Here is a 138921-nt window from a genome sequence, read left to right as displayed (position 1 = left end):
CCGGTGCTGCTCTTTTTGCTTTTCACCGGTGCTATCTTGCTTCCACAGAGGCCAAGTAGAAACGACGTTCTGGAGCTGGCTTCCAAGCCCCGCGCCATGCGAAGCGGCCAACGCGTTCATCGCCGTGCAGCCGGAACGTAAAGTATACCGAGGACCGCCTGTTTGACTTGTTGTGTATTCACTGCCTGCCAGCTATGACTTACTGACAAAAGACTGCTAAAACGCAAGATGCAGCTTAAGAGGGCAACAGTATCCCCACGTCAAACCTTAAGTCGTCAAACAGAGCAGACACATGCGAAAGGCACCTTCCTCCTGCACCCTCCTACTTGTTCATTTCACAGACGGTTAATCGTTACCAAGATTATTTAATTAAATAACCGCCTTTGAGGCCTAACGGCGGAGGTCGACCGAGAGCGGAGCCGCAGAAGGACTCGCGCCACAGAGATCCCATGTGTCTCTTGAGTACGATCTGTTCCATGTAGTCCTGGCCAAGCACCCTCAATAAGGCTTTCTTGTCCCCCTGGCCACTATCCTGCCATTTTCCGGCTGGAACACGCGAGTCCATTGTCGGGGAGTGTCACGACGCCACGTACTTGTAAAGTGACAAATCCCCGTAGGCTGTCAATATGGTCCCGTTGTGCAGCATTTGTCTCTGTGGCGTTAATGCTGACAAACACTACAGAGTGAACATCATTTAACTTCACAGCCATTCAAGCCCGCACCAATAATCGGCGGCGGCATCGCTCACTGACAGGGTCGCTCGGCATCGGCGGTAATCAGATCAAGTTAAAAGGTTTGGCCTGTGCATACTAAATAGTTCCCCCCCTGTTTCTGGGGGTCAAAACTCGAACCAAACCAACAGAAAAGATTTCATTTCAGTACAATATTGCAAAGCTAATTATGCCTTGTTGCTGTTGCTGGAGGGCATTTGGCTGTTTAATTTCCAATTTACAAATTAAAATGATTTGACGCCCCTTTGGAAGTCAGGTATGAAGATGCTGATTTCCTTGTCACAGCGAAGAAGTAGATTGACATTAAATTAGAAGAATTCTGATGGACGGGTGAGATACTTGAATTCCAACATGAAATATGAATCCCTGGAAATTGACACACTCGCTGACCTGTTCCCATGTGCCGAGTTTAAAAGTTCGCTTTGAAAAGACAGCTCCGGTCTCATAAATATGTCATTGGAGCAACCTATGACCGATTCCGAGAGTGACGGGGGTGGCGGCGATGAAACTAACACAGCTAATCTGCACATTTTCATGCATCATTAAAACATCAGTCCAGAGGTGCGAGGAGAAGGTCGTTTCAAAGTAGCCTGACGTCAGTGTCCGGCTCGACTCGACGCTAACTCAAGAGTTCCAGCGAGCTTGTTTGTCTCGCTGCTATGACTCACTCAGGATGACGAGAATATTTTTCGGATCCGGACGACATTTGGCTGAAATTCACTGGAATCGCGGTAACGTGGTCAGACCGAAGTGCTGGAACAGAAGCCAAGTACATCAAGTGGATAAACAAAGTATTCAATTTCAAATGGCAGCGACTACGAGTGAGCACATGCGGTCGTGAAAAGGAAATGAAGCAAATGTGGAAACATTTGCATTTGTTGGTATGTGTGACAATTTAAAGAGTTCTTTTTGGCAAAAGTTTTGACGATGCCGACAATTGATGACACATCTAAATAAGCCAATCAGGATTCAGGGTTTGGGGTAGGCGCTAAACTTTTCCGTCGACCAAAATATTCGCGATGACTCTCTTCCTCCAACTTTGTGGAATAAGGTCAGGGACGTTCCAGTGACTACGCCCCAATACAAAAAAAACATGGAGAAGCTAAAAGAAGGAAAACTCAAACATTCTAACTTTCAATATATCAAATGCACACATTTTTCAAAAACAGATAATAATTTGAAATAGACATTTTCCCCAAGTGGGCGAGCAACACCGGGGCGAGCTTTCGTAAAGCTAACAATTAAAACTAGCGAAAAGAATTAGCACGGCGTAAGCATGTCATTAACTGGCAGGGACACGGAAACAATGTAGGCCTCCAAGGTGGCATCCAAAGATAGGCCTCACCCCGCCCCCCCCTCCCTTCCACATTTCCGTAGGTGGCTGCCCTTCACCAGAGCTTCTCGGGGATAATAATCCACAAAGGATTTGGCACGTTCTTCATACGGCTGAGACACTTCCACAATTGAAAGCTTTTTGCGCATAAATTTGGAATGACAAAGTTTGTGCATTGCGCACTTAATTATTTGTACGTAATTTAATTTACAGTGCTCAGTCAGACAAGCATAAATGCATAGTCAGGATTTCGGAAGTACACTAAACAGCACAGATAGTGTCGCAATCCATAACACACAATGATCCATTTTTTTAGATACACAAATGGTCTTATTTTGTTGTACTGCATACAAAGCATGCGGTAGCTAGCTAATAACGCTTTGGAATTATGTCCTAAGTGTTTGTTGGAGAGCCAGAGGAGGACAATAATCATTCCTCTGCTTGCTCACTCCAGCAGACCTTTCAGGTCTTTGTGGTCCAGTTTTGTTAGCTGCCATGGTCTCTATGACTCTTAAGTAAAGTCACAAACACATCTTCGCGCTACACCTCCCACTTTGTTATTTGCATACAGGACAATCCAGATACCAGATCAAGGACTTATAGACTTTCTCCTGAGATGTGATTAGAGGTATTTGCTCCATAATTAAGCTAACTCTATTCTATCCATAGCATTAGCCAAAGTAGATCTGAAGCTAGCGTTCATTCAGAGTGAATCAGAATCAAACATACGCACGCTTACTTGAGCACTTTCCAGTTCTTGTTTTAGGAAATGAGGAAAATGATCTCAATTTCGTGCCTGACTCTCTATTTCACCCAACTTGAACTGTGTGGGAAGACAATCGGGTGAGTCATACACGGTAGCTTGGGTTGGCACTATCAAGCAAATAGTTTTGCCGTTTTTTTTCTATGACGGCATTCATAAAATGTGCATCTGGAAGTATGAGAAGTAGAAAACCACTTTGATTACGCTTATACAAACTGATATAGTCACATAACAGCGCAGGGTAGGAAAATATTGTGATTTGCTAACAATCATGCTGTCAGAAAGTACTTACATTTTCCCCTGTGGCTTTCTGCAAACAGGAAATTAGTCAACTGACTTCACCACAATTTATCATCTGGTACTGCAGTTACATGCCTTTAATCATGACTTCAAGTCAGAATTCATTTGTGTCCCTCGAGAAATAACCGTAACCGCAGGTTGTGTTGCGGCGAGATTTTCAAGACTGCACTAAGCGTGTGGGGAAACAATTCTTGAAAGCAAAGACACACAAAGTCTTTTCTGATTTACAAGGAAAGCTGCTGTGATGCATACCGAACGTGAGCCACTGCTGTCATGGTACCAAAACAACTCCGGGCAGACAGCCACATGCTGCTTCACCACGATGAAAGACCAAAACAACAGAACAAGAAGCAGACTGGTTTGGTTGAGTTCTTTGACCATTTTAAGAAAGTCAAAATGTCGCCCGAGAGGTAGCGTAAGCAACATCAACAAATTTCTTCCAGATTTTGAAACATGCAGCGAAGGACAGCTACTGAATCCAAATGGCAAAGTCACAGGTGATATTTGATTAGGAGAGACATGGCTGTTTGACAAAGATAAATTCAGTTTTACCCGAGTAACCGGAGGCTATAAAGCAAAATAATAATAATAACAATAATTAGGCCTTTTGTGGGAAGGATGCCAGATCTGGTTGTAAACAGATGCAAATAAATAAAAAAATGACTAAATAAATAAATAAATACGACAGCGCGGTGCCTTGTGTCATTGACAAATCGCAGCTTATTTTTCTGTGAGCCGCAAAGAGCTGTGCTGTTGCAAAGCGATCGATAAATCTATCGCCTCCACTCTGTTCGGCCACCGTTAATGATTGATTTCCCCGGTGGACTTATTGATTCACAAACACCTCCGTAGCCATAATTTTTTTTCCTAATTGCGTGAAGTAGAGGAAAAAAAGCATTTTGATCGCTCTCAAGTCGGCATGGATCTTGTCGAATCTCCGCAAAAGTACCTCGGAGAAGCCTGAGGCGTCGTCGCCGAGGGCGACTCGAATGCATCATTCCGAGTGTCGCTCGGCCTCTCGAAGCGGCTCACATAGTGTCGAGAGCTACTAAGGGTGGCCGCATCTTGTGAAATTCTCTTCACAAAACAAACGACTGTATTTTGTCTTGGTCTTGCCATAGTTGGAGTCATACTATGCTACGTTTAAATATGACCATAAAACCGGCACACTATTAACAGGGAAATTTACCTGGCAGCTAATGAATAGCCATTTAACAGCCGTCATCAGACTTTCTGCATACACTCATTCTGGTTAAGCCTACAAGAAAGAGCCTGATGGAAATTTAGACTGACAGTAAGGACTGAGCAGGCGAGGAAAATCAGGAGACAAAAGGGATGAAGTACCCCAGATAAAATGAGGCAAGGGTGGTGGGTGGGTTGGGGGGGCTGGATAGAGGAGATCTCTAAGGCTCATTACTTCCCTCCTGGCATGCCAAGTGCTGACCCAGCAGCATTGCGGCCCTCCATCCTTCCCCGTGCCCTTCAACCTTGTCCCCTGGCAGGTGATGGAGCCGCGTGCTTTCAGGCGAACCCGCAGCCCACCCATTTGCGCCCATAAAGCGACGCTGGACGGTAGTTATCCAAGAGCTTTTAAAAAAAAAAAAAAATGCGGCCAATGGCGACATTAACAGAAGACTATTTAGCTGAATTCAAACGTCGTTCATGCTTTTACTTGGAGGGTTTGACCCCTCTTTGGTTAAAAGATGGCCCCGGCCGGTGCCGACGGGTTGGTCAGGGAAAATTCACAGTGGCATCCGCCGACGTGTGAATTGAGATCACTCGGCGCCGCTTAACACTGATTAAACCGAGCAGCAATGACTAGAGGCTGAGCGCGAATTTGACGACCAGGCGTGAAAGCAAAAGAGATAAGTGACGGAATTAACGCAGTCAAAACACAAAGAGCAGAGAGGCTCCAATTGGCTAAGTGTGCCAGACTTTTTCTTTTTTATATAATTCAAAGTCAACATTAGCTCTTAGTTCAACCTGGAGGATTTTACAAAATTAATCCGACGCCATGCAACATGTTTCTGTTGCTATTGAAAACAATTGCGTTGCTATGCTAACGCATAGCGGTGTTCCGCCAAAATGGCCGACCCATGCGAAACGAGGAGGAGGAGCCTATTTCGCAATCACGACAGCCATCAAAAACAACCTGATCATCAAAATCTCTAAACAATTCAATGAGTTTTAATGAACAAAGGCTAACACAAACACGAGCGATGCCGAGTAGGAAGGAATTTCAGATAATCGCTACATACCGTACTTGAATTTTTTTCTGCAAGGAAAGAGTGGAAGAAACTGTAGCAGCATGAATATTTTATGAGATTAAGCTATTTAAAGTTCATTCTAGAGGGCAGGTGAGATACAAAGGATTCTCCGTGTCGCAAAGGGCAGAACAGCTCAAAGGCAGGAGAAAGATTTTGCAATTAGCTTTACGGAGAAGACACACCAATTCTTTTGAATGGAAAAACCCAAAAGTGATTTGAGTGCGACTATTAAATCTGAGGGCTAATATCTGTAAAAACCATAAATGAGAAGTGATCACAGCTGATTAGGCGGTAATCATTAGCCCTGACATTCTACCTCAGCATGGACGCACTCACCTCGAGGGGATCAAGGCGACCTCGTCCCTCGCAAGCAGGATTGACGTTGGCGATGAGCGTCGTGGTCAAATCTCCCAGCGACGTCCACCCTCCATCTGCATATTCCCAGAGTGACACAACTAGTTAGCTGGGTAATAAATCAAAGCCCGGCTGCCCAATTTGGCCGCCTAATGTAATTAATAAGTGCTAAAAGTGTTTAAGTGGCCGTGATTTTCAGATGCCACTTTGAGGTGAACTTTTCTTGCCTGTGGAAGACAAACATGCTGGCCCGTTACAGGAAGAGAATGACAAAAGACACATTCAAGTCCGTGTACATAAATCACTTAAAAATACTAAAGTGAATGTTGACGATAGAAACAGCGAGAAAATAGTTTTAAAATCAATTACGCCATCGATTAATTGGCTTTTGAAAAAATGCATTAAAATTCATTGCAAAATATTCTTTACATATTGATATATTATTATTATTATTTATATCTATATATTTTATGTATATATTACATATTTTTTTCCAATTTCTATTTAATAACTGACTGTTCTTTGGTATCTATATTTTTAATAATTGAATAAAACTAAATAAACAACTTAGCAAGGAGGACCTTAACCTTGTTAAAGAAGAGCTAATTCTTGCGTGCTAATTAATATCAAAGTTCACTAGTTTACTTATATCTTATTGATTCCTTGGCTGAAAAAAAAAAATTTTTCTTAACATTAAACTGACTCCTTTTTTTATTTCTCATACATTTATATTATGATTCAGTGACTAGTTCGGTTTGCAACATGTCAGTCATGAGTTTTTTGGGACAGTTTTTCAAAGTAAATTAATTTCCAAAATATCCCATTGTGATTGAACTCAAGGTTCACGAAGGGTCACAGAAATCTGAGAATATTTACTGTTGGGGGTTAAAATTGAAGATTTGGAAAATGTTGCTTTCAACAATGTCTTATTAAAATAGCTGACCATGAATTTGCTAATCGATTAGCAATCGATTAATCCATTACTTTTCACACCCCTCGTTACAGACGAGGGAATTTTCTAAATTTCATCCAGTCAACTGCATTCCCCAATTTTTCAAATCTCTCCAGGACAAACTCGCAAGTGAGCAGGTGTGAGGTGGAACAGAGAAAGTAAAGCCGGGAATAAAGCAGCTCTCGTCAACGAGTGGATTTATGGGCGAATTGACAGGTGAAGCATAATCAGCTTCCCGGATCACATCCAGAAGCTTGTGATCCCGTCTGGATTTGGCTAATGTCTCCCCGACTGGCCAGCCAGCTCTTCTTGCTTAGTGGGTTCAGATTCCACGACTGTTGACAGCTGCTGGAATTGAGATTGTCGTCCATCCAGACCATCATCAGGTGTGGCTGCGAGACGGAAGAGCGTGCAAGTGAATCTGAAGGGGCGGCTCTCAATTTACCAGCGGATTCCCTCGGCTACGATAACGAGCTTCGGATAGCGACGGGAAAAAGATGGCAAAGGCAGATATGGATGCGGTTGAAATGACTTTGCGAGCTTAGCTTTTTAGAGATACTGGACCGAGTGGAGGAGTCTGCCGAGGTGATGATGCTGCCACCCAAGACATCTTCAGTTGGTGGACAGCACTCAGACCCAAAACCAAAAAAAACACAATAATTCTCCAACCAAAAGTGGAACTTGCCGCTTGTAGGCTTCGGACGGGGAATTTTCGACCGATTCCGGCTTCTCTCTTAGCTTTGGGGCAAAGACAGAAGGAAAAGTGCGGCAAGTTGGCAGACAGACACGGTAATGAGCTTAATTGTGTTGCGCCGATGGAACGACGCCCGGCAGGCAAGTGGATTAAAAACATTTTCGGTGCCACTCGAGCGAACCTCCACCTCATTAATGACAATTAACCGAGAGCGAGTTGGTTAGCGCATCATTTTCAAACACCAGCAAATAAGTCGTGAAGCGACGTTAAAGTGAATTTGTGAACAAGGAAGTTCAAGTTTTAACGCTCGGTCTTCATTATCACATTTAATTGAGACATATACAGAATAAACGGAACATAGTCAAGCAATTGGTTGACTACAGGTAGAATAAGATTCAAATTAAATGTATTAAATGTTCCTGGACCACCATCGTTTGAACCGACAAACTTTTGAAAATACGTGCGGTGACACGAACGCGTCAAACCTCCACCGAGAGGCCATTTGCAAGGTCGCTATGTGTTTTTATACGACTCATCCTCTTCCCGATAGGCCGCAATTTTCCGGAGACAACCGTGGCGGAATGACAAATGGCTGCTTAGAAAAAAAAAGATTACTGTCAAACGCTTGTTCCTGTGCTAAAGGAAAGCTAAAAATCACAGCATCAGCTAGCTATTACCGTTTTATCGTTTCAAGAACCTCATGGGATACATATTTTTGGGGTGATTTGGCACGAAGAACTATTCCAGTATTCTTTGAGCAGAATAACAGGGCCTATTTTCACTGCTCTGTTTTTGTATCTGTTAGCATTTTCTTTTCATAACACAACAGACGCTGACTTCCGTTAATGAGCCTCGTTCTCCTTTTGTTTGCTCAAATTCCGCCATCTTCAACGATTCGACGACGGAAGGTAATTTGCTAACTTGAATTGGCATGTAGCGTTTTATTTTCAATCGAAGAGCAATTTAATTCATCAAAACATATTGATTAGAACGTTTGCTGCTAGAAAATGAAGCTATTTGGGTGTCTGGTTTGACTTAAGAATAACAAACACTAACAACTTTTTCCACTTTCTCTAGCAATGCATTCTTCCTCCTATTGACATGGCTAAAAAAAAAATAATAATAATAAAAGTGGGCTGTGGTAATCCTGCGACGTCTACACAAACATTAACATTTTCATTCTCCTCTCATCGCTAATAGCCCCAGGGAAAGCCAACCATGCGTATTCTATTAACAAAACGGCACGCCCAGTGCTCCCAACGTCTCGCTCTCGATTCATACACATCCGCAAATCCCTTGGCGAAAGCTGTTTGTGTTCACCGGAGCCTGCGAAAGGGCGGGAGGTTGCGGTGCAGTCAGACAACTTCGGAACACACACCGCAATTTAGACTTTGGAGACTGACAACTTGTGCATGTTAATATTTCATTGCAAAGATACTTTTTATGTACGTTTATATATGTGCGTTTATTGCTGTGGTTTTAGTTTTCCGTAATTAGCCACATGACGAGTGCAGCAAGTAAATATATATATTTTTCCCCGTATCATTTCCCAAGATTTTTCTCAGGAAAAGCACAATTTGAAAAATATCGGTAGAGCAGTGGTGTCAAACTCATTTTTGTCGCGGGCCGCATTGTACTCAGTTTCCGTCGGATGGCCATTATGACTGTCAACGCATATATTACGTATATACAGTATGGGCTACACAACAAACTGATGAATAATGAGCTTTGAAATCAGACACTAGTAAAAAAAAAAAATCTAATATTTTAAAAAGATGCATGGTAATAAAAATTGCTAGCAATATCTGTAGTTTTTAAAAGTGAAGACAATTTGCAATTTTAGTATTGACACGAAGTCAATACACATTTTGTCTTCGCGGGTCACATAAAATGATGTGGCCGGCCGTTTCTGGCCCCCGGGCCTTGGGTTTGACACCTATGCTGTAGAGAGATCACATCATGGATAAGAATAGAGCCAGGATTTTTGAAAAACTGGGTACTGGTTAGAGAAGATGTCGTCAGAGGTGTTTGCATACCCCAATTTTCCGATCCAATAAATCACCAATATGATGAGCATTGACGTGAACTCATTTGACCCCACCATTATCTGCGCTGTATTCATTAGACTAAAAAAAGTGCTGCCGTGTCAAAGGAGCTTAAATGTTTGCTTCTTTGCAAACCTTTGCAAGATCCTCGCAATCAAAACACTATACAACTGCGGGGAGCACTTTTCCAGCATGATGGAAATTGGATGCATAGTTAATTTCACAGTGGGTACATGTTGAGAGGCGCAGGCATCGCTGTCGCCGGGGGCTGTTTGCCCAGCAGGTAAGAAAAAACATGGTTGACATTTTGCCCGCGCTGAGGCCCGAGCCTGCTGTGAGCGGCACCGGGCAGAAGGAAAAGAAGTCGAAAGTTGAATAGCCATCATTAAAGAGATGGGCTTCTCTGGGGGGAGTTTACATATTTGGAAATTGCCAGTGAGCCTGCCTTGCTAGCTTCCAACTTCAGCTTTAACAAAGTGCAAAGTCTATATTGGACTGACAACACAAACACTGAAAATATGAAATGGGGCAAATACTACATTTTTTTTTCATCCCCAGACACCGCCTGGAAAAAAAAAAAAAGTTCCCAGCACAGAACACTCGCAAAAAGTAGAATTCAGCTATTCTTCAAAGTAAGAGTGATGCTAATGCATAGAAAGACAACACTGCCCCCTATGTGTGAAGAATATGATTACATGCAGAGGCAGTGGGGTGAAGTGAGGGGCATGATGTCATTCATGAGTGTTAAAAAGACGACCATTTGATTTACAAAGGCAATTCTGTCAGTGGAGCAAAAAAGGCCAAAATGGCATGGCACCAGATTGTTACAAGGCTCCCAGTGACGGAAAACAGATGATGAGACGACATCTAACAATTTGATTCACGGTGAAAAGCGAAACCTAGAAGCCAACGCAGAAGAATATTCAGAAAGGTGTCACGGGCTCTTTAACATGCCCTGGGTCGTAATGACCCGTCTTGCTTTGCATTCTTGCAGAGTGTGGCGAGAGATTCTCAATCAAAGCAAAATTCTATTCCGGAAAATACATAGAAAAGGCGATAATGGGCCGGATTGACAAGACTTGAAAGAGGCCCATCTTTTGATCACATAAATGGAGGTTGTGAACGGCAGCTCGGCGCATTTATCCAATAACATGTCACTGTTGTCGGCGCGGTCATCAGAGCAGAGCAGAAGGAGTGCGACGCACTTACCAAATGGTGCAGATAAATTAGAGTTTCATCAAGCTGACGGACCCCTCGCTGGCTTTTCTGAAAGGTGTCATCTGCTATAATTTGATTGTTTTGAGGTGACCAATAATATGGCTTTTATTCAGACCACCTGCAGATCCTACCTTGCCTGCTCCTCCGGGTAATGGGTACCTGAATGCAAATCATATTACCATTCCGAGTGATCCTCAATGCTCCGCCGACGCGCTTCACAACAAAAACTTTGCTTTTACTGCTGCTTCACTTCACCGGTGTGGGTGTGAGAATCTTCCGGTGCCAGTCGAGGAGGTAGGAGGCATGTCACGAAGCACCTGCGAAGACAAAAGACACCTTCATCAACGCTATGCAGCGACGCTAATGTGGTTTGAAGAGCGTTCGTCAATCTATTCATAAAACACAAACTCGAAATTGTTCAAAATGGGTTCGCTGAACGGACTCATTAAAATTCAGAAAGGATTATTAATTCCGCCCAATCCAATTAATTTGGTCGTGTTCAAGTATTTTTTTTTTTCCATATTGTCATTAAAGTGCTTTCAAAAAATGTCCATTGCTCTGACCTCTGCCCACAAAATAAAGGGTACATATTATGCAGCTTTACGGCCACTGTTTACCAGCCGCTTTAACGTAGCGCACACTTAATTGCATTCATTATCTAAAGCTCCAGGTCTTGGCCAAGGTTATGAGGGAGGGGGGAAAAAAAAAAGAAAAAAAAGAAGAAGATTGGGGATTTCAGTTATCTCTTGTTTACTGCAAAAAAATAATAATATACTTTTATCTAAGAGTCACTGCCAGTAGTGCTTATGATAAGTAATGAGCACATATTGTCAAAAAATAATGGGAAAAAGTCAGGGAAGGGATTTCTTCAGCACAGCCATTTTCCACACAGAAGCGAAATAATATTTAGAATGGTCGCGTTAAAAGCGGGGAAGCAAATTGAAGTTTCTTTGTGTGCTGGTGACGCATAATGGAGTTTGCCCGAGGGAGGGGGCGAGTTGTGTGATTGAAAAACAGCGCAAATTCTTATTTACCTTCACAACCACATTTTGCACTTGACCTTTTATTTTTATTTTTTAAACTGATCAATGTGAACACGCACACGCTCCAATCAGCATTGTGGCTTTGGTCCCAGCTTGCATAAGAAGACATATGCAGGAGCCAGATGGGGAGCCTCGTACAGCTTTATTCGTTAGGGATGTCGGCGGCACGCTGCATCAATTGACCCAACCCGGTGCCAAAAAACATAAGCGGCTGATTGATGAAAGCTGTCGCAGCAGAGCCTCACCTGACTATGAAAACGGCGACAATATGTCCGCTTGACCCTCGACGTATTTATTTATTTACGACGGGATAAAACTCCACTCACGAGGCAGTTTTCTTTTTGCCGCTATGTTCATTTAAGCTGCATTTTCACAAATCATACACCGTTGCATGAATTCCTAGTCTAGTGAAGTCATAAGAAACACAAAATGGCATTGAAGTTATCGACTTGCCACCTCGTTGAATTTATAAGCCCTTTGATATGACAGCAAGGACAGCGGATGGGGGAGCGAGCGGTTTTTTATCGGTGGCCAAGAGTGACATTTCCATTAGCTGACAATCCAGAACACCTCACGGAATCCGCGACTTGGGGAGCCCACCCTCACAAGCGCCTATCGATACCGATGTCACTTGGTTTGGGCCCATCGAGGCAACGAGAGGTCCGACTTGATCACAACCAAAGTCAACATAAAATTAACTAAGCACTGTAGTCTTTTTATACTGTGCACCTGTTTGTATTATAATTTAGTATCCATACTGTGTATCTGTTATTCACTCTGACCACTATAAAATTCATTTTCACACTTAAACTAATATCCATGAAGGGGCAACAACCTTTATTTGAAAGACTGCACACCTTAGAAGAGCCAGTACGGTTAAACTTTAATGTCTATGAATAATTAAAGTTCTTGCGGGGGTGAAGGGGAAGCCCGTTTAAGTCGTAAAGATAAAAAAGGGAGATGCTGTGTTACGTAGTGAGATTTGGAGTGGGCCTTAAACGGTCGCACGTTTGGTGGGTTTAAATTACAATGATGTGGCTTTGGCCATTGACGTGAACAGTATACAGTTGGTGGAGTCAAACAATTCATTAAATATCTAGCTTGCCTAATTAGTCTGTTAATTGCTCTTAATTTCAAAGGCACACAAGCGGAGTCATATGGGGCTCCGTCCTTCTGACAAAGAGGGCAAAATGGTGGAACTCGAGCCGTCGGCTAAGTAGTGATAGACTGCTTCAGGGCACGTCTGGGTTGGACCTCTGAGACGCTCTTCGCCAGGGGATAATCGCGTGCGCTCCAGATTTTAAAGCACTCCCATCGCCTAATAAAGATGTCTATCATCATGGGCAAACAAGTAACCTTGTCGGGGCTCCAAGTCTGCACCGGCACGGACGGCGGCAAGGCATGATCGTCAGCTGCACAAATCAATCATGCATAAACAATGCGACAAGATGAACTCGCCTACAATAACAATTCCAGGGGAATATTGCGGCATAAAAATTGGATAATGAAAGTCGAGAAGCCGTGCCAGTAATAGCATCAAGCTAATAAAAGAGATAAGCAATCAAATGGGGAGCCAAAGTGCAGTAAAAGGAACAATATCGGTTTTCATTCTTTAAGATGGCACAAGGTTTGGGCGGGTGGGTGCTTCTACAGATTAAACAACATTCATCTCAAAGGTCTCTAAACGCCAAAGTGGAAATTAATTAAAATCACAAATGTGCTCAAGGACAAACCATGGAAGGCAACAATACTTATTGTGTTCAGTCATTTCAATATTGTGAACCAATGTGTCTTTTCCTTCCGTTTAAGTTTTAGGAAAGCAAAACGGATACGGTTTAGAGGAGAACAAGCAAAGGAGAGGCCTAAAATGAATCACAAAATAAACAAAGGCAAGGCATAACTGAGACAGATATTAGTTTTACAAGTAGAATTGCTAACTGTCCCTTGAAAAACTGATCCCGTATTGTAAACTTTGTGCGTGAAAGTCAAAAATAGTCTGTAGAAATGCCCTTAAAGGGTACCTTTGGTCAACCTGTATAACGCAGGCACTGATTAAGTATAAAATAAATGTACAAGAGATATATAGCCTGAAACATTGCCATTTGACCGGCACTTTTGCTGCTGGGGAAGAAATATGGCGCCCCGGATATGACGTCACAAAGTTGATTCCGTTTTGGGGCGCCCCAATCAGGCCTATATTCTACCTTTATAAGAAATCGATTATGTTCAAATTTAAGGGTAATGTGAGTAATGATGTAGGAATACAACGATTAGATGTTCTGTAGAAAAGGTATGACGATGCAGAATCCGCCCATCTGATTGGTCAAAGTACGTTCGCTTGCCCACGTAAATGCGGAAGAAAACAAAGCAGCATGGATAAGCAGCAATGCCACAGGCAGCAGCAGTACTCCTCCGGAATTTTTCTTTTTTTTTTTTTAAAGCTTGCAAGAATACCGATAAGACTGGGGAGCAGAAAACACATGGGGTGAAAAAGTGCGAGAAAATGTCCATCAAGCGCAGGGCCAGGTGTGGGACATTTAATTGCACGCCCGCGGCTGTTGTGTGCGCCTCACAGCAGGAAATGGACAATCGCACAAATGGCTGTCGAAGTTTGGGACAAGATGTTGACACATTCTCAGTACAACAACCTCTAATCATCACAATTCCTACATTTGACAGCTTTCTGTCCGAGTTTCTACAAACACACTGCATTGCTATTCGTTGGACTACCGAATTAGCGACTAACAAATGGATTAATGTAAGAAAGTGTTTGTTTTGTAAAGCCAAGCGGGGCGCGCAATTTGTCCGTGTCAAAAAGACCATTTATCCGGCAGAAAAAGATGGCAGAAGCCGAGGCGGGATTAAAAGACTGGCTGCCGTGGTAGGCTCTCACCTTCAGCACTCTGTCTCTCGTCGGAATGAGAGCGCTCCATCATGCGACGCCCTGGCTGACACCGGCCGGAGCAACGGGGTGGAAAGAGCAATGGGGTGTCGCCATCTTTGCGAGCCTCGCTCCCTCACGGCATCACCACTGCCTTTTTTTCGGACTGCACCTCACGCGTGCAACGGCGTAAAGACTCACCTTGCTGGCCAAAAACAACACAGTGGGACAAGTTAAGTAATAGGTGGGGCAACACGACAGAAATGACTCCACAACAGTGAAAGATCGAACACAGGAGCGATTTTTTTTCCCCACCCTCGGGAAATCATGTAAAGTGAATTCATTTCTAATTGAAACCTTTAGTAACTATGTTTAAAGTCAGGGTAACATTAGACTCAATCACAAATTGCTTTTACAAGAGCCATAAACGACATTGCGGAACTGTTTTAGGGATTATTAAAAGCATGATTTTAAATAAAGTAGGGGAGCCATCTGACAATGCATGCGAGGCAAACAATCGGGCACTCTAAAGATATAGAGAAATATGTACGGGGAGAGTTTTTTTGCACTTGCCCCCAAACAGTCATGTTGAAAATCTACGCCAAATTTTCATTTTACGGCCCGTCAGCTCCGTGATACAGAGCAAATGAATGTGGCGGCAAACAAATCTATCAAATCCTACATCAAATAACCGCACGGTGCTTCTTGCCGTGATTTAAGGACACACCCGGGGGTGGGGAAGGTGAAAGAGGGTAGTTGGTAAAAAGAAAAAGGAATGCAGTGTGGCCATGGTGCAAGACTGCGGACGAAAATGCCGATTTAAGTAAGCGCAAACACGGACCGCTTGCATTTCGTCTGTTTCATGCAACACGTCTAGATCGGGAGGAGAAAAAAAAAGCATTTTTGAGAGCGTTCGGTCATCATGAGCACTGAAATTTTTGACTTTGGAGAAATGAATGTGCTGCCAGGTTACTTTCAAAAGGCTCTACGAGGGCGGGGGGTTCAATCAGTCATCAATGGCGATAAATTTCCCAGTGAAAAGACGAACAGCACATTTGAGCTGATGCAGCCAAATAGTTTGACGGAGAGCGCCCAACTTTTACTATCCCCCCCCCAACCTTCTCCCACTCACAATGAGTTTTCCGATAGATTGCTTGTGTGAATGTAGTTGAAGTTTATAGCTGTGTATAATATGCATACTATACATCATTGCCACATTGGCAGGAAGTGGATGGCTGAGGTCATTCCCTGCCTTTTGGAGAAGTGCTTCGGCGCCGTTTCATTTGATTAGCCGTAACTCATTACACTCTTTGCACTTTAAAAAAAAAAAAAAATCAAGTGTCAGGAGTCCTTGTTTTTAACGAGCTCGTGTCCTAAATCACAAAGGTCGCTCGCCACCTTGTGGACGTTGATGGATGCAGAAAGCCAATCAAGGCTTTGAGCGGTTTGGAAGAGAAATAATGCAAAGAATATTCCGTATTATTCTCAACAATAGCTAACTGGAATTTGATGAAACTGAAGAAAAACCATCCGAGATTCAAGCATTTGGAGCCAAATTAATGTAATTATTTCCCCAGCAAAACTTTGCTCCACCCCCACACAAACACACACTTTAATCATTTAGATTTCCATTATCGCCGCTTCCTCGTCTCATTACTCAACCTTGTTCCCTTGACTGCAGAGCCGCGAGCCCCATTTTAACCCTGTGCCTGCCGATCAACGACACGGAGCTCCATTTGAGTGTCTTTTTATCGTTATTATTTATTTTTTTTAAATACATTTTCACCAAACGATATGTGAGAGGATATGGAAATTGGAAGCAGTGAGATGCAATTCAATCTGGCAAAAGAAGAGCATTCCTATAAAGTGTCGCCTTGTGACTAAAGCAATTACACTGAAGCGAGAATGTGCAAACCGGATCTTCAACCGGGCTGTCAATCACAAATACCTATGCACACGAGCAACCGCGTGTCGGCCTTCCCCTGCTTCAGCAACTTTCATATCTGAGGGGGGAAACAACACAACAGCGTCTCTGAACTGCTCACTTGAAAGGAAGCCATGTTGACATTTGCATGATGAGGAAAAAAAAACGAAGCCATCTTTTATCAATGCTTTTTGATTCTATTATGCACTTTCAGATACAGTGAGAGTGCAGATGACCTCAGATATCCTCGACAACAATTAAAAGTGTTCTGATGTAGGAAATCAGGAAAAGCTTGGCTGAGAATTACGAGCAGTGAATAAGTGACCGAGCGAGCATGTTTGCCCCTCTTTGTCGAAACATTGACAAGCTATGATAGTGAAATAGGATTATCTTCACGCACACCCTCCCCTTGGGTAGAAAACACGTCCGCTTTAGCATATAAATGTAAAAACGGACTCAAGAGGGGTCAATACTGGGGGGATAATTGGGAAAACTCTAGGCAACATTGTGTGATTGTGACTTTCATCAATGGCTGAGGAAACTCATTACCGACGTGGGCCGGCGCGGGAGGCGGACCCTAATTGCGTGCCAGTTTGTAATTGGGCACGGTAATTGACAGCTGGATGAAGCAGGTGCACCGGGAGATGCGGCGGCAATGTATGGTCAGCGAGGGAGAATGGTGGGATGGAGAAAAGGGGGGGGGGGGGGGAATCAGCTCTTTATACGTAAAACAAACATTAGATACGACTGTAAATTGTATTCATTTCTTCACAGTGCTGATGTCATCACCTGGTGGTTTGCTCCAATTTGCTGTGATTGTACCAGCACAAGGGGTCCGATGACCATGAGACTTTCCATCATGCATGTTTTCTTTTTCATCTCCAAACATACTGAACTCAATCAGGCAGGCCCTAATTCCTCACAGCGTACTTGCGGCGCCATCGCCGGCTTCTAATGGCCGCTCGTAATCAAGCACTGTGATTACGCACTCGGGGGGGGGAGCGGGCGCGTGGCGAGCGTCCCTTTTTTGGCGATGTCCTTTGCCTCGGAGCCAAGTGCACTCACGACCGAGAGGACGCGGGTGCTTCATTAGCTTTTATGCACGCCGCCTCTTCTTTGCTCTAAGACTTGCTGATTTCCACAGAGTGAAAATGGGCCCTGAAGAGCCCTTGATAGCTAGCATTAGCGTGCTGGTGCGCCGCCTGAAAGGATCGCTCATTTTGTGTTCTCACTAAAACCACAAAAGGGTAGAACATGAATCCATAAAAAAGTTTAAACATACACATTTATCCCTACAAAGGCGCGATTGAGGATTCATTCTAACAATTCAGAGAGGCCAGACGGTACGTGGCGTCCTCCGCACGACGAGTGACATTCCATGAGCAAGACAGATGCTCGGCCGCGGCGACTCATTAGCGAAGGCCGCCGAGGTTGCGACCGGCAATGACGACTGTGACTATGCTGCCATCTGCCAGCTAAAAAAGTATCATACATGCTCCGTAGGGGATGGCGAGGTCCAAATTGAAACCACCTGCACTTATGAAATACAGCAGGCGTGGTTATCATAAATGGATTGGCGAAAAGTCTGAAGGGCAGGTCTGCTATTTTGCTTCCGCGTGATCATTTTAGAGACATTTCCTTCAACGATTAAGTTGTCGTCGAGATTTTGTCCAATTGCTTCCTGTAAGCTTGACGGACAATATCAAAAAGAAATTTCAAGTGTGGCGGTTGACGACTCCTAGAAAATAAAAGCACAGGTCCACGCAAGGTCAGATCTTGAGGAACAAAAAGTATCTTGTTTGATTGGGCCGCCTTAAGAGCGGTGTCTTAAAACTCATCTAAAAACAAATTTTTATTCTTTGGTTTTTGACTCAGCTTGAGACTTGGCCTTGTTTTGGAGTTTTCTTGTATTTACTGTTTTCAAGTTATTAACTGCCTTGGATTTGGTATGTCTGATTTTTACGGACATCAATTTTGGATGTAGTTTTTGAGTGGAGGGCTTTAATTTGGGTTTTAATCAAACAATGCAACTTTACCATGATATTATTTAAACAGGAGAGAAACATCTAAAAATGCGCGATGCTCATCAATAACAAAGTTTGCTTTTCATTTTTCGTGACTACGGATGAACAAGCATGTATGTGTACACACACACACACGCACACACACACGACACTGCCCGGGAGGCACGAGGCAAGATGAATTGCCACTAAGTGCTCGGCGAATCACATTACAGTCCATAGATTACAAGTGTTTGAGGTAAACCCCGCTGGCAACAAAATGAGTCTGATGAGTTGGCTCTTCGGCTGCGCTCATCTTTGCTTGGACACGTCGCTGATGCATTGCCTCTTTAAGAAAGAACGGGGGCGAAGCGAGCGACGCGTCGCCTTAATAGACTACGCTGCATCTTTGAATCTGTTTACCCTCGTCATCGTAATGAGACTGGAAATCGGAGCTCGGAAGAATTCGCAGAGGATGATTGGCTTCGGATCAGTTTGTGTGTTTTTTTTTTTCCTTGGTTTCTTTTAAAAGGAAGAACAAGCGGGTGCCTGTGACTGTTGCGTGTTCAGGTCTCAAAATGTGAACTCTCATGGCAAGTAAGCAGAGGTAAATGCCTGAAGAAAATAAATCAACAGCACGTCAGCAACGCATCACCACCTCTGCTGACTGATACTTAAATGCCCTTTGGGCCCCAAGCAAAAAACACCACCATCGACTGTATATATATATATATTTTTTTGTATGCACACACCATCCGCGTGTGTGTATAAAGCACAAGTCCTCCGCGGCGAGGGATTAATCCAATCCATTATCTGGCAAGGCTCAGGGCAGCCCAATCGATGGCGCTTCTCAGTGGCTGCTGATGAACTTCCCTATGTGACAAGGTGTATCACTCAATGCTGTCACAGGGCAGCACCGAAAAGAAAAAAGAAAAATAACAGCCAAGGCCCAAACGCTGATAAAAGTGGCCAGCCCTGCAGCGGATCCAAACGAGCCCGACGGCGCTTATAGTGACCTGTTGCGGTAACTAGTTATCGCATCCACACACAATAAATACAAACAGGATTGAAGCAAAGGGGAAAAAAATCCCATTGCGTTTGCTGTGTATTGTCCCGTGTCATTTTTAAGCCACCGCTTTCAAAGCAAAATGTGCTAAGAAGCGCATTTGAAGAGAAATGTAACAACCGCCATTCAAATGGGCGATCTTGTGTTGCCATGGCAACAACAGAGCTGCTCTTTGCCTCATTACAACCCATCTGGCTATTATTTTGAAGGAAAATCGCTTTTCATACTGTTATTTATTATTATATTTATTAGTATAACAGTGGCACACTCCAAAAATCAGGTACCACTGTATTAAACTGAACAGCAACAAAAATGTATAATAGCCCATCCAAGATGGCTTCTAGCGACGCCATACGAAAAGAAAAAAAAGTTGAATAGTCTAAAAAGTGTGTCACGCAGCACACTCAATTAAACAACTTAATTGTTTGACATCATCCTGATAGCTTCATGCGAAATCACAAACGCTGCGTCAATTCGAGCGTGAAGCGTCATTACGCGCAATGAGGACAACGCCGAGGGTGGCGTCGAAACCCTTTGAGCTGAAGAAGTGAGAGGGATGATGGCGGCGGAGGGGATCAAAATGGCAGGACGGTTATGAGATGCCTTTTCAAGACGTCGCTGTTTTGCCCGCCCCGCCAGTCAATCACGATTACAATGGCGGGGGAGAGACAGGAGCGGCGGCGCAGAAAGAGCACAAGTGATAATTACAATGCGAGGGACAAGATAATGGGAAGGCGCCGCGCTGGTCCAATTGCTTAGCGTTTGGCGCCCCCCCCGCAACGCCGCCACCACCGCCGCCATCTCTGACAACCGGCAATCACAGCCCATATCAGCGGGATCCAAAATGAATTAATGTGACAAACGCACTCGCTAGGTTGCTCCATCGCTCTGAGAGGGTCAAAGAAGATTCACTTTTACTTTGTCGCCAGCAATATAAACACACCAGACGTGAACAAGGAGACAAATATCTCATTTGACAACAAACTGTAGTAACATTTCTATGCCTGCGGTTATTCTACAGGTTAATAAATGAAGCCACTTTGAATTTAATTGACATATGGAACAAAAGTGCATTTATTTACATAGTTGAGTTCTAAAACTAAAAGTCAGAGTCAATAAACTTGTTAAAACACAAATCTTGACTCATTTCTATTTCTCATTTAAAATGTTTTTTTTTTCTTTGACATCTAAGATGTGGAATTTGCGTTCTTGCGTTATAATCTAAATCATTTGGGGGGGGTCATTAAATAATATATCATAACAATAATATGTTATTCTCACCAGTTTTCTGAAGCTGAGCCGTGATTGGTTGTGGCCTGTGACCGGCTACTGTGACGTCATTTTCAGTCGACAGCAAGTGGTAAAATGGCCGCCCCCTGAGATGGATAAAAACAGGCAGATTTTATCTGTTTAATTCATATTCCACAAACAATACATTAATCACAATACTGTGTTTTGACTAGTTGGGCTGCACCAAATATATGAGTGCAAAGAAAATGTTCGGGTGGTTATCAAATTTTCTGATATTATCGTCCCCCCCAAAATTGCTTTCTTTACAATTAATTGTCTCTATATTGATCCATGAACATTTGTGTTGCAGCAAAGAAACTAGCATCACTTAAAATTGAAGTACACAGTAAATACAGCACTCATGCAAGTGCAAATTATTTCAAGTCAATAACATGTTTTCACATGATTGAGTACTTGTGCACACTTTGCTTGAACGGTTGGCGGCGATCCCGAAGGCTCCCATCGCTCATCTTCAGCAAGGAAAGCCACCTTGGTAATCAAGCGCATCATAAATAATTTCATTTTTATTAAGCCTCCTTTTTTATGCTTTATTTCACCGAGAGGCAAGTGATTAATGATCAAACAAAAGAGACCAGATGCACACCGTGTGAAAATACACTTAAATGCTTGTCATACCGAGTTCAAATAAAATATGTCTGTTACTTTACTGATAGTTAATAGATTTACTCAGCCCCAACAAAATTCAGCATGAGGTTTCTCTACCTCCTGTTGTGAAATAAAGCTTGTAAACCTGTTGTGTGATGGTTCAACTGGAGCCTTTTGTTTTTAATTCTAATTTACACTGACCTGGCAAAGAGACGAACTATTAAAATAAACCGTTGATTAAAACTAGGTAGCAATTTCTTTTTAAATGGGCAACATAATCAAGGGATGTCACAAATGTACAAAATGGAGTGGAATTACACTTGGTGATAAAACAGTTAGAAAAAAGAAATGACCCAAATAGGAGGCAGTTTTAAGATTTTACACTCACCTCGTCCGATGCAAAATGGCGGCCTACTGCCGCCATGTTCCACTTAAAAGCACTCCTCCAGCGTGGCTTATTTTTATCTTTCGGTCCTAAGAGATTTGTGCGTGTGACTTTGGGAAACCCTTCATAAATACTGTAAAAGAATCAATTCAACATACCAAATGTAAACGTCTAATGCGTGTAAGGAACACCAGACTTACAAACGTTTGGGTGTAATTGGGTGCACCTAACAGCAGATGGCAGCATAACATTGTGAATATTTTTTCAATGCTTTTTAAGCCAACAAACAAAACATCTGTATCCAAGTTTAATTAAAACGGTTTATTTTACTCAACAAGTGGTGATCAATACAAATAAAATAAAATCTCTGGAATCCAAAAGTAAAATTACAAATTACAGTTGATTCAAACCTTGCTTTGGCACTAAAAAAATACAAAAAGGCACTGTGTCACTTATTAAACAGTGAACCATGACCAAATAGTACATATATTTAGAACATTTTATTATGACTACAATTACCCGGAACAAAATGCTTGTATTTTCCTACAAAAAAAAAAAATTGTACAGTTAGGAGTGTCATCCAGTGCTAAAACTCTGTTTGTGCCACATACTTGCTGCAAAAAAGCATTAATTATTTGTCACCTTAGGAGGGTCAATCTGCCCGGCCTTTATTATTAACACAAAAGAGACAGGAGGAAGACATTGGCACCGGATTTCACCTTGGCCTATTTTGGCTCCTGCCCCTAAATTAGGGAAAGCCTGCTCTGGAGTGCTCCAGTACGCACATCCCTTTGTGGGTGTACCCATTTATACGAATCCCTAGGATCCATTAATGTACCAAAGTTGCTCAGGAGTTGGTACACTTTTGACCTGAAAGCAGGACAGTTCCTCTTTTCTGTACCTTTCTGGTTGTGCAAATTCAGTTTTCATTCAATCTTGTTCAGAGGAGCAATCTGTTTGACTGCCACACCACATTCTCGTTCAAGACATTCAGTACAACAGTCAGTCGTAATGCATAGTGATTTTTTCGGGGAGGGAGGCAGTAGGTGTGGTCATCATGTGAGAGGCTCATTTAGCGCCCCCTACAGGAAACCATGCTCATCGAGTCCTTTCGGGGTCACCGGGTTCCACTTTGCAACGGGCTTGTTGGAAGTGGAATAGCCTGCAAAAGCAGAAATAGTAAGACGTATACGCTAACGTTCAGGCGAACCCACTAGAATTTTTGAGGTACCTGGTTGTGGTCGGTCTGCAGGGAGTTGTGATGACTCAGCATTTGACACAGGAAGTCCTCTGGCGTCCACATCGCTCTCCCCTGAAGACGTGTGCTCCTCTGCTCTCATGTATAAGGCGGGCCTTTTATGGTATTTGGCCCGGTAAGTGTCCGTCATGCAGTTATCCACCGAGAAGTAAGTTGTGGGCAGAACCACATCGGGGGAGTCGGCGCCTTCTCGGCCCGGGAGCCGCTCTTCGCTCTCCGACAAGTCGTTGCGGTCCTGGTCCGAAGACCTGCTGGAGCTGGCGTCGGACGAGAGCCTGCGCTCGGCGGGCATCTCGATCCAGCGGATGAGGGTGTTGTTTGAGAGTGCAGGGGTGGTGCTTTTGGGCCGGCGGGCCGGTAGTTCTGGCGGTTCTGACGGGCTCGTGCGATCTCCGCCAAAGTGTTTAGGGGGTAGCGGAGGGGGGGAGTTGCGTGCAAAGTCATCATTGCGGAGCTCCTCGTGTTCAGAGAAGCGTCCGAGGTCGTCTGAACTGATCCAATCAGAACTGATAGTCCTTGGCAAGTAAGGCGGAACCGGGCTCACTGGACTATCAATGTTTTCTTCTTTCTCGCTGTCCAGGCCGTTTTCCAAGACTCCAGGAGTGTATCGGAAGGCTCTTTTTCTATTTCAAATAAATAAATAAATAAACAAATGAATATTCGTTAAATAATAAATTGAAGAAAAAAAACATTGGTTAAATAAATAAATAAAAATTAATACATAAATCAATTAAAGATAATAAATAAAATTATTGAATAAATATAATGAATAAACAAACAAAAAATGAATGAATACATAAGCATTCGATTGACTGAAGATTAACATGAACGCATTGAAAGCAATTTACCTCTGTAAAGGATTGTTTGAGTCATGCAGGTTCAGAGACTTTTTCCCTTGTTCACCTGGAAAAGAAAAACAAATTTTATTTCCAGCACCAAATGGTCCGAAATAAACCTAGCCGACATCTGTCGCAGCTTTGACTTTACAAAGGGAACGATGTGATGATGTTTTAGGCGTGTTATCTAACAGGGGTCACAACGAGGCTCTGCGTCGGGAACGGAAGTATCAGAGCAGCTTGTGTCGCCTGGGGGGGCGAAGAGGGCACTTAGTACATCCGGTCTAGCCAACGAGCACAGACCCTCCAAGAGGATCTGGCGCCTACTAACATGGAGCTAATAAAGAACTCCAGCAGCTTTACAAGAGCAAATAATGAAATGAGATTTGGGAGGCTCAGACTTGTACCTTGTAAAGCCCCTTTGAGTGTTGGCAGCGAATGTATGCACATCAGAGTTCGTCAGGGTTCGTTCAAGGAAACAAATATTCGCAAGTTGTTGGAATTCTGCAGTTTAATCTGAACCGGACATTTTGGGGTCCAATTTTGTCTCATCATTCTTTCAGAATAAACACTTTTGTGACATTTGTGGAATGTAAAACACAGTAAGTGCCTTGATAAAAAAAAAAAAAACGCTGGGGAACACTGTACTATATGCACAGCTAATGTTTTTTTTTTTTTTTTTTTTAGTTTGGAAGAACAAGTCTGACCGCCAAAGAGTCCTGACCTTATAGTTTTTGTCTAGTCATCAGATCACCAAGCTAAGTTGGAAAAAGGTGATCCACGCAAACGGACGACGCGAAGGGAGTGAGCGGCCATCTGCCATGCGTCAGCACTCTCGCTCTCTCAAAGCATTAGAGGCTAAATCCTTTGTGCTGGCATGCAATTACGGCGGGGTCAGAACATGCCCCGCCCACTCCATCCACGGCGCTATTGCGTTTTTAAGCCGCTAAATCCACGAGGCAATTCACAATTTGAGAATGTTGATCTGTGATCTTTCTTCAAAATAAAGAGACGTCATTAAATGGCAATATAAAAAAAGGGGGCGGGGCTCAATCCTACATCTACCGTTGTAATGCTAAAATGTCCGCCTGCTTGAGCGACACCCATAACTCAAGCTTGGCCTCGGCAACTCAAGGACAGACAATTTACGCAAACAGCGATGCGATGGAATCCATTAGATCAGCCCGTGGGTTCAAACTCATTCCGGCAATATTTGTGCCAGGCACGAGGGGGGCTGGCGGGGTCCCAAGGGTCAAGTGCAAGCGGGAACGCTAATAGCCTCTCCTGTGCGGTTCTACAATGAGCAACCGTGGACGATTTAGCGGCGGCATCAAGTAGTCCACACGAGACCCCTCCGTGGTCCTTTTAAACGGGATCTCCGTCCCGCCACGTCTGAATGCCGGCCAGACTGACTCCAGACAGATAAAATGCTAGCATACAACATAAACACCCCACACCTGAAATGTTCTACAAACGGAAAGCGGATGTTTGTTTACACGAGTGTAAAAGGGGACGACGAGGCCACCAAATGGAAAAATCCATAAATCTATTTTCTATACCACTTATCTTCCATAAGGTCACAAGTGAACTCCAGCCTAACCCGGATTGCTCGGTAATTAAACTTTCCCCTCATGGGAAAAGGGAGCAGTCGACTTGAATATTTCGTTCTGGCACAGGTGGCCATGTTGAGGCGATGGACACGCACATGGAGTACTTTGCCAAACAAGTTGAGCAAGTTTCAAGACGGTAGTTTCAAGCTGCTCGACGTACTACTTGTACTCACTCCGCCCTGAATTCAAAACAAAACCACAACGCCTACATCCGCTAGAAGAAAGAAAGAAAAAGAAACAAAACAACTTGGGGGGGGAGCAGGAATGACTTTTAACCCTAGTCTGATGAAAACATTCTTGGCAGAGGTAAGGCTGTTGTTTTTGTGTTTCATTCTGAAACGCAACATGACCTGGCAATAAACACGCCTGCGATTTGGGTTCCCGTCTGAATACACCTTCTGACAGACATTTTCGGCCCGGCTGAGCACAGCTGGGTGGCCCTTACAAGCTCGCTCGCTCACCAACATCATCATCAAGATTAACTCTGAGTTCCTGTTGAGGGAATTTCTGTTTTTAACATCGGTGAGCTTTAAAATCATATTACTTCCTGAATTATTTTTTCTTTTTTTTCAAATTATGTTGACAACTTATTCCTCCTTCAATCACTAAGTTATGACAATAATCCAATCAACTGCTCTCATTATAGCACAAAACTAGAAGGGCAAAAAATGATTTTGAATCTTCGGATACATTGGAAATAGTGACTTACCAGGAGGAGAGGAAGTTTCCGATTTGTCATCATCACTTCCCCTCGGAGGGAATATATCCCTAAAAAAATAAATACAATTATTTGTTCTTACATGAAAGACGTCATACAATTTTCCATAACAATTTCCAGGTGAGTGTGATGTTACGATTAGGGATGTTCGATACCGTTTTTTTCCAAACCGATACCGGTATGAGGACTCGATCTTGAGTAGTCACCGATACCAAGCACCGATACCACCATGCTACTTTTGATACACAATATTTACCCAAACAACAATGAGAGATCATTTTAAAAAAAATATCTTTATACGCCAATCAATATCAATTGCCCTTAAAATCGCACGATACTGGTATCGGACAATGTGGCGAGTACCGATACCGTGAAGTAAGCCCGGTATGGTCACCAATACCTGAGATGTGTACTCCCTACTTTGGATGGCTTTGCTTTTTGATATAAAAGTGGAATGAATGTATTTAATTACCGTGACAGATGCAGCTCGGGTATGGGCCGTAATTCTTTAGGGGGAAAGTTCTCCACAACGGGCGAGTCCAGATTGGCCGAGCTATTGCTAATTCTGTCGCTGCTCTCGTAGCCGGATTCCGTTCGCTGGATTTTCCAGTTGTCGTAGACTTTAAGAGTCGCCGTGCCCTTCGTCCTGTCCTTGTCACCGTAGCCGCCCCGGCCGAGCGAATCCAGCGAGCTGCGACTGCTGCCGTTTTCGTGCCTCTGGTCGTCCTCGTAGATGGTCATAAGGTTATTGGGCTTGCGCTCCTCCCGGCCTCCCGACATCACCTCCCACTCTCGTGTAGGCGACTTGCTGCGAGGCCATCTCCGCTCTGGACCGGCCACCTCGCCGTCGTCGCCTCTTAAGATACTGTCCACATTGAGCGCCTCCCTCATAGGCTTCCAGGGACGATTGGATCTGCTGCGACCGTTCCCCGCACTCCCGGGACGCCCGCGGGAGTCCTGGCTGCTATCTGTGTCGTAACCGTTGGTGTCCGCTCTCCTGCTGTACTGAGCGCTTCTAACGCCCGCCAAACTGGGTAACACTTGAACCCTCGAGCTGGAGTGAAAGGACTCGTGAGAAGGCCTGCTGCTAAGTTGGGGTGGGCGCTCACTCCGCGTGGGACCTTTCCCCTGACTGCTGTACAGACGAGGCTCTACGTGTTGCCTGAACTTAATTTCCGGGGGGGAGATAGAGCGAGAGTTGGCCCGGTCTTGACCCGGCTCTGTGTGGGAGTAAAACGCATATTGTCAGATTCAAAGCGGCACACTTTGAAGCAGGTGATACAGAGGCGATAGGATATCGAGTTATGAGGGTGTCCATAATATAAAAAATAAATAATAAGAAGAATTAAAAAAAGTCGGGCACACTACCCAAGACACAAATATCACCGGAGTCACTTTTCAAGCAATATGATGTTTGATGATAACCAGAACACTAAAATATAAGAAAATCTAAATATAACAAATACAATATAATAAATAACAAATAAAATCTAAATATATTAATAAAATATTGGTAAAAAAAATGCATGTGTTGTGCATTTTGTTTTTTTCGACTGAAGAGGGAAATCAGAGAATTCCAACTGAGCGAGAGCAGGATGAAAGAGAGCTCAGACGGACGTCAGCAGTTAATCCCCGTTCTGACACGTCGCTCCTGAACCCGCGCTTACATAAGGTCCGCTGAATCCCGAGACGTGGGCCGTTCTCGTGTGTGTCATAAAAGCTTGGGAATTCTCCCCGTGCGTGTTTCATGCGCGGCGTCACATGTACAGGGTGGACATGAGGATGTTTGACCAACCTCTGGAGCGTGATTCCGGCCGGCGATGACCGCTTCGATCAGAGTCTCTTCCGACTGGATGCGCCTCTCTGCTGGCTAGCTGCGTAACTTCTCTTACGATCTCTCGGAATTGACGCTTAGGCTCGTCGGCGCCGATTTTCACTATCAAACAAAATGTATACAATAGCAAGTCATGAGGGTACAGAAAGGTGGTTTAAACTTTTTTTTTTAATTTAATTTAGTTTAGAAAATTTTTACTTTTTTTTTTTTTTGCCAATTTATTTATTTATTTATTAATATTTATTTTGCTATTTATTTTTATTTAACTTTTCTTCTTTTATGTATCTGTAGGTTCCAACTATGGGTGATCATTGCCACTTTTTTTTTTCCTGACAGATACCAGTACTCAAATCTTGAGTAGTCACCGATACCAAGTGCCGATACCACTAGTAATTAAAGCAATGACAGATTATCTCAAAAATAGACCTATGTATTCAATATACCATTTTTCCTTCAAATTGCATGAAATTAATTTTCTACTTCCTGATTGTAAAATGGCCTCAAAAGTACCGCCACCTCAAAATAAGGCTGGTATCTGTACCGATACCGACACTTGGTATCTGTACTCGTCCGTCTCTAGTTCCAACTGTGGAAATCTAATTCAAATATCTCAAAGTCTACCTTGCCCACGTCCTCCGCTAGTATGCGCACCGCTGCGGCTAAAGGTGTTTGACGTTTTCTGATGTAACGAGCGTGGAAAACTCAGCAGCGCGTTCAGATTCTCCTTGGTCAGTTCCAGCTTCTTCGGAGACGCAAGTGGAGAGGTCACACCTAAACCGGGAAGATGAAAACACATTGTTGCACACGTGAGCCCACCACGCCATGGTTTCAGGCGGGCCGCCACCCGACTTGGACCTGGTCTACGGCCAGCATGGAAGGTTTTGAGGAGGATCTTTAAACGGGGATAAAACCTCCCCGAGCTCACAAATCCTGGGGTGTATAATCCAAGAGCGAGATGTTGCTCTCTCTCTCGCTCTCTGCCTGCACGAGATTGACTTCAACACATCCACCATTCCATTTGCATGACTTGCCTTCTTTATTTTCAAGTTTCTTGTACTGGGTTTGCCTCAGGTTCTGTTGTGACGCATCCTCTGGCGTTATAGCGCTGCCATTCGGGTTGGCGTAAAACAGCAGGAGAGGCTGGAAGTGACCTTTAATACATTTGCTGACCACATCTTTCCACCTGGACCCGACCTAAAGTGAGAACATCAGGAGAAAGGACAGCATGTGAGAAAAAAAAAAAAATCACAACCACTCCCACATTCAAATAAAAGCCGTGAGCAGCGGCAGATGTCGGAACGGAAGCCAAAGCATGACTGCAAAGAAAACGAGGATAAAACGCATCCTCGCAGTCCAATTGGCGAGCGCGTGGAACAATCACATTAGCGGGGCTTCGTCAGGTGCCGGCGCGGAGACGCCGCCAAGGCGAGCTGTGGGCTAGCAGATGCCCCGTGTGCTTCTTAATTAAGCAAATGAAGATTACAGCGGCGAGATGAGGGCGAGCAGGAACAACGGAAAGTGTGATAGCTATTGAAAATGCAAGCATGGGAAAGTGGAGTACAATAAGCAAACTATTAAGTCAATAAATAATGTATTTTACAAAGTAGACTAAAACATTTTTTAAAAATTATGTTGGCTCACAATTCATAGAAAAAAAAAAAAAGTCAGGCAGCTTCAAACGTCGAACTGCATTTAGTTTCATTTGGGAAATTTTTCCAAAGTGCTTCTTTACATAATTAATTACATAGTTAATTAATTACCTTTGCACATTATAAAATGACGAGTTTGTGCTTGAAGTCATGCAGCCACACAGAATGCGTTCATCGATGGAGGTTCTGCTGTATCTATGGACAATTTGGCGCTGATCCAAATTAGGATTGCGCAGACTTGGCAGCTAGCTTGCCTGAGCTCTGCGCAATGCGACTTGAGTTGGGCATAAAATGGTGAGCAACCATTTGTAATATTCGACTTTGTTTTGGAACGCAAAATAATGGTTAGTGTACGATTGAGGCACCTCTTTGACGGTGGCGTCATCGAAGAAGACCCACTTGGAGGTCTTGGTGTGGTAAGCGAAGGCACAGTAGTGGCGGCTGGAGTAGCAGATCATCCCCACCAGCTGCAGCTCACCCTTTTTGGCGTGCTCGTCGGTCACTCTGTAGAAAAGCTGCGCACACAAAAACAGCGGCTTTAAATCACAACTGGATAAAAGATCCAAAAGTAAACCGGTGAAGTCTAAAGGTTATTTAGCATAAAGCTGCATTGAAGAATTTGTTGTTGTCATAAAAGGTCTCATCTCGGTCACGTAATACAGTAGCAAAATCTAAAAAAAAAGTCAAAAACTTTTGGGGGACAAATAATTATCCCAAGATTTTTGATTATATATTTTATTTTATTATTTTATTTTATATACTGGTCCATCAAAATATCATTTTGCATGAAACCAGTTTGTGGACCAAAAAATGTTGGGTGACCCCTTGCCCAAAACACACACAAAATATAAATTCCAGAGGGAAACGGCACTCGAATGTCAAAAAATAGGTTCGGTTTCATCCTCGCGCGTTTCCTGCTCAGCCGGTTCTCACCCTCGCAAACAATAGCTCGCAAACAATCGGGGCGGTGGTGGTGGGTCTGCATTTAACACCCAATAATGTCACATTAAACACTCCCGAATGAATCGGGGCTTTTTGCGGCGAGCGCTCGAGAAACATGCGGGAGAGAGGGCTGTCAAATAAACAAACTCAACACTTGAGTGCGGAAGTTATGTAACGTGTGAGGAGCCCACCCCCATTTGATTTCCAGCAGCGCTGTACAACTCGCCAACGGCGCTCAACCTCCTCTGGTAGGGAGGGGATTTGAACCGGTTGACACGAACTAAAAGTAGGGGGGGGGGGGCTTTTTGACCAGCGGGGCAGGGAGACCCCGGCGGGGCACCGACTGATTACGCAACGGTCGCAGCTGACGACGGTGTGAGCGGTGTGTACGGCGCTCACCGCTGACAAGCTGAGGTGAGGCCCCAGCGAGCGTATCACGTCCTCGGTGAGGTCCGACTGGTCCGAATCCCACACGAAGCCGATGGTGACGATCTCTGGGGAGTTCATGAGGACACGTCGGATCCGAATCCTCTGGCCACATTTGCTCTACAGTGGGAAAAGAGTGAAAATAAAAACCCTGAACTCATTCACCACCAGCCCAATTAAAATGGACGTCTATAACCGTCATTGGCAATGAATGAGTTTATTTTGAAACCGTTTCCAAGACACTTACGGGACAGTTACGGAGGTCTCCGACTGTACACGCCGCTTGTAACAGTTCTCCAAAAGTTTCGTCCTTGCGCTGTAACATCTGTTGGCTGAGGAAGAGGAGAGCCAAACGGACAAGTGAGGCGGACGAGGACGGTAATGAGCATGTTTTTGTTGCTTTACCAGAGCGCGGTGGTGGAGACGTAATGAACCAGCTCTATAAACGGCAGCGGGTCAGATGAGGCCCCGCAGCTACGGCACACAGACTGCAGACGGGGAGACAAAGTGAGCAAAAATGTCTATCATTGTTGCCTGGCCAATTACATTCACTGCTGTAGCAACAAAAAAAAAGATCCAAGGTTGTAGTGTGCATGCCGGGCCAGCAGTTGCAAACATGCTCATTCAGCAAGCACCGTTTTTTTTTTTTTAAATAATCCTAAAAAATTGTTAGTTGTTTTTTTTTTTTTGCTTTAATAAGATCATTAAAGAAAAGTGTTAAAAAATGCAAATTTTAATTTAGACAGTGGTCTGCAGAATAGGGTATATTAATTATAAAACTGCAGATTTTTTTTTTTAAATGAAATGGCAAAAGGGGAAATTGGAAAATGAAATGTTTTTCTGTAGAAAGGGGCAGGACATTTTCCCTGTGCTCCTTTTCATTACAATCTTGTGTTTTCATATAAACATAATAAAAATGCAATGTATATCATTTTTGAATGCAAATTTTTTCATGTATTTTAGAGTGAGGTCAAACTGGTTTGTTAAAGCGAGTCAGCATCACGCAAAACCCAGTGGTGTTTGCGTGTCTGTGTGTGTCTCACACACACTCCCTCTCTCTCACACACACACACACACACACACACACACACACACGCACACACACACCATCTGTGATTTAGTGGCTTCTGCTGATGCTGCATTGAAGAACCTGAGTCCAATCAAATCGGCCTTACTCCACTGAGGCCGCCCGCTATCAGAACGTGACGGATTGGACTCGCACAGTCTCAGACGTTGATTCATGCGCGCGCCTTGCGAGTTGGGGTTTCCGGCATTGGCGCAAGCGAATTGCGAGCGAAATGACGTCCTACTGACCTGCTCGTAAAGCGACATGGCAAACTTCTGATGGGTGATGCAAGACTTTGAGGTGCACGCGTCCGTCTCCTCGGGCACGATGTGCAAGTGGATTCTCTCCAGTATATTTTCCTGTCACACAATATTACATCAATCAACAACAACCCCAAAAAACAGCCTGGCTAAGAGCGCCCAGTCAGCTTTGGGATGGGACAGAGCGAGGTGAAATTTAGGCATAAGGTTTCAAAGGCAAGCGCCCGGTGACTCAGGTGTTGTCAGGTCTCCACGTGATAAAATATTCAAGACTGCACGGTTGCAGCTTCACAGCCAGTTCATCTTACAACGGATGCTCAATTCTCCAGTGGCGTGCCAAGAGTTCAAGCGTAAAGATCTGTGAGCAATTAACGTTGTTGCAAAAACAACTTTGCCGCAGAGCCATTGTAAATAAAGCTAGATTTATTTATTTCCTTATTTCCTCAATTAGTACTCATCAAGATGTTTTAGGATGGTTATTATCATTATTATTATTATTATTAATATTTATATTCATTTTAAATAATAATAATAATAATAATTGTTATTATTTGTATCATTTATATTAATTTTAAATAATACTTATATTATTATTATTAATATTACTAATATTCATATTAATTTTAAATTATTATTAATAATAACAATATTACTATTATTATCCTTGACTAATGAATTCTTCATTCATTATTATTTTAATATTCATATTAATTTTAAATTGTTATTATTATTATCCTTGACTAATGAATTCTTCATTAGTGGTATCGATACTCCCCCATATCCCAAAAAATAAATGTCAAACTCAGAGACACGAGATGAGGTGAAAAATGTAAAAAATAAATCAATAGAAAAATAAAAAATAAAAACCCGCAGTTCCCGCGATTCTCACAGGTGCCATTTGGCTCATGAGTTAAGCCCCTCGAACCAAAGTGGCAGCACCTAGCAAAGATTCGGCCTATTTGCTTCGGTTGTCCATACTACCCCTTTCTATTTAGTTATTTTTTTTATTTGCTTTAAAATCAACACATTCGGCGTAACGCAGAAGTGATGCAATCCTCAGCACTTATATAATCTGTCATCTCGATATTTAGCGGCAACCTGCTAGGGGGCTCGATGGGAGAGGAAAGGAGAGACAGAAGCTCTTTTCTGTGACCTCGCCACTGTTTGTTGCGGTACACACGGGTACACACACTCTCCCGGTTACGCTCGTTTCCCTCCCGAGGGGTTTCCAGAGGAACTTACAAAGCACTCTGCGGCATCGTCCATGAAGCCCAGCTGGAAGCGCTGCTCGTCCTTAAAGGTCTCGGCCAAGGCGTGACGCAGGTTGTCTGAAGGCAGCGCTCGCTCCCGACTGTGCTGGAACTGGGAGAAAATGCCCTGAGGAGAGAAGGGGGGGGGGGGGGGTGTTGGTGCAAAAAAAACAACAACAGAAAATTGCTCTTCCCCGAAACACTCTTTACCTTTAATGCGCAAAAAATGCACGACTCGCCTAAACAGAAGTGGCCTGGTAGCTGCCTCAAGCTTCGTCTGAAGATGTCAAGCTGCCAAAGAACCTACACAATTGGACACAAAACAAACATTGTTTTGCATTTCCAAGGTCTTCCGGAAGAGAAACCACGCCAGCGGGGGGGAGACTGCTCATCCCCAACCAGCTCATCTGCCGCCTCACCCCGTGAGTCACGCAGGGCTGGAGGGTGACCTCACTCCAGGCGGCTGACTGGAAAACCATGAGGCAACCCAGCAGCCAACACCCCACCAGTCACACAACACAACCGTCAAGTGTATTGTTTCGTCGTACAACACTGGGGGGGGGTGGGGGGGTGACTAAAACGACTTGACGTTCAGCTTTGGCAAAGACAAAAATAAATGTAGAGACTGGATTGTGAATAACAAAAAAATAATAATAATTGAGAGAAATGTCATTTTAAGCATTTCCAGGGTAGAGGCAGTGTTATTATATTTTAAGGGGATGACGCAATTCTGGAACAGGTGTGTGAGCTTTAACGCTCGAGTATCACGTCACTGACATCACCTAATTCCGAGTTTCCCAACTGTTTCTGTCACAAAGCGCATATTTTAGAATGAGTCAAACGTGATGACACACTACCCAACAAAATGTCACAAAACGTATGTCATCCATTGTTTATCCACTGCAGCTCATTTTGATTTTTTTCAAGTAGTGTAAACAGTACAATTGCATTTTTTTTTTCCAAATCCAATAATACTGATTTTACATTTTTAATGTCACTTAAAATTTGTTGTGATAGTCGTGACTCAGCAACTCTACAGTACCAAACATTTCAAATTTGCTGATTTTACTTTTTTCTTTTTGTGAACAGAGCCTGAGTGTTAAATTTTCTAATTTACCTCAGATATTTAATTTATTGATCTCTCATCGCACTCTAATAAACCGTCACACAGCATTTGGGACTCAATCTAATGAACCAGCACGCCGGCTAGATGTTAGCGGAACAAGCCAAGTCGTACCTGCACGGCGCTGTTGAGAAAGCAGCTGTTCTGGCCCGGTTCGTTCAGAAGTCCTTTGGTGGGGGCCAGAGACATCATGCTCCCCGGCTGGTAGCCCTTCCCCAGATTGCTTCCGGGCTTCCTGAACAACCTGAGTAATGCCATCGGGTTTACTTGAAGGAGTAAAGTGACCCCTGAAAAGGTCTGGGGCTATGTAATCCCACGAGCTGTAGATGTCCTGCTACACATGGGCCACTAGTCCATGTCTTGCGTGCATGAGGAAGGTCTAAAAATCAAAAGGTGGGTCCGAGGATGGGGGGCGTGGTTTTATAATCCAAGAAACACGTCTGTGAGGTTTACTGGTCCACAGGTGCGATGTCCTCTAACCACTGAGGACTCTTCTTGCCACATATTTGTGATGCTTCTTCTCAGGACATTCAGCGGTCTGAAGATCCACGTTCAGCTTCTGTCCAAAACAACCACAATGAGATCATTTGGATTTCACAACCTGGCCAGGAATCTTGTATATCATTAACATTCATACATTTTCGATGGTGGCCTTTGGAAATAAAATGTTCCCCACCCTTGGCCCAACTGAAGCTTTTAAGGAATGTCAACAAAGCTTGCACATTAACTTTTACAAACAGCTCTTAAAAAAGATGACAAGGTCGAGTTGGAGCGCGTACCCGGCAACGGCGGCGCTTTCACGTCCGCTTGCTTTCACTGAGCGTTGACAAACAAAACGTTTGTCAAGCCAAAACAAAACAAACTGACTCGCGGTAGCCGGGACATGTCACCAATTGAATCTCATTATTGTCATTCATTAATCTTCTGGTCTATGCGACACATTAACCAAGATGGCCGAACATGTTTATGTACAAAGACCAAAAGAAAACCCGAACCTTACCGCGAGGCTTTTAGCCAAAACCGGTCCGACAACATTTACCATTGTGGTATTTCAAGAATCACGGACAGATGACAACACGGCAAGCATGGAAGAAGCCATTCGAGTTTCAACGCTGCTTTGACAGTCATCATCCTCGTGCGATTCAATTAAAGAGTAGCGGGGGAGTGGGCACGTACTTTGCAGCCCGGCCTCCATGGCAACGGGATTCCGAAGCAATCACTTAAGCTCGGAGTTGCTTAAGAGTTTTGCAGATTAGTTTCAGGTCTGGCGGGAAGAGTGGAACGCGGCGCCGTCCTGCCACTGCTGTACGCCGAGCGCCGCACTCGAAAGCGGCAGCTATTATCAGGTGTGACGAGGTCAAAGGGGCTGTAAAAAAACACCTGCCAATCATTTTGACGCCCTAAATACAAAGAGTCAATCCATGTATAACACTTGTATGAAAATAATTTTGAAATACGTGTTAGCTAAGATGCTAGCTAGTAGCAATGAAGATATTTCACAGAGATCATTTAAATTTCACAGCTAGCTAGCCATGACATATTTTTTGTCCGACAAAGCATTTCGAAATTGACCCCCCGACACATTTTTAGACTGAGCCGGACCAGGTTACAAGCCACAGAGGTTAAAGAGGCGCATGGCGAAAGAGTGACGAGCCAGCATCGGCATTCTTACAGCCTGCCGTCATCTGCCATTTTACGATTGTCTAATAAAAACCCAATCTCCATGAGAAAATCGGATCCCCTTGAAATCAATTTCAGCGGCTCGGTCGCCGCCTTGCGTTTATCCATTGGGCAACGACCGACAGCTCAACAGACAGAAATGATCGTTTTTCCCTCCATCGAAATCACATTTTCCCCCAGCATTGACTCATGGAATGCCGACGGATGGAGAGCAGTCTACTTAATACGCGATAAAAAGGAAACCATTGATCCCAGTATGGAAATTGGGTCACTGCGTCAGCTGGATCAGAACACAAAAAAAAAAAATAACATGAATAGCAGAGAACAGAACAATCAGGCAAACACGACCAATCCAAAATGGGTTTAAACTTTTTAAGGGACATTTTGTGACGACTAACGGAAGAGATTCATGCAGGCTTGAAATGAAAACGGAATAAATACTCTGAGCTGCCCAGTTTTATAAGCAAATATGATTTGTTCTGTTTCTTTTAAGGGGAAGTCCGGAAGCCCGCCAATAAAAAGGTTCGCCCAGGAAGTGTCAAGCGAAAAAATGTCCAGAGCTTCTTTCTCTCCGGTCATTAAGAAAATGTACAAGCTAGCGCCTCGGAGCAATCGCGCGAAGAGGCGCATCAGCAAGTCTGGACTGGGGGACCGAGGGAGTTGAAGCTTTGGCGCCAAGTCATCGGCATTTGATCGACTGATGGACGAGCTCGTTAGGAAAGGCCCGCTTTTGCGCGCGAGGCAGGAATTCCCGATGACTCCATACAAAATCTGATCCATTTTTTTCCCCGTGGGAATTTCCTGAACTCCTGTTCAGATGGCGGAATGTGCTTTCAAAAAAAAAATACAGTTTATTTCCCGACAGACAGAAGGTGGCTGTGGAGCCTTTCGGACAACAATGCCACGTTCGGGCCTGCGGAACAGATCGGATCACCCACAGGGCGCTGACTCACTCGCTATTCCTCCTCGCTGTTGTCCAGCAGAGGAAAGGCTACAACAACACAGAAGCACATGTTCCGGGATCCAAGACTTCCCACTCGTGTGAACAAGAGCAAACTCTTGCTTTCCTTTTCACTTAAAAACAATTAGTCAAAAATTGAAATCAAACAGTAACCAAAGTCAAGACTTTGTTAATCAATCCCCCTGAAAAAAATAATAGAGTATGCATTTCTTCTAGGGCTCATCGAAATTCAATTACAATTATTGCATGATTACAAAATTGGCATAATCGTAAGAAAAACGATTAATAGACACAAATTTTTGTTTATACAAGGACGCTATACTTGAATTTATGCAGTACATTTATTTGCATTGTTCTAAAAAAAAGTTACATGTTCGGTCCATTAAAGGAACTTTCATAATTATTGTGTTTCAAAGAAATGTTATAACAAAAATAAACGATTGTTTACATAATCATGATTTCAATTATTTCCGAAATAATCGAGATTCAGTAACCTAAGTATTCATAAACAAAGGCCTTGAAGCGGCAGTGAATTTATATAGCAACATTTGAGCAATTGGAGTGGAAGATATTATTTATTTGGGGGGGGGCGGGGCAATGCCAGGGAATGATTCGCATACTACCACTACTTTTCATGTCAAGAATTCCAACATGTCAGTTTCCTTTTAGTCCTAAAGTGTGTCACTTCAGCAGCTACCATCTTGACCCCCAGTAACCTAATTTTTGTCCTTCCAGAATCATGCCAGCAGACTTTTCCCGCAGAGCTCAATTCAAACAGAAAAGACAAAAACAGGTTTGTCGACATGCTTCCAACTCCCTTTTGAAGGACAGAAATCGACCATAATGGTGTCATTCAGGATGAGCCGTACAGCTCAGATAACGGCATTGGATCACGACACTTTTGGTTTTTCACCAGAGAAAGCAAACATTGCATCGTGCAGGTTGTTGCAGGTGGTCGTCCATCTATTTTATGTACCAGGGTACAACCTGGATCACGTCACAAATTATTAACTCCACACAAGAAGGCCAGAGCTGGGATTCGAACTCAGAACCTCGAGTGTTTCTTTAAAACTGCCAATATGAGAACATTTTGACCACTTTTAGCATTCGTTCTTTCATTTAATACTTCAAAGTCGACATTCCATTTTGTCTGCTACTCATACTGTTAGTGTGGGATATTGTTTAATAATTATTCAAGTTTATCGTTTAATTGGTTGTCTATCCTTTTGTCCACATCGTAAATAAAGCCGCAGTGAAAGTGTATATCTGGTGTTTTGTTGGAACTGCGCTTTATTCATACTTAATTCTTTAAAAACGCGAATTGTCAAGTAGGTTTTTGACGATTCTTTTTTGTAACTTTGCCCTCCGACTTGTTGTTTTACTACCACACGAGTGAACACTTGACTTGGCTGGCAGTCAACATACGACAGAGGTGTGTAAACAACAAACTTTTTTTCCCGCACGACATGAACCTTGACGTCGCTTTATATTTGGCTTAATTCGTTAGTTATGCTTATAATGCTTAACTTTGTTTCATATACTGGTCGACCTGACTTCCTGATTCTTGCGCTTACCTGCGTTCAGGTACGTTTCCAACACGCAGTACTCCAATATAAACAATAATAATAATCAAAATAAATGTAAAAAATGAATTTACCTTGGCGATAGTCCGAAATAGATGTGCTTGCAATATCTTCAAAAGCAAGAGTTGCGAAATTGAAAAGTGGGAGGAGACGTAGGGAAAAACCGCAAACTTCCGTCCTTGTTTTCAACTCCAAATGTCGCCTTTCTTGTGACAAATAATTCCTTTTACGGTTTGAAGCGGATTTGCTTTGAAGGCTGCGATGAGGAAGAGGAAGGGAGGCTGGTTCAGCGGCGGTAGTCCCGGACGAGGCACCATAAACGGACCGGTCCACTTTGTTGCTTTCGGCACCTGAACTGGATTCGAGATGTTTTTCGAGGAGAGATGGACGAGATGTCCAAGTCAAGTCACGCCCCTTCCTCCTCGACTCTCCTTCCTGCGGCGTGCTACGCACTCACGCGTGTACATACACACTTGCACAAGTTGCACATTGCATGCACATTTGCTATTTCTGCACTACTGTGTGTCAGCGAATGATTAAACGGGACGGGGGGGGCTGGCTGTTAAATATTGACTGGCCATGGCGCAGTTGTACGGATTGCATATTTGTTGTATTATTATTTTTTTCCAACGGAGCACAGCGGAGGCAAAAGTGACATCTGCAGGCTCTCGTTAGCCAGACGCCATCTGCGTTATGAACTCGTGTTATATAAAAGCGACGTACAGTTAAAGCCCAACACACTTTAAAAAAAATTTTTAAAAAATCTTTGTTGTCCACTGTATGTGTTAAATACTTCCTTGTTTTGGTATACAGTAATCCCTCGTTTATCGCGGATAATTGGTTCCAAAAACCACCCGCGATAAGTGAAATCCGCGAAGTACGGTCACCAACAAGAAGTACTGGGCAGGCTAACGAGTTAGCGGAAAGATGCTAATTCGCCGTCGTGCTAACACGCGAAAACGGACTTCTAAAGAAATGTAAACGAATATTTGGAGCAATACTACATTGTCCCAAAGGTTAGACACATGTTTCCTCAATTTAGAAGTTTTATTTTGACTTTTAAATGTTTTTTTAATTTGGAAAAAAAATCCGCGATGTAGTGAAGCCGCGATAAACGAAACGCGAAGTAGCGAGGGATCACTGTACTTTAATGACTAACTTTTCCACCCCCGAACGTTCCTCCACTGCACTCATGCTTTGACCTGCAATCCTTGTTTGAAATATGCTACATAAAGTTTATTATTATTATTATTATTATGTGCAGTTTTCATGTTGTGTTTGAGATAAATAAAAATAAATCAATATTCCACAATTTTAAAAACACCATTCAGCTTTCTGACATAGTGTCCATCAAAAGTGAGCGTTTCAATAAAAGAATGTACTGCTCGCCACTTGTATTGGATCCCGTTGCATTTGCAAGTCATGTAAATCCACTTTCAAGTAAATCAAGGCAAAAAGGAAAAGCGCTTGTGTTGATGTAGTGTTTGTGTGAAGAGGGGTCACAATGTATCAGGAGAGTCCAGGCTTTCCCCAGGAAGTACTTGAAAGGAGTCCATTGAAAGACCGAGCTATTTCCTTCCATGCATTTCCCCGGGGGACATATAACACTTCCTTTTGAAATAATTTAAAAGTTTCGGAGCGTGGCGATAACGCTTTAAATGACTGTAGCCCTCTTGTGACATGGGATTTTTTTTTTCTAATAAATATTGCCTCCCTTTTAATGTAGATAATTTATTTTCTAACAAGCCCACGTAGTGTTCGTTTGTTATTCTCCCTCACGATCGACATTCATTAATTTTGTAACAGATTTTATTACAATAGACTCACGTTGGTTAATAGTTGTTATATTTCCTCCTCACCACTAGGGGGCACGTCAGAGCGCAAGAATGTTCATATAACAGACAAAGTGTAAATGCATTTAACTGACAAGAACTGTTCTGCTACGTTTGTAAACATTTTAAATTATTAAATTAAGTCTTCAGATGTTTTTCAACAACATTTTCCCTGCTTCCATCTGTGGGAAAGAAAGCTTTCATGTGTCTGCTGCCATGATGACTTTGTGGCTCATTATTTCCTGACTCACTAAGAGCATGCTGATGATGTGATGATGTGCTTTTTCTTTCTTTGAGGTCACCCACTGCAGAAAAGTGGATGATATAAGCATCACTCCCTTGTTGGCACTTGACCGTCTGGTACTGGCATGCAGCCATGTCTGCAAAATTTGCATCAATGCATATAAACCTATTCCAACGGGCCAGCACGTTTATAAACTCATGTAACACTTCAAAAAAATATTTACTTTCACATTTTAAGAAGCACCAGTCCAGAACGACCAACAAAACGCCATAGCAGAATGTGGTGTTCAAAAACGAGTCTGAAGTTAGCAAGGTGAAGTAAAAAACCTAATAAATGTATAAAAACAAACAATTGTAAAGGTTAAATAATAATATATCATACTTGAAAGTGAAATACAACTGAACTGTACTGAGAAAATGCGCTGTACCGGAATAAAAAAAAAAAAAAGCTTAACATACAATTTGGATAATTAATTCAGTGATACTTTCACGTACCACTAGAGGGAGCTCATGTACCACTGTTAGTACCACACTGGGAAAATCTTTGACAGAGGAAAACACAATTGGTTCTAATGGGAGATGAATTGTGTCAAGGACTCCCTCGACGACAGCTTGTGTTTGTACCGCGATTCTAATTGGTCCCCTGGGGGTCCAAACAAACATTTCCACGACAATAATTCATGGGCAACACGCTGCGGCCAGTTCACCTCATCTCAGGAGCTCACAAAGTTACCAAACACCACCCCGGCTGACCCGCAGTTTTGTATTTTTAGATATCCCAAAAGGCTTTGCACTTTCCCAGGAGAACGGACACCTGCTGCGAGCGTCCATCAGTTGTTCGAGGGCTGTGTGCCCTCGCGTCTTTTCCTCCGCTTGACCCGCGTACGCTAAGGATGGCGTCATTTAGCCGCCGTCAGCACGCTCGCTTGACATTGAGCTCCTGACTGTAACCCGAGGGAGCGAAGACAACAACAGGGAAACTGCTGATGGCGCTCCAGGGAAGGGCGGGCGGGCGGCCACCTGATGGAACCTGATGCGAAACAACACTTTCCAGCAAATGACTACGATTAAAATGAAACTTTGAAAATTTGACGCATCAACTTTTCATATTTTGACTTGTATACAAGTTAATAAATAAATCCGCCTTCCTTTTTCTGGCTTAAAACCAAAATCAACTCAGTACATAGTTGATAATCCAGCGTCCGATTGTGACTGCGCTGCCTCATGCCAAGAGAAACACGCCTGAGGGGAAAGCAGTCAGACACTAATAATCGAATTGTCTGGCTTCCCTCCACCCTCCTTGACCGGTGGAACTACGCCGCCCGTGCCAATATAATTTCCTGTTTGGGCCTTCTGATAAACGCTCAAATCGCAGTTCACGTGGAGTTGACGCATCTGTTTGAATGCAGAGGGGCACTAAATATATTTCCAAGGCTCGACTTCCTGAAAGAGAGCAGTGAGTCAGATTGGAGAGTGAGGGGTGGGTGGGTGGTAAAGGGAGTGGCAGCATTCCAAGCTGTCTCTGAATGACGTTTGGAATGTGAGATGCCCGATTCTGGCACAATAAAGTACATTTAAATCAAGAGAGGTAATATATCGTTTTTATTTACAGTCGTCCCTCGCCCTATCGTGGCTCACTTGTTGCGGTTTCAGTGGATCGTAGATTTTTCAATCGATGAGTGAAACGATTCCCTGATGCGAGGCTGCGCAGTTGCATGTCCGGCACGGCAAAGCCTCGTGGGAGTTGGGGCTAATTTTAGGCGCGCTAGCAAGAAATGGTTCGCACTTGGCAGACTAAGGCCAAAAGAACCTCATTTTGGAAAAACAGTTTTGGCCTTAAGACTGTTGTTTCTGGGCCAAAAGAAGACCCTGCTAGGTGAGGGTACTGTCAACAGGTACAGGAATTACAAGAAAGTACCGTGATCTTTTTGTGCTTAACTCATTCCCTCCCATGGACGGCTATAGACGTCAAAGATCCATTTTAACTGGGCCGGTAGTCAATGAGTTAATTACAGGTGTTATTTACTGTGACATATTTGTTGCGTAATTCTTCGCCCAAACAAGCAACAACGGAGAAGATGAATGTGAATTTGTGAATTGGACACGATTTTATTGAGCAAAAATATCTCAGCACTTTATCATACATTTGACATCCATGCTGAAGGAAAGATGACCGCACTGGATCTGACTGGTGACCAAAGTCAGTTGCTAAATATTTCTTGTAATGTGTCATTCTGTAATCAAAACGGGCGCTAGCTCATTTCCCGTTAGAATAGCACTTTAAGTCCAAAACATCGTATTGAATTAATTACAATCCAAAACTGGCATTGAAAAAAAAAAAGCGCCATCAATATTTTTGTCAGGCAAAACTATTCAAAGAGGGGATTTTTGCAAAGTGGATTCATATGATGAGAGAGTTAGAAGTGTTCTGAACAGGTTCAAATGTCATCTGACTCGGGCGCGGGGTGGAGGGCAAGCGAAGGGCCTGTGGATCCCCACCCCTGAGCAGCCCTGTTGAAGGAAGGGCGACTTCTGAGCTCGGGGAAGTCGGGCAAGACGGTTTCCGCCATCGTGTTCTGGACGCCGGCGTGCCCGTGCGCCTCGGCAAAGCCGCCAAACGGGATGGCGCATCTGGAGGTGACAGTAAGTCAGCAAAAGGGGACGCTTGGCCGAGCTTTTGCTATTCTCACCTGTTGAAGCTTTTGTAGCCCGGCAAGTTCGCTGGTGGTTCAGGTAAAGGGACGAGAGTATCGATAGGTGCCGATTTCATGACAAGAGCTCGATCCCACGGCGAGTGGTAAGACTTGGGGATGGCTGTGCTGTTGAATTTTTCCGGAGGGACATCTTTCAAAGGACCACCATAGCCTGGGGGTTTACAAAGCACAGAGTAGATGCTGGTTGAGCTACCAAGTCTTTTTTTTCCTGTGATATTTTTATTTTTTTTTATTTTAAAGGGAACGTGAAGTCCAAAAAAAACCTATCCAAAATGTTGTATCCACCCGCCCATAGTCTTAACATGGCATTCTGGATAATATTGCATTTGTGGTTTATGAATTAAGCAGAAAAATTCAACTGTTTTGAGCCATCTCAAAGGGCGGCCATTTTGCCTCACAGAGCAAATATATGATTTCCATTTTAAAAATGAATAATGAATTCAAAACAAATTGTGTATATGTCATTTTTAAAAATGACTACACATATATTGAATCTTCACAATTACAAATTCATTCAATGACTTCTGAGGTCTGCATTTGTGGGACCCGTCGTTCAAAGCAAACATGGTGATGCAGCATTTTGCTGTTATGCTGCGAGCAAATAAAAGAAACTTTCAATTGAAGCGAAGTCAGCCCCAAACAAAGCTGCCTTGCCATGTGTACAAGAGAGACAGAGGCAGGCCTATCCCGAGCACTATCCTTCAAAGCCAGTGCCTCGTGGGGGGGGGGGGGGTTGGGGAAGAGGTTACATAACCAGGGGAGACTTCATGTCACATCCGAAGCGCTCACAATGAACAATCCTCTTTCCTGAGTTGATGTTTTGCCCCCAGGGCGGAAGCAGCACAGACCAAACAGACCTGTGGGAAGTCTACAGCAGATGATCGGAGCACATGGAATACGCTTCATGGGGCGGTGGAAAGGGGTGGGGGAGCGTTATCAAACAGGAAATGCTCAGCACGGGCAAAACGCGTACTCGGAAGACAGTCCGCTGATTGCGGCGGAAAAGAGACGATACCCTAAATGGGAGCGGATTTGGGGGCAAAATAATTTAAATGATAATTTGGTGAGTCAAGTCCATCACAGAACTCACGGATTCTTATTTTTTTTAAGTTTCCCCTCTTGGTAAACTATATATTATTTGTTTGCGTTTCTCCTGAAAAAATGTCATAGTGAAAAATCTTTTGGGTATGACTTCTTGAGATTTGTCTAAAAATGTAACATTCTAAAAATGGCTCTCAATTCTCCTACGTCTGCGTCACCTACCAGGGGCAATGCTGTGCGGATCTGGCACTGTTGCAGTTTCTGAAGAAACCTTCTGTGGGCAGGCCCGGTCCACGCCCGAGTTCTTCTCAGCAGAATTATGCTCTTCTGTGGAATTCACGTTATCAGCTCGCGCCTCCGTCGTGTTCTAGAAGAACATCAAAAACAAATTGTTTTCCTCACGTGCTGCGGCCCAGTCATTGCCGTCAAGGATGTTTATGATGATTCACTCCAGAACATTCTGAGGAAATGTTGACAACTTGAAACTAAATCCCGCAATTCACCCTCGAGCAATTAACAAAACAAAAATATGCGAGTCCATCTGACTTCAAAGATAAGAGTGAGTGCAGTGAAGGGGAGGTGGGGGGGGCGGACTTCCTACCATTAAAATCCAAGCCAAAATTAACACACACACACGCACACACACAATTAGACAAATTTGTAAAGCAGATGCTACTTGTTAGCCTGTTTTGTTAGCATTAAGCTGGCAAGCCCATACGGAAGACAAAGTATTTAAAAGATTGTGTTGTATATTTAGTTTTTGAGTAAACTTCAAATGGGAGTGGTATTCAGCTTCCTTCCACTAAAATCAAGCCAAAATTAACAAGCACACACAAAATATCTCTTTGCTTAAAGCATAAGTGTCAAACTCAAGGCCCGGGGGCCAGATACGACCCGGCACATCATTTGATGTGGCCCGCGAAGACAAATTGTGCATCAAATTCGTGTCATTACTAGAATTGCAAATTGTCTTCACTTTCAATAATATTTTTTTTTTTAATATTTGACCAGTTTTTACTCGTCTGATTTGAAAACGAGTTATTTTTCAGCTTGTTTTGTAGCTTTTACTGTATATGATATGAGGTGCTCATACATTTATTTAGGTTGACAGTCATAATGCCCCTCCGAAAGAAGCTATGACTACAATGCCGCCCGCGAAAAAAAGGAGTTTGACACCCCTGGCTTAAAGGGTTACAAATTACAATGCTGTAAAACAGATGCTATTTGTTAGCCTGTCTATTGCGAGTGCATTTGTAATTAAAGCAAAATTGTGCATTTAAAAGTTTGTTTTAGGTTTAGTTTTTGGGTATACTTCAACTGGGAGTGATATTAAAAAGCTTTTTGGAGGGGGGGAAGGTTAGGGATAGAGTTAATGATGGCTCATATCACAAAAAAAGTCAGGGTGGTATTGAAAGGTTAAATAGGTACAGAGCAAAATGCAATCCATGCCTACGTTGCGCTGCGAGTTGACGTCATTGCGGGCGTTTTCAAAGGTGTACTTGTCCGCGCGTTGTTGGCGCATCTTGAAGAGCCGCGAGCCCCGATTGGACTCCAGGGACAGCTCCTCCAGCATGATGTCCTGAGGCACGCTCACCTTCTTGCCGAGGTCCACCTCCATGTCTGCGCACAAAAAACGAGAGCGCTTTGAAAGGCCGCGAGCATGTCTCTCAGCTGTCGGTATCATCGGGAGCCTCCTCCTGCCAGACGACAGTTGTCCTCGCCTCAAATAACATGTCCGAGACCACCACGACAAAGGGATTGGTTACTCCGGGGCAGTAAAAGTCTTCATTTGTTTATTTATAGACAGCCTCGGGTTGGTCAACTAAGTTGCGTGCGAATGAGTGAATATAGAAACGACTCACTTCTGAGAAATATAACTGATAAGTCATCGTTTATCATTCCATCCATTGTCATGGTTTCATGAAATCAAATACACAACACATTCGTAATACAAGCTGGAGCGACTTCCGAGTGAAAAGCGGCATTTAGAATTGTGAGCTAAGAGATTTTTGTGGTATTGTGCTTTTTACATATGATTTGAATAACTGGGTCAGCAATCACGGTATGCAAAACGTGACTGGCTGTTAGCTAGCAAATGCAAATTAGCGCCTGAGATAGACTAAATGAGCTCAGCAAATTGTCGGTTTTTACTGAATAAAAAATGGATACTACAAGGTTCTGGAGAAAGCCCAATTGTAGATTGAGGGGGTTAAAAATCTTGGGCCAGTGAGATGCTGCGACACTGCTAAAAAGTTTCTTTACCTTCCAAAGCTTGAATCTCCCTGCATATCGCCGCGGCCTGAGCTTTCCTCTCTGCGGTCGTCATGGTAGAGAAACGCGACATGGCTGCCCCTGGGAATTAGGGAAGACACATTAGGATGACCTCGACATCAAGCTGACTTACCAGGGCAAAGAAAAGGGCAAAGTTAGCACATCTCTTTAAATAACCTCAGGCCGTTAAACTGCAAACACATGCTCGTCGGACAGTGCGAAACGGCCGCGTCAGGTCCCGCCAATCGATGCGTGTCGAGAATGGCCAAACGAGAACAATTGGTTCATTTCACAAAGGACGGCAGGTGTCCTCATACTTAAGTCCATTCCCATTTTTGGAAGGCAAGCGGTGTGAATGGCAGGATGAAAAATGCACAATAAAAGTATCACTTGAGCAGGTGGGTCGCTTACCTGCACTGAAGGAGCCTGCTGGTTCTCTAGAAGTGCAGGAAAAGGGTGGACGGTGTGAGCCGAGTGGGCAATTCCACGGGGATCAGGGGAAGGGTCGGAGGTCTACCCCTCGACCTCACAAAGCGACTGAATGAGTGGGCGGGTGGGTCGCTGGGTGTCAGTTGGGTGTCATTGCTACAAGTGAAGGAGGCCTAACTAAATTTAGAGCAGTACAGTGTCTTGGTCAGCAGGGCGGGCTACACACTGCTCTTTCAGAATCAGTCGGATTCTTTAGGCAACTGCAGAAATGCATTTTGGGGTCCTTTAAAGCAGAGGTTCTCAACCATCACCTTTCGACAAATAAATAAAGGAACGTGACTTTTTCGTTGAACACAGTGATGGCTGCAAAGCAATTTGAAAAATTCATTTTCATCAAAGAGTTTTTGAGGTACGAGTGTTTTGTTTTTTAATGTTTAATCCATTTAATTTAACATGGTACTCATTGCCTAGTGAAACAAATATTCAATGTTTTTTTGAAAATAAAGCCCAATGTTTTGAATTAAAAAAAAAAATATATATATATATATATATATATATATATATATATATTAAATCAAATTCAATATATATCTATATATCTATATATATATCTATATATATATAAATATATATATATATTATATAATTTGAATTTTATAAAGTTTTTCTATTTAAATTTTAAACCGTTTAATTTGATTTAATTGATTTAATGAAGGAAAATTTGATAATTTTTTGTAGCAGGGCATAGTGGTTGGAAAACTCTGCTTTAAAGAGCAAGTAAACAAAAACGCATGGGTGCTCTGGTTTTGGAACTATGGAAGGAGAGGCTGGTAAAAAGCATGCTATATAAAAAAAAAACTACCACTGCAAAATTGAACGCCAAAGTGACAAAAAGGGGCACGCACACAAATAGAAAACAGAAACTAACGCTTGCCACAGTCACAAAAGTTTTGAATACAATTACGGCATGCAAAGTTTCCAAGTCTTTGCGTCTTACTGCTGCCAATTGCAGTTGGTGCTGTGTGAAGACTTAGGCAGTCCCACTGGGGGCCATCTCCCCTGAGGCCCCGAGTGGCTCACAAACCTATGAGGCTGCCACTTTCTTGGCAGGGACCCGTAACCAACACGCTCACCAGTGCTGGAGACACCCCCCCGACCAGGAGGACCCCAGCCCCATTGGCCGCCAGCCTTCTGCGGCGACGCCCTGGCCGTCCACTGGGCAGGTGGCTGCGGAACGAGCTTCCTCTGGGCCGCCAGACAAACACTGGAGGCCAGGTTCTGCTGGAGGTTCTGGAAGGCAAAAGCTTCATCCACCAGCCCCAGGGGATGGCGGGATGCCGCCTCCCAGGGTGTGAGCGCTTTGGGGGTCTTCTCCAGCCAGGAAGACTGCCTGGACACCCGAGCGGAGGAAGAGGGTGACCGATGGCCAGTAGAGGGCGCTCTACCTGGAGGGGACAGAGAGTAGCTCCTGCCAGTTACCTGGGGAGGGGGGGAAAATCCAAACAGGTTTATTGCACTTTGAATGTAGATTGTGCAATGCTGCCCTCATGTGGTAAAAGATGGAGGTGCAAGGGATACGCAGGAAGAAACAGAAAAAAAGGAAATCCCAGTGTGCCCAGTGAATGAGGTAGAAAGACAAATGCCACATCATGACCTCGGAAATCTGCTCGAGAAGCTAATTTATTTGGTTCCACCTCAGATTCAATAGTCGATGTGGTGAATTTGTGTTTTATTTGATCAAAAGATAGAAGAAACCCAAAAGGCATGCAGAACAGAAAAAAAGAAAAAGTCAAAGGAGGGTAACGAGTTTGTTTTAATGGCACTGCAGTGAATCGTACAGAAAGTGCACAGTGTCAAGAAAGAAACACACAAAAGGGAGAAAAAAAGGGAAGGGGGGAACAAAACAAGAAAAACATAGCCGCTGAGGAGCAAACAGAAAATAAAATGAATGTAAGAACATCATTTTTTTGTATGTTGTACATTACACTGGGTGACAGTGGCTCAAGTTGAAATTCAAGCCGCCTATCCACGCACATCGGTTTAAATATAACAGCCAGCATGATGCAACAGCTGACCCCAAAAAAGCTTAAAATAAATTGACATGAGCCAAGTGCTGCAGGGCGAATCGACTCAAACGATTAATTTTTTTTTTACCTTTGAGCTTTGACGGTGACCTACTGATTTGCAACCTGAGATTTATATTTATTTAATATACGCCCCAGTCCATTTTTCTTCCCTCGATTGTTATCTGTTCAACTCACCTGCTTACTTTGGAGTTTTAACTTCTCAAATATGAATTCTTCCAATAAACATAAAAATGACACGCAAACTAAAAGGGGGCAAGAATCACTCTTTTTCAGCGACCGTGGGTTTCCAGACCTGAGCGCTGCTTTTTTTAGCCGTAAACTTTGGTTTCGGCGCCGCGCCAGTGTTACCGCTGGCTGTGGAGCCAGGCGGTGACGCTACAGGGAAACTTGGCGCTACGTTAGCAGGTGGCGGCTGCGCGAAGGCTATTGTTGCCGAGGAAAGGTAAGGCGGACTACCTGCTGATTGGTAGGCCGCCTGTGGGGGCGGGTACTGGGGGCTGGCCAATTGAGGGCTTTGTTGGTTATCTGCTTGCCAATATGGACCAGCAGAAGATTGCTGGTGAGGATCAGTGTTAGCGGTTGGCTGATATTGGCCATTGTAGGCCTGCTGGGGGTACGACGCGCTAAATGTTCCAGCTGACTGAACTGGGGCCGGTTGCTGGTTTTGGGGTGTCGAGGCAGGAGCAGGCTCCTTGGCAGCTTCTGCTGCGGGCCCGTACGTAAAGAGCGAGGCACTAAGTTGGTAGGGTTGATGCTTCATAACGTCGACTACATCGAGCGGTTTCGGGGGAGGACCCTGTTTGCCTTTTTTCTTGGCTTTGGATGCAGGGCCGCTAGAAGGTGGTTGCTTTGACGCGGCCGGCGGATAAGAGGGGGATTGGATGGGATTGAAACCCCGTGAGGGCGGAGCACGTACGTTGGGGGTGTACTTCCACTCGTTTGGTAAGGAGGCGGTTGGCGATGTGCATCGACTGGCTATGTTGGCCTGCACGGTCTCCGAGTCCACCACGTACTTCTCCATGCGAGACTGCCTCTTGGCGAACATGTCGGCTCCTTTGCCTCGGACGGCCGGCATCTCGTAAGCGGAACCGGCTGGTGATGGGTTCAAGACGGTGGCCAAGGGGTTGATGACGGGGGGTGTAACTTTCTGGCCAGGGGTGTAGGCGTTGATTCGCTGCGGGCCCCGGTTTTGTTGAGTACTCCAAGGCTTGGGCAAAGGCGGAGTGTTGGCCGCATGTGCTTGCTGGGACTGCGATCCCCAGGCCGGGGTTTGAGGTTGGGCCGCTGGCCACGCATTTATCGGCGGCTGCGGCGTTGTTTTCAAAGGCGCTTGTTGCCAGGTTGGCTGTGGCTGCGGGCGGACGGACTGGTCCCAGGATTGCTGCCGTTGCTCGGGGCTCCAGAAATTAGCAGGACGCTGGACCTGTTCTGGAGGTTGCTGGGCCCAAGATGGCTGAGGCTGGGCGGGAACCGCCGCCCATTGATTCAAACTAGCTGGAGGCTGCGTCTGTGGTTGTGCTTGGGCCGTTTGGGTCCAAGAGGGTTCTGATGCAGGCCAGGTACTAACTTGTGCTTGAGCCTGAACTGGAGCCCAATGTTGATCTGGTGCTTGGGTCTCTGGCCAGGCTTGTTGCTGTGCTGGTTGACCCCACGCTGGTTGTGGCTGGGATTCTGGCTGAACCCAAGGACCTTCTGATTGGGATTTGGCCAGTGTCCAGGTCGGTTGAGGCTCTGCTTGTGTAGGCTGGGCCCAGGAAGCCTGTGGCTGCTGCTGCTGCCCCCAGGTCGGCTGCATTTGCGGCTTCGGACTGTGAGTCCAGTTTGGCTGTGTTTGAGACTGCGTTGGTTCTTGGGATTGACACCAGACCGGTTGAGCGTCGTCTGGCTGTGCTTGATCTGCTTGGTTCCAGGAGGCTTGAATTTGAGGCGACCAGGTACTGGCAGGGGGCTGAGACTGCGCTTGACTGTGAGTGGGTTGAGGCGTCGACCACTGTGGCTGTAGAGAGGACTGACTCGGGGGCGGCTCCTGGGGCTGCACCTGTGCTTGCGCAGGATCCCAAATCCTTCCAACGCTGGTCTCGGGCTGTGGAGAAGAGCGGACATAACTGTTTCCCTCTTGTGCGACGACTTGTTGGATTTCTGCCACTGAAGGAGGCCAAGTTTGTTGTTGCTCTGCGGAGGCCGGCGCTTCCAGTTGGGCTCTTGGGGGCGATGACCCGGCGGGCATCACAGTAGAGGTTGGCTCTTGGTCACTTGAAGGGGTGGTCTCTGCAGTGGGGGCTATAGCAGGTGTGGAGAAACAATTTTCAGCATGCTGAGGCATTTCCTGGTTGGTGACTTCCATCTGCGGAGACCAGGGGGCAGAGCTGTGATCAATCAGCGGCTTTGGTGCCACCGGCGGAGGAGTCTTATGTTTCGACAGCGAAGACTGGAGGAAATTACAAGCCTCGGCACCGAGGCTAAGGTAGTCTTCCTCTGGATCGAAACCCATCTTCTTCTTACTCATGTTGAGGAGGTTCAGCAGCTCGGGATTAGGTGACATCTTGGGCGTCTCTTTAAATGTGAACATGGGCTTGGCAAGGTTTTTTCTTTTGTTATCCAGAAGGCCCGACCTGATTGCGGGTGTGGAAATGCGCTCATCTCGGGAGGCGATCTCCTCTCCTTGGAGTGTCGGATATTGATTAGTCCCGCTCATTGCAGGAGAGTAAGGTGTCGCTGCCATGTTCTGGGCCAGAAAGGGTTTTGCGGTGCGATTGCCAGAAGAACTTTGCTGTTGCAGCGGGCCGTGCTGACCTTGGGGATACGTTTGGTGCTGCTCGTACTGCTGTTGCTGATACTGTTGGTACTGCTGCTGCTGTTGTTGGTACTGCTGCTGCTGGTATTGCTGGTACTGCTGCTGCTGGTGCAGGTTCACGTCCATGTACGCGTGGTCCTCCCCGGCGGACCGCACGTAAGCCGTTTCCACTTTCTGCGCCACTTCCACGGGCACCGCTTGGCGCCGGTCTTCTTGCTCGGCGGCAATTTCGTCCATTCGCTGGCGCCTTTGGGCGAACATGAGGGCGCCTTTGCCCTTGGTTTCGGGCAAACACTCCATCTGAGTTCGCTTCTGCTCAATGTCAAGGAGGCTTTTATCCAAGCGGATCGTCAGGACGCCTTTGCCACTGCGGGCATTCGTGAGGAAACGAGTCTCTAAATCCGACCGGTCTCGATCAGTGAGAGTGAACTCAACAACATGGACTCCCCCTTGAGCGTCCTCTTCGTCCTCTTCGGTACTGTCGTCTCGCTGGTTGTCCTCGCCGGTGCCGTAGCTCACCAAGGTGTACTTCTTTGCTCTCTGGCGATGTTTCTTGAACATCAACAAGCCCTTGTTGTTGGGATTGGGCTGCGCGGCGCTAAGCAAAAGGGCGATCCGCTTACATTTGGATTTGGCCTCCTTCACCTGCTTCTCGGACAGACTCTCGCTGCGCCTGAGCCCTGCGGGGAGACGCTTTGATTGACAGCTTTTCTGGTCAAGGAAAGTCAACAAGAAATAACTACAAGATCAAGCCATCGTATGCTAGATTGTGTTACACAACGAGACTACAACATACAGTCGCACAAACAAATACCGATCAATTATTTAACTCATTGTCTCGCCCTCATTTGTAAGTCATAAAGCCGCAAAGCAATTAGAAATTTTTGACCCGTGTCTAAGCCGCGGACAACGCGCTGCATTAAATCAGCATTCCCATAAAGTGGTCGCAAATTCACTTCACAAGTCTGCAAATGATCGATTGAGCACCGACTTTGATATTTAAATTGTTTAAGAATCAAGAGGACAATCGCTTGTTTGAATTTCCGACAAGACTAACCTGAAGGTGGCGAGGACAGCCGGAGTGAGCGTCCGACTCACTTTTTTAGCTCAGTTAAAGCACCCTGTCGGAGCGGAGGATCAGGTAACAGTTTCGGGGCGCACATGTTGGTGTCTGTCAAAGGCCCACGCTTCGGTAACGTGTTGCGGGTGTATTTATGGCTTCCGCGACAGCTCCAGAAAAAGCACGCCTAGGTCACTATCATGGGGTCTTTTCAAGTCTATTATTTCTGATTAGAAGACTAAAATTTGGACAAATTTGGACATTCATTCAAAAGGGCGGGTGCTATTTGCCAGCTGAAGTGGACGACATGCAATTTTTGGAAACACAGGTTGGGCATCATGCTTTGGAATGCACATGTTGACAAATCGGCTTTAATACACACACATACATGCACGTACACACATCTTCCAAGAATCAACACATTCCAATATGTACTCACTGGAGTGTCTCGCTCGGTGCTTGTTGGGTTTCTCCTGATCGGAATCGGAATCCTGCTCCTCGGTGGGCGTTCCCTCATCTGAGGGGATCTGGAAAGCGACGCTAAAAGAGCCGGGAAGCTCACAGGGCCCTCCTCCCGCGCCTCGGGATCCGGCGCTCAGTCCGGGGCCTCCCACCCCATGGCTCGGGATGCCCCTCCCCGGTGATGCTGATGCTGCCGGCTCCTTGCCTCGCACCACACCGTGCTGGCTGAGCGGCTTTCGGACGGGGGACGGAGGGGCCTCCCATGTGGCGCCGCCGGTGCAACGCTCCCCCTCGACACCGTGTGCGCTTCCCAAAGAGGTACGGCTCATGTTGTCCGAGGTCTGCAAGGAAAGGGACAGCGAGGACGTATCACCAGGATCCCCGTGCGGCTCTCCATCAGAAATCTCGTCCTGGGATTCGGATATGTAGAGCTCCCTCAGCTTTAAAGGTTCCTTCTCGTCTCTCGATCTGGAGGAGATGAGATGCCGCTATTAAATGGAGCTGAACAAATTTTATTGCCTACATCCATTTTCAATAGCACTTGTTCTCATTAGGGTTGCAAGGAAGCTGGTCATTGCATCTAACCAAACCTTCACACTCACATGGACAATTTAGATCTTCCGTGAACCTAACTTGGATCATATATGCAAAAAATACAATGTCAAAATATTTCAAAAAGGTTCAACGGAAGAATCTGCCATTTAGCTGCATAGGTGAGAATTATTGTAATTTATGTATCTGTCTATGCCAGGGATGTATATAACAGACAGAACAATTCAATGCTTGTCCACTAGAGGGCAGAATCTGTTAAACGGTTGCCATGGCGCTTAACAAAAACAGCGTTGTGTTCAACTAAACAGGCCCACATTTTGCTCTGTTGAAGTACACTTGCGGGTAAATAGAAACAAGATCATGATTATTTGTATCATAGTTCGTAATAAAAAGCAAAAGTTAAAATCAAACAAAGCAAACAACCGATGGGGTTTACTTATTAAAAGAAATCTTACAAATTAAAAAGAAAATCCCATTTTATTAGCAGCTAATTATGCTTTAATTTGATATTGTATTCCTCATACATTACTTTTTTTTTTATATATATAAGGGCAGGTTTAATAAGATAGCACAAACTATGAAAATATCCCCCTTACCTCTTGATGAGCAGCCGCAAACAGCCTTCCGACGCGTTGACTAGGGCGCGGGCCTGCCAGAGCGTCACGCCGGCACACGGCTCTCCGTTCAGGGACACAATCTCGTCACCTTCCCGTACGCCAGCCCGGGAAGCACGGCCGCCTTCCTCCACCTGTAAACAAAAATCAAGTCACATAACTCACAACCTGATACCAACATCTAACAGCTTCTTTTCCTACTTTCTCGGAAAGGAAAGTTTGTTCGGCAATTAAAAAAAAAAAGTCTCTGTGATGCAAAGGGCAGTTATCGCAGTGAACAATAATATCCACTTTCTATTCTGGCTGCTGGTAACTAATAATTTACAACAATTTCAGAGTGATACATACAATAAAATAATATGCATACATCTGTTGTGTGTTTTGAATTTATTTTTCGTTTATTTTTCTAAATTTCCCTCTGTGCACTTCAGGTGCTGAGCTGTACTTGCAGTATCAACATATTTCCGCTAGATGGCGGCATTTTAACACAGTGACATAAAGAGGCGTTCAACAGGTCAAATAAATCCAATACGGTTTAGTACAGTACTGTAATCAACTGTTCAGTCTGCTGCATCAACCATAACAGATCCTACGAGGGAAACTCGTAAAATGACACAACCCTACCTTGTTTGCAAGAAATTTGATTTTATGGGTAACTTTATAGAGCTGATAAAATCCCCTGTGTGTATCCAGGCCCTACAAGGCATCCTGTGTGTCTTCCATTGAGACTTACCTCCAAAAAAGGAGGGGAAACATTTATTTTACCCCTCTCTCCAAACAGTAGAGTCCAAAGTATACCCAGAAATCCACTTTCAATTACTTTCTAGCTCCCGGCAGTTCCTGGCCATAGCAGCTTTAAACGATTAAACTTTTGTGTTGCGGTAAAATGTTTTCCTGCACAGGATTGGTGTTCAAAGCTCAGGCCCGTCAGTCTGCCTACAAAAAACTTGCTAGCGGTCATAAATGCCCTTTTGATGATTGCCCTGGTGCTTCATAAGGTTTCCATGGTTCACTATTAGACAATAGTCATCTCATTTGTGTGATAAACAACATTGGGCCGGCTCATTTCCCATTTACGTCGGCGGTTTTAAAACTCTGTCTCTGTTGCTTTAAAACTACAGTGACCTCATCAATTTTGTACACAGGTCAGAAGAGGAGAAAACACAAGTTCCCTTATATGGACAGAACATTTCACAGTAGATCCATCAAGCTCCTAAGCCGAAATGCCAAGTGCGTGTGTGTTTTTGTGTTCGTATGTTATGTGTTGTAAGTTCACAATTTGAGTTGAGAGTGTTACAAAGGAGGTAATAGTCAGGAATGTAGAGTGGATGTTGATGAGAAACGTGTGTTGTTGACTTTTTCGCCCCCATGTTTCAATACAATTGCACGCCATTGTTTATGCACGAAGTACAAGTTCAAACTTAACGATGCACACTTGTATGTCACTTTTTTTTTTTTTACACAGACATCCCTGCATAACCGGCATACCTTTCACCTTGGAGCTGACCGCTGAAGTCTTTGGGAGTGACAACAGATCATAACACACGCTCCTGTCCTCGGTCTTGACCATATAAGGGGGTGCTGAGGAATCTCATGCACCCAAAACTTGGCCCAAAAAGCCACCCTCCTGCAAAATTGCATTCCACTTTGCAAACTATGAAGAAGTTCTCCAAATGTTTGTAAAAAGAAGCCTTACCTGTGAAACCAGTATCGCCGTGTCAGTGCCCACCAGGACCTCTTCCAGGGTGAACCCCCAGGGCTCACCACCTTGCAAAGTCACGCAGATGTAATCACCAGTTCTCATGCTGTATGCGCATACAGCTCCTCATCCGCACCACTGCAGAGCAGATCACAGAACAATTGGGCAGGGAAGCAGGATTTTTAGAACAACACCCCCACTAGACCCACTCCCTCCATCCTCTCTTCTGCATCATCTGAGCCGAGTCCGGCCCGCTTCGTGACGTCATATGTTAGAGGGATTGAAGACACTTCTGTTAATGGTACACACATACATTCATAAATTTGAGTATACGTATAGATGTACACAATATATATATATATATATTATATATACATACGTTTATATATGTAAATAAATATATATATATGTATATAAAAACACACACAGCTGTGCATAGTATGTGAGAATGCAAAATAAAAAATAAAAAATTAAAACTAAAGAATAAATATTTTTTAAAACTAAATATCCTAAAGAGAAACATAAAATAAAAGAATGTATAAAAGATAGCTTTTACTCTATGTTTTATTTGTGCATGTTATCATGTTTACGGTGTTGACGTCACGTGAATAGGATCTCTGAACATCTGCGCAAGCGCACTCGTTGCCATCGCCACAGTCAAGTTAGCAAACAACCACCAAGGAACGCTTCCACGTGTCCCTCACAATAAGGCAGTTTAAATCACTTTTGCCAATAAAATTATATAAAGACACGTGAAATCACATCACATGCTGCTGGATATGAATTTTCAATTTAGTCCCCGAATATATATTGTATTATTTTGCTACTGTCTGGTCAACGTCAACCTTAGATCTTATTTTGAAACCGGAAGCAGATATTTCTATTCCCCCTCCCACGACTCGTCTTCCCTGACGTCACATGGACCGCCCGGCGCTTTTGGAGTTTGACGTGGCACTCAGCATTCCGCAAAGCAAGCAGACGAGGCCAGCAGAAGCCCATCATACAGGTAAATAAAAACAACGCAACCTTTAACAAGCATAGCCACCGCTTACGCCAGACATCGCACGAGCGAGGGAGCGAGTTTATTCGTGTCACGATTGTTTGTTTTATAATAGCAAACTTTACGCTCAAATGGGCGCAAACCAGCTAGCGAGATGCGCTCTACGAAACGAAACAAAACAATAATGTCATTGAAATGGAATAAATACATCTGTAAATGTCAATAGACTAGAAAGCGTATTTCGCCTTATTTGTGCGGGTCAGGAATAATTCAGAACGATCCAAAGAGTGTTTGACGTGGCAAGTGTCAGTGTGGAAATGAGCAGAAAACGCGTTACAAATATTGAACTGATGTTCCTTTTATGCGACTGTCATGCATTTTACTTTCGGTTTTGGGGTCAACAGGGGGTTGTCAATCAACACGTGCATAATGCACTATATTAGGCACACTAATATAGGCTGCGATCCACTGTCAATTTTGGCAAATGTTCATTACAAGGACAAGCAGTGCGACGCTTATCTCATGGCCCATTTATAGTTTTTTGTCGAAATTTGCATTTCATCCATCCATAAAAGAGCAAATTGGGGTTAAATAGGATACAGGCAAGGAGTTAAGACCAATCAATCAACAAGAACAAGCAAAGAATTGTAGAATGAACCTGAAGCACAAATAAGGACAAACAAAAAGATGTACAAAGCTAAAAAATCGATATAAACTACTTCAATTGAAATATTTTTGTTACTATCATATTACAGTACTATTCCTACTCTTGGCACTGTTCCTCTTGTGGGCCCCTAGTGGTTGCACGGTGCTCAGTCGACTTCTGCCTTGAGCAGAGTTTATAAAAACATGAATTATGCACCAATGTGCTTCTTGCGACTGTGCATTTCTACAACGCGGGCGTGTTTCAATTCTTTCGCTCCTCTCATAGATAACAAAAGATAATTTGTGCCGATACGCCCGACGAGAAATATCAAAGGTCCATGTTGCACATGGACGCACGTGTTAACAAGCAGATGATGTTATTTATAAAAATGGATGTGAACTCATTCAATATGGACTTTAACCTTTTAACTACCTGCTCTGTAATTAGTGGAGCACATAAAGTAAGCTAACAATCAGGTTGAGGCATCATAGTTGCCATCTCAACTACTAAACTTCATTTGTATTTTGCAGTTAATGAAAATTAAAATCATTTTGTTTTCTAATTGTGCTTTTGCGTCCTTGCAGACTGTAAGAGGCCAATTGTTGGCATGAAAAGAGGGTCCAAATGAGTGAGCACGGTTACGTTGCTGCAACCTCGTACTCCCAGGCCCAGCCGGGCTTGGGAGGCTACCAAGGGGGATTCGGGGCCGCTCCTGCGCAACCCCACTACGGACACTACGGAGGAGCGCCGCAGGCATTCACGGCGCCTCCTACAGGTGAGCGAACCTCAGCAGATTGAGGCGTGTATGGCAAAAATTAATCCAGAAATACTACCTATTGACTTCCTGTATGTGCGTAGCTGTGCAGAAATTGCCGACGTCCTCTGGTCCAGGTCAACCTCCACCTCCCGGGCCTGGTCATTACAATCCAAACAGCCAACAGAATGGAGCTCATATGCAAAGGTCTGCATGTTTCCCTGTAAAGAAATTGTAAATTGACTTCCTTCACATTTGAGTCAAGCATTTTCTCATGGTATTTTGTTATGAAGGTACCCCCCTGCCACTTATGGGCAACCACCACAGCCGTCATACAACAGCATGGCCTCTCCAGCCCCGCCTCCACCCATGCAGCTCACTAACCAGATGAGCGGCATGAATTTGGGCAACTACGGTAAGCGATCCTCAAAATGTCATTGGTCGGACTCGGAGGTGAATCCAGGACGCTGCTTTGTTCCCGCAGGGCCCGTTCAGAACCCCCCCTCCGCGACGAGCCCCATGGCCCAGCAGCCTTTCCGGGGACCTCCTCCTCCAACCGCGGCGCAGCCCCCCATGCCGCCCCAGATGGCTCCACCGGCAAGCATGTCCATGGGTCAACCCTACCCTGGCGCGCCTCCTCCTACAGCTCCCGGAGGCTTCCATCAGCCTGGACTGGCCGGCCCACCAGGACCGGCCGGTCCACCTGGATACCCACAACAAGGAGGTACATGAATGGGGTGACCATTTCCATTTGGGGAGAAAATAAATATGTGCCATTTTGCCACTTACCATTGGCTGAAAATGACATCGCAGTGTCTAAGGGCTCAGATAACAACCATCATGGCTTTCCTGTTTTCTAGTGATGTGAAAATGAAGCTTCAAATTTGCTTCATGAACCAGTTGTTGTATTTTTTGGACTTCTCAAGATGGCACTGTTGGTTTAAATAAAGGAATTTAAGAAAGTCAGTATATTTTTAGATCAATGTTGAACATAGTGCTTTTAGAGGAGCGAAAAAATACAACTGGTTCATGAAGCAAATTTGAAGCTTCATTTGTTTTCTGGGTTTGATCATGTGACGGTCACAAGCTGAATCCTAAAACATTATATATAGTATGGAGAATTTAGGTGTAAGATGTCCCGATTTGTGAACAGGTCCGTTTATGGGAGGCCACATGGCAGGACCTCAGCCAGGGGGCTTCCCTGGAGGACTGGGCCCACAACCCGGTCCTCCCCAGAAGAAACTGGATCTGGACTCAATTCCCAGCACAGTGAGCGGCCCCTTCTTGTATCGCTTGCGGCACGGTCGTGGTGTGAGTCAATCGATTGATTCCTGGTTTGATTTCAGACCCAAGTGATCGAGGACGACCAAGCCAGACACGGAGGACAAGTCTTCAGCACCAACATCCGAGGACAAGTCCCACCTCTGGTCACTACCAACTTCACCGTGCAAGACCAAGGTTTTTAACACACACCCCGCCACCCTTTGGAAGAAACGTTATCCTTCTCTCACCTTCACTCTGGATTTGATCCACTTTAGGTCACGCCAGTCCCAGGTTCATCCGCTGCACCACCTACTCCTTCCCGCGTACCGCCGAGCTGGCCAAACAGTGTCAGGTGCCCCTGGCGTGTGTCGTCAAACCTTTTGCTCGAGTGCCTAAGAATGAGGTAGGTTTCACATGCAAACATGTGACATTTAAAACCAGAGTCACATCTCTTACTGTGATTACTTGTAAAGTACAGATGATTATTTGTGGTTCGCCATTAACAAAATGACCTTTTTGTAGTTTCTGATCTTGTCCCTTTTCAAATGTCATAAGCGGTAGTATAGTTTAGTGTCAAGATTGTATGCTTTATCTTGGCTGGGGGAGGAGATTAGTTTGCCAGATAGGAGCCAAGTAGTTTAAGAAGAGTTTTTGCCACCCCAGCATGTAAATGCAATCTGCTTGTGCATTTGATTTAAAAACGGGATCTTCTGTAAACAAGCTGAAGGGCGTTTGATATGTTTGCGAACTGTTTTAGGATCACAGTAATGTATTTACATTTTTAAACAGTTAATATGAGCAATTATAAAAACAAATTTGGGGCACGTAAATTACACTGATAAACAAATTTGGACTTTTGTTAAAATCTGGGATGAAAGTAAACCTTTCTAGATTTTTTGGGGTCAATTACAAATCTGCCCTTGCTTTTAGATGTAGCACATCAAGTTTTTAAAATAATGATAATATATAAAGAAATATATAATATATAACAATATATATATAATATATAATATATAAAAATGTTGTTTAATATATTTAATAATATTTTGAATGCATGGTGAAATTCGTATTTCGTAAGCTTTTTCCAGTCAAATTGAAATATATAAAACCACAAACATCTAAAAGCCATCTCGGATTAAAATGTGCTGTTTGACCAGCGTCGTTATTCGCGACAGGGCTTCGTATCTACTTGGCCAATTATAAAATGACTACCAGTACATCTTGTTTTGAATCATTTGGATCAAACTATTCTGAAGTAAGACCACACTCGAGCTGGCCTCCATTTTAGGCAATGTTAGTGGAAGCGAGGAGGCTGACATGCAAATGTGTCACCGTCTTTTTTGGCCAGGCGCCGTTGTATCTGGTGAATCACGGCGAAAATGGCCCCATCCGCTGCAATCGGTGCAAGGCCTACATGTGCCCCTACATGCAGTTCCTCGACGGCGGCCGCCGCTACCAGTGTGCTTTCTGCAGCTGCGTCAACGAAGGTGCCACACTAAAAAAAAAAAAAAAAAAAAAAAGCCAAATAAACGCTAGCTGATATTTGGCTACATTCCAAGAAAATTATGTGCCTCTCTCCAGTGCCCGTCTTCTACTTCCAACATCTGGATCACATGGGCCGGCGGGTGGACTTCTACGAGCGAGCCGAGCTGTCGCTGGGATCCTACGAGATGGTGGCCACGCTGGACTACTGCAAGGTATCGCAAGCGTGCAGGACGATGAGGAGCCGAGCGGTCGCGTACTCACGTCCCGGGTCTTCCGTAGAACAACAAGCCGCCCAAGCCACCTGCCTACATCTTCATGATCGACGTGTCCTACAACAACATCAAGAGCGGACTGGTCAGGCTCATATGCGACGAGCTCAAGACGCTACTTGACAAGCTGCCCAGGTAAAAAACAAGACACCACACAGAAATGTATTTTTTCTATGTACGTAGATACTACTCACTTGATCCACTAGGGAGGAGGGCGCCGAGAGCTCGGCCATCAAAGTGGGCTTTGTCACCTACAACAAGACGCTCCACTTCTACAACGTCAAGAGCTCCCTGTCGCAGCCGCAGATGATGGTGGTGTCCGACATGGCCGAGATGTACGTGCCGCTTCCCGATGGCTTCTTGGTCGACTTCCAGGAATCCAGGGCGCTGGTCTGCAAGTAAGGAAGACCCTGTCTTGTAAAACTCATAAAAAGCAAAACTTTGGTATGAACTTGCTTTGTGGCCCTTGCAGCCTCCTGAGCCAGATCCCTGAAATGTTTACCGAGACCAACGAGAGCGAAACGGTTTTTGCTCCTGTCATCCAAGCTGGTGTGGAGGCCTTCAAGGTCAGTGTGGAAGGGTTGGAAATTCCCGTAGCAGCTGTGGTCCATCTTTCTGAAGCTGGTGGGGGTGTTCGGTCTTTTCTCCTCCAGGAAGCGGACTGCAGCGGCAAGCTCTTCATCTTCCACTCGTCCATGCCCACCGCCGAGGCTCCCGGCAAGCTGAAGAACCGGGACGACAAAAAGCTGGTGAACACGGACAAAGAGAAAACGCTGTTCCAGCCGCTCAAGGCCACGTACGAGGATCTGTCCAAGGACTGCGTGGCTCAGGGATGCTGCGTGGATCTCTTCCTCTTCCCAAACCAGTTCATAGACGTGGCCACCATGGCGGACGTCCCGTCGCACACGGGCGGCTCCGTCTTCAAGTACAACAACTTCCAGGTGAGGCTCCGACTTGTTTTCCAAGACACCGGTCTGCCACTCGGTTACTTTTCTAATAAGCCGTCTTCGCAGATGGACACGGACGGCGAGCACTTCTTGCAGGACCTGAGGAAGGAAGTGCAGAAGAGCATCGGATTTGACGGCATCATGCGTGTTCGTACCAGTACAGGTGAGATATATGAAGATATCTTACACAGCAGTGCTGTTTCTCTTTTTTAAACAATGTTTCTTCAGGTTTCAGAGCCACCGACTTCTTCGGCGCCATCCACATGAACAACACCACTGACGTGGAGATGGCAGCGGTGGACTGCGACAAGGCAGTGACGGTGGAGTTCAAGCATGACGATGCGCTCAGCGAGGAGACGGGCGCTTTCATCCAGGTGCCTCCACCGTTTCCGCGCGGTCCGCCGCTTTTAGATGACACATAACAAACCAAAGGGGTCTTTGCAGTGCGCCTTGTTGTACACCACGGTTGGAGGTCAGCGGCGTCTGCGCATCCTCAACCTCGGTCTCAACTGCAGCTCGCATTTGTCCGAGCTTTACAAGAGCTGCGAGACCGACACGCTCGTTAACTTCTTTGCCAAATCCGGTGAGTTGGACGGCTTGCGTAACGCCAGCTTCGCCGTTTGAGCAAATATGTCACATCCTGCAATGTTCTAGCCTACCGCGCCATCCTCAACCAGCCCCTGAAGAACGTGAGGGACATTCTGGTCAACCAGACGGCCCACATGCTGGCCTGCTACAGGAAGAACTGCGCCAGTGCCTCGGTCGCCAGCCAGGTGAGCTTCCGGACGCTTTACGTCATCACTTCGAAATTGATGTGGCCTTCATTTGTAAGACAACCCATTGTAGTAGTAGTAGAATGACTAGCAGTGCGGACCACCTGCAAGACAAAAGAAAAATATTTGACAAATCCCAGAAATTCTCAAAAAAATGCTGATAAATATTCACTCCATGTTCCATACAGGGGATGGGTGGAAATGTAGAAAATAATTCTCAGAAAAATCTGAACATACACAATTAATTGTCCTGCCCCTTGGGGGTCCAGTGCCCCTGCGACCCCCCCTCTAGCTCCGCCAGTGGTCTCTTGATAATATCCTGTAAAGGCTCACTGGGTCCATGACATAGTTTCATTAGCATTTTCTAGAACGCAGCATTAATAGCGCCGATGAAGCAATGTAAGACGATCACGTGACATGTGCGTCCTTCTTTATGCTTAGCTGATTCTGCCGGACGCCATGAAGGTGTTCCCGGTCTACATGAACAGCCTGATGAAAACGCCCCCCCTGACGGGCAGCACGGAGCTGTCCACGGACGAGCGCGCCCATCAGCGCCTCGCCCTCATGGCCATGGCGGTGGAGGACAGCCAGCTGCTGCTCTACCCCCGCCTCACCCCGCTGGTACCAATTTTATTTTTCCGGCAACGAGCCCAATCAAGTCCAAAATAATGACAAATGGAGTTTTTCTTGCCGTCTAGCACAACATGGATGTCAGTAGCGAGGTCCCGCCCGCCCCGACCCGCTGCTCCGAAGAGCGGCTGACGGATGACGGCGTGTTCCTGCTGGAGAACGGTCACGTCTTATTTCTGTGGCTGGGCCAGGCCAGCCCCCCAGATGTGATCCAGGGTCTCTTCAACGTGCCTTCGCTCGCCCACTTGCAGGCCCACGTGGTTCGTTCAATGTTCTTCTCAGGAGCACCAAGCATGTTCATGGGTCAATGTGACCTGTTTCATCAGCAAAATTTATCTTTAAAAGGCAAAAGGGACAAAACATCTGGATCATAAATTCAATTTTAATTGGGTCGATTCAAAATATACACTCACCATTTTTTTTCCCGTCCTTTTTCTTCTCAGTGTGCGTTGCCAGAATTGGATAACCCGCTGTCCAAGAAGGTCCGAGCCATCGTTAATGACCTTCTGGAAAAGAGGCCCAGATCCATGAAGGTAGGAGACTCACGTGAAACTACTCGCATTTATTTGCAAAACGCTCTAAATAATTGTTTGTTTATTCCATCCCAGCTTCAGATTGTAAGGCAGAAGGACAGGCCTGAAATGATGTTCCGCCAATTCCTGGTGGAGGACAAAGGCCTGCACGGGGGTACCTCCTACATGGACTTCCTTTGCCACGTTCACCGCGAAATCAGACAACTGCTAACCTAAAAAAAACAAATCTCCTCACCAGAAACTCAAATGGACATTTTACATTTTGGGACCAAACACGGAAAGCGGAGAATGTGACCTTTGACCCTGCAAGTGCCAAAGTTGCCTTCCACCTCATCGTCCCCTCCCCCACATTCCTGCTAGACAAACGCAACACCATCCTGCCAAATTTCACATGAAACATTCGTGTTATTTTACTTACCTGAAGCCAATTTCCGTTACCTTTATGTCAATGATGCTGAGACAAGAAACAGCAAACTATTTTTTTTGGTTTTTAAAGGGATGTTTTGAGAATACCTTTTTATTTCATTGTCTGTAAAATTGTCCACGTCAACATTCCTAATTCAATATTGTCCTTTGTGCTGCCTTCAATTGTCTTTTTTTTTGTGCAAGATAAATGCAACTTTGACCATCAGCTTTTTAGTTAAAATTTGACAGCCTATTTGGTTTGTATTAAAACATATTCTCAGGTCATTGGAGTGTTTGTTTTGAAAAATATAAAACATTAATACAAAGTATGGATTAAAAAAGACATACTTGAGAACGCGCTTCAGTGTCTTCACATTGATGCCGCTAGGGGGCAGCAGAGCACAAAAAACATTACGAACTTGCCGAATTCTCGCCCGTCAGTATTTTGTGTATGAAGGCAAATTGAAGAAGTAGAGGTTCATCAGTTTATTTTCACCTTGTGGTATATTTACACAAATGTAGAAATGCATCATGATAACTTTTGAAGTGTCATGTCAGGATTTCCTTACCTAACTAACAAAATAAATACAACCACGCCTTTGTCAAAGATAAACTGTACAACATTGAGTCATTTTAAGGAAGTCAAATGAAACAAACATACATCGCTTTTAAAACTACAATTCACATTTGTCTCTTAAAACCGCACTGTACAATGAGCGTAATGTGAATAAAAAAAAACGCTAGAAAATGAAAACAAAGAGGTCCACTTGGAGTGTTATTGCCGTCTAATGTTCTGTACATAGATTTAATATAAACTATTGGTGTGCTATGTGGACTAATCCATTCAGTCCAATCCTGGTCTTCTTCCATCAATCTTTATCTTTGCTGTATACATATATTGGTGATTCTCAAAAGTGGCACACGAATGCATTTGTCAAGTACAGTTCAGTTGTACTAACTTTTAAATATATTTTAATCAAAACAATCATCATTTCCTCCATAAATTTAAGTTACTGTATGTGAATGTCGGTTATGATGTTGGTACTTTGAGAGCCAAGTAGTTTTTGAAGTGCTACTTGGTGTAAAAAGTTTAAAAGGGAAATCAACCCCCAAATTTTCTTTTGAGTCTGTTTTGTGCATTCCAACTAATTGAAACGGTGTTCTGATTAAATTTTTGTTTGTGGAATATGAATGAAACAGCCAAAACTCACCTGTGTTTAGCCATCTCAAGGGTCGGCCATTTTGCCATTTGTTATTGACTGAAAATGACATCACAGTTTCCAGGTCACAACCAATCACAACTCACCAGTTTTCTGAATCTGAGTCGTGATTGGTTGTGACCTGAAAAGGCAACGTTGATGTCATTTGACAGCAAACGGCAAAATGGCCGCCCTCCAAGATGGATAGAAGTCATATTCCTCAGAGTTTAGACAAGTGGCGGCACATAGAACATATTATTATACAGACATTTTTGGGGTAGACTTCCCCTTTAAGAACCACTGCTATACAGAGTTAAAAACAATACACCGGTCATAAAGAAGACTGGAAATATAACGACAGGAACATAAAGGTCACAGTGATATCACCTGGCGGGAAAAGAATGGATAAACGATAAAAGTCAACTTTTCCAGAATGTTCCAAGCCAGGAACAACACGTGATGGGTGGAGGTCTGCATTTTCCACGCACACATGCACGCACACACACGCACACACATGCACACGCACAAACACTCCCTCGAGACGTCGAGTTAAAGGACGTTTTCAAAGAGGTGCATGGAGCGCATGATGTTTTCGTCCTGGTGACAAAAAAAAAAAAAAAACACGGTTAGGCAAGGCGAGCGTGCCAAAATGACGTGACGTCACAACGGCCGCCGCCACCGCTTACATTTTGGCAGCAGTCGATGAACTCGTCGATGGTCACCACGCCGTCTTTGTTCTTATCCATTTTCTGTTAGGGGAGGGGCAACATTACTTCATCGTTACTGTGGCTCCACATTCCCAAAATAAAACATTTTCCCCTCACGTAATTAAACAGATTCACAAGACCAACAGTCCGCTCCAAATGTATTGGGACACTCAAACCAATTAGTCAGTCCAGCCTTGATTTCATGCTATTTAAATAGCGACGTACTCAGGACAGAGGCCATTTTTTGTTTGAAAGCAACCAATTCCCAAGACTCCTTCATACCTTTCCAGGAAACAATCTACAACTTGCCTGAAAGAACACATCTACATGCTGGCGTGGCGTCTCCTCTTTGAGCACGGGGTACGTGCATTTGCCCATCATGTCGTAGATGGCCTTCATGATGTCGAGCATCTCCTGCGGGACAATACCGTCAACCCAGAAAATTTGACATTTTATTTGTAGGAGGTCCACTGAGCTGTACCTCTTTGGTGATGTAACCATCTTTGTTGATGTCATAGAGGTTGAAAGCCCAATTGAGTTTCTCTTGAATGGTGCCCCGCAATAAAATGGAAAGACCCATGACAAAATCTTCAAAGCTCACCGAGCCGTTGTGATCCGTGTCAAAGGCGTTGAACAGGAAGTGAGCGTACATCGACGCATCTGCAGGAGACGGAAAAAAAAAAGGAAGAATCAGCAGCAGCCCGTGTCCGACTTGTCTTTTCTTGCTCGAAAGGGGATTTGGATGAACAAAACGAGTGAGCACAAACCTCCTTGAGGGAAGAACTGGGCGTAAATGTCTTTGAACGTTTCCTCGTTGACGACGCCGCTTGGACATTCCTGCGAGAGACCACCACATTTTTTTTTTTTTCCTCAATGAGCGAGGGGACAGCATATATGCCGAATCTGACTCTGATTATCAGAGCCATCCAAGTAAAAAAGCAAAACAAATACTTCTTTGATTTAGATATAACAAATCGCTCATCCGTGAACATCGAAAACACGACGCAAAGCCCAGCCAGGCGTGAAATCCTTCCCGAGGTCATCATTTGTGACTTTTCACGTCAAGACCTTAGGGAGTTTTATTCAGAGCCTGCTTGACCACCAGAGCGTGCGCTCCGGACAAATAGCCTCATTCGGCTGCCACTTGAGTTGGAGGCGCTTTATTTGTCTTCGCCCACAGCTCAGTTTCTCCTCTTATGTTCGGTCGCCGGAAAGTTAAGCTTGCTGAGCATCACTCACATTCTTAAAGCCGCGGTAGAGGATCTGCAGTTCCTTGCGGGAGAAGCGCGTCTGCGCTTCCAGCTGTCCGAGACCTTCGGGGCGGTGACGCACGGTCGACAGTTCCAGCTCGTCTTCGATGCTGTCTGGGGGAGGAAAATGAAGGTCGTACATCAAATTTGGAAGGCTACAGTCCTGAGCTAACATTCACTTCTGTAGTTGCAATGTTTGCCAGCAGAGTCATCTGCTCCAATAAATAAAGCTCCGCCCACTAAATGGATGCCTTTTTCTTTCCCGTCAGCAAACCGGTGGAGATGCGATTTACCTTCACTGCTAACAACACAACACTCTTTCAAGCTATTTGACCAGTTTTCTCAAGAGCGCCCCCTTTGGTCACATGTGAGGTCACGAGGTGAACATCTTGTATGTTGCGTTAATCGTCTTTGACAAGAAGAGCCCGAGAAGTGCCACTTGCTTTGTTCGGCGCCCGACGACGACTTGGCGGCGGCCCACGGGAGCAACCTCATGAGGCGAGCCCTGACCCCGCCCTCGCGGACAAGCGACGGGTAACCTGGAGAGCACAAGTACATGGGGAGGGAGTGCGGTTACCGCGGCAACCGAGACATTGGGAGGGAGATGGGGGGTGGGCTGGATTTCTTCAGGGCAACAACATGAAGGAAGGCCGGTGATTGCAAGCGTCATGGTGGTGGAAAACGACACCTGTAAACAAGTTGAGGGGTGCCATGAGCGTGACATCACCACTCGGCATGACTTATTTAAAAGTCTGCCACTGGGTCAGCAGAACTCGAGACTGCTGACCTCCTCTTGTGCGGAGGAGAGACAGATATCTCATTAAGCCGCACTCCGATGGACGACTTTCTTCCTGTCGGCGTGGCGACACCATCTTCACTTATAAGAGGGTGTGCACACTTATGCAACCTCATTATTTTAATTGTTTATTCAAAAAGGTGGTGTGAAAAAAATGTAAATGGTAGGGAAAAAGTTTGAAATGAGTTTTCTTGGCCTCATTTAATGTCAAAGAAACCTGCCGTTTAAACAGGGGTGTGTACACTTTTTATATCCACTGTACTTAACTGTGTAAGGTATAGGAAGCTTGTATAATCTGGCCAATAAAAATGTGGTCGTTGCAAGTACATCTAGAAACGGCCAGATAAAATGGCCTCATAAAAAGGACAAAAACACCAATCCGGTTGTAAAAAAACACTTCCCAATCAATTTTTATTGTTATTCCTTGGACAGACTGACAACAGCGAGCATCTAAAAAGTGCACTGCCAAACGCATTTACCCCAACTTGGCGACGCTCGCTAATGGGGGAGGGCGGAAAAAGTCGTCATTTGTACTGTGGAGCATCGTTGCCGGGTGCAGATGGCAACCATTACGGCGCCTGACGCATTTCTCAGCGATGAGGGAGACATTTTGTTGATGTCTTTAAGCCACTTTGATTCATCGACGTTACCTGGCTGACACCACGCTCGCAATTACCATCTTGCGAAGCTTCGCTGGCTTTGATAACGTGCAGTTGTGAATTTAGGAAGCTTGATTTTAATTCACACCACGGGTAGCCAGACGTTTTGGCGAGAAGCTCAAGGACAAAGAGCTGGCCCGGAAGACGAATTATTTGCGGGTGCCAGACAAATACAACAATGTCGTTTCACTGCTCAAGGCTTCACGCGCTCACACCCGAGTCCAAATAGCCTACGGAGTTGCGCGACTTCAGTAGCAGCACCGCATTGACTGTCATGGACGTTTAAATTCGTCTACCGGAATCCAAACGTTGACTGCCGTCGCGAGTGCGTTTTGCAATTTAGGTCAGTGAACATTTGATGATTAACAGATTACAAAGTAATATTCTACAAAATGTGTTTACATTATTTTTAAAATCTGGTCTGGAATGTACACGTTCACTGTTTGAACCACAAAAACTATGAGCACTAAACCCAAAATATCACAAATTTGATATTTTCATTTTAGAGTGTTTGAATGAGCACAAAAAGAGTGAATAGGCCAGTTTAGCTAATAACAGAGTTTTTCTCGGTTTATTTTTTTTAATTTTTTTCATTCCTGTATGTATAGTGTCTTTGGGTGACCTTTTTTATTATTATTATTATTATTAATAATAATTATTATTATTAATATAATTAATTCGGTAACATTTACGGGTCAAAATACAATTCAAACTGCCTACTCAATTATTAATAATAATAATAATAATAATAATGCGAGGGACTGTTGTACTTTTTCGATTTTTCCTGTGAGCTTTGCAATGGATTCTGGTGTTGTTGACCTGAAGAATCAAGTACGCAGCTTTAGTGGACTTCTACAGATGCATACACACAAAAATGGTGGGTCGAACAGTAAGTTGAGCTACATGCAATGATGCAACATTCAGAACGTTCAGAGAGGGCTTCACATTAAAAATAAAGGGTGGAAATAGTCATCAAATGGCCATCCCTGCTGCACTTTTGCCTTCTTTTCCCTCCAAAGAAACCTCGTGGTTGTACATATTGTCATCGCCATTTTCCCCTCACCGCCCCGCAGCCACACAGAAAGGGATTATTAAGATTGAACGCCGCGCCAAGGCTTATAAGCGCGAGACAAAAAGCTCAGCAAAATGGAATTACCATAGGACACAGCACGGCCAATTTTGCACACAACAGCGCGATGTTTTCTGTTGCACCTGCTTTGTCAATTACTAAACAAGTGAATAAGGGGGAAGCTGAAAAGAATCAAACGGCAGGCCACCGACAGCCTGCAGGTTTGTCATTTATCTGAAAGTAAAGATCAAACCTCGCTGACCCTAAACTAACAAGCTCCCTGAACCTGAAAAGGAGCTGCTGATTTATATTTAATGAGTCTGCTTGACCTAGAAATGCATACGATGACCAGCACGGAGCGTTTGGAACTTTAGTGGTCACTACCGAAACATGAGTACAAGTGACATCCGTAAATCTGATATCGAGTCGGACTCTGAAAATGCAAGAATTTAAATGAATAAAGATTAATCAAAATAGATGAATCTATTTAGTTCACAAAGGTAGATGATAGAGTTAAATGTGGACACACACACTTATTAATTATAATTTGGAAGAAAGTCATGATTCCAGTGATAACAGACTTTGGAATAAGTTGAAAGAATGAGATAAAAAATTCCACACCCCTTAAATCACTGTTAAAGTGCACCAAGCAAATCCAACAACAAAGCGTCAGCACCTGAAAGCAATCCGACACCCGATTGTATCTCGATGGCAGCCGCGCGGCGCTCCTAATATAGGAGCACATTTATCAGCCAGCTCATCTCCATGGAAGGAGCGCATCTATCAACACCAGCCGCCGCCGGCCGTCAACAGGTGTACAATGAGAAACGTTGCTGAAATGTCATTGTCGGAAAAGGACTGATGTTACTCGACTGTTCTACGGCAGAACCAAATTATGCCACAACGGGTAGTAGACATGTCAATGACGGGTAATTGACTATGCTATGATGTCTTCGAGATATTTGAATGACAGGGTACTAGACTCTTCTAAAACATGGTACACTTACCCTGATGGGAAAATGAAGCTTCAAATTTGCTTCACGAACCAGTTGTTGTATTTATTGACTACTCTAGATGGCGCTGTAGCCCAAAATTGAAACAGTGTCCTCTAGAGCAGGGGTGTCAAACTCATTTTTTTTCACGGGGAGGGCCATTATGAGTCAACCCAAATAAATGTATGAGCACCTCATATTATATACATTAAAAGCTACAAAACAAACCGACAAATAAGTGGTTTTCAAATCAGACGGAAAAAAAAGATATTAAAAGTGAAGACAATTTGCAATTCTAGTGATGACATGAATTTGATGCACAATTTGTCTTCACGGGCCACATAAAATGATGTGGTGGGCCGTATCTGGCCCCCGGGCCTTGAATTTGACACCTGTGCTCTCGAGGAATGGAAAAAAAACAACTGGTTCATGATTCAACTTTGAAGCTTCATTTTTCCATGACTACAGTCGTAAGAGGTGTGAATCAGTTCTTTGGCAGGTACTACATAATACAACAAGATATTATAAAGTTCCACGACAGACAGGAAGAGGTAGTGTATCTATCAAATGTGAATAATGTAGGAGTGCTGCTGCAGAATAAGGAGGACACACGCTGATTAGCATCCACACAAGCTCAGTCAATAAAGCAAAAGAGATCCAAACAAAGTCCCCGCCGTGTAATGAAAAAGGGCCCCCACTACCAGCATCAGCCCTCATCCAATCAGATAACCCACACAGCGGATTCCAGAGGTGGATGCACAAACAAGCCCCAACGCGGGAGCGAGTCGGCATGAGCCATATGTCATTGTCGTTATTTAATAAAAAGTGCCTGCGACGTTTTACGACTGACGGGAAAATGCACGCAGCGTTTCGGAAAGACGTGAGCCAGGCGGTTAATACTGTATATGGCTTCACGTAGACAGACCTGCCACCTTGACAGATTGACGACATAGCAGGGCCCAACGAACGCTTCATTAGAAAGACGACTGTATTGTTTGTTGCTTACATGTACTGTTTTACTTTCTCGCTAATTTTAGTTCAAATTTGTCTGAACGATATTTTTATTTCATTGATTAATTTCATTTTCTCAAATATTAGTACAATAACTTAAAAAATGATAACAATCAGAGTGATAAAAACTCATTAACATTCAAAATCCATCATCTCCAAGATTATGAACAGGCCAACATGCAGCGCTTCCATTGTTAGACCCGTGAGAAATGCCAATTTTTAAATTAAAAATATATAAAAAAATGTAAAAGAAAAAATAATTTTTAATTTAACAAATACACCAAACTTACATATTGAGATTTTATTGCCCAACAGTTAAAATGGCTCTCCGTATTTTTAAATTAAAAATATATTCAAACATTTAAAAGAAAAAATATTTTTTAATTTAATTTAACAAATACACCAAACTTCAATATTGAGATTTTATTCCCCAACAGCAAAAATGGCTCCCCGCATAAACCAGGTGTCCCAATACTTTTGACTACACCGCGTTAGCTAGAGCAGTGCCAATCATGCCCTATCTGTCTTCTTTTGTTCCACATCAGCGGCCCGATCGTCTCCATCGCAATCTATTAGCGGTGATGTTTTCATCCAAAGTGATTGGCTCTTACTTTGGATCCGCCGCAGACTTCACTTGAGTGTAAACACCCCCAAGGGACACCGGCAAAAGGCCACGTCAATCACTTCCTCAATGCTAAAAAGGGGTTGAGGAAAAAAAACCAAAAGGCTAATTGCGCCACACGCTTGTAGTCCTTTTGAATTGATTTCTAGACCAGATACAGCATTGTTTAAAAAAATAAATAAAAAAGCATACCCAAAAAAAATGCAATTAAGCGAAGCAACCAAAATGATGGATTGAGCTAAAGTGGCTGAGTCAGCGCAATGCGAAGCACTTTTGCACTCCATACAAAAAAACAACAAGCATGGGAAATTTTGCTTACGGTGGGTTGATAAACATTGGCCTCCAGATGGAGTTTGCTCAGGTGGCATTTTTGTTTTTTGGGGGGGAGGGGGGGAGAGATGTCCACATGGACGCATGTTCAACCAAGTGTGCAATCTCTTGGAGCTACGACTTGACATTTCCCAAATTCACCCAAGAAGAATAAAAAAAATAAAAAAAAAACTTCCGCATTATTTGTATATGGCGGTTTTGAAATTAGTAGTTTAAACGAAGAAATAAATTAATAAATAAGTCATTGATAGGTATGAAAAACAAAGCGATAAAGTTGCAGCCACAAACTCAATATTTAATCCTTAAACTTGAAAACGACTTTCCTCCGAGGTCATTTTAGAGCCAAAATAACTATTTGTCTACCATTATTGACCATCTCGCCAGTTTCATAATTGCAAAATGATTTTTTTCCCCACGTGTCCCGAACTTCCCGCTCAGTGACTGACAAGCTCATCAGATGCTTGATTTTACCGCAGCGATTATCCCTCCAGACACCCAAGCGTATCGTGTTGATAACCACACGTGGATGTCGTCTGGCCTCATCGATTTCCATTCGGGGAAGCAAAAACTTGAACTCAATCTACGCCAAGCACGTCGCATCCCCAATTAGAAGGAAGCAAACACATACGTGTGTGAATGGCCACGCTAATTGGAAGTCTAACTGAAGTGTCATCAGAGCAGGTTGATTTAATGAGACCGACGCGGTCGGTCGGGATTAAAGCGAGTTTTTATCGCTGCCTCGCTAATTAGACGGCTTTTCCTTGAGATGCATATGAGACGCCGTTCGAGACTCCTCAACACATTTGAATCGTTTTCCTTTACAGTGTGTCCCAAATAAATAAGTAAATAAATATGAAACAAGGTTTTTGTTTAAGGTTGCAAAGGTGACCTTTCTTAGAACAAGTGGAAGCTTGAAAATTTCTCAAAGGCAATTTGCAAGACAGTAGGCGGAGTTAAATCAATGAAGATCTTCCCAGTGACCTCACGGCAGTGGATTTTATTTTAATGAGGTCTCAAAGACAAAAATTTACACCACAAAAACAGTCGAAAAGTGACTGATTTGAATGAAGAACTTTGAAGACCATGTCTCACTTTTTAAAATGATCCGCAGTGGATAGATAATGACAAGAGTCAAATCCAAACTAAAGTAAACAAAAACATGAAATCAAAACATGAACACAAATGACGACTACAAGACAAGAGAGGACTAGCCAGGAAATAAACTGTCAAATGTTCTTGACGACAGTTTATTTCAAACAGCATAAAAGAGTTCTATGCGACAAACTAGTCGTTTTTCCCCCGATGAATCTTAAACAGCTCTTTAAAACAAAAACCGCACTTTTTCCTTTTCTTTTGTTGTCGAACGTTATTAGCCATGATTGGAAAAAGGCTAATTCGACTGTATCTTGTATGCAAATAAATAAATAAAGACGTCATTCAAAATAAAAGTGTGAGGATATTGATTTGGGACCACCCTGTCTGACACTTCTTACCCTCGGAGAAGTTGATGATCCCCAAGATGTGCAGCAGCTTGATGGAAGCAAACACCAGCACCACGATGCCCACCGTCTGCAGCCCCTCCGTCTCCCAGATGGCGCTCAGCACCGGGCCGCCCTCGGACCACTCGTCGCCCCCTTGCCCCGAGCCGAAGCCGGAGCCGCCCCCCTCCTCGCCTTCCAAGCTACCGGGGCTGGCACCCGGTCCCGCGCTCCAGTTCCCCCGTGCCCACTCCAGAGCTAAGCCGGGCCGGGCGCACAAGCCAGGCGCCCCTCGGCACCCGTTTCCCGCCTGCCCGCTCCCTAAATCCAGGTCGAGACCTCGAGTCCGTCAGGTCACCAAAGCGATCGCATGGCCCCGGTGGGGACGTGAACTCGATCTAGACGACGATGACGGGAAAGCGGTGGGAGCAAACTCCGCTCTTGCACTTGAGAAGCGCTGAGCGAGGGGAGGAGGGGGAGGGAGGAGGAGGACGGGGCGTGTGAAGAAGGGAGGGAGGGGTCACCCCGACACAACACGATCCACCTCTTTTGTGGGACCTTCTCACTACATGTTCGCTCTGTCCAACTGCATGTTAACATGCTGGGGGGGTCAGCAGCAAAAAAAAAAAAAAAAAAAAGCATACCGCCCTCTACTGGCCTTTTCTAAAACTAGCAACTATTCTTTTGTTTACAGAGTCAGGAAAGATTTATACTGATCGTAGTTGTTGGTAAAAAAAAAAATCTCTACATAAAAGTTCTCAGTCCAGAAATTGTTGTGACGGCAAAAAGACAACATGCTAAGTTCCGACAGCCATGCTGAATGAGCGCCACTCATCAGCATCCCTCGTCCACGATTCATCTGGGGATTTTCATTAATTGCTTTAAGTGAACCATGAACGGTTTATCTCGCTCGCTCATCAATCAAAGCCGCTTGGCATGTCATTTACGAAGGGAGACACAATTAGGGGACACAATTAGGGACACCTGCGGCAACAGAAAGTGAAAGCAAGCCGCCATCTTTGGTGGCGAGGTGGAAAGGCGACGGCGTGGCGGTAAAAGGAGGAAACTGGGACGATCAAACACGGGTATACAAAATATTTCATTTGGTGGCTAACTGTTCTTTTTTGCTGTTATTGGAAAGAAAAAAAATGCCATGGCATAGAAAAATCCTGATGAATAAATAAAATTATTAAAAAATATATTTTTTCCCCAGTTAAGTTGGCTCCACCCTCAAACATTTTACTGACACATGCTCAACAGCGCCACCTATCCTTTAATTAATATGGACAAAGAGGGAGTGACAGGGTTACAAAAGACGAGCGGGCCCACGTGCAGAAGCCGATAACATTGAAGACATTTGATTTACGCCGCGCCGTTTGTTAGCTTGCCGGCGACCGGTCCGACAGATTGGTGAAAAGGTCAATGGCCGGCGAGGGACAGGAAACGTCGGCTGGGACGGCGGGGAGACATAAAAAGGCAGCCGCGACCCAGAAGGGTCGGAGCCGCTGTCCGATGCCGCCGGCCGGCAAGTGAAATACAATCGGCAGAGCTAATCGGCACCATCGGGAAAAATCAATACATCTCTTCTCAAAATTACAAATGGAAAGGGAAAATGATGTTCCTCAGTGTGTCCAGACAATTTGACGGATTTGCCGTATTTATTAACAAGTGTACACCGAAACTAACTTTCTCTGCTTTTTCCCGCTCGTCTTACCGGCGTATCTGACGTCCAACAAGCCAAACTGTTCCAGAACTTTGACGACGAGGACCACTACGACCAACATCTACAGACCCTCCGAGTTCATGTCGACGGGCCATCAAAAACGCCACTCGACGGACTCGCCTGTGCGGCGCTCTTTGGCCGGGAGGAACATGTGGACGACAACAAGGAGGAGGAGGGGGAGAAAGAATGTGATTGGCCACTCTTGTTTGCTCACTGTTTTATTTACTAAGCATTTAAATGTAGATAATAGAATTTTAAAACGAGTATTGTAGTTAAATATTTTAGAAATAAGAGGATATAAAAGAAAATATTTTTAGAGGAAAACAGAGCCTTGTTTTGGGAATAATAGTAATTATTTCGACTTGTGAGCAAATTTTTTTTTTAGAAGCGGAATGTTATGGTGGAAAGTAAATTGGCAACTAACATTTGAAAAAAAGATATTTTGAGTTTTCACAGTCGATGTTTACATCCCAACTCAAAATGAAACCGAGTGAACAAAACTTTGTTTTTACCAAACTAAAATAATTAGCGCCTTACTGCTAACTGAATGCTAACACAACATGGGAAACGCCACAGACTGACGAACCAAACTAACGTCAATATTGCAATAATTATAATCAGATAAACAAGATCCATTTGAACACAAATGGTAGCAACACATGCAGGCAGCATACAACAATACACACAGGCATATATTCTTTATCCTCTACACAAAGTCACAAATATTTCTACAGATTCGTCATTACCAACGATAGGACACAATTTAAAAAAAGTGAATATCTCCAACCTACTTACTTTATAAAGTACAATATGACCCTTTATTTGCCCTGATGCCTCCATTAAGACCGAAAAGAGGCAAAGGAGTACGACAAGTGAAACATGATGCGTTCTCATCAATTCAGGTGTTTGCAAGGGCGCAATCAAGGCCTGGCAAATAATCAGCACAGTGTGTCGTATCAATCAGTGTGATTGGTGGTGAAGCTAATTAGTCGTGCGTGCGTGTGTGTGCGTGCATGTTGACACCTGCATAGCACAAAAACTCCAACATGGACACAATGCCATTCGATACATTGCAACACTACAATCGAATAAGATTCAGCTAAGTAGCAAATGGTCTCATAATCCATTCACACATTGCTAGTTTTTAATTAATGGTCACCATTATTTTAAACATAGCATACCTTTGGAAAAAAACAAAACAATTTGCCTACTTTTCGTTTAAAGTTAGACCTAGAAAGGCTTGCATAATACAGATTTTAATTATATATTATTTTTGTTTCTATTTTATTTGATATTTATGCGTTGATTTCATTTTTTGTTTTAAAGTTTGACCTAGAAAGGCTTGACAATACAGATTTTTATTTTATTTATATATTATTTTTATTTTATTCATATATTTTGTTTTTATTTTTATTTTATCTTGAAAGATTTACTTGCATCTTTGATTTAAAAAAAGGCACAAATTATTATAGTGCAATCTTGTAAGTCATGCCAGTTAATCACATAATTAGAACAATGAAAATGCAAGCAGTGAGGTGCTGTATTATGTGACGTTGCTTCCCCCAAGTGGACAACAAGAGGAAGTGCAAACCACAGCTGGAAAAAAAACTGCTGACAAATTAAAAAACACTGTAAAAGGACATTTTAACCATGTCCGTTTCTCAAGATCAGCAATAACGCTCCAGGGATTGTTTAATTACCCCACAAAGAATATCATTAACTTCCCCACTAAGCATTTTAATCAATATTTTGCACATTGCTTTCCTGATCCAATTTTGTTTCCTTCAAATTTTGAAATGGGTCAAGTTGAAGTGTTGCGTAACAGGGGTGCTAACTAGCAAGCATCTCCTTTCCAAACATCAGCACGTGCTGTGAGACAAATAGTGAGTATGGCCGCCAAAGTTCCCCGCTGCTCAGGTTTCTTGTTAGCCCGGGCTCCTAATAGCCAACAGCACAGACCGACATTGACCATCTGGGAACTGTTGCAGCCCACGTCATCAATCGGGCCTGGTCAGGAAGTGGCGGGCCGGCCGGCCGGCGGGCTGTCATTGTAACATCCCATCTGGTACCGCTGAACAAGAAGCCCGCGTGTCACAAACATGGCCAGTTGGAATATCAAGGCCTACCAGCTTTGGTTGTGGTGGAGAATGCGAACCGCTCGACAAAGATGCAGCACAAAAAAGCATGTGAGGTTGTCATGGGACTATGGATATGAAAAAATAATCTAAAAAATGGACAGAAACAAGATAGAGGGGGGCGGGGTGGTACTCGCCCCTCCCTGAAATATACTCAGTAATACAGTAATTGACTCTTGGGTATTTTCCGATTTTTCAAGGATTGTTCCCAACATTTCCACCCTTCCCTCATAAAGTACACATAATGAATCTTCATCAGCATTTTTTGTAGAATATTTGGGGTTTGTAAAAAAATGTTTTGCAGACCCCGTGACCTTAACCTCCCCAGCCCCCCCACGGAAAAAAATCCTATCTCCGCTGGTGCTCGACCCACAACAATGCACTCGGATGAGGAGGATGAAAACAATAGTTCCTCCACATGCCTTTCAGCGAGTGGTCTCTTGTCGCTAACAACTCATTTGACCAGTTGGTAGCCTGAGTAAGCAGCTTCCTCCCACACGGCAAAAAACACAAACATTCAGATCCCGACCACGCACACGCTGCGCGAGCACCTGAGGGGGCTTGGTGGACTCGTGGGACGCTGCGGGCGCCTCTTGTCATGCAAACGCCGGAGATAAATGGCAGGCTGCAGAGTGGCTTGTTAAGTGCCTCTCGCCATTATTTGCTGAATGTAGCGGGGGAAAGCAAAGCATTTTTGTTCGGAAAGACACAAAAGGCTCGACGCCATCGCTAATTTGGAGCCCGTCATCGGTTAGCAAACGATAATAGATTCGATCAAGACCCGATCCAATTAATCATCTTAATTCAGTGTACAGCGGAAGCGGGCTATTTGTTGAGAATTGGGACAAGCCCCACCCACAAATAGCAAAATTTAGCGTGTAATTAATTGAAAGAATGAAAACCTCAACAAACTACAAAAAAAAAAAGTCAAAGGATTTTTGAAATTAGCATCAGAAACACAGTTAGGGACAGGTAAAGCCATCTCTGAACTCTGTTGACCTGCGTCACCTTCACACCCGGGTCAATATGACCCGGGGCATTTTTCCTTTTCCATAAATCCCAATTATTCTATTATTTTTGGTCATGACTAACCTTTTGACTCACAATTATTTCAAAGTTTGTGCTTCAAGAAACTTGTTTCCAAAGTTTCATACCCCTAAAACAAAGTCAACTAAGCCCACAACCCAAGAAGAAGCTTCCACAGATAACATGAACCATCCCGACCGTATAGAACACTCGTCTTGCCGTAACTGTATATAGGTTAGCCTCCCATGTGACTCTATCTAAGATATGCTTACAGTGCACATGCAGCAAAACCAGGCTGCTGCGCCTTGCATGCTCACCGCGGGCCCCTTAAAAAAAAAACAAAAAAAAAAACGACTTTCATTAATATCACTGTGCTTCCCTTCTCCCGAGCCAATTAAACCAACTGGATGGCTTGCAAATAGTGTCAGTACACTGGAGGCAAAGCAAATAATATTTCCACTTTTTACACCCGCCCTCTACAAAAAAAGAAATGACGACTTCCAAGCAATTTCATGATCTGCTGGTCTGGCAAGAAAACGGCTCGCCGAAGGAAACGGAAGAACTTTCCGCACGCTCGCGTCTAAATTTGCATGGAGCAACAGCTGAGATTTGTTGCATTGCTGGTGGAAGGTTAACACCAGCTTGAAATCATCAAGCTGGCTGAGCGCTTTTCCCTGACGGTCGTATACGGGCTTGGCATCTGGAGGATTGTTGGTACACGATCCCAATTACACACAAAAGAGGGGAGGAAAAAAATTCTTTCTGGCTTCCTACCTGTGGGCTTGCGTCTTTGTTTGGGCTGAAGAGAGAAGATGACCATTAAAGCTCCCATGATACCTTTGCTTGGCTCGCTCGTCGCGAGTGATCTGAAAGTCCTGCTTGAATTCCACACACACACACACACGCTCACACTTTTGCCTCCCACACTTGGTAATGAAGTCTCACATTGGAGTGAGTGAGCGAAAGAGAGAGACAGGCAGGGGGGGGGAATCCTTTCCAGCCACTCTGGCTTGCGTCGGCTGCACGACAAGCACTCGGAGTTTGGAGTTTTGACGTAAACCACGGTTAAAAACCCTCCCCACTTTCTTCCTCCAAGATCGGGAGCAGCTCCGGAGAAAGTCACCAAGATGAATTGCCGCGCTCAAGAGGAGCGGAGACCAAAGTGTGGGCTCGGCTTCAGTGGGACAGGTGTAAAGGATGTTTTGTTGTATTTTTTTTTTTTTTTGTGGTGTCATTACTTTGACATCTATTTCTTCCTCGACTCTGATCCTCACAGGAAGATTGCGTGGATTAAGGTGAAGGTCACAAAAAAAAGGGAAAGTCAGAGAAGATTATGGACACAAAATATGTAATAAAAAAAAAAGACTCACTTCAAAACCGCCACTAGATGGCCACAGAGTAGTAAAATGTAAAATGCCTGTTTAAAAAAATATATACCGGCGCATTTATACTATTCTCTGTATCTCACGTTTTTGGACGCTAGAGGTCGCAATTGCTCCATTTTGTAGCGGCTGATAAATCCGAAAGCTTCTTGAGAATTTTGCTCACACGCTCCAAACACTGTCAAGCGAAAGAGCATTCCGTTGCTGGAAGAAGAGCTCGGGAAAAGATGAGACATAGAAGGGGCCCAGTGTAAATAAATCTTTTTTTTTTTTTTTCCATGACGTAACACAGCACCAAAAGTGGTGTGAGAGGTGTCACAGTTTCTTTTCTAAACAATTCTTTTTTTTTAAGCCTCGTCATTATGAGTCCATCTTACACGGTCACAGAACAAGCAATTTCGACGCTCCATAAAAAAAACAAAAAAAAAACAACTTTCTTGGAATCAAACTGCTGAGGCAATAAGTGTAACTCCTCACACTTTATTTGGCGGCGGTGTATTAGCATTCTCCATTTTGTCCCACTTGAGATCGCCGTGGCGTGCTCATCATGCGTGGGTTATTGCTGAGTACTATTGAAAATTCACAGCTGGAGTCCCGTGCCAAGTTTGAAAATAAAGAGGATTTCTCTAAGAAGGCTTCACAAATAGATGGGGGTGTCTTGTGGCAGCCCAATTTTTGCTGTTGTTGTTGCTTACGCAAAACAGATTAACCATTACTATTTTTTCATCACATCAAACAAATCGTACCAAAACCAAAATAATCTCAAATAGGAAATAATGTAAATCAAATAAATCGCTTTCAGACACCCACTGAAGGAGGTGTATAATAAATCTTTTTTTTGTGGATCTGGAATTTATGCCCCCCCCCCCCCCCCCCCCTTCAATAAAGCACAGGTGTCAAACTCATGGCCCGGGGGCCAGATACGGCCCGCCACATCATTTTATGCGGCCCGCGAAGACAAATTGTGCATCAAATTCATGATTTATTCAATAAAGGCTTCATTCAACCCGCATGTATAGTATATTGCACTGCAAACTCCCGCTGCCCATCAATTCAGTCATCAAGCGACTTTCCAAGCGAAGCAAACAGCTAATGCAACGTGATCCAAATCAAGAAGCCGTAGCTCGTATTTTTAGCATCTCATTTACAAACTGAAGCGCAGCCAAACGTTTTCGGTCATTAATCCCAGCAGATTGAGTGGGAATACGCGTGTCAATTTGCTTTAAAAAAAAAAAAAAAAAAAAAAAAAAAAAAAAAAAGACACCGAATGCATAAACAAATGAACAAAGTTGAGCAGCGTCGTTATTCGAGGGCCGAAGGCGACTTCAGCTCTTGAAAACGGAATAAAATAATTTCATGTTTCTGAGTGCCGACGTCGTCGTCTGCGGCATGAATTAAGCGCCGGAGGGTTTTAATAGGGGACCTTAATCATACTGTCACACAGCTTGAAACCTTGGGCCATAAAAATGTAAAACTGTGCATAAAGAGGATTAAAAACCAATTAAGCAGAGCCCAAGTCATCGATAAAAGAAAATAAACATACGACTACCGTGGAAAATATATTAACAGCAACAATAAGATCACAATGATTGATTTTGTTTTCATGTTGGTATTAAAAATCTCCCATTTGCAGGCTTTGTTCTAAATTAGCCCTCTACCTAATCAAGGATTTCAGGGATTACTATTTGTTCTAATTAGCAATGTTGTGTTAAAGGGACAGTGTGTAGAATTGTCTGCCATCTAGTGGTGGACTAGTGGAATGCAAGGAAGCATGTCAGCGTCATATTATCCTAGATTATAATTAATTATTCTAATGATAATTTATATTAGAATTACTTTGGTATATTTTAATATTTAAAATTACAAGAAAATTACTGTTAGAGTACTATTATATCTGAGCTATATTATTATTATTATTTCTTATTATATACATTATTTATAAATACATTATAATTATTTTAATTACTAGACCTATTATATATAAAAATGTGTAAGCATTTAAAAATCCAAATACTCTACACACTGGCCCTTTAAATTACCTCACGACCTTTATATGCAATAATACACAACGTGGCTTTCGTGGAGGGGGGACGGCGTTTGTGTTTTACTCCAGAAAGGGTTCACATCCGCCTCACTGTTAAAAGCCATTTCACGGTCAAACTGCGGCGTCATGGAGCAAAATCAATGAATTTCATTTCGCTCTATGACAGAAATGGCCAAAATTGGCGGGCCTGGCTGGTTATTGCTCACATCTGAGTTCTCTCAACTGGTTGCCTCTATCTCATGACAAGACTCCTGCGTGGTGACGCCTTCCAAAGGGCTGCACCTTCAGATTTAAGCAGAAATTATTCACGTTGGGTCATCTGGAAGTCAATTTAAAGCAGATAAAATCCTACTTGGCCCATCGATGAGTATTTTTTTACTACAGCCTTGACATGTCGTCACATTTAGCTGAGGAACGTCTGAGCACGGCCGCCTCGCCGGCTCCAGGCTGTGACATCTCGGGGTCGCCCATTAAACACGCACTTCACAGAGGGGAGGGGCGGGGTGCGGGGGCGGGGCACGTACGTCGGCAGAAAACCGGATTGGGAGCATCTTCACAGTACACTTCATCTCCGTTCATGCTCCAACAGTTGCCTGCTGAGCGCCAGCCATGATTTTCAATATATTAATCCTCTGCGGAAAAAAAAAGGCTTTTGCTGAAACTTAATTAGCGGCTTTAATACAGAAAAAAAATTATTCAATAATGCTGCAGGAGGTAGCTTGCCGGATGTTTTATTTTTAGAGCTTAATTTTTTTTTTTTGGCTTGGACAAATCATTGGCTTGTCCAGCACACGGATCACCTCCGGGAATAGTTTTGTGGGCACTTTCAACACGTCCCACTGAGAACCCTAATGTGCAAAACAAACATTGTTTTGACTTGGTCTCTATTTACTGCTGCGTCTTCTCAGCCCGCTCTGCTCTATTTACGCCAACAAATCTGCAATTACAGTTATTTGCTTTCTTTTTTCGCATCCTGTAGGCCACATGAAATTGCATTAGGAAGGCGGCCATGTTGCGGCTGTGGGAGATGCAGGCAGACATTATGAAAACACCTTTGGACAGGCAAAAGGTTTCCAACGGCAACTTCCTGTCTGCTCAGGTGACTTCCTGTCACTTTGAGTGGTCAGTGAGGACGAGCACAACAATGGTGAAAAAAAAAAAGGAAGACTTTCTTTTTTTTTAAGAAAAACAGCTCCAGCATTGGGAGTGATGGGATTAATATTTTTCTCACAATTTTCTTTTCAATCAATACAACAAACATATTTCTATTATAAATCTCTGCTTTGCAACAGCACAAGAACAAAACATTTGATCAACTCCTCAAAAGTCATTTCGGTTTATAATGTGCTCTACAGATTGGTCACTTTAAGGGTTAATTAATGGGGGGGGGGGCTGAAAAACAAATAGGGCGCATAACCCGAAAAGAGGCCAACCAAGAAATGGCGATCAATCCTCATTAGGTGCGAGCCCAACGTATCGGAGACAACAGTGACTCCGCCCCCCCCAACCTCGGCCAGCAAGTCGGGGTACAAGCACGGCAGCGCGTACGGCAAATTACTGGCACTTCCTATGTCGCTTTGCATTTAAATTGAATTCTCGGTGTGCTCAGCAATGCGCAGATAATGCTGGGGGGAAAAAGAGGGATGATTCAAAATCATACATCAACTCATCGCACTAGCGGCTAATCTGCATGGGAAACAACTCAGCCGAATTTCAGATTCAAGTTTACAATGGGTAAAAATTGCTGGCTTGCTTGAAGAAAAATTAAACAATGTGTTTTACTGTCGTTTTAAAAAGACAAGGTTATATCAATATTGGCTATTACTGGCTGTCAGCAGTAATGAACTTTTCTCTTCTTTTGTTTTTTTGAGGGGACGTCTAAGCGGGGCAAAATATGGATGTTTGAAGAGTTGAGTCAACAGGCAGCCTCTTTAATCGCCTTAATTAACTTTTTTCCCCCTGCCTCCTTCTCGTGAGCAGAGAGGGGAGGGGCGAGCAGTTACGCAGGAGGAGTGAGCAAATCAAACGCGACAATAAAATCAAATCTTCGCTCTGGTTCATGTGCATTGCCCTAAAATATTTGTTAGCCCAAGGAATGGACCAGTGTTGTAAAAACGGAATTAAAACAGAATATTTATTAATTTATTCATTTAAACCTGACTCTTTATTTCCCCAAATAATTATAAAAGAGTCATTTTAGAGCTCTTATTTTAATAATGTGAATCCGCGACATTTGTGCTCACGGTTATCATACTAGAGAAGAGAGTAAAAGCAACACCGACGGTCGTGACAAACTCACTCCGACAAAATTAATAAATTGTTTTCTGGGAAATTGGCCCAAACATCTGTTTGTCGGCACGTTTACAACCTGGATTTCAACCGGAATGAGCATTGAGTGACTTTCCCCGCTGTCATTTGTAGCAATCTGCCACTGGCACAGATTTAGCCAATATGTAACGTGACCGGAGTCATTTTCTGCACGGTCGGCCATGACAGACGGGCCCGGGGGAGAGTAAGCAATTGTGCCCGTTTACAACGGAGGTGTGGAGCAGTTTACAGTAGACAAGCAGAGAGGAGGGGGTGGGACGTATCTAAGGGTCATCGTGTCCTTGGGAAGGTGACTTTTTGGCGCAAAGCAAACCAGGGGGAGTCTATTTTCTGCATGTGACCCCTGGAGGATGTTACTGGAAAGACCACGCCTTTGTAACAATATAAAAAGCTCTTTTTCATACGCAATGAGGTCACGCGTGACGACATCGGCCATCATTCTAGCTCGGACACTACCTCACGAGTCTTTGGCACCCTCATTAATATAAATCAGCGAGCTAGGTCGGAAATGGCGTACAGTCTTCTTTAGTGTGTGGGAAAACAGATCTTCAAAACATACTGTTGACCGCAGCTCACAATCTGACCCTCACGCGGAGATATAACATGCCAGTCACTGGCCAAGTGGGAATAAATGAGAACAGGTTGTTCCTGTTGTTGCCCCGCCCTCGCATGCAAACCGTTTTGTGACAAGAGCGCCCCAAGATTAATCCGTCGAGATCTCCCCCCACCCCTTCCCGCCCCCACGAGCGCCCAATCAAACGGTATCTAAAAACCATTTGCGAGCTGTCACTCAGCAGAAAATGACAAATTTTACACAAGAATTTAAACCTCTGGGATTTCTTGATGACAGGTGTCGGAGCTCCTGAGAGGATTCATTCCGACCCCTGAAGGGTGTATTGATTTCCTATTCGCTGGAAGGAAGCCTGCTCCGTAATTGCCGGCTAACCATGCGCGGAAAGAACATGGTCTCTCATGTTGCGGTACCGTCTAATTTTCAATCCGGTTGGAGAAAAGCTTCTCGAAAAGATTTTAGAGTACGCGACAAAAAACCAGAAGGAGGTCCTAAGTGAGTACCGCACACCGTCGTCGTTTGGAGCTTTAATCACTTCAACTGTGAGGGTGACATCTCTTTGACAAGCTCATCATTTTCTAATTATTCCTCTCACATCGTGGTGATTAATGAAAGAGGAACTTTTCCACACCTGTCCCTCCCTAGCGTCTTCGTCCTTGGCGCGACATGACGGCACGGCGGTATCAAATATTCAGTGTTTACTGTACAGTCGGCACAGGGCAAGTGGAACATGACCTGACCTGTCAGGAAACCAAAGAGATCCAAACAAAGAATGAGGAGGGCCCCCCCTTTTATGTCAGAGGTAAACCCGCTACTGTGCTAGAACAGTCTAGGACCGCGATGACGGACGAGGCGTCGGATCGGGTCACGGGTGAGCAGACGCCGGCACGCCTGATGGCGCAGACACGTGCGTGTCTGAGAAGCAATTCCCATAAGCTTTATCACATCAATCGACAAGTTAATAAAAGGAGAAAAGGAGATAAAGATGTCAAAAGTTGAATAACTGCTGACACTGCAGTTATCAGGTAGAAGACTTTGCGATTCACTGGGACGAGAACATCAGAACCGTTTCTTCCTTGAGTCCATTTATTTTCAATTTATTTGTTGGCGTGACTCAATTTTTAATCACAGCCAGATAAACACCGAAAGCATGAAGCGAATCGCCATCAATACGAGCGTCGGGTTAATAAACGCTAATAAATGGTCCGCCGGTAACTATGGAAACTAATGGCTAACTCTATTGGGCCGACTGATGGATTCCTCCCATTCCGCTAATCTGCTTTTATTGGTTTGGATTTGAAAGCTTCAGCTGTCTTCACTCCGCCACAGTGGAGAAAAGCACACAAAAGTGGGCCGCAATGTCGACTTGCTACCCGGGCACGGGTGCAAAAACCGTACGGAAGCTCCCTCAAGTTCATTAGCGTCACGTCTCTGGAGGATCAACGTTATCTCGCTTCCGCAGCCAAGAGTCTTGACATCAACACTCAATTAAAAAAAAAAACATGGTTGATTCCCGTGTAGTAATCCGGCCAACGAGCCACAAGTGACAAACGCTAAGAGTCTTACCGGTATTCAGCGAGCCGGTGACGAGTCGGAACAAGTAGCGGGCGAACTTAAAAACCTGCCGCTTGCACCTTCTCCTGCAGCTCATCTTGGCCGCCGAAAGCGGTTTCTCCTTCAAACGAGGTCCCGTTTGCGGCTCGGGCTGCGTCAGAGGCGCACGTTTGGCGGCGCGGCGGTCATTCGTGAGCGGCTCCAGCGTAAAGGCTCGATGAGTCTCGCCCAGAGACTTTCCGGAGGTGCGGGGAGGGGAAAAAAAGTCTTCTCCCGGACACAAGCGCACGCTGCCGCACTTGAGCCGCTCGGCACCATCTGTGGATGTTTTACCGTCGCTGACGGTTGCTATGGAGGTGGAGCCTGATTGGTCCGCCAGGAGGAGGAGGAGAGATGGAAGGCACACATGGTAGAGAGGTAGCCAAGGCACTTTATGCGAGTGATGCAAGTGGATTCTACAGATTCCCATGAGTATTTATTTCGGAGGACTTTTGAAAAGAGAAAATCAAAATTTTCGGCTTTATTAGAGTTGTAAAAGTAGTCGTTGAATCAGTATTTGTATACGGAGGCGGCTGACTTGTGGTCAGGTGAATCATTGACAAGCTTCGCCCGCTAATGTGGCTGCGCTTCATTTAGCTCGACATGCGCGCGGCGCCCATCAACTCGCCTCATATAATGTCGGACCAGCAATTCCGTACAAAACCAGCTGACTATTCACAAATTCACCTTTTCTTAGCGTTTTTGATTTTTATACGGCAGAGCTTGGTGATGGAGACAGTATTCAAGTCTCTGAGACTCCTCCGTTATGCTATTAGCAATAGCATTGGCAGCTAACAACAAAAATGGTTGCTATTGATGTGTCAGACAGCTGAATTCAAGGCGACAACTTCATTTTCGCACGCTGGCGTCTCTCCGCTGGATTCGTACTTTTAAATTGGTGGTTTATCAAGGTCAATATAAATTATTTTCAAATGTGTTGCCAAACAGTCTTCCATGTTGACATGGTTTGTTATGATGCATTTCGAGGTCAGGAAATTTCAATTTGCTTGCTCACGATAATCCTGGTATTCAATTTTCAGACTTTTTCATCTGTACCAGAAACGTCAACATTGGGATGTCAGTGTGACGTACGGCGCAAAATCACCACATTCCAAGTCCTTATAGAGTAGGGGAGCGACGTATGTTTACTTAAAGTGATATGACAGCGTGTGTGTTCGGGGGGTGACGATACAAACACACATGTTGACGATTTAAAGCGAATCGCGCAATGAGGACAAAAAATACTGCTACTGCAGGGGCGGCGTAGCTGGGAATGGCTTTTGAAATTTATTAACTCTCGTGAATTTCCAGAAGGTTTTTTATAGCAGATTGCCTGCATAGCTTTTTCGACTTTGTACCACGGGCGTAATAAGTCATTAAAATGAAACAAGGAGCGTTAATTGAGCCGATTCAAGGTGGTGCGCTCATATCAGGCGTCGTCGCAGCACTCGGGCTGAAGTCTCAGAGTGTCAATCAAGCACTGATTAAAAAGCTGTGATGCACGCTGAAAATATTAGCACTTTCATTGCGTGCCGATTTACTGGTGGAGTGTACACTAAGAAAACAACACATTTGGCTAAGGTAGCTACCAAAAAGCACAATTAGGACTTTGGATCACATGGAGTGAAAGGACAATTTCAACAACCTCTCAAAAAGAGATAGCGCTAGCAAAGCAAAAAGTAGCTTGAAGTTAGCGTCCTTTCAAACAACAATAGCCGGTCGATGCCCAGCGACGGATGGTCCTTCCATACTTGCTGACGAAGGCAAAGTCAGCACACTGGGGGGCTTTTCTCAGCCACCAGAGAGCTATTAGCACATTTACGCCTATTTATGAAGTCTTGTGGAAGCAGTGACAGGAGAAATATATACATTTTAAACAGTATATATGTATATTAGGGAGGCACGATATATCGATATTGGCCCATGCAACATGCATATCGCAAAGATATTCAATAAGTTACGGAATTGTTTGATTTTGTCTCAATTTGGCAAACGCAAACATATATGCATCGGCCTCCAATGGTTTAATATTATATAGGTTATATTATATAGTTAACATGATATGTATATAGCAATTACAATTAATTCACTAATAATACTTTGAGCTTGCTTATTTTGCTGCATGGAAAAAATAATAATTCCTTAATTATAGATAATACAAATGGTATTTCTTGAGGTACATGTTAAATATAATAATAGCGCTTTATTCAACAACTATATTGAATTTCTTTTCCAATATTGTGCATCCCTAATATATATATATATATATATATATATATATATATATACACACACACACACACACATACACACACTGCATTTGAAGAAGACCAAAAAAAAAAATTCTAGCAAAAAAAAAAAAAAAGTACAGTCTCGTTCTTGTGTGGCACATGTACCTAAAGACGTCTGGACAAATAGTCTCAAAAGTCAAAGCCTCTTCAAAGGGCGACAACATCGATATCGGTCGAGCAAACAGCCAGTCGGATGCAAAGATTCACAATTCCTACTTGCCCTAAAGTCTACATCGGCGAGGCAGCCAGTTGGGTCCTGTGCAAAAGCGATAAAAGCCAATTTGGTGCTTTCATGTAGAAGGCTAAGAGACGGCCGAACCAAGGCGGGGCGCCGCCGCAGATAAGCGCCTGCGGCTCGATACCCGACGAGAGTAATGAATCGCTGATGACAGAGCGTACGGACGTTAACGCAAACGCTCCCCGGGGGCGCTCGTCTGAAACGCATACGAGACGCTTCTTGGCGTGAATCTTTTATGTGCTCCTTTGTATGCGCTAACCTGCCTGGGCACTTTTCTTGCCGAATGACCTTTGGGGAAAAAGGTCACGACTAAAATAGGGATATCATCCTTTTCTTTACAAAATGTGCTGATGTTGAAGAGTCTATTAATATAAACGCAAACCTGCTGACTCAGTCGAATTATCTTCATGCTTACGCGCAAAGCTCACTTGTGGGTTATGACCTCCTTGAAGCAATGCGCGGTTGAAACAAAAGGTGGCGCTAACCAACACGTTGGGGCAGCCGTGAACATTATCCCGCCGACTCATCGTTCACGCTGTCCGCGTGCCAAACCGGCCTGGAGAGCGTCAGCGTCGCCGTATTTACTTTAAGCGGGGGCCAGCTGGCTTTTTAAACGTAATGGCACAGTAAAACTTTGATGAATCGCCGTCTTCCGCATAAAGGGGGTTCACGTAATGTCTTGGCAGAGAGTATATTGAATTAAATGATGACAATAAAGTGAGTTTACACAATTACACTCGATATGAAATGTTGGACTTTTTGAAAACGTCACAACCATTCACATCAAGGGAAATTTTGACACCATTTTCCAAAACTCCCAAAAATGTTCCCAATTTTTTTTTCCCCTTTTTGTGCCCACTGTAATTTAAACCTACTGTACCGTGATTATAAATGTATGCGTTCCCATGGTGATAACCGCGCCCCCCTGAGGGTTATGATAACGCCTGGGAATTGATGAAAAAGTGCTTTTCTAGGACATTGATCTTGACACATGGGCCATGTGCTCACACGTGCATACTAATGAGCGCTTACGGAAGCTCCGGCCAAAAACGGCGTCCTCAGAGACGTCAATATTTCACTCGGCGATGGTAAATATCGCCGCTCTGTAGGTTTGTTTGTGTCGGAGCCAACACGCTCAGTCGAGCTTGAGTCTACATACTGGAAAGAAATGTAAATAAAAAGCAGATTTTGCTTATTTTTAAATTTTGTTGGATTTTTTCTTAAATCCCTTACCACCGAACAAATGAACAAGTCTGCCAGATTTAAGTCTGTTTTACTTCCACGGCAGATTGTTTTGAACTGTACTCATGTAATTATGACATCATCAAGCGGAGGCCCGTAAACCAATCAAATCGGTTCATCACAAGTGGAGTGCCAGTAATCTCTCCACTAAGGATGAGAAAGTACACGCGGGTGTCATTTCCCGTGAACCTCCAGATCCAGTCGAGTGGTTTCCTTGAAAGTGCGAGAGGGGCTTTATTTACAATTCTGGACCAGACACGCGTCCCTGTTAAGACAACATATACACGCCTGCCGCGCTGACCTGGTTTACTTCCTCCCGACGTGCCTTGTTGACCCAATTCCAGAAAAGCGTCTGCGGACACAGAGTCAACTCAAAGATGACGCGATGATACCCCGAGGGAGACAATTGGGAGCGGCGCCATCAGCAAAGCAGGACATGTGCGGCTGGCTGCACAGGTGAGAAGATGACCCCGCTGTCTGAGATGCGTCAAGGACCTTGCAGGTCGTGTATGCTGCTCTGGGACCACCAGAGAGAAAAACTCTTGTGTGTGTAACTATCAGCTCGCAGTTAACTGGAGAGGTTCATGAAAAAAATGGGCCAGCGAGCAGAGAGGGGAGGGGTGAGCAGTGGGTGGGAGGGAGCAAGATGAATGTCAGGATATGAAAGTATTGCAAACATCGATCCGTTTTTGCTCTGTGGATTGATGAGCATTGTCCTAAATAAAATTAAAAAAAAAATTTAAATTAAAAAAAAAAAAAAAAATTAAATAAACTGGTGCCAGTGGATACTAGTCAATGGATATTGCAGGATTGATGACCGTTGTCCTAAATAAATAAAATAAAATATTTAAAATAAATAAATAAAATTTAAAAAAATAAAATAAAACTGGTGCCAGTGGATACTAGTGACTGGATATTTGCAGGTATTTTTGTTTTTTTTGCTCAAAATCAGTTCTCAGAATTGCGCCAAACATTTGTTGGTGTTTCTTTTTTTTTGTCTAAAAATGCTTCAAGGCCTGCTGCACATCAGGCGGTCTTACTCTTGATCAAAAGTAATGTAGCACAATCCAGTCCATCTGGTGTACGAGGTAAATGTGCTGATGACGCCGGCGTTCACAATTGCGGACATCTGTCTGATCCAACCAATGAAGCATTAAAAAAAAATCACAAGTCTGAAACAGCCTGCCTCATTTCTGCTGCTGTGCACTTTTGCATGTTGTGTCCAGCCATGACTAATAGTTGGTTAAATGAGTCAAAGCATGTCTCGCTCAAGGAACGCACAAATGCATCGTGAATAATGCACTCTCGTAAACACAAACGGCGCCGGCTCGGTTACGGGCCAAAGGCTGGGCCAACCGACTATTGTCTTTCAAGAGGTTACTTTGAAAATGACGCGGGACTAATCCCCGGCTGTTAGCGGCTAATTCCTTGTTTACAAAGGATTGCAATTGGAAAGTGCTCCTCTTGAATTCATTACTGGGAGGAAAAAGATAAGACTAATTGCAATTTCTGAACGGTTTTTAACCCCAAATGAAATGAACAAAGAAGTAATCACGCTTTATTAGCTTGCTAACGTAAAAGGATGAAGCTAGCTAATGGCTACTAACATCATTCACAGCTCTGACACTGTTCTTGAATATTGAAATATAAAAAAAATTATGGATATAATTTTTGGATTAAAATACGTAGGAGTGGGCGAGTACCAAATTGTACTGAGTAGCGAGTACCGGTACCAAAATTGCCAATCAATCAAATGCAATTTTAAGAAATTTGCTATATTGGGATATGAAGGTCTAAAAAAAAAACAAAAAAAAAACCTGTCAGTTTTTTAGGAAAAATTTCATTTTTCAAAAGTACTCATTCTATTGGACATCGGTGTTGGTATCGGTGACAAGTCAGGAAACAAACATTTGGACTGGTACCAGTCTGGAAAAGTGGCATGGAACATCCCTAGCTGTGATCATAATCAACATCATCACTTTGGTGCAGCATTTCCTCTTTCTCATGTCTCCGAAACAAGATTAATGCGAAGGAGCGGGATCATCATTTTCCCATCATTCCTCACCAACTGTTTCCACAACACATGAATCATTTTAATGACAACAGCGCAACACCCCCACCCTCCTTCTCTCGCTCGCACCCCTTCCGGGGGGGGTCTTCTCCAAGGAGGCCGCTCATCAATTATCATTTCCAGCTCACCTACACTGTTGACCAGTCCGGAGCCACAAAATATATTTCCCCCCCGGAAAGAGCGACCTTCTCTATATCACCAAGGACAAACACGACAGGAGTCTTTCCTCAAAATAGAATAAAAAAAAAAAAGGCCCGGAGACATTTGTCTTTTCAGCGGTGACTCATCACATGGGATGTCAAACTTTGGACTTTCGAGGTGTTCAGGAATGATGACGATGTTTTTGGGTCAATTTGTGTGTTTAATTGACTCAAAGTGTAAAACACAAGGGCGAAAAATGACCAACTATATGAGCCTACTTAGAGTAGTTACCTCACATCAACGCTGGAAATTCACTTTCCTGTACTATGCTGCCCTCTGCGGGTTAAAAGCAAGAAGTGCGGCCAGAAACTTCACGTGCCAAATGAATTTTTTTTCTTTTCCCCCCCCTCATCAATGGGCAACAGTTGTGATGTAATTCAGTCAACACACGCATGCAGCAAGAGAGGAAGAAAGTTTTCGGAATCATCTAGTTTCACAGGTTGAAGCGGCCAAGTCAACCTTGCTCCGTATTTTAACAAATTTTTGCAAATTGATATGTTGCCCCATATGTGGGACCTTGACAAATCAATACTACACGAGTTCTATTTTTAACATCTAAACAAGGGCAAATTTGCATATTAGCGCTTTAATAATGCGTGACAAGAACAGCTGTCGTTGTTGTTGTTAGCCTGGAGGTACACCTAAAAGCTCCGTTCGTGGCAACTTAACAGCGTCCCACAAAAGCACAAGCAATCGAGCTAAAAACATGAAAAGAAAAAAAAGCAGTGGGGCTCACATGATGCTAAATAAGCAAGAATGCACTCTCATTTCATTATGACACTCTTTTGTAATAATAATAACAAGAAGTGAAGCAAGAAGTGAAAAAATGTAATGTAATATGCAGTATATAGGTATATTTAAAAAATAAAAAAAAATCACCATGAGGCTCACTGAGCGAGACGTGTGATCGATAATCCAGCGGTGGGACTTGACATTCCCTCCCAGCACTAAATCACATACCCAACCCCGCTTGTTCCTCCTTCCCTCCCCACTTCACTCAGGCCAAGCCATACAAGTGAAAAATTCAACTAACGGATACGCAAATATTTGAAAAGTCCCCTGTTGCCTGAATGCAAATCATAATTAATGATACTTTTCGATATCGTCAGAAAATATCCAAAGTTTGGGATCATTGGCTGACAACTTTACATCTACAGTTAAGTAAACATGAGGTCACGCCGTTTCCACAAACGCGAGCTACCTTTAGCTTTCGGGGAGGTCCAGGTGAGGATACGACGCACCAGGCAGCAGTTGAGCACCACTTTCTTGGAGAAGCCTTTGCGGAAAACCGGCGCGGCCTTGTGACGTTCTTCGGACGGCGTACGCATGACGAGAAGCGTGAGAAATAATAGCCGAGGTCCACTGATGATACGTCAGTGAAACAAAAATCTTAGGCTATCGTCACCGTGGTGACCCGATAAATCCCCCTGCGTACTTTGTCCGCCACAAAAGTGATCCTCACCGGCACTTTGCCTTTCCTGAGCCAAGAAAACATGTGCGAGGAGATGATGGGGGAAGATAAGAGTGAGGGCTTCGAGAGAGAGAGCGCTCCAAACGAAAGCAGTGTTTAATAAAACACTGCTCGGGGGGGATTAGCATCCCCGTACAACTTGGCGTCTATTACCTTTCAAAGAAGCGCTTGCTTTTAGCGTAATGAGGACCGCGCACACACTTTATGACCATGAACGCATCATCACCTTTTTATTTAATTAGAGTGCAGCGATAGATGGCAAGCTGGTAAGGGAAATGGTGTAATTGCTCCCGGCGAGATGAACGCTAGATTTGGGCGAACCTGGGATGAACACCAAGGCAAGCTAAAGGGGCCTTCAAGATGTTCGCTTCTCACAAATCAGTGTTGGCAGGTCACTTGCAAAGTTGCCATGAGGGTAGAAGAGCTCATGTACACGCACACGCACGCTGACCTTGTCCTCTGACTCGCTGGCCAAAATTAGCCAAGGCGTCGGCAAAGCGGCCCCGTAGAGTAAAGCCGCCGCAATGCAGCAGTGAAGGAGATGAGCCGGGTGCCGCGCATGCACTCAAGTTATTAATAAAAAATAATTACTCACATTATGTAAGTCACATCTGCAGTACAGTGGTTCTCAAACAGATTATTTACAAGTCCCACCTCAAAGATACTTAAAAGAGAAATACAACTGAACTGTAGCAGTGATTCTTGCGCCTACCACTAGAGGGTGCTAACGGACCACACTTTAGGTTACTACAAATTATGTTTGTGCACTAATTTGTGGTTTTTGAAGACTAAAATCGATACACCAGATTATTTTTGCTCCTTAGATGTTTGAATGAAACTATGTTTGCTCTTCTAAAATGAATTAAGTTCTGCTATTGCCATGGCAACAGCCAGCTTCCACCATCTTGTGGAATCTTTCCTCTCATTGTATGCATCAGCAACCTCATCCTTCCTCCTTGACCGCCCCATCGGCCATCCACATTCTATTGGCCCAAGTCCCACAGCAGATGGTCCATGCTGCCAACCCGCCGTGCCATGCCCAACAAAGGGAACAAACAAACAAAAAGCTGCCCAAGAGATATTAAGCTCACACGTCCAGCAAGTCAGCCTGATCCTGCTTGAGCCCGAATTCAAAACAAGCTGAAGTCTCGACGACAACACAACGACAAAAGAAGTTCCATCAGTTCACTCACAACTTGACGGAAAAATAGTAATATGAAATATTCACGTCCCACCTGCAGACATGCTAGAGAAATTCCAAACAGTAAAAATCTTATCGACATAGCCAAGTTAATGGGATAAAATATCCCAAAATCTCTTCGTATTTAAAATAATTATTTGATTTTTTGGGATCATTTAATATTAGGCCTATTTAACAAGTTATTTATTTATTTAAGATTACAGTCTGATCATAATCAAACGGAATATAAATTGTAATGAGCAGAACATGAAGCGCTTGTTCACACGCCGGGACCTTTTCAGTAATTCAACAATCTTCGTGTATTTTTTTTTTAATGAACAATTGCAAGCCATTAACGTGCCACAAAACTATTGAACAGTACTTGGGATTCACAAATTGCTTGTTTGATACTAAAATGACGAAACACGTACAACTAAAAGAGGCCCTGGACAAAGTTGCGAAATTGAAAAGAAGGCAAGAGTTGCAGCAGCTCGACAAAGCACATAAAAGAAACACCCAAACCAAATTAAGAGCAATTTAAAATGATTTTTACTTAAAGTGCATTTACATTTGTTGGGCAAGAAATAATTGTTCTCTTTTTCGACATGACAAGGAGAGAACGAAGAACTCGATGACAACATGCAACTCTCATGCACGCACACGCAGGATAGGACAAGACAAGACCGTCCTACCAGCAGACGAGACGGCAGCATCCACGCGGCCAGAAATGGTCATCACTCTTTCTCTTGTGTCCATTTTGGGCTGAAATTAATAAAAACTCGGCACAGACGCAAACGTGGAGCCAGACTGCCAACCACTTGCTGCTGCTGAGTCGTTTGACGGCGCGCACACCTTGGCGGGGACGAGCATAACGACAGCGCATGCGCACGACATCAATTAGGACTAATAAGTAGCTGAAGGGACGACATGGAATTTTCTGAAGTCGAACGACTCATTCCTGCATATTATTACTCGTTGAGTCCACATTTAGAGCACCAAAAAAAAGTGACAAGTACGCTATTTTGAAGAGAGAACATTTTTAACTACAAAGCTCAGTTGTTCCTAAAAATACCTCCAATGGTTGCTTTTTCTGTCCCACCAAGTTCGTGCCCAACGTCCCTCTGGATTTCAAGCTATAAATTTAATACCACTTGCATAATTTAAGGCTCTTATTAGAGAGTGTCAAAGCTAAACTGGCAAGGCAATGAATCTCAGTGATATATGAGCTTCATTAAAAGGACATTTTCAAACTGCAAATTTATGGGATGACACTGTGACATTAAGCAGTTTGAACTCTTGGATATAGAAGAAAATCACAGTTTGTACTTTGAGCGTCATTCTAGTTTGATTCTACTGACTGGAACTAAAAGATTTTTTGTTTTTGTTCACATGAATTACAACGTGAGGCTACTGATGATGACAAACTTGAGAGGAGGTTTTGGATGATGGCAGTCAAGGACATGTGCTGAGTGTGTCCCAACTTGTCAAGTCAGCTGTCAACCACAACCCCGGCGGCGTCCATTTGTGCCCACGTGCCACCAAAAAGCCTCCCTGACAGGGAGCCCCTCAGGAATGCAATTATATATAAAAAAAAAAAAATTAAGAAAAAAAGCCTCAGCTCACCTGGCGGAGGGGAAGCAGCTCTGAAGGTCAGCCCGAAAAGCCAATTAACAGCTTCTCACATCGTGTCAGCAAGAGAAATTCTTGTTTCATGCTCACCTTTGAACTGGCTTGGGAGCCCCAGAGCAGAGACGGCTTTGCCTGAATCACAAACTTCCAATTACTTCTTATTGCTGCTGCTGCTGCTATTGTTGTTGTTGTGATGAACATACAGACATTCTATGTATCTCTCATTAAAAAAAAAAAACAACAACACATTGAACACTAATAAAGTGCAGGTGCATGGTTTTGTAGCTTTTTATTACAGCTGATGTTGTTGTTATGAACACAGTGGCAAAGTCACGTCTTATAAAAATAGAACATTTAGAGAAAGCAGATGAGCTTGTGGATGAATTGTGGAAAAATACAAAACAGATTGAAGAAAAAAAAAAAAAAAAAAAATGGCCTTTCACAGTGTCTTCAGGATGGCACGAGGCGCTACACGGTAGTTTCATGCTTCCACAGGCCAGTTTTGATAGAGGGGGCGCTTTCGCCCGTGCTTATTAGTGGAACCACTTGGTCATTTTCTTTGAGCGCACTTCCATTTTGTGTGATGAGGTTGAGTCCGTACGATTTGGTTTCCAGTTCGCCGCTCCCGAACGGCTCGACGGAGTCTTTGGAGCCGGTGAGCGCCGCCCCCGCCTCGGACACCCCGCCGGCCTTACGAGAGCGTCGCGGCAGGCTGGCGCTGTCGCTGCTGTCGTTCTGCAGCTGGCTCCGGTGGCGTTCTCTGTAAGCCATGTAGGCGGCACGCCGGCTGTTGCGGGCCGCCATGTCGTAATAGTGGTGCCGCCGGCTGGAGGCGCTTTGGACGCTGCCGTCCACGCTGGTGGGAACGTCATAGGCGTACTCCCGCAACACAGTCAGGCGGCTGGCCCGGTGAGCGCGTGATCGGTTCTTGTGGGGCCTGTTGGAGGCCGGATTGTTTTCCACGGGGCGGAACTGCACGTCCACCGGCGCCACGTGCATTTTGATTTCATTGTCCACCGAATGCTCCGTCAGGCTGTTGTCCAAAATGGTCATCGTCAGGGCGGTGGGGGCGACGACGGGGGCGACGACGGGGGCGACGACGGGGGGCTTGCACTGGGCAGCCTCTGCGTGCAGATTGGTCAGCTTGCTGCCGTGGGCGGAGTTGCGCACGCTGGGCGCGCTCTTATTGGTGTAGGAGGAGTCGGCGCTGCTGCTGCGGGCGCCCTTGTTGGAATCTGCGTCCGTCTTGGCCGAGCCGGCCGCGGATGCCGCGGCGACGCCGGGTTGCGGCAGAAGAGCGTCCTCCTGTGCGGAATAGTCACGTCCGGCGGAGCAGCAGGACTGCGACCAAAAGCGCCGCACGTCCTGCCTGTTGACGCAGTGGTGCGCCACCATGAACGCGGCGAGGGCCAGCGACGCCACACCGAACAGGCACGTGAAGGCCAAATCAAAAGGGTGGTCCTGCGACACGGCCGTGGCGCCAAACACCCACAGGCTGGCGTACAAGCCCAACGCCACCGCCGCCCCCGTGAGCTGAGCGCCAAAGGTGTGCTCGTTCTCCAGCGCCCCCGGGGAGGCGGCTCGCGGAAGGGCGCCGGGCGTGATGGGCCGGCGCGGGCTGTCCGTTGCGGCCTCGCCGGCCAGGTGCTGCCGCTCGTCGGCCAGCTCCTTGAACTCGTAGCGCCGCTCGGGGTGGCGCCGCAGCTGAAGCAGGATGCTGAGGAAGTACATGCAGTCCACGAAGACGATGAAACCCGTCGGGCCGTAAAAAGCGCCGATGCTCGGCTCCCACGCCATCCAGCAGCTGAAAAAACAAAAAGTTCAAAACGTCATCTCATTGGCCTGCGGCAGACTTCAATCATGTTATTTTCTTTCGTTCTGCTTTCATGTTGGGATTTGATCTTGACTCTTTTTATCATCTCAATTCATTTCCAAATTTACCTTCAATGTTAATAGAATAGAATAAATATGACATGATGTCTGACACGAATCGACTGGTTGTACTTACTATGGCGCATTGATTTGGCTGCCGTAATTCTTGATGTTAGCCGCCGCCGTGATGCCGCAAACAATAGTGGGTATTCCTCCGCCAATTAAGTAGAACCTTTGGGAAGCAGTAACAGAAAGCTTAGCGCTCCACACAGAAATCAGAAAGACGCGTTTTGTTGCACGCACATACCTCAGCATGGGGCGAGGCGGCGGGGGCGGCTCGTCCGGCTCCTCGCAGCGCTTGGCTTTGCGCGTCACTTGCTTGTAAATATTTCGTCCTGTCACGCCGACCCAGAGGGCGGTCGCCAACGTGGAGTAGTGAAGTAAAATTCCCACCTGGAGGGAGGGGTGGGGGGCCTGGCCGTCAGCAAGGTGACCAAGAACATTTTGAAAATGCAAAGTGGGGTCTTACCGCTTGGCAGACGCTGGCGTAGCGCGTCTGATTGATGCCGCCTACAAAGACGGCGCACGTGAGCGAGATGTGGAAGCAGAGGTTGACCAGCATGTGCCAAGACTTGCGGCTGACGCGCACCGACCTGGAAGCGGGCGGCGGCACCGGGGAGTTAGCGGAATGGGCAAGTAGGGAAGGTCGGAAGGCGAAGCGCTTACTTGTGGTGGTAGATGTAACTGGCCATGATGCTCAGCAGGCAGAAGAGGAGCACGATGCTGGTGGCGTAGATGACGGGATGCAGCGGCTCAATGCTGGGAGTGAAATAGTCCACGGTGCTGAGGTCCTGCAGCGGAAAAGACAGCAGCTTTGGATCACGTGCCAAATTTGGACCAGCCAGCATCGGGTCACGTGACAATCTCGTGTGTGCAGTTTGAGAGTTCTCCATGAATAGGTTTAGGAAAAAGTCAAAGCGGGCCGCTTACCATGAGCAACCCGTAGTTGCCGAGCGAGTTGCAGGAAATGGTGGTGAAGTTGTCGTGATGGCCCAAAATGCGGCAGCCGTCGCTCTGCCAGCCGCCCTGACCGCCCGCTAGGCTGAAATTCCAGCAGGCGGACACGGCGTCGGAGCCGCGGGCGAAGCGCCGCAGGGTGATGTTGACGGGCGTCCGCAGCATACGCGCGGAAATGCCATCTACATCCGAGAGAGGAGACAAGTCAGTCAATCGGAAAGCTACAAATGTAAGACCACCGCAAATCGAATCCCACTTGCCTATCTTTGCCATGATAACCGGCGTGGCCACGTTCCTCCTCTTCCCGCTATCAGCCAGCTGGGAGGAGTTGCCGGTAGACGGGAAGAACTTGCCGTTGCGGAAGCCCAGGAGGTGGAGCTTGTAAACCGTATCCTCCGCCTGGCCAGGCAGCAGTGCCGCCTGGGTAAAGAGCGACTGAGGAAGCTGCAGGGACGCCTCCACCGTGGTGCTCTAAAGGAGCACGAGAAAATAGAACCAAAAATATTATTATCCAGTGAACGCCCGCTTATTGAAGTGGATACGTTCCAGAACCATCAATATGTTCTCATGCCATGAATGCTGTAAAACCCATTACAAAAAAAAAAAAGGACAAGTAAAATAAGTGTTGTGTGCGGTGACTACCACTAGGTGGCAGTATTCCTGACTGACCTTCAGCAGAACGCTGGAAAAGGAGCCAGTGGTGTTGCATTTAAAGGTGAGCTGGCGGTCCTGCCCGGCAGTCCGTTCCGGACTGGGCCTCTGGAACAACATGCAGGTCATTCCGTTCCACTCGTTAGCCTTGACCGAGTGGGCCTCCAGCGCGATATTGGGGGACGTCTGCCAACAAACAACATCGTTGCAACATTATTTGATATGACACCGTTGCATTGTTTTTAAACACATTCAATAAAAAAGGCCAAGATACCGACCAAAGAGAAGGCTTGCGCCGAGGCCAAGCGGTGGATGGCGATCTTCTGGAGGCAGGCGATGATGCGGGAGCACGCCGTGGCCTCGCGCTGCGCCATCCACAGCACCCGCTCGTCGGCCAGCATCAGATTGCTGGCCATGCTCACCATCACCTCACCGAGCTGGAATACATGACAGGCTTGTTATGTCGTAACTCAAACTGAGTTGTGTATTTTTTTTTAATAGACTGTATTCGACAAACATTCGAGCCCGCCACTCACGTCTTTAAACTTATCCACAAACTTGGTGAACTTCTCGATCATCTCCGCGACGAAGATGATGTCCATCTTGTCCGAGAAGTTGGCGGCGTCGATGGTGTAGACCAGTAGGCGGCGAGCCCTGTGCACGACGTTGCTTTCGTTTAGCGGCATCTGACGAGCGGGACAAAGGGGAACGTCATGACGGGGTACGACATGAGGAGAACTCCAACGTAGGGAAGAGGAAGTCTCGCCTGGTTGATAACATAGAGGAATCGCGTGACGTCTTTTTGGAACTGGCAGCGTGAGTAGTCGTCCTCCGCCCACAGCCCGTTGCGATTACAGTCTCGCCAAGCACGCTGCTCCTCGCCGGAGGCGCCCGAGTAGCTTCCGGCAGTCGATTGTAATCTGTTGCAGGGGAGGAAGGCTCGGATTCCCGCCAAGGTGCGCGGCCACCTGGAATGTTGTCGGAACGGTTCTTACTGCATTTCCTTGCTGCCAAATAATCATCGCTTGCAACCACAGTTATGAAAGTCAGGGGATTTTCAAAGTTGGAAACATTTATTGACGACTCGTTACAAAATGATTTGAACCAACCTGAAGTCTCCTTTGTTGTTGGAGATGCGTTCAGGGGCGCAGTATTTGGCGGAACTCTCCAGCACAACAATATGGACCGTCCTGGTGGTGTTCCCTCGGCTCGTCCTGACCCGGCACTCCCAGTTCCCGGTAAAGCCGGGTTGGATGTTGGAGATGGTCAACGCGCTGCCAGGAGACATGTTTCAATTTATAGAGTTGCGGCGGCGTTGCATTATTTTTATTTATTTTTTTATGCTTGATGAGCTCATCACCTGGCAATCAGGGAGCAGTTCTGCACCATGTGTTTCTCGATGTAAATGCCCTGGGCGGCGTCAGGCGTCACCATGCGCCCGTTCTGGTACCACAGCACCTGCATGTCCTCGGCCACGAAGGACGCTTGGCACTGGAAAGGCAGGCTGTCCCCCTGGAAGACCACCTGTCGCTGGGACGGTGTCAGCTGGAAGGAGGGCAGCTCGAGCGGGGCGTCTGCGACAGCAAGTGAGCGCAGTTGAGAAATAATGTTGTCATGGGAACCCTTATGAACACTTTCAGATGTCACAAACCGACACTGGATAAATAATAAACAAGTTAAAGGCACAATTTTTCCATCTTGGCTACTGGTGGGCCACACCAAAATGCCAATATGGACAAAATACAATACATGTTAATTAATCTAATTTTTGATAAGGCATTTTTCAATGCACGTATAAAAGACTGAAAAAGTTGGGAGCAGACAAAATAACTTTTTTTGTCTACCATGGCAAACGCAAAGGTTTGCATACAAAAAAAGGACGGCACAAAAAAGAAACGAATATTAAGTGCAATAACTCCTTTTCTATATTTTCTTTTCACAAAAATAAACTCACTCAAATTTTTAAAATTAATGTTTGTATATTATTTATTTTATGACTTTTCTTATATTATTTGCCAAAAATGATCAGGCCTACTCCTATTGTAATATAGGGCCAGTTTTGAGATCCAGTGAAACTACAACTAAGACACAACTGCCATCTAGTGGTGCTTGGCGATATTACAACTTAATACTACAGTCAACACACATTCTCATTTATTTTTTTCTACAGCTTCTTCATATCTTGTATTTTTTCCATTATTTGGGGGATTTTTTTCTTTTTTTTTTTAAGGAATTCTGGGTTTTTATAATGTAAAAATAAAGCTTCTGTCATTTTTTTTTCCTCCTGAGGGGATTAATTAAGGGGCCACTCTGTGCTTGAAGTCCGCCAGGGACGGGCAGTCCCTTAATTATAGTGTCTAGTCACCTACCAAAAAGAAAGCGGTACTGCTAATTCATGTCACTTCTCTTGCGAAAATCGCAAACCGACATGTATCGCTGCAAGCTTTCTTTGAGTCTATTTATAACCTCCAAGGTTGGGATGGCCACCAAACTGATAAATATCAACAGACACAGGCGGCGATCGTCACATTTCAACCTCGCCTGCTGAAAGCGAAACGAAGGAAGTTTAAATACCCGGCTGGACCGGCGTCGACCTACCGCACGTGAGGAGCTCCGGCTTGACGGCTGAGACGAGCTGGCCCTGCAGCGACTGCGGGTACGAGCACTTGGTGCTCTTGGCCGCTACGTTCCTGTCGCGGAGCCAGCGCAGCAGCCACAGCAGGTTGCAGTCGCACAGCAGGTACGGCGTCTGGAAATCCCTGCGGGGTTGCAAACAAATCGGCCAGGTGACCATGGTGCGCCGATGGACCGTCCCCGTTTTGGCTTCATACTCACAGCGACTTCAAGGACACGAGGCTGTCAAAGGTCCCCAGCGCCAACGAAGAGAAGAGATTCCCAGAAAGATTCCTGTAAATATGATTGAGCATGTGACTCGGTCATGGGGGCGTCGTTCAACTTAAATTTCATCACTCAACTCATGAAAGGACTTACAGGCGGATGAGACTCGTGAGGCCCCTGAAGATGTCCACGTTGAGGCAGCCGATGCTATTGTTGGACAAATCCCTGCCGCAAAAAAAAAAAAAAAAAAAATTAATTTTTGTGTTCTTTTATCATTCCCTGTTATACTGTGGTATGTTTTAAATGTATAACAATGAGAATGAAACTTCTTCTGTTGGTTTTATTTTTTATACTGGATGGGAGACAGACCTGTAAAAAAATTTAAAAACAAATAGTGTTCCAATTTATTTTGAAGCATTTTAACTTTTATTTATTTATTAATCAATTAATCCATTTATTTATTTTATCAGATCTTTTATTTCTTTTTTTTTTACCTTTTTCTCCATCTTGTTATACTGTGGCTTAAATTGAACTCTAAAATTATAGATTGTAATTGTTAATGTACAAGGATTTTCGAAAAGCTTTTGGCGTTTTTTTGTTGTATTTTTTACCCCTTCAGTTCTACATTTCCTCAAATAAAAATAAGCGTAAAAGAGGCGGGTTGAGACAGAACTACTTTAAGTTCAAAGTGATTTTTTTTCTCTCCTTTTCCCAAACATGTTTGTGTGCCTGCATGTGGGTGTCTGCACTTCAAAAAAGGCAGACTGAGGTGATTCATCACACGTGATTATCGAGTGTCAGGAGCTGCCGGTGCCATGTAAGCGCTCCAGCCTGGAAGAATTACGCATGAATTGAACCCTCCTTCTATGTTGCGGTTCAAATCAGCCCATTTTAAAGTTAAAAAAGTGGCGGAATTGTGAGCAATGAAGATCATTTTGCTTTTCATTCCTTCTGCATTGTGGCACGGTTCGGCGCGAGCTTGGGGGTCCTCGCAAGACCCCGCGGGTGTGACGAACAGCACAGAGGGGGCCGGAAGGAGAGGCAGAAATAGTCTGATGTGAAAATGCCTGAGCTGGGACCCTTTGGCTATTTTTTTTTTTTTTTCGGGAGATGGAGTACAACAAGATGTTTAAACGTAAAAATGGTTATTAAGGGGTTTTCTTTTGGACCAAGCAAATTTTACAAAATGTGTTATTCTTAAAAAAATTGTTATTCTGAGTGCAAATGTATTTAATGAATTTATTTAAATATGGTTTCCTTATGGTGCAGTGGATATAAATATGCATGTTAATGTTTGCATGTTTTTTTTTTTCTTCAAATATACCAAACTTGCAATCGTAATTGAAAGTGAATTCCTCGGATTTACATGTCCACCCAATCTGGTGTCGACTGGTCAAACAGGTGTCAGGGACTCATTTCCCCCCCCCTTTACTTTCCTAGGGGGCAGCACTGAGCCATGCATATAGGGCAGCACAGCACGCACAGGCTCAACGGCCTTCCTGTCTGCCTTTTATTGCTCTGCAGACGCAGCCAAACTCAACTTTGGCTTGGCAGCATCCCAACACTCTTGATACCAAATCACGCCGCATTTCGGGGACATGCCGGATTCCCGGTCTCCTAAATGCACAGATAACAAAAACATTTCCAAGCGCTCTACGCCCATCCCTGACACTGGTGGGAGCGTGTGAAAGCATCCAAGGGCCCAAGCTGTATCTGGCAAGCCGCCAGACTAAACACGGCAATGGAAATAAAATAGCACTTGAGCGAGCGTCCTGTCCTCCCTTTTGGACGCACAGCAGAGCTGCTGAATGCAAACAGGCAGCGCACTGCAAACATAGATATGTGTGGCAGCTGCTCTCGGCGCGGTCCAAAGTCTGCAAAGGCGGCCATAGTGGAAAGAAAAGAAAAAAAAAAAAAAATGTACGGGAAAGGTGATTACTCACAGTCTTTTGAGAGCTGGCAATCCAAGGAAGGTACCCGGTTCGATTCGGCTGATCAGGTTATTCCGCAGGTCCCTGCCAAACAAAAACATCCACATTATATCAATCACATATTTTTGTCTAGATGTAAAACCAGTTATTCGCGATAAAATTGATTTTTTATTAATATTATTTGGTGTAACATTTTTTTTTCCATTTTGGAAACATTTCTTCCGTTTTTGTGTGACTTGGTTCTGGTCAGACTCTTTGGAAATGAGAATCCATGCGAGACATAGCACCAAAAAACAAACAAACTTGAACCCTTTGGATTAAAGACGAAACATCAACAATAAATATGGTTGCCAAGCTGAGCAAATGACCCGGATCATTTTGACCCGTGTCCCACAATAAGCATTCCTCCAAAGCGGCAAATTGACTCAGGAATTAGCATGTGACGCTTGGCTAGCTCAGCTTCTTATGGGTGACGTAATAATGGGAATTGTGTGTTGCCCAAAACGTCTCCACAGAAATTCACTCAAACTGATTCTCTAACTTGCCGTCTTTATGTTCTTGACTGGCTGAAAGGAGAGTTTCTTGGCGGACAAAGAAAATAGAAAGACACTGGAGGCTTCTAGGGGAAAAAAAAAAAAGGGGGGGGGCTGGAAGGATGGGAGTCTTTATTTTATTTTCACCAAAGATGAACATTCGGAGGGGAGTCGTCGGGAATTGTAGAAAGCGACACCTTTGCTTGGCTTCATTACAATGACAAAGCAGGCAAGCCTTCCGGGGCACAAAGGAGAGCTACTTTTGGAGCTAAACTTGCCCCGTGGATTCCAATGACGACGGTCCGAGCGCGCTTTTACGACCCAATTGTCTAGCCGCCGGCAGACAAAAAGCACATAAAAGCCTTCCAGGGGCTTTTGGGTTTTTTTCAGGGTGAAGATCAAAGTTTTCTGGGACACAAATTAAGCAAATTGTCCCCGGGCGGTAAAAAATGAGCCGGCCCACCACGTTTTGGAGGAAACTCTTAAATTAGTGCTTTTTTTTTTTTTCCCTTCCACAATTTAGGTGTCTTAATAACATGCTTGAAATTGCCCCGAGGATCAGAACAGCTCAAGGAAGATTGACATGGGGGGGCTATTAATATTAGAGCAATTAAAAAGTCAGTATCACACAACATGGCCTCTCAAAGGTTCAGTTTTCAAAGACCGGATAGGATTAAGGGTGGCTACACGAGTTTCTCAAAGTGGCTCAGAAACATACCTCTAATTCCCTTCCGATGCAGTCATGTGTTATGGTTGCCTCGGGTAAAAGCACGACCATTAGCGGCCTGGTTATTCAATCTGCGAGGAAGCCATTCCCGAGTGATAAATCATGCGTGGCCCTTATGTGCAGGCCCGGTCGGTGTCTTGTTTCTCAAAAGAATCCGTCGCACGGAAACACGGGCGATGACATTTTCAAACCAGGAGAGAATCGGTGCGCCAAGAAAAGTACTTCCTTTGAATCTTTGACATCATTTGCAGCGCACTGGAAAGGCTACTTACAATTTTTCCAACGTTGACAAGCCGAGAAATGAGCCGTTCTTCAGTTCTTGAATTTTGTTGTTGTTAAGAATTCTGTGAAGGGGAAAAAAAGGACATTAATACAAAGAAAGTTAATGCTCAAGCTAAAAATTCACAAATCAAGTTATCTTTTTCCATTGAAATGAATGGAAAAGCTGTTAATACGTTCCAACAAACTCCAGTCAATCCCTCCCAAAAGTTTTTCTTTTATATTTTGTAATTCTGACGACAATCTGACGGGAATTTGGCCGGAGGTCAAAGCTACTCAACATCCTCTGCCCTCCGGGCGTCTGCTCCCTTGCAGCCTGTCTCTGGATATCTGCCTGGGGGGGCTCCACACGAAAGAGTCTGGAGGTACCGGGAGAGGGCCGTCTCCCTTATCTTGACGCATAGATAAATCCAGCTTGAGCTCAAGCCAGGAACAAACTGCAAGGGGGACTCCAACCGATTCCCACATCCTGCCTCACGATTGCAGCAGCGGAGATCTATCCGAGGCAAACTACATGGGTTAAGATAAGCAAGATCTGATACTGGCTTCTGAGACATCTTTGGAATGGCCCCAAGCATTGCTTGAATTTAAAATACTTGTTAGACAGGCCTCAAAGCCAAAGTCAGACCTCGACACAACCACTGCTGCTTTGCCCATTCAATTACTGAGATGACCAAAACATGACAAGAGTGAGATCATCGTAATAAAAATGGTAAAGGGGGAAAAACAGGAGTCCTTTTTCAAAAATTATCCACATGGGAAGATTCCTCAGCGGGAGTAAGCCAAATGCCATTTATTGTCTTTTGTCCAGGCGGCATCAAGCTGATCATCATCCAGCCAACCCATCAACGAGGACATACGTGACAGTGGTATGACCTCAGTGTCATAAGATCATGACCTGAAATCCAAGAAAGACCACAGAGAGGTAATCCCAACTATTACCTGTCCATCCAGACTCGTCACGTCATGAAATAAAAGAACCCATCCCAGCCTTTTGTCAACAACAATCCTTTCAACAAATCCACACGCTGGGACAACAATTTACTTCTGGGGTAGCAGCAAATCCTCCCCTTTTTACATTTCTAGGCCCCGGCGTCTATTATTTCCTTTCCCTGCTCCGGGTGTTCTCATGTTACTGCAATCACTCAACAACACCACAAAAGCACAGACAGGGAAAAAAAAGCACAGCTGCACTGTGGAATTTCCACAAGTGCACAAAAAGATTGAATACGTTTGTATGGGAAAGCTAAAGAGACAATTGTGTTAGTGGTGTGAGCCGGCTTATGTTTGTCAATATAGACATGAATAGATTTATTATTTTGTTATTCAAGTGCACAGTCTATCATGGACCTGTTGAGACTTCGTAAAAGGACGTGGTGCGTTCAAGTGGCGTCGTATACGGAAACGCCCATCGCTTATACTCACAGTGTGACAGTCCGATTTGGGAAGGAGTCGGGCGGCAGCATTTGACGGAGCTCCATGTTGCTGCAGACCACTTTCCTGTCGGACCCAAGGCTCTTCCCGGTGCTTTTCGAGTGCTCGTCGTATTTACAACCGGACGCGTCCGCCGCCGACACAACGCGGCCGATGCAGAGCAGCAAAGTCACAAACTTGAGCCAATGAGCACTCATTTTCCCCACGGGACCGTAAAGTAACCGCAGTGAAAATTGATAAATCTCATGAATCTGGCAAAAGTTGCTTTTCTTTTTACATTAAGCACAGACATATTACTTTAGCTTATAGCTTCTTTGGTTGTCGTACTGTTCCATCGTCCAATTCTTCTTTGCCTTCAATACAACGGAAGGGTTCTTTGTTTGTTCCTTCATTTCAAATCGTCTTTCCAAATAGCGTTGCGTTTGGTGCCAATCGCGTGAGAGTTTCCTTTTTCACCGAAGGCGGCTGCGGTCATCCCCAAATTATCCACACAAACAAAAAAAAGGTCTCGGGTAGTGGTCGGACCCAAATCCGAGCCAACAGAAGTCCCCTTTCTCCCTTTTTTTTTTCCCCCAACGGGAAATCGGCCAGAAAAACACGAGCGCCGAGAACAAGAGCAGCCCAAAAGTTACGACAGCCCAAAACGTCGAAAGCAAGGGGAACCTATTTAGGAGGGGAAGCTCCTCATGAACTGTAGCTTCTCTTTAGTTCCCTTCGCACGTAGTAAAGAATTCCAGGCGAGTTCTTGTCCATTGTGAAGTCTTCGCTGTTGCCCGCTCGGAGCCGAGTTGGCTAACAGCGTCCCTGTCCGTATTTCAAAATAAGACATTTGACGGAAGTGCTTTTTCAACTCCAATAATATTTGATTTGTTAAAGATGATTTTATTTAGTAATTAATGTCATACACCACAAATAAAAAAAAATGAGATACATGAATTGTCCAATATAGTTTATTTAAATTCGTTTTAACTTATACCAAACCCGGAAGTAAAGCATTTTGTAACTTACAGTAGTATCCATTTCCGCCTATAGCAAAACGTTCGTATCTTTCGTTTACAATAAAAGTAGGCCTTATGTAAAGGCATAACACCAAAAATAATTCAATAAATAAATTTAACAGACATTTTAAAGTCATTAGGATTGAATTGTTGGAAAACAAGTACTAGAAAAATGATTTATCTTTGGAAGATTAACAGGATATGGTTATCCTCCTTACAAACCCCTACTTGACCACGCGGGGGCTGGTTTGTGTGACGTAGCCGGTAAACAGGAGAGTCGTGTCAAGTCCTTCACCATATAGTCGTTTTCTTGAAGACATTCGGAAGAAAAATGCAGTCTTCCCGAAGTGAAAATGACTGGCATGGCCTGGTGAGCGAGGTGAGTGCGCCGTTCACGAATGTACACACGGGCATCCCTTTTGTTAGCGAATCTCCCCCTTAGCATATGGAGCCAGCAGGTGGAAGTGATGCTCAACTTTTTGTACACAGCTGTAATACCAAAACAAACGTGGTTCTGGTCCACCATCGAACAACTGATCCAAAGTAGATTATATGTGGCGGGTTGGGTTGAGTGCCCTTTAATTCATTTGCACCCCTGGCTTACAATGTTTGCCTTTCTACCTCCTGGCCAGGTAACTATTGTTGACATTTGCACAGTCACTTGATCAAATGTCAGCAGTACATTTATACGTAAGAATCTGACGTCGTAAAAGTAGCCATGAATTGTAAAAACTCCTCCGAAAAATCAAAAACCTACTAAGTACAGTGATCCCTCGGTACTTCGCGTTTCGTTTATCGCGGCTTCACTACATCGCGGAGTTTTTTTCCAAATAAAAAAAAAAACATTTAAAAGTCAAAATAGAACTTCTAAATTGAGGAAACATGTGTCTAACCTTTAGGATAATGTAGTATTGCTCCAAATGTTCGTTTACATTCCTTTAGAAGTCCGTTTTCGCGTGTTAGGCCGATCGCGAATTAGCATCTTTCCGCTAACTCGCTAGCCTGCCCAGTACTTCTTGTTGGTGACCGTACTTCGCGCATTTCACTTATCGCGGGTGGTTTTTGGAACCAATTATCCGTGATAAACGAGGGATTACTGTATTTGCACATGGTTCTTTCTCAGCACAGGTAAAGATATATGTGTGTGTGTTTGCTCTAGTTCCTGGTTTGCAAGCGCAAGCTTGAGAGCAAAAAAGAGGCCCTGCTCATTCTGTCCAAGGAGCTGGATACGTGTCAGCAGGAGCGAGACCAGTACAAGCTGATGGCCAACCAGCTTCGAGAGCGCCACCAAGGTCTCAAGAACAAGTACAAGGAGCTCATTGTGAGTATATGCGTGTGTTTTTGTGTGTGTCAGCAGGTTTTTATGTTTTCAACGCTGACATTTATTCACGGTTTAGGAAAGAGACCCGTCTTTAGCGCCAGACAAACGCAATCAGGTAAGTCTTTTGTGTGATAATGTTGTCATGGAAGTTTCTATTTTTCTTTTCATCCTCTTCTTCTTTTTTTTGCATGCCCTGGGTGAGAAGTTCATGTTAGTGTGTGACAATGCTACTACTTGGAGAGTTGGTGTAAGAAGTTCAATGACACTGTGGGCCGAGTCAGCCATGTTTTTCATTTTGGTGCCCTCGGCAATCACCAGAGTTCCCTGCCCTGTTTCTTCCTGTAGGTGAACCTCGCCCAATTACTGCGAGAGTCCAAGGAACGTGTGAAGCAGCTCACCGAGGAGGCCAAGGAGCTGACTCAGCGGCTACTGGAGGCTCAAGGGGATAACAAGGTGAGTGGAAACTTGCTTCGTCCGCCGGAGGTTGCTGAAACTGTCAATGTCGTCCTTCTCGGCGGGGGTCAGCTCCTGCGAATGACTATCACGCGACAGCGGTTGGGGGACGATGAGGTGGGCGTGCGCCACTTCCCCGCGCACGAGCGTGAAGATCTGGTGCGGCGGCTGGAAAGAGCCGGCCATCAGGTTGGGAAAGCCCCGTGAGGTGTCCAATGAGGTGGCCCTATATTTAAGATGATGGTTTGCCAGATGGAAGAGATGGCGCTTAATGCGAAGGCGCTGACGGACGAGCTCCAAGACGTGAAGGCGGAGCACGCCGTGTACCGCGACAAGGCCGAGCGACTCAACGTGGAGCTCAACCACGTGATGGGCAACCGGGACTCGCGCATCCTTGACGTGGACGCGCTCTGCATGGAAAACCGGTAACGCATACACGCATACATTTATTTATTTTTTTTCCTGGGGGGGATCTTTTGAAGGCAACATCTGCCTGGCAGGTATTTGCACGAGCGCTTCAAACAACTGCAAGAGGAGGTGACCCTGCTCAAATCCAACATCATGAAGTACAAGGTAAGAGCTTGATAGAAATTAGATCACATATTTGTTGTTGAAAGGCTGAAATCAGAGGTTTGGACAATCTGAAGTTAAACAGGGGCTCGAAACGATGATTATCGATCAGTTGTCGATTAATCGATTAATTTTGGCAGCTCTACTGCAATCTTTGCAGGCCGCGCTGGCGAGGAGGAGGAACTCCAGCGGTTACGTGAAGTCACACAACAGTCCGATCACTGGCGTCCTCTCCGCCGAACAAGGTAACCAAAAACTGATGGCACCAATTTTTTTTGTGTGCAAAACTAATCTTTCCTTCCTACTTTATGACGCATGACATAAAAACGACATTCCTTGCTTCTTCTGCAGTGGAGGAGATGCTTCTAGAGGAGCACGGCTGCAGCCTCCCGGCCACGCCTCAATCCATTTGCGAGCTCAAGTCCCTGGCCACGGCCCTGCTGGAGACCGTCCACGAGAAGAATCTCGTCATCCAGCACCAACGGCACACCAACAGGTGAGCGACTAGTCGGCTGTTGTTTACTAGCTCGGGATCTGGAAAACTCAAGAAACGCTTTTTTCCACACATGGTAGAATCCTCGGGAACAGAGTTGCCGACTTGGAAAGGAAGTTAAAGACGTTGGAGGTTGCTGGCTTTTGGAGTCTTCCAGGTGGGTCTTTATTAAATCAATAAGCGCACAAATTTCCTCTCTCACGCTTTTTTGGTGTGTCTTTGTCTCCTTTTGCGGCGGCTGCGTCTCAGGCCTGACCTACCGCGTATCCGTGGGAATTGGGAGTATGTATTCTTTGTCTTTTACCCGGCGTCAACTCCATCTACCATTCACCGTGCAGTTCCACCTCTCCCCACCAGGGAGCGGTGTTGCGCCACATATAAGGCAGCGGGGAGAGGGAGGGGGAACTGCCGGCTTGTCACCAGACCATCATTCTCCGCCATAAAACTGACAAGCGTCCATTATGGAAAATGATTGCCCACATTACAAACACATTTAGGGGGGAATGTGGCGTTATTAGGGGATTTGTAGGCGCCCGAAAGAGAGGTGTGGGCTTGATGTGTATTAAACAGGACGGAATGAAACAGGCAAACTATTTGTTTTGAGCGAAAAGCGCGTGATGGACATCCCCCTCGGCGCCCCATCGCCCCAAAACAAAAGCGTTTGCGCACATCCATTTTGGGGTGTTGTTTTGCGGCGGAGCCTCACACTTGAATGGTTCGTCGTAAAGGTTGATGAGCGCATTTGGCAGGTTTGTGTGTGTTTGTGACGCCATAAGTAGCATATGGTGTCGGGCCAAGAGGCGCGCAGCCATCACTAATGAAGACAGATGACGGCAAAGTCGAGGCCACTTTTGACGGAGTCACACTTTTATGGACGTGAGTGACGGCGATGCTTACCGATCTTAAAAAAAAATAACGATTTTTCACATGTGTGCGAGCCCTACACACAGGATGAAATATCACCCGTGCGATTCCCAAACGCCTCGTCATGACAGATCGTCCCATTTGCCGCGGGAAATGATCTAATTTAACTTCATTGGTGATTATCAAATATATTAATGAGTGCAGGTCGCTCCAGATGTGTTTTGCTTGTCAAATTTGGCTGGAGCAAGTTTTCTTCTAACCGACCAATCAGAGGATAGGAAAATGCTGATGTCATCGAAGGCCAGTTTGCCGGTTCTGTTGGGTCGTTTTTTTTTTTTACCTGATATTTTTAACTATTGTTACAATTCCAAGGGCCAAATTCATGTTTCAAATGTAGGTCAGTGCTCACCTCTTAATAACTCGTTGTCTTGGCAGGAACGAGGAACGAGGCGCCGCCCAACGAGAACCTCCCGCCGGGGCTTCATCCGACGCAGGCGGCGTCCCCGCATCGCCATCCGCCCCCAGGTAAGACGAGTAATCGTGCGTAAAGCGGGACGAGATGCCACGAAGAGCGCCATTAGCCCGAGCGTACGTCGCCTGCGCCGCCTCGCCTCCTCATTGGCGCAACTTGCCCAAATGCCGTGGCATTTGGAAAATGGGAGGCAAATTCTCGCCTGCTGACATTCACAAACTTCTCTTGAAAGACGACCAAGTGTGAAATGTGTGCGCAAGGGGGCCCATAAATATGGATGCCGGACTGGAGTAACGGCGTTCTCCTCCCGCGTTCATCTGCGGGGCCTTTGAGAGTCTTTAACCTTTTTTTTTTCATGCGTGTCAACAAATATGGGTCAGTAATCCCCCAAAGTGCGGCCACATTTTGGCGAAGAGGCAGAACTAAGCTGTAGCTGTCACACGTCCCCCTTGTCACTGTTGCTGCAGCTATATTTAGACTGTTGCTATGGAAGCGCTCCAGTCACAATTGAAATAACTTCATCTGTCTTTATCAAACAAAAGCATTCACTTTGGATTAGGGGCCCCGTCAGAATCAATAGGTGGCGCTGCTTCTCAGTGAAGTTGCAATAAATTGGATCTTGCGCCCTTAGTTACGTCGAGTAATCAGTCAAGTATTTTTTAAAGCAAGTAGTCTGTACTATAACCAGGTTACTTTGTCAAGGTAACTGCGGCAGCACCGCGCACGGCACCGATGAATCATTGCGGGAGTGCCACACGGCTGCCGGCGACCTTGGCACAGATGGCGCGACACAGCCGGCGGCGGCAACGAACGGGATCGACGACAGAGGAGGCGACTCGGCGACCCCGACAGAAGAAGACGGACGGAGTCCCGTGGAGGAGGCGGGGAGGGAAGCCCGAGAGGAAGACGCCGAGGCGGCGGTGGAGGAGGGCGAGGAGGCAGCGGTGGCGCTGGACGCCTCGCATGGCTGCAACTCCGATTTGCTGGAACGCCGCCAGGAGGACATCCGACGTCACGCTGAGCACGGTGACATATGTCATCGCTCGGTGTGAAGACGTACGAAGATTTCGATGGGTTGAAAAACTTTTGGCAGAGCATAAATGGAATATTAATACGTCTGAAAATCGGCAAAAATGTTGCGCAATGTGATTTTCAAAATAAAAGTTTGCAAATATGGATTCAGATTATCAGACAGCTTTCATTGGCAACTCGGAGAATATTGACTGTTGAGAGAGGATTTGCACAATATGAAGGTAAACAAGGTTGATCTTTGATAATCGATTCATTGTCGATTCATGGATTTGTTGTGAACTCTTCCAGTTGACTGCTAATTATGATTTCCACCAAGACGACACACGGCGGATATGAATCCCAGCCTTTCCGCAGGTGACAGCTGGCCTCTCCACGCAAAACCATGAAGCGCTTACTCGGCGCAACTTGCTATTTTTAATCCCCACGCCACTAAATAAATTGGAGCGGCGGGCGGCGGCGTGAACTCGGCACCAGCCAGCTGATTTGGCACGCCGCTTTCCTCCCCGAGCGAGGAGCACAACTTTCTCAAGCAGATGGAGTGCAAACTAATCAACATGTAAGACGATAGCAGCTTGCTTTTGGATTCCTCATCAGGAATCTCTGCACGCCTTCAAGACAGCGAGGAGATTTGCAAAGTTGTTTGGGTAGAAAACTGTGTTTTGCCAAGAAGATCCTGGAGCCGTTTGCTTGCGTGACGTACATTCCTTCAACCTAAATTCCAACATCGGAGCTTCGTGTGGGATTTTCATGGAAATATTGTGGTCGAGGACGGTTTTCAAAAAAGATTGCAATAAATGGAATTCATCTGATGAATGTTGTTCCTATTTTGACACATAGGGGGCAGTCCTTTGCAGCCAGCACTTTTCTTTTTTTTAATTATCAACTCCCATTTGCAAAATGACCTGGCTTGTCCTGGTCCTAGTCAATTCATTCATTCACTGTATATTTTGTATTATTTAAGCAGTACAAGAAGCTCTGAATGACTGGCCACGATCTTTTATTCATGTGTTGGTAACAAAAAAAATCCTTGCAATATCTCATTATTATTATTTTATTACTTTTATTTTATTATTATTTATTACAAATACAAATTTGACATTTTGGTTCAGATTTTACCTAGCATCATGAAATGCTTGATTTACTTTCGTGGGTCATATAAAATATTGTGGTGAGCCAAATCTGGACCTTAAGTTTGAAACCTGGGCTCTAACTAGTTGTCTTTAAAAAAAAGAATTATATGAATAAACCTGTATAAACAACAAGCAATCAATCGCTCATGCTACTTATTTGATTTCTTTCGTGGTTCAGTAAACATAGTTGTCCTTCATTGTATTTTTACTGGAAGACTTTTTCTGCTTTTTCATGACACCTACAGTCTCCACCATGCACGTGAACTCCAATAAGTGTGACCATCATCATCATCTCATCCAAGGTTGAAGGGCGAAGATGGACTTTTCGAAGGCCGCACTTTCCAAGTTGAGGTTAATGACTCTCGCAGGCGGCTGATTTTTTTTCTTTTTTCGTCTTTGCGATGGCCCGACTGTTCTCGTGTCTCGGGAGACGCCTGGACGCCCGCAGCTTTTAGGGCACATGACTTGACAAGTGTAACTTTCTGCTCTGCTGCTGACAGGCCTTGTTATTAGCTGCCAGAATCGAGCAGCAGTGCGCCAGAAGAGGGAAACAGGCAGAGCTTGTCACTCATCTTTTTATATAGAATCACAATAGAAGGTGAACAAAAGCTTGCAAAGCATACTGCTAAATCAGTAGTATGATAGCTGAAAAGGAAAACAGCGCAAAAGCCGCATTGCAGGACGGCTTTTTTATTGTAATTTAATCAGGATTGAATTGATTCAATTAATATTTTTAAAAATGTGAAAAAATAGAAAAGAGGGTTTGAGTGCCACCAATTTATTTATTTGTTTTGCTGAGTCATGTTGATGGCTAAAATGTTTTGGGACTAGGTTGTCATTTATGATGAGTCACACAACTGCAGAGCATAATTTTAACCATTTAAAATATGTCTATGATTAATCAAAATGGTTTGACAGTTACAAGGAAGAGAAAAAATATTTTAAAATGATTTTATATGCTCTCTTTAGAATGATAAGAGCGATTTGGTATTTACAAATATTGATGGGACAACTAACCATTATTTTAACTGATTTAACCACATGTGATTTATTTCAATTAATCAATGAATTGGGAAAAACAATTAAAATAGCCACATTATTTCATATTTACATTGCAGAAACTGCAAAAATACACATATGATGATGATTCGATATTGGTTTGGTTAATTAGCATCCGCCATGAAATAAAATGTTGACTATTGTTTTCCAAAGTAAAAGCAGAGTAAATGAGCTATTTTGATTAAACACAAAAGACACCAGGGTACTTTCAATCGATTAATTTGATAACCAGATAATCAGATGTTTATCAATTCTGAAATGATCTGCAGGTTGTTCAACCGATTAGCAAATGTATTTGATTTTTTTTTTTAATTCATTTTGATTTTGTACGTGATGTATTTTTCCAAGTAGCCATGTAATGATCCTGTCAGTGTTGCAGATGAAGATGCAGCAGCGTTTGGAGCCGAAGGGGGCGTCCGCTCAGTGCATCAACATCTCTCTCGTCATCCCGATCAAGCTTGAACGACTCGCATTCTTGCAAACATGCCAAGTGTCGATCCCATGACAGGTGTACAAGGATAAACATGATGAGGTGAGGACAAATCTGCCCGTCATTTCTCACTTTCGATTCAGATCAGAATGTATGGAGCGTGATTGTAGCATACGGCAGCCCGTGAAGCTAGTCCAGCATCGGTTATGTTGATAATTAGGGGTATTTAAATAAACATAATCGTTTGCACAAAGTCATCATCTTTTAGCGAGTAATTGGATATAAAACGTGTTGCGTTTTTTCACAAGTGTGTTATTAAAAGACAGACTTGTGTTAGTTTGACAGCTGGCGACTCGCTTTGGTTTAGCATTAATACAATTGGCTGACAGAGGTCATGTGACTCGCATTAAGGAAGTTCTGTCCACAAACAACAATTTCGCCCTGGTTTTATTTATTGTTATAAAATGCTACAAGTCAGTCCTTCGTATATTGCGAGGAGTTTTCCCCCTCAATATAATTACGGAATCCTGGTGAGCCGTATGAAGGAATACATAGACGCCTCTTTGAGCGCATCGTCACAATACGGGTATGTGCCCGCCATATTGAATGTGGCAGCTATGCCCAGACCTGCCCAAACCAACATGCTGATTATAAATATTTACTGCAATTATTTTTTAATAAAGATAAGCACGAAACCAACCATTTGTTTTCAGTTGCAGTATTATTTTCACAATAAATGATTCAAATTGTGTTGTGAAATTCTTGTCTTATGGTTTCCACTTACTTGTGTTTGCAATATCTAATCCTCACTTAATACTGTTTTGTGTATCTGTCGCTATCTCCTCCAGGCGTGACCGGGAGAGGGTCCGAGGTGTTGATGAGTGGTCAAGGGCTGGCCCTCGTGTTCAGCGTGGAAACATGGAGACCGACCTAGGGCAACCCACCGAGCGAGAGCACATCAATCCGTTCACCGAGCTGCCCCGCACGGCTCGCTACTACCAGATCCTCAAAAAGCGGCAGCAGCTCCCTGTGTGGGACTACCGAGAGAAGTTCACACACATCCTGATGAATCACCAGTGTTTTGCCATTGTAGGAGAGACCGGTTCTGGAAAGACCACACAGGTAGGACAAACGTGGGTCATATACAGAGGGAATAACGTAAGCTATCATCAAGCGAATTACCACGAGTCACGCTAATCTCCTGTTTTCAATAAAAGTTGGTGCTAATCATCATCCAGTTCTGGAACCTTTCTTCTCACTTCCGCTTTATTTGTCCGTCAGATCCCCCAGTGGTGCGTGGAAACGATTCAATCCACGGCAGGAGCCAAGCGGGCGGTTGCCTGCACCCAGCCCAGGCGGGTGGCGGCCATGAGCGTCGCCCGGAGGGTAGCCGATGAAATGGACGTCACGTTGGGCCAAGAAGTGGGCTACTCCATCCGCTTTGAGGACTGTAGCTCTTCCAAGACCGTGCTCAAGTAAGTACATCACAGTTACTAAGCACTCTGAGGGTTCCAACAGAAATATCTCCAAATCACATTTTAACTCCAAAGATACTTGACGGATGGGATGTTGCTACGGGAGGCCATGAGCGACCCACGGCTGGAGCACTACGCCATCATCGTGCTGGATGAAGCCCACGAACGCACGCTCGCTACAGACATCCTCATGGGCGTCCTCAAGCGGGTGCTCCGACAAAGAGCCGACCTCAAGGTAAATGCAATTAAGTCCCCCAATCAGAACCTGTCGCCTTCTCACACTGCACATTTCCGGAAATATACACATATGTCTGGTATTTGGTTCCTACCTAAAATCGACGGAGATATCCTTGTTGTTCCGAACAAAGAACATCCGACTCGGCCGTTAACCGTAGTACTCACGAAGCAGATGGATAACGCCTTCGTTGTTTGTCATTGTAGAATCCGAGGTTATTGCCAACGCTCCTCCGCTCTACCGCACGCCCTCCCCATCTCGGCCGCCGAATCCGGGACATTTAATTTGCCTTGATTAAGAGCAATTACGATGCCCCGCCGAGCGTAAAGCGAAAAATGCCGAGACGCTGGCCCCGGAAAATAGCGGAGATTGAAAAGCGGGTGAAGCGCTTCCCATCAGAACCTTAATGCCCTCCACCTTGTGTGGGAATGCCGTGTGCCAAACACGGGCGGACGAGGACTGCCGTGTTCCGTGTAGGTCGGCAACATCTTGCGATGGCATCCGGAAGCCTAATAAACAGCCTCATTCTTCCCGTGTGGCTTTTTATCGCCCCGTGTCATCATCATCATCTTCATGACAAAATATAAACTCATTTTCCGCTCGTGTGCCCGCGCCGTAATCACCCGTTCTCCTCTGATGTCTCTTCGTGCTCCAGATTGTCATCATGAGCGCCACGTTGGATGCCGGCAAGTTTCAGAAGTTCTTTGACGGCTGCCCGTTGCTGTCCATCCCTGGACGCACGCACCCCGTTGAGGTTTTCTACACGCCCGAACCCGAGCGAGACTACCTGGAGGCGGCCGTCCGCACGGTGGTCCAGATCCACATGTGCGAACAGGACCCAGGGGATATTTTACTGTTCCTTACTGGGCAAGAGGTACGACTGCAGTTTTGTAATCCATACCATAACAATAATTCCTTATAATTTCTTCATTTATAGTTTAAACTGAATATACCACAAATTATAACCTTAAACCAGTAAACAAGGCTTTAAATTAATCTTGTGGCATTTTGGGGCATTTTAGAAAGAGCAGAACAGTGAGTCAGTTTTTCCTCTTAGCTAGCTAGTTAATAGCTAGCTAACTAAAATTCTTAAATGTTTTCAACTTTCAGGGTCAAAACTTTTCCGATCATATAATGTGAACGGGTGTGTAAGGGTACATTTTTAACCTCATCTCATTCGCTAAAGCGTGATTGATGTATGAGCAGCTCAATCTCTGGCTAGCAAACGTCACAAATATGCTATTAGCAGCATGTCAGATGTGTCAGACTTGAGCTAACATTTGCTAATCGTCGACAAATATAGCCTCTATTATCGTTCAAACAAAGCCGATAATTCTCACTTCCTGTTTGTGTTTGGGACCCCATTACTTGAAATTTTGAGTTGTTTGTCCGCCACTCCAGCTCCGAGCGTCCACTGGACACAATCTATACAATTTCTTAAGAATACTAATGCAAATAGCATACCTAAGCAATGAGGAGACGAGTGACCGACCAATCGAGCCTTCCTCCGCACCATCTCCTGAAATCATTTTTTTCCTTCGTGCACACGCTTTGCCCATTGATGTGTAATGGAGGGCAGGGTTCATTCTTGGAATGATGAATTTGGTTACAACTGGGTGAACACACACACATGCGCACTGAAAAGCTCAAAAAACGTCTCTAGATTGGAACCTGGAGCCTGATAGACATGCACAAGGTGCTGCTTTGGAAATCTAAATGATTTTTTTTATTCTTATTGTCATTGCAGGAAATAATTAGATATGACCTCAAACCCAGTTTTCATTTGCTCTCCTGCAAACATGGAAAATGGGGTTTGATGGACATTTGTTTGTGTCACAGTTTGCTTGTGTCATAAGACAAAAAAAATGGTCAAATGGTGATTTGTGGTCTGAGATTATAAAAAAAAAAAAATAAATGGTGAAGGATTTTTTGCTTTTCAAATTCGGGCCTTGTCTCGCACATGCTTCAACCATCTGTGATGTTTTGGGTCATGCTCTGTATTTTTTTTTGGTGGTGGTATGTTTACTATCTCGCATCCTAATTGGGTTGAAGGAGCGCAACGTTCAAAGGGTGCCGTTGCAGCCTCCTTCCAGCTCTTCTTCACCTCCAAGACTTGGTAACAACTTTCAAATGGACTAATGATGGGGAGGCAATCTGTGTCTGTCTTTTATTTTTTTTTCTCCTCTTTTGAGTTTGGAGCATGAGGAAGGCTGCACCTGCTCTCAACACCAGACCCATCCCAGCTGTCGCGTAAAACGAAGTCCTAATATTTAAGTTTCCCCCGCACAGCGGTGTGGTGAGCAGGGAAAATCCAGAGAGATTGGCCTCACGGAGGAAAGCATTGGCTGGTGGGCCCGACCCAACACGTGGGCCGTATTCCTCCGGGAACGCCAGCCCAGCTTACTTCCAGCGCTTTGGCAAAGAGCGCTGTTTTTTTGTCTCCACAGCAGCTGCCGCGTCCCGAGGCTTGATTGGCTATTAATACCCCGGCTAATTTGACCGATCTATTACGATTTCCCGTTTCCCCACTTGTCACCGCGTTGAGTAATAAGAGGCAGACAGCCATTGGCGGGCTTTGACTTCATTTCGTGTACGCGGGGACCACCGGGGCGGGTTTGCTCATTCATATTCAACGGATAAAAAAAGAAAACAAAAAACTATATTAGTAGTAGTCATTGCAGTCAGTTATCAGGTGCATCACACCCTTCCACCTTTTCAACGGCCACAGCCAATAAAGTTGCTGACTGGGTCAATAGTTGTTTTTTTGCATATGCTGGGGGCCGCTGAAAAAAATAGACCGAGGGCCACAAATGGTCCCCCGGGCCACATTTTGGACACGTGTTTGACTGTAGTGTCTGTCTCTCTCTCTCTGTCTCTCTCTATCCTTCTCTCAGTGTTTCATTTTTCTTTCTTTTTTTAATGTCATTTTGCTTGCCATGCGTTGATTTTTCTTTGCATTTTTTTTTTGCTGGCTTGCGCTCAATGCAATGCCCTTGTTGGCCTGCAGGTGATGCTACAGCCCAGGCTTGTCGTCCCTTGTCCTATCCAGGTCTCAATGTTGACAGTTAAAAGATAAAAAAAAAAAAAAAAAAAAAGCACGTGCAGTTTTGAGGTGTTTCTATGTGGATGTGAGCGCAATACAATAAAAGTGTGCAGCCTGTCGCCTCGGCGTGCACGTGTCGCCTTGCGCTGGCACTGTCATGTTCTCTAACTCCTGCTGCCACTCAGGCCTTCCTTCAGTCTGGCTCCAGAAGCTTGCGCCTGACTCAGTGACTTGCCGGCGGTGAGGCACAATCCGCTTTACAGCGCTGCGGAATCACGAAGCGTGCTTGTGTCTGGCTGCCTCGCACGTCACATTTTCCGTGATGGCTCGCTGCAGTTCATGTTGAAGTTGCGGCGTCAACTCTTTCCTGGACGCTCTGTTTGATCGTCGCTCGCCGTGTCTTTTACAGGAAATCGAGGAAGCTTGCAAGCGCATCGAGGCGGAGGTCAACGACCTGGGGCCTGACGCCGGCGAGGTAAAAATCATCCCCCTGTACTCCACGTTGCCGTCGCTGCAGCAGCAGCGGATATTCGAGCCACCTCCTGCCAATAAACCCAACGGCGCCTTCGGAAGGAAGGTAAACAAAAAGTTGGCAATCGGACGCAAAGCTCAGACTGATGAACATGTTGGATGTGTGCCTTTAAGGGGTGTGGCCTAGTGCGTGATGTCACTTCTGAGTGTTTTTGCATTAGTGTGTTTGTCGGGTGAAAGTGAAATGGCTGAAAGTGCAACCATAGCTCTCTGTCCATTGGCAGAGCTAGGGGGGGAGCGTGGGGGCACTGCCTCCCCCAAATATGCTTTGACTTTTGGATATTTTCTGGTATTTTTTTCACAGCTCCCATCTCCCCCACGCAGGGAACCATGAATATTTATTAGCATTTTCTGAAGAATGCTTTGGATTTGTAAATACAAAACTCTTGGCAACCCGGTGCCAAAATCAACAACCTAGCAAAACTAAACCTGGTATGAAATCGAACATGGTTCCCGCAGTTCGGCCCCGCTGTTTTTGAGTCATTGATACGAACGGGGAAATAAAGTAAGAAGCGACTCCCTGAGCCAACCTTTGCTCCAAATGGAAGGAGGAGGTAACACGTACTCCTCCTGTTCGGCCTCACGTCGAGTGAAAAATGCAGAGATGTCATCGGAGCCTCCCCGAGAGGAAGTCGTGAAAAAGAATTAAGGCTTGTCACGCCCGCCGCTGCGCATGCTAACGACTGCATTAGGCAGCCCTCAATTAACATAAAGCACTCGCTCGTCATTTATTCGCCATTTGTCCGGGAGAGCCGCTGATTGTCTTGCCGCGTTTCCCCCCCCCCCCCCCCCCCCCCCCCCCTTCCAAGACTGTAATCTCACTTGGACAAATGTGCCAAAATGAGTTTATCTGGAGTGTTCCGTCAAAATCTCTCGACGCTTTTGAATGCGAAGGCGTCATTTGACGCTCCCGTCACTTTAAATCGAGGCTTTATTTGTCAACAAAGCTCGCGTCCCGAGCGTTAAACAGTGAGCGATGGCCCGCGTTAGCCGCTGCGCTTGCTCCCTCCGCAGGTAATAACCCAGAAATAACACGCAGAAACGACGCTTTAATGATATTACTGATGAAGCAAGGCCCGGATTATCCGGCGCACCAACACACTGGAAGGAGCCAGCAGGCGTCGGGCGTAATGGCCCCGGCCGAGATAATCCTTCACAATCAATGCAGTCAATGAAGCCAACTATATGACGGCGAAATGGGAGAGGGTGTCATGCGCGGCAGCTGCTTCTGGCCCGAAGACAACCTCGAGTATCGGCGTTTTTTAATTCCCCTCAGTGCTCAGCCGCCTCGTTTCCGAAATAACGTAGAGTTCAGTTCTTAAAAATTCTTGAGTTTAGAAATTTAGCCCCCAAAGCCAACTTCGCATTGTGTCTCATGGGTAGACGTAGGAAAAAGTCTCACAAAATGATACCCAACAAGACACAAAAAGTTTGCCATTTTGTTTTGAAGCAGCTGTTTTATGCTCGTTTCAGGTTTGCCAACTGGCCATCAAATATTAAAAATGGACAGAATTGGGTTTAAAAATGTCACTTAGAAATGTAAAATTGGGTGGACATCTCTATTTAAAAAAAAAAAAAAAAAGTCTCAAGAAGACATGCCCAAAACAACACAAGTCTGCTATTTTGTTTTGAGGCGGCCATTTTATGCTAATTTCAGTTTTGCGGTCTGGCCATAAACATTAAAAATGGACAGAATTGGGTTTGAAAATGTCATAAAGCAACACAAAATTTGGTCTATCACAAGTAGATACAAAAAATAGTCTGATAAATCTTTGCCCAAAATGACATAAGTCTTTGATTTTGTTTTGAAGCAGCCATTTTATGCTAATTCCTGGTTTGTTGACTGGCCATTAAATTGTGTTTGAAAATATCACTTAGCAACACAAAATTGATCACAAGTAGATAAAAAACAAGCCTGATAAAGCCTTGCCCAAAACGACACAAGTCTGCAATTTTATTTTCAAGCGGCCATTTTGTGCTCCTTTCAGGTTTGCTGACAGTATCTGCTGAATACAGCCTAATAATCCTCCAAGGTTTTTCCCACTTATTTAGATTCACGGTGGCCTCATCTCAGCGGCGGTAGGTAACCACGAGTTGCCGACGCTCCCGAAAGAAGCATTCTTTTTCTTTCGCCCGACGCCCACCCACACATTAAGTTATGACACTCGAGAGAGGCAGTTGCCAGTTGGAGTGGGCCATTAGTCAGCCGTCACAGTCCCGAGTGCTGTGATGAATCTAAAAGGGCTTTCGTTATATAAGTAGAACTCACCCCGGCGGCGGCGGCGGGCGCTTTTTTTTGCCTTCGCGTGATGTGCCGTTTGCGTGGATGCTGACAGCCAGAGACCCGTCGGCTGCGATGACTCATTTGACTGTCATTTCTCATCGCCGGCCTTACCGTGGGGATAATTGTCATCAAAACTGATCCCGCGACGCGCTGGACATTCTGTCTCCTCCTCTGTTTGCAAATATAACTTTTCCTTGCCTCAGTTTGGTTTCACAGACTCTGTTTTACGAGTGTCATGAAGACTCATTTTGCCACACAGGTCATCGTGTCAACAAACATCGCCGAGACGTCCGTCACCATCGACGGTGTCGTGTTTGTGATCGATCCTGGATTTGCCAAGCAAAAGGTCGGCAAAGCTTGATTTATTACTATTTGGATTTATTTCATCGTATAAAGTGCTGAATTCCTGCACGGATAGGTGTACAACCCTCGCATCCGAGTGGAGTCCCTTCTGGTGACGGCCATTAGCAAATCGTCGGCGCAACAGAGGATGGGCCGAGCCGGACGCACGCGTCCCGGGAAGTGCTTCCGCCTATACACGGAAAAAACCTACAGGACAGAAATGCAGGTAGGACGCGGTAAATCTCAGAAAAAGTAATCTCATGCTTTGCTTACTGTACCTTCAATTGGCACAGGACAACGCCTACCCAGAGATCCTCAGGTCCAATCTGGGCTCCACGGTGCTGCAGCTGAAGAAGTTGGGAATTGACGACCTGGTGCGTTTTGACTTCATGGATCCACCAGGTTAGCGTGAAAGGATTCCAGATCCACTTACAATAGCTGAAAAAGTGCGTTTTAAGAGTGACACATGAACCAAAATAGAATTCAACGCTGTACATTTGAACACCAAATCGCGTAATCGTCGGTTAGCTTATTGCTAACAAATACTGTGAAATGTCAGAGACGGGCTAGCAGGAATTAGCACTTATTAACGTGATAATTTACAAAAAAACCTTGATAATTTACTTGTACTTTAACCGAAATAGAATTCAACACTACTTTTGAACACCAAATCGCGTAACCGTCGGTTAGCTTATTGCTAACTAGTACTGTGAAATGTCAGAGACGAGCTAGCAGGTATTAGCACTTGCTAATTTACTAAAAAAAAAAAAAAAACTTGCTAATTTACTTTTACTTTAACCAAAATAGAATTCAACTCTGTACATTTGAGCACCAAATCACGTAACTGTCAGTTAGCTTATTGCTAACAAATACTGTGAAATGTCATAGAGGGGCTAGCAGGAATTAGCACTGACTTTTACTTTAACGCACATGGCGCGGCTTCATATTCAATAAAAGAAGATGAAATAAAAATCAGATTTAAAAAAACCCATCTGCAATCAAGCGACGCTGCAACAGATGAGCCGCCGTACAGCGAGGGAACTCTCGTCGTCTCGTGTTTGATTTGATATCAGACAACGGCGTCGTCGTGATTGGGATCAGTGTCGTTTTAATCGATACAAACGCAGTTAGAAGACGCTCTGAAACCCCGCGGCCGTTTGAAATGAGGATCCGCCGCGTCACTCGGGAGCCGGCGAAAGATGACGAGATCAAATGATCCCGGCAGATATCAAATGCGGCATATTTGGAGATTTTCGGAGCGCTTGCGGTTTTGATGAGCAGTTTGCGCGGCGGTTGCTGTGAATCACGGCAGAATTAGGCCAAGCAGATTCCCCTGTGAGAGCGTGCGTTACTACATCTTCGCGAGGAGACCGCCTCCCCCCTTTTCCTCCTCGCCATAATATAGTTTTCATCTCACCTCCGAGATTAAACCCATCTACTGGCCCCCCCCCCACCTCCGTCCAGCATGGCAAGCGCCATTTTGCGAACGAAATTGGTTACATCAATAGCGGCGCTATCGCCTCGACGATTGCCTCCTCCTTTATATTCCTCCAGTGACTGACCTCCACCATCACCCCCGCATTCCTCACAAAATGGAAGCGTCAACATATCGGATCGGCCTCGTCGACCGGCCAAGCGAGAACGAGCTCAAGTGGCGAGGAAAGATGACTTTTTATTCCTTTGATGCACCGGTGGCATTGACGCCGCAACCTAACAAGCTCCTGGAAGCCGCCGCTAGCTTTGAGTCCTGGACAGACTCTTTATAATATCTCGTGGCTTCCGATCGATTTTTATGCGCCCGCCTCCGAGTAAATGGGCCAGCCAGGGATGTGTCTCCAGAGGCGACGCGCTGTGATATAAAGACTTAACAGCGTGTTTTGTTTGCCCGTTCCCGCCACTGTGTGTGTGCGTGTGTGTGTTGGGGGGGGGGTGCTGTCGAGCTAATCAGCCCCAAACGCCATTGACTTATCGGACGATGGTTTCATTTGCCTCGTGACATCTACAAAAGAAGTTCCTTTGAGCCGCAACCAGGTTTAATGTGGGTTTGGCCTGCAGTGAGTGTAGTACAGTTCAGTTCATGTGCTGGGAGTCAAACATTCAGGAAAAGCCTTTGTGATACCCAATATTTTCTTTAACCATTTCGACCATGGAACCACAGTTTTTTTTTTTTTTAATCAGTGCTACTATGTAGGAGCACAGAACAAGTGCAACTAAGCCATGTCTGCCATCTAGTGGTGAATGGTGATATTACAACTTAAATGTTGTCGTCCGTATTATATAAATATTTATTTTGTTATACTATACTCAGATAACTATTCAAACAAATAATAATAATAAAAACTGCACTGAAATAAAAATCACCCATAAAAATGAATGCAAATATTTGAGATTCACTGGCCTTCGTCATCAATGTTTGTCGTTGCACAATCGGTCCCGTCCCTCCCCGGCAGCTCCCGAGACCCTGATGCGAGCCCTTGAGCTGCTCAACCACTTGGAGGCGCTGGACGACGACGGCGACCTGACGGATCTCGGCGCCATGATGGCCGAATTCCCGCTGGATCCGCAGCTGGCCAAGATGGTGGTCGCCAGCTGCGAGTCGGGTTGCTCGGACGAGGCGCTTTTCATCACCGCCATGCTGTCAGGTTGGTCCAATTTTCTCTCGCTTTTTCAAGTGCGGTCTGTACTTTGCCCATCTTAACTTCTCCCTGTGGGCCCATCCCGACCTTGTTTAGTCCCACAGTGCTTCTTGCGACCCCCCGCGGCCAAAAAGGCGGCCGACGACGCCAAGATGCGTCTGGCTCACCCGGACGGAGACCACCTGACTCTTCTCAACGTCTACCTCGCCTTCCAGCAAAGTAAGTCCGTGCTCGCCCTCCCCTCATCCCGATTCCTACCCGATCGCCTTCCTCGGCAGGCCACCGATCGTCGCAGTGGTGCTACGACAACTTTGTCAGCTATCGCTCACTGATGGCGGCGGACAGCGCGCGCCTCCAGCTAGGCCGGATCACCGAGCGCTTGGGCTTGCCCCGGCGGAGCTGCGAAGGGGACGACGTCCACGTCCGCCGCGCGCTACTTACCGGCTTCTTCATGCAGGTCTGAGTTATTTTGCATTTTATGGAATTGTTTAATGACAAACTTTTCTCGATTTGCCCAGGTTGCTCACTTGGAGCGCAGCGGTCACTATTTGACGGTGAAGGACAAGCAGGTGGTCCAACTTCACCCGTCCAGCGCGCTGGGCCAAAAGCCCGAGTGGCTCCTCTACGGCGAGTATGTGCTCACCGCCAAGAACTACATCCGCATGTGCAGCCGCATCCACCCGCAGTGGTGAGTCCCACCCACACGCTCATCATTCGCAACCGATGCGGAAATGATGCAATTGAACTCAGTTGGTACGATTATTTCCTGACTGCAAAGAAAATCTGCTTCTTTACAGCTATCGATGCTCGTGAGGAATGTTGCCACAGATAGTATGTTGAAAAAGTAATTTAGTTAATTTACAGATGACTTACTTTACTGGTCAGTTAATTTATAATAAGTTGCATTGTATTCAGCAGATACCGACGTCCCTGCTAAACAAAAAAAAATGATCCAACCATATTTACCACTTAATTGGAAGTACAATTTTAAAAGTGACATTTCAGAATAAAATTTTTTTTTTCATTAGAAATAAATTAAAGACAGACTTTTTATAAAAAATGTACCGTAATTTTCGGACTATAAGTCGCGTTTTTTTTTCATAGTTTGGGTGGGGGGGCGACTTATACTCAGGAGCGACTTATATACATATATATGGTTTTTTTTCACTTTTTTGGGCATTTTATGGCTGGTGCGACTTATACTCCGGTGCGACTTATAGTCCGAAAATTACGGTATTTAAAAATTTGATTTAAAAATTTTTATTTCAATTTTCTTTCTAGATTTCACTTAACGTTAAGAGTCTTTTTTACTTCTATATTTAACTATCAATGTTACAATGGCAAAACCCATCGTTTATAATGTCCAACGTTTTTAAATCTAACGATTAAATCCAAAGACCTCCTGCAGTCACACACACAATCTGCTGGGAACTTAAACTCTTGAACTCTTAAAGCTTGAATGCATACTGCGCTGCGATCGCACTTTTTTTTCAAGCAGTCTCATTGAAGCTCGAAAACTGTCGACGGCACAGTGTGCGCTACAAACTCAAAATAGTGCCTGCATTTCCAAATCTCTCTCCTTCCTCCATCAGTGTTGTGAGAACACGTGAGACGTCGATTCGCTGAAAACGCGATGCATATTACGTACGCCAAGTATATGCTTTGGCTCAATACATGTTGGAAAATGACCAAGTAGCTTCCTCCCGTATCAAAAAGTTTGAAGACTAATGATTGATGTTTTTTTTTTTTCAAGGCTTCTGGAAATCGCCCCGCGCTACTACGAGATGAGCAACTTCCCGCCGAGCGAAGCCAAGAGACAGTTGCAGCGCATCAACAGCCAGCTCTCATCCAAGCAATTGTGAAGAAAAGAAACTCGAGATTGGCTTTCATCCGGTACAGTTCCCATCTCGTCAGGTCTCGCATCCGCCGCTCATCTATTTTGAGAATTGGATTGCTGTCACATGTACGCCTCTTCCACGTAATAAACATGAATTTTGGTATAAAACAACCCAGAGTGTCTGTAATTTAGTCACAGACCTTTAAAATGTAAGATGTCACTCGGCTCCCTCTAGTGGTATGTGACAGAATCACTTCCTAAGCGCATTTCAGTTGTATTTAACTTTTAAGATCAATTCGCTATGGCTTACGAAAAGCTTAAATACGCTTTTTGGAAAAAAAAAAATTTCTGGTAATGATGAGCAATTAAGCCTACTATGCTTCTGTTTTTTTAAAGTCGGCTATAATGGTACCCTGTCAAAAATATGCCAACGAGCGAGAACGAGAGTATGACTCAATCTGCGTCAACTTGTGTGAAAAAGCCTTTCAAGGTGCTAATTGAAGAGGTTAGCATGTGTTTTATTTTTTTTTGTTGCATTGTTCCAAAAAGCGGGTGGCGCTTTGCCAGCAAGAAAGCGAAAAAGAGTGAGAGTCATCCCTCCCAAAGTGAAGCCAATAGAAAGGCCATTAGTCGGCACTGATCTGGAAATTATATGGAATTGATCCTGAGGTAAGAACACTTTTTCAGGCTCGATACTTCCCATCGATTCCGGCTGCTATAATTATAAATGAAAATCGTTACGGAGCCAACTTGTGTTTTGAACTGAGTCGCACACACTCGTGCACACAAAAGTGATTTCCTCTCCTTGTAATAGAAAGCATTGGCTTAAACCTCTTCAGAAGCCACTTTATTAGGTACACCTGCCCCTATCGAATGACATTCAATAAATAAGAAAGGCTCCTTCGACGTCATTTTGCATGTGCATCAAGTGAAAGGATAATTTGCGCCATCTAGTGGCAAGTGACGAATTGCAGTGTAAATTACACAGCTGATATTGTTCAATATAACAACACAACTATTTTAATTTTGTGTCGTGAGCCAAAATGGGAGCTAACCTGCCCGAGCGCCGTTTCACTAACTTTACCCAAAGCCACAGCGGGCGGGCAGTGTGTGAATGAGCGGCTCCAATCCGCCGCCACCCCCGGAGTCCATCCTGGCCGTCCGGCGCCTCATCATCATTTGATGACTGCAGGCAGGAAACTTTTATTGCAGCACACCTCAGCGTTCTGGGAAGTCCATCCAACCACCCACCCGCTGTTCCTCCTCAGGTTTTTCTTTCCTTGCTTTCTTTTTTTTTCTCCTCGTCCGAGCCAGGTGTCTTATCTCCCATCTTTCCGCACACAGCACAGCCAATCTTTTTGGGGAAAATGGCGACGGGAATGTGACAAATCCATCTGTCCCGGTTTGAATTTGTATGCTAATTTGAAGTAATAGCCCCTCCGGTCAGGGTACGAGGGAACAATTCCATCACGCCGCCTACGACAGCGACGTCTCCGCCCGGGCAAGCGACGCGGGTGCACACGAAGGCCGGGTTAGCCTTGATGGATGGCGAGGCGGCCCGTAGGAATGGCGCCGAGGCACGAGGCCCTAGCGATTCGACCTCATTTATTCCCGGTGAACTTTGACCCCGTTTGCCTCATCGCAGGAGCATCATAGCCTCACGGACGGACGTATTGTCACCAAAGTGTCTGCGGCTGTTGATTTGATTCAGTGAGAAGCTTTCACGCGTGGCCGGGCAGAAAACGAGACAGCTCGGAGAGAGGAAACACAAGATGCATGTATCAAATGAGCTGAGCCGTGTCGTACGCTCGCCACCTTGGCCCTCCCCTGACGCGCTGCGAAAGCGTATGACACCGCTCGGCTATCTTTAAATTAATCTCTACGGCGCCGGGAAGATAACATTTCTCTACGGCGGATAAGGTGACGCTTACTTTTCTTCCGCTGCCATAACAGGACCATCGCGGCGGACCGTATATACTACAGCAAATAGTATTCGGTCTTGAGTACTCAGCCATACCGATACCACGAATACTTTTGAAACCTGGAATTACAATAAACATGGCAAATGATTGTGAATTATAGCACCTGTGCTAATATTATCTTGCTTGTAATGCATTCAACAGGAAGAACAGAAAGTGACTGAAAACACTGAATAATAGTAACATTCTCTTATTTAGTCTTCAAAGCTGCCTTTTATTAAAAAAGAAAAAAATCAGGAACAAGTGCGGCACATATTGTTGAAATATTTGGGGAATGACTATAATGTCATGGAGGTTCTCCAGTCAGATTTTGCAGGACATTTTGTGTTGGCCTTAGTCCCACTCTTCACGGTGTTCCACAGGGTTCAATGTTAGGGCTCCTTCTGTTTTTTGTATTTGCTGCCCCTGGTTTCCCCTTAAAAAAAAAAAAAAAAGTCTTTCTTTTCACAGCTATGCGTATGACAGTCAGATGTCCCGGTATGCAAACATTTTCTTCTTCAAGTCACTTTTGGCCAGGAAATTAAAGCCTGGTGGCACTGAACTTGAACTTCAATGGAAGAACACATAAATTGTTCTCCCTGGTGTCTTATCTAAAGCAAACAGTCTCCAACCTGGAATTTAAATAGGACAATGATTTTTTTAATATGACCGGCAAATTGGTGCCGTTGTTGGAGCTCATGGGACAGAGTCCACTTTTGCACCCACTTCACTCGTGCATTTTAGGATTAATTTATTTGCTTTTAAATGTAAAATTATCTCGCCCATCTTCTTGGAGCTGTCCTTTTCTCAAAACAGCTGAAAGTGTGTCAGCTCGGCTCTCCAATTTGGATCCTGCTTGTAACTGTTGGCTCGCATCACAAAGCAATGGCTCGTAGCTCAAAAACGCACAAGTCAGCGCACTCATACGTCACTGGTGCTAAAATACGCAAATATATTGTTGCAAGAAACGCCATTACATTGCCATTAATGTATGAGACGCATGCCAGAACGACAGGTGGCGCTGCAACCCCGAGATACGAGGCAACTTTAGCTAATCACAACAAATTACGTATTGAATAGTATACAATAAGTTGACGACTGCGTAAGTTTTAGTTATTTAATTATTTGCAGTTTTACACATGTCACTCAACTAAAACATCACAGAATAGGAAGAGGGAAATTTTAAAACAATTAAAATGTCCAAAAAGTTTTTAGAATCGTTGTATCCACCTTGCGCTATTAATCATTTTTATTTCATTTTATTTGGGAAGTGGGAAGTGAGGGTGGGGAAGCACACCATGTGACTGACTGAGGATTCCGGCGGAGCTCGTCGCCTCTCCTGCATCCGCACGGTTCCGTCCGCAGCCAGACAGGCCGGCTGGAAGAACTCGTCGCAGCTGTGTCGACCGGAATCCGATCTCGAGGATCGCCCACCCTGACGCTCCTGGCGAGTAAAATGGACACCCGGGTCCGCCGGAGCGACGACGAACCGGTCAGCCTCACGTGGGAGAGCCGCTGCGAGCAGGTAGGACACTCCGGCATGATGCCGCTGAGTCTGACACACGCTTGAATAGATTTTGTAGTGGAATGGAAGCTAAAATCTCGTGAAGTGAAACAAATTCATAAAAATAGGCACTTGTTCTTGTGAGGCACACCTGAATTAATCATTTTAATTAACTCCAGCTATGTTCCTTTTTTTAAAATCTATTAAACTTTGCCAACGACTGCTCTTCTTCTTCTTAAAAAAAATAATTAAATGCGTGCTTTGAAGAACCGAGTCAATATTTAAGATGCAGTGAAGAGGAAGAAAAAAAAAGAGCAATCCCAATCCGGGCGACGTGAATATTGGTCAGGTTGCCATGTTCATGGCTCGTGTGAGTGCAACTTGTTGGTTGCCAGGTTTCACTTTCAGCCCCCTTTTGAAGTTCTCATTTGCGCTAACTTACAATATTCAAATGCAGCTATTTAGCATTGTCAGCCAAAATGTCCATTTAACATCTCAGTGCGTAAAGTTAGTCCAGGAAACTCCATTTTTTAACCTCAACATTAAAGAGAAGCAAAAAGATACTTTAATGGGTGTCTTATTCCGGCAACTATATAGCAAACAAAGCAAGTACATATGCAAAGGTGGGACGATTGTCAACTACTTGTTGCACTCATTGTGTTTTTGGGCTACGCTCACACAACAAATCCATTTTTTCTTGAATTGAAAAACTGCTAATGTCTACAAAAAGCAACTTCAAAGCATGCTTATGTCTCAAAGTCCTTTGTATATATTTTTAATTTAACACTGTAATGTCCTTTTATTCTTTAATTCCACTCTTGAAATGACTTTAAAATGTTGCCAAGCTGCCGCTCAATAAAAGAACTGTCTTTTTGTGTTCGGTAGACTATAAAGCACACTGAACCTTAGCATTAGTGTGAATGCAACACGAATGCTAAGAATGCATCCCATCAAGGCTACTAATATCATAACTTGAAAAAAAAAATACATAAGAACCAATATATATACAGTCCGTGTATGTATACAATACAATATGTACAAAGTAACATAACATAAAATACAAGCTGAAAAACTATTCCTCATATGCTTTGTTGTTTGAAGCGGATCGGAGACGTCATGATCACAGCATGCATGACGTCACACACTAAGCTAAGTTTGAAAATTAGCTGTATTGACGAATAAAAATACTGAGAGAGAATATTTCTAATCACAGACTCAATAGTGTAAAAAATATGATATCAGTGATGTTGTTTGTGGTCCCGAGTTTTGATTTGAACTTTTTGTGTTTGGCCCAATAAATCGACATTACAGTCGATGAATTGAAGTAAGCAGGTCATCTCATCCATGTTGTTCACCCTTACCCGCCTCCGAAAACCCCCCACACCCCCCAACCCTAAATCCAACTGGGTGGGTAAATAAATAAATAGGAAGCAAGTAAAGGCAAATGTTGACAGAGGCCGTCCTTGTGGCCACATTAGCCACTCATGCTTGAGCGCTGGCTAAAAAGGCGCTGCATTATTCACTCGCACATACAGACATGAATGACTTTGGACTGTGTGTGTGTGTGTGTGCGTGTGTGGACCCGTGAGCACTTTTCGGGGCACACGCCTTCACTTTGTGGGCATGGCGGGAGCACGATGCCTAATTAACATCAGCTTCTTTCGTTCTTTCTCTGGGGCTGCTGTCCATGGTGCTGAAAGTTTCAGTCCTCAACAGCCCTGAAACAATTTCGGCTCTTAGATCGCTACCCTGTCAGAAATTGGGGTAGCAATAAGATTCCTCTCAATAAGTGGTGGCACGACAAATTCAACTGTATAAAAATGTGTAATTGCGATCAACAAAGTGTAAAAGTAGTGTTTTGGAAGTATTGGAAAACTGTAAGTTGCAACCATGTGATTGTCGCTAATGACATTTGGGAGGTGACTAAGTAGTCAAATGCAACGCGTAGCACAAAATTGATCCGAGTATTGCTTGGCCCACTTTCTGCATCCTTTCTATTCGTCTGGTCGGCCCGTGATAGCACATGGTGGAGCGGCCATTGATTTACGTGCACGGGTGTGCGCGCGAGTGTGTGTGAGCGTCGACTGCCTTCAAGATGGCTGGCAGAACAGATAAGAAGAACGACATTTGGGAGGCCGCGTTATCTCCCGCGCCATCGGCAAACTTTGCTTCATGGCTTCAGGAGAATGTTGTTTTTTTTCCTTCCGTCTGACTTTTGCCCTTGCTCATCAACAAGCGTACGCTCGGCGAACGCCACGCAACGCTTTAATGAGCAGCGACATATTGCCGAGATACGGATGGATAATGATCTAATTGAGACTTGCTGGAAGTGTCGTCGCTGTTGACCTGCTCGCCGTCTGGCTGCAACATGTTGTCGTCAAAAGCTGGGAATTGCTGAAAACAAAAACAAACAATGGAACATGAATAGCTTAAGAAACAGAAGACTCACCCACTAGTAAGAATAACGGCGGTGTCTTGAGATACAAGTTTAATCCATACTCTTATCTCAATTCCCCTCCACTGAAATGAATGGAAATGCCATCAGTTCAATCTAGCCGCCCACAGAGGAATTGTTTTTCTTATAATAAGGAAAACTAACACTTTATGATATTAAACTTATTATTATATTGAATTTCTGGTGTGCCAATCTTGGCAGTATAATCATTGAGACACAACCAAAGAAGTTCGAGAGGATAAAGAATATGTGCCTCTGAGTATTGTTACATTATGTCTCAGTGTGTTGCCCCACCGTTTGTATTCAAATATAAGTTGCTCTGAAAACCATGATTGTTGATGCTAACTGTTAACATGTCAATGGTGTTTTACATTATTTGTTAGCATTAAGCTAAGCGGGATTGCGATGTGAAGCTTTCTTGTTTCTGCTTTCTGTTTGCCTGTGATTGTGTTGAGAGGCAAAAAAAAAAAAAAAAGCACCTTCCACTCGACAATCTGTTGATCCCTGGCGGAATCCCGAGATGAAAGGCGACGGTGGCGGCGTGAAGCATCCTCGCCTTCTCACCGGGAGGCAAAAAAACACTCTGGCAAAACTTCGAATGACACAATGAAGCGTTATCAGCGGCGGGCCTTTTTGATGGCGGCGCGGAAACTATCGCATCCCCATCCGACACGCCCCAGCCGGCGACTCCCCCTCCATCCCACCCCCACCCCCTACCAAGGTGTTCCTTTTGATTACCTCTGCGGCAGATTAATTGCTTTTCTGAACTCCTACCCAGCTGATGCCCGCTGGCTGCACCAAATGGACGCCTGCCAGAATGAAAAAAAACTCACAACAAATCCCAATAACTGGCCTCGATTGCTTCATTTTGCCGCTATCAGTGACGTTCTCATCAAAGTTTGTCTTTTCAATTCCCATTTTGTAATAATTATGCAGTAGCCCTTCAATCTTCTTGTCCTTTTAGTCCTGTTTTGGACTGTACCAAGTTCTCAAGGAAATACTGCAGTACTGTGCGTCAAGTGGCAAAACGTTTGAGTTGGTTGCCATGGAAACGGCATCGTGCTCAACTAATATTGGAGGCTAAAAGCTTGGTGATTGAAAAAACAATTTTCTGTGGAGACTGTAGAAAACACACAAATCTGAGAAAACAAAATTATTCCAGGAAAAAAGGATTTTGGCTAGAATTTTCTTTTTGAAAGATTCAATTAAGAAGGCAGAGTATCGCTATGGAAACCACTAAGCATTAGTGGTTGAGTAGTTTGTGGTTGCTGGAGGTGGGCGTCTGTAGGTCACCGAGTTAGGACGCGGCATACTTTTTTCCCGTCAACTTATCCTCATTGCTTGCTGAAATCCGTTTTGGCCTTGAGTTGTTGCTGGTGAAGCATTTTCACTTCATTTTGCCCCCACCTTCATTGAGTGCTCTTTTTTTTCACCCCCCCCCACTCGCCTTTGAGACACACGTGTGCATCCCATCTCTTCCCCCTTTCCTCCTTCAGGACATCCTGAAAGCATGTCCTGTGTTTGGGGGGGGCGTCAATGATTTATGCTCTCCATTTCGCGAGTAGCCCACCTTGAGCCGCCGTTTGGACTCAAATGCTCTCGACTGAAGCTCGACGTTCCCACAGGTGCGGGAAATTCTTCCAAGTGGCCCGAAGTAACATTTGAAAGATTTGAAAAGTGCATATACATTTGGGATAAAGGCTGTTAAAGTACTCGGCGTTCCCAGTC

General features: G+C 44.7%; 8 protein-coding genes across 20 annotated transcripts; 3 read left to right on the top strand and 5 right to left on the bottom strand.

Moving 5' to 3' along the window:
- Positions 1-22154: 22154 nt before the first annotated feature.
- LOC119128343 (inactive ubiquitin carboxyl-terminal hydrolase 53) lies at positions 22155-39530 on the bottom strand. 2 transcript variants are annotated; one of them, XM_037260644.1, is made up of 18 exons: positions 39123-39530; positions 36001-36190; positions 34939-35383; positions 33912-34004; positions 33694-33828; positions 32440-32550; positions 31531-31613; positions 31373-31457; positions 31099-31245; positions 30123-30272; positions 29140-29302; positions 28730-28879; positions 28070-28210; positions 26747-27494; positions 26266-26324; positions 23959-24013; positions 23084-23733; positions 22155-23014 (listed from the first exon to the last, which is right to left on the bottom strand). In XM_037260644.1, the coding sequence occupies exons 3-18, from the start codon at positions 35080-35082 to the stop codon at positions 22935-22937; spliced, it is 2994 nt and encodes a 997-aa protein (XP_037116539.1). In that variant the 5' UTR covers positions 35083-35383; positions 36001-36190; positions 39123-39530; the 3' UTR covers positions 22155-22934. The 2 variants fall into 2 exon arrangements, with proteins under 2 accessions (XP_037116539.1, XP_037116538.1); XM_037260643.1 differs by lacking the exon at positions 36001-36190.
- Positions 39531-43208: 3678 nt separating this feature from the next.
- LOC119128344 (myozenin-2-like) lies at positions 43209-48069 on the bottom strand. Of its 2 annotated transcripts, none has more exons than XM_037260645.1 (6): positions 47561-48069; positions 47141-47230; positions 46332-46498; positions 45101-45245; positions 43814-43988; positions 43209-43754 (listed from the first exon to the last, which is right to left on the bottom strand). In XM_037260645.1, exons 2-6 carry the CDS (start codon positions 47220-47222, stop codon positions 43562-43564), a joined length of 762 nt encoding a protein of 253 aa, XP_037116540.1. In that variant the 5' UTR covers positions 47223-47230; positions 47561-48069; the 3' UTR covers positions 43209-43561. The 2 variants fall into 2 exon arrangements, with proteins under 2 accessions (XP_037116540.1, XP_037116541.1); XM_037260646.1 differs by lacking the exon at positions 47561-48069 and adding an exon at positions 47327-47473.
- Positions 48070-48246: 177 nt separating this feature from the next.
- LOC119128340 (synaptopodin-2) lies at positions 48247-59417 on the bottom strand. 4 transcript variants are annotated; one of them, XM_037260639.1, is made up of 5 exons: positions 56844-57015; positions 55130-55281; positions 53959-54449; positions 50582-53139; positions 48247-49057 (listed from the first exon to the last, which is right to left on the bottom strand). In XM_037260639.1, the coding sequence occupies exons 1-5, from the start codon at positions 56949-56951 to the stop codon at positions 48572-48574; spliced, it is 3795 nt and encodes a 1264-aa protein (XP_037116534.1). In that variant the 5' UTR covers positions 56952-57015; the 3' UTR covers positions 48247-48571. The 4 variants fall into 4 exon arrangements, with proteins under 4 accessions (XP_037116534.1, XP_037116532.1, XP_037116531.1 ...); XM_037260637.1 differs by lacking the exon at positions 48247-49057 and adding an exon at positions 59326-59417 and having other exon boundaries at positions 49374-53139; positions 56844-56984; XM_037260636.1 differs by lacking the exon at positions 48247-49057 and having other exon boundaries at positions 49374-53139; positions 56844-57008.
- On the top strand, positions 57766-65368 carry sec24d (SEC24 homolog D, COPII coat complex component). The gene is made up of 22 exons (XM_037260642.1): positions 57766-57852; positions 59077-59267; positions 59351-59453; positions 59540-59661; positions 59731-59970; positions 60400-60515; positions 60593-60704; positions 60785-60912; positions 61858-61996; positions 62091-62206; positions 62274-62398; positions 62470-62661; positions 62736-62829; positions 62917-63204; positions 63277-63373; positions 63439-63584; positions 63655-63793; positions 63865-63983; positions 64425-64604; positions 64682-64873; positions 65057-65146; positions 65222-65368. The coding sequence occupies exons 2-22, from the start codon at positions 59117-59119 to the stop codon at positions 65360-65362; spliced, it is 3030 nt and encodes a 1009-aa protein (XP_037116537.1). The 5' UTR covers positions 57766-57852; positions 59077-59116; the 3' UTR covers positions 65363-65368.
- A 654-nt stretch (positions 65369-66022) lies between these two features.
- Positions 66023-98012, bottom strand: kcnip4 (Kv channel interacting protein 4). 5 transcript variants are annotated; one of them, XM_037260648.1, is made up of 8 exons: positions 97853-98012; positions 69151-69246; positions 68697-68821; positions 68225-68294; positions 67939-68117; positions 67767-67871; positions 67437-67499; positions 66023-67347 (listed from the first exon to the last, which is right to left on the bottom strand). In XM_037260648.1, exons 1-8 carry the CDS (start codon positions 97914-97916, stop codon positions 67300-67302), a joined length of 750 nt encoding a protein of 249 aa, XP_037116543.1. In that variant the 5' UTR covers positions 97917-98012; the 3' UTR covers positions 66023-67299. The 5 variants fall into 5 exon arrangements, with proteins under 5 accessions (XP_037116543.1, XP_037116547.1, XP_037116545.1 ...); XM_037260652.1 differs by having other exon boundaries at positions 68059-68117; XM_037260650.1 differs by lacking the exon at positions 69151-69246.
- A 1041-nt stretch (positions 98013-99053) lies between these two features.
- Positions 99054-110877, bottom strand: adgra3 (adhesion G protein-coupled receptor A3). The gene is made up of 19 exons (XM_037260641.1): positions 110063-110877; positions 108631-108702; positions 107111-107182; positions 105321-105392; positions 105165-105236; positions 104928-105088; positions 103690-103903; positions 103439-103603; positions 103096-103297; positions 102866-103015; positions 102608-102766; positions 102348-102515; positions 101939-102149; positions 101652-101860; positions 101388-101512; positions 101191-101314; positions 100969-101114; positions 100798-100893; positions 99054-100593 (listed from the first exon to the last, which is right to left on the bottom strand). The coding sequence occupies exons 1-19, from the start codon at positions 110266-110268 to the stop codon at positions 99258-99260; spliced, it is 3960 nt and encodes a 1319-aa protein (XP_037116536.1). The 5' UTR covers positions 110269-110877; the 3' UTR covers positions 99054-99257.
- Positions 110878-111311: 434 nt separating this feature from the next.
- ccdc149a (coiled-coil domain containing 149a) lies at positions 111312-117083 on the top strand. 4 transcript variants are annotated; one of them, XR_005099155.1, is made up of 15 exons: positions 111312-111448; positions 112229-112390; positions 112467-112505; positions 112596-112637; positions 112736-112843; positions 112916-113032; positions 113096-113268; positions 113344-113416; positions 113574-113658; positions 113765-113909; positions 113987-114063; positions 114156-114188; positions 115206-115295; positions 115945-116495; positions 116563-117083. XR_005099155.1 is itself a non-coding variant. In XM_037262383.1 (14 exons), exons 1-14 carry the CDS (start codon positions 111401-111403, stop codon positions 116292-116294), a joined length of 1542 nt encoding a protein of 513 aa, XP_037118278.1. In that variant the 5' UTR covers positions 111312-111400; the 3' UTR covers positions 116295-117083. The 4 variants fall into 4 exon arrangements, 3 of the variants coding, with proteins under 3 accessions (XP_037118278.1, XP_037118281.1, XP_037118280.1); XM_037262383.1 differs by having other exon boundaries at positions 115945-117083; XM_037262386.1 differs by lacking the exon at positions 112596-112637 and having other exon boundaries at positions 115945-117083.
- Positions 117084-118835: 1752 nt separating this feature from the next.
- On the top strand, positions 118836-132067 carry dhx15 (DEAH (Asp-Glu-Ala-His) box helicase 15). The gene is made up of 14 exons (XM_037262166.1): positions 118836-118995; positions 119742-120015; positions 120175-120368; positions 120444-120603; positions 121259-121477; positions 124056-124223; positions 126721-126807; positions 126880-127029; positions 127097-127205; positions 129254-129445; positions 129536-129658; positions 129718-129896; positions 129958-130127; positions 131193-132067. The coding sequence occupies exons 1-14, from the start codon at positions 118988-118990 to the stop codon at positions 131299-131301; spliced, it is 2142 nt and encodes a 713-aa protein (XP_037118061.1). The 5' UTR covers positions 118836-118987; the 3' UTR covers positions 131302-132067.
- Positions 132068-138921: the final 6854 nt, after the last annotated feature.

This window comes from Syngnathus acus, chromosome 10 (assembly GCF_901709675.1).
Source record: "Syngnathus acus chromosome 10, fSynAcu1.2, whole genome shotgun sequence".
In the NCBI taxonomy this organism is placed as follows: Eukaryota; Metazoa; Chordata; class Actinopteri; order Syngnathiformes; family Syngnathidae; genus Syngnathus; species Syngnathus acus.
The sequence above is the reverse complement of the archived record's forward strand: the minus strand, read 5'-3'. Positions and strand labels throughout refer to the sequence as shown.

Excerpts from the sequence above, each read along its gene's own strand:
- LOC119128343 (XM_037260644.1), bottom strand. The coding sequence starts at position 35,082 with ATGGCATTACTCAGGTTGTTCAGGAAGCCCGGAAGCAATCTGGGGAAG. Across the intron at positions 32,551-33,693 it reads ACGATGCCGCAGAGTGCTTT|GAAAATATACTGGAGAGAAT; the intron begins GTAAGTTCCTCT and ends ATTGTGTGACAG. Across the intron at positions 29,303-30,122 it reads ATGACGCCACCGTCAAAGAG|GTCGGGTCCAGGTGGAAAGA; the intron begins GTGCCTCAATCG and ends TTCTCACTTTAG.
- LOC119128344 (XM_037260645.1), bottom strand. The coding sequence starts at position 47,222 with ATGTCGCGTTTCTCTACCATGACGACCGCAGAGAGGAAAGCTCAGGCC. Across the intron at positions 43,989-45,100 it reads TCCGCACAGCATTGCCCCTG|GCTATGGTGGTCCTTTGAAA; the intron begins GTAGGTGACGCA and ends GTAAACCCCCAG. Across the intron at positions 43,755-43,813 it reads GGCTACAAAAGCTTCAACAG|ATGCGCCATCCCGTTTGGCG; the intron begins GTGAGAATAGCA and ends TGTCACCTCCAG.
- LOC119128340 (XM_037260637.1), bottom strand. The coding sequence starts at position 56,951 with ATGAGAACTGGTGATTACATCTGCGTGACTTTGCAAGGTGGTGAGCCC. Across the intron at positions 54,450-55,129 it reads TTGCGGCTGCTCATCAAGAG|ATCGAGAGACGAGAAGGAAC; the intron begins GTAAGGGGGATA and ends CATCTCCTCCAG. Across the intron at positions 53,140-53,958 it reads GCACCGAGCGAGACACTCCA|GGCTCAGGCGCAGCGAGAGT; the intron begins GTGAGTACATAT and ends GTCTCCCCGCAG.
- sec24d (XM_037260642.1), top strand. The coding sequence starts at position 59,117 with ATGAGTGAGCACGGTTACGTTGCTGCAACCTCGTACTCCCAGGCCCAG. Across the intron at positions 59,268-59,350 it reads ATTCACGGCGCCTCCTACAG|CTGTGCAGAAATTGCCGACG; the intron begins GTGAGCGAACCT and ends GTATGTGCGTAG. Across the intron at positions 62,830-62,916 it reads CTGGTGTGGAGGCCTTCAAG|GAAGCGGACTGCAGCGGCAA; the intron begins GTCAGTGTGGAA and ends TTTCTCCTCCAG.
- kcnip4 (XM_037260648.1), bottom strand. The coding sequence starts at position 97,916 with ATGGACACAAGAGAAAGAGTGATGACCATTTCTGGCCGCGTGGATGCT. Across the intron at positions 69,247-97,852 it reads TGCTGCCGTCTCGTCTGCTG|GTTACCCGTCGCTTGTCCGC; the intron begins GTAGGACGGTCT and ends TGTGCTCTCCAG. Across the intron at positions 68,822-69,150 it reads GTCGTCGGGCGCCGAACAAA|ACAGCATCGAAGACGAGCTG; the intron begins GCAAGTGGCACT and ends TTCCTCCCCCAG.
- adgra3 (XM_037260641.1), bottom strand. The coding sequence starts at position 110,268 with ATGAGTGCTCATTGGCTCAAGTTTGTGACTTTGCTGCTCTGCATCGGC. Across the intron at positions 105,089-105,164 it reads CTCGTGTCCTTGAAGTCGCT|GGATTTCCAGACGCCGTACC; the intron begins GTGAGTATGAAG and ends GCAACCCCGCAG. Across the intron at positions 100,594-100,797 it reads AGCCAAATCAATGCGCCATA|CTGCTGGATGGCGTGGGAGC; the intron begins GTAAGTACAACC and ends TTGTTTTTTCAG.
- ccdc149a (XM_037262383.1), top strand. The coding sequence starts at position 111,401 with ATGCAGTCTTCCCGAAGTGAAAATGACTGGCATGGCCTGGTGAGCGAG. Across the intron at positions 113,033-113,095 it reads TGGAAAGAGCCGGCCATCAG|ATGGAAGAGATGGCGCTTAA; the intron begins GTTGGGAAAGCC and ends ATGGTTTGCCAG. Across the intron at positions 113,659-113,764 it reads CGTCCTCTCCGCCGAACAAG|TGGAGGAGATGCTTCTAGAG; the intron begins GTAACCAAAAAC and ends CTTCTTCTGCAG.
- dhx15 (XM_037262166.1), top strand. Across the intron at positions 120,604-121,258 it reads GACAAAGAGCCGACCTCAAG|ATTGTCATCATGAGCGCCAC; the intron begins GTAAATGCAATT and ends TTCGTGCTCCAG. Across the intron at positions 127,206-129,253 it reads TGACTTCATGGATCCACCAG|CTCCCGAGACCCTGATGCGA; the intron begins GTTAGCGTGAAA and ends CCTCCCCGGCAG.